Source organism: Ictalurus furcatus, chromosome 6, assembly GCF_023375685.1.
Source record: "Ictalurus furcatus strain D&B chromosome 6, Billie_1.0, whole genome shotgun sequence".
Taxonomy (NCBI): Eukaryota; Metazoa; Chordata; class Actinopteri; order Siluriformes; family Ictaluridae; genus Ictalurus; species Ictalurus furcatus.
Window position 1 is genome coordinate 27,451,763 of NC_071260.1, and position 144,179 is coordinate 27,595,941.

Genomic DNA, 144,179 nt, shown 5'->3' on the forward strand with positions numbered 1-144,179 from the left:
ATGATTCACTTTGGAGATTAAATCTAAAATAGCCGCACCGTGTGTGATTTTGGCAGCTTATGTAATGACTCAACATAATGCGCAGTCTGTCAGTAACAGCTGACAATCCGGTGCATTCAGACCGAGCAACACTTACAGACTCCTTCTCCGTCTCCAATCACGTCAAAGTGTCGCTTCCAAACGACACTTCTGAGTAAACTGATGTATTGTTAATGTTACAACATGATGTTGGACAACGCCTTTGCATTCAAAGAACTCATCACAACCTAGTCATGAATCTGTGTTATAAATCTGCATAAAGTAGCCCATAATATTTAAGGGGGGCGGGGGATAACAAGTTTATTCCCAAATAAAGAAACTATAATTGTTATTGCTTAAGTATTCAATTTTCTCATGCAATCTTCATCCAGATGAAGATTGGAAAAAGACGTGGTTTTTCCAATCCTCAAATGTCCAGTTTCGGGGAGCCCGTGCACACACACACACACACACACACACACACACACACACACACACACACACACACACACAAAATACTGTATGGCAGGTTCCACTGAACAGTCCAAAAAGTGTATTAAGACAATAAGACAAGGCACCATGTGGCAAATATATTTAATATGCCAAGCACTCTTGGCATATGAGCTCTGTAAAAACACTTCTGTGTTCAAGGGGCTCAGACATGTGGTTAATGAGAAAATGGCAAACAAGTTCGCAAACAAATAAGTGTTGATGCAGTGAGTGTATGGAGAACTTGGAGACTGTTTTAATAAAACTTCAGTTCTTTTCACTCACATATAAATAAATATGCATATTGTATCATACTTATTTAGAACTGACCCAGTAGCGTTCAGTGGTATTTTGAAATGTGGCCTATGTAGGTGAGTATGAAGCCGTATTTGCTTTATTTGTGCTGCACGACACATTTAATGTTTCATGGCAGTTCAATGCTGGATTGTATATACACAAACACTGTGTGTGTATATATGTGACAGCAGCACAATGCATAAGATCATGCAGACATAGGCCAAGGGCTTCAGTTAATGTTCACGTCAAACATCAGAATGTAGAAAAAGCGTTATCTCTGTGATTTTAATCGTGGCTTGGTTGTTGGTGCCAGATGGGCTAGTTTGAGTATTTTAGAAATTGCTGATCTCCTGGGATTTTCACACAAAGCAGTCTCTAGGGTTTACTCAGAATGGTACAACAAACAAATGAAAAAAACATCGAGTGAGCCACAGTTCTGTGGATGGAAACGCCTTGTTCATAAGAGAGGTCAGAGGAAAATGACCAGATTGGGTCTAGCTGCCAGGAGGGATATAAAACTCACATAATCATTCTTTACATTCGAGAAGAGCAGAAAAGCATCTCAGAACACAAAACATATCAAACCTTGAGGTTGATAGGCAACAACAGCAGAACAGCGGTCAGCCAAGAACAGTAATCTCAGGGTATCATTGGCACAGACGCACTGGACAGTTGAATTTGAGTTTAGTTTTATAAGTAAGTGTGTATAAATTAAAACGAGCGTCAATGGCGCAAAAAGCATTATTGAAAACCCATCACAGCTTACACATGACCTATTTCCATTGCTCCTTACAGGTAAGATGATTCGGGTAGACGGTTTTAAAAATAGTTTCTTCCCCATTACTGACACTTTATGCCACTTTTTTTCTGTGCACATTCTGTACATAGTCACCTCTCAAATGTCAGTGTACACAATTTATATCCTGTACAGTGTATGTCTTGTATTTATTGTGGATTTTGTATGGTCTGTACTGCTGATGTCATTTGTTTGTAGTAAAAATGTATCATCGAAAATTTACACCAGTTGCATGGCAAGAATGCTTGGATGGCAAGATTCCATTCATTTCTTTCCGCTTGGCATACTTCACTTGATGGGTTGAAATCTGTGCTGGCAAGTCTTTCTGTGTGAAAGTCCTCCAGGCTTGGCACTTATTCATCAAAGCAATTTTGCTGCTCATCTAACCACATCAGTTTAATCAAACAGGGTATTTAACATCATATTGGTAAAAGCAAACATCTTTTTAAAATACTGAGCAGTTCATCTGTCAGTATGTTGTGAAAAGCCTGTAGGTAAGGACAGAGAATGGCTTGTTCAGCAGGTGAACGATACAGCGTGCTGTGTTATACACTATGGATCAATTTATGGATCTCTTTGTCATCTTAGAGCCATCAATATGCAGCTCAGCAGCATGCAGTAATATAGACCATTTCCGCCATGTAAAGTGGAAAGCATGTAAAATGGCTGCTATTGGTTTTAAGTGAAAGCATTCTGTTGTTGTGGAAATGTTTGAGTGTTAACATGGATGAATTCACCATGGATGAATTCACAAATCAGAAAGTGCAGATTAATTTTCTGAAAGAGCACAATTTTAACATAAATGATAGTCACCTAATATTGTGATTGTTATAACATCTTTAACAACTTGTACATAGGGACTTCTTTGACAGAAGCTGTAATTTTTTTTTTTATATCTTATAAATAAAAAATGTATAACTGTTGATTTGGTGATGTTTTCTGCAAGGAGATGCTTATTTAAGATTTTAAGGAGGAGTCCTGGCTGTCAGTGGTTTGTAACAGTCAATACGTTTTCTGACACAGACACAGGAGAGAGGTTATGCTTTTCAGTTTCTAAGTAACAAGGTGTGTTTAAATTTTTGTCTTCAAGAGGGAGGAAAAAAAAGATGCTGGCAAGGGAAATATTGGTTCTAGATAATGTAAAGTAAGAGATAACTGGAACTAATTTGTCTTGTGGGTATTCCATTACATTAAAATGTTAAAAAAAAAAAAAAAAAGAAAGAAAAATTATGTTTTTTTGTTTATGTTTTTTTGTTTTTTGTATTTTAAATGTGATAATTGGAAAATTGCTGTGGTGTAAGTGGAATGACGGTTCAGGGCCATGCTGTTATGGGAAAATGATCCATACCGGGTTGTATCACAACGCTCTAGTGTGAATTAGTTTCCTATAACACCATCCATTATGGACAATTTGCTATATTTTATCTTGGCCAACGCATAGGAAATATATTCAGTAAAAATATACCATGTAATGTGTTAGTACGTGAGGAGAAATCAAAGCATAACCAACTGCATATGACTAAGCTGACAATGATACAAGTGCTGTAGTGTGCTTTACAGAGTGCTGAGATGACATGGTTGTTGTTTCTTATAAACAATGCCAAAAATGAATATACTGAATTTAATATTTGGTGGCCACAAACTAAGTTAGTTAGTTGTGGCTACTAATTGTATAACTAGAACACACAAGATATTATGCTGTAGAATGTCATATTTAATATGTGGACTCCAGGTAATTACTTGGCTAGAACAAGTTTAAAAAAAAAAAAAGAGAGAGAATTCACAATGATACCGTAAAGGTTTTTCTGGGTCTCAATGCCAATGACTTCAGTATGTCTTCATGTTTCATTTCAGGATTAAAGCAATGTGTAATATTATCAGTCGTCTCCATCCAATTCAATCACTTTCTCTGTCTCTCATTCATTTTAAAATCCAGTAGCCAATATGTTCAAGTACTTCCTGACCACAGACCTTGACCTAACCTTAATATATTAATGTGTAGGCAAATTTTATTAAGATGAAAAAATTTTTGTACAGGTTTGCAGGCTGTGCAGACACAAAAATATTTTGGGTTTCTTAGAAATTATTTGGATGTATGGGTCTATTGGATGTATGTAAAGCAGTGTATACATTGTATACAGAATAGTTTAGGAGAAAAGCAATGTGGGTTCATTTCATTTGAGTACAGACTTGCATTGACAAACAACACTGAATTTGATGCGAAGAAGTAAATTACTGGTCATTCAAAATATAATACACATGTTATTCTGTGATTAGACAGGAGAGCTATAGTCTGCTCTTTAATAGAAACGATTCATTCAACTTCAGTAAGCGCATTATCCTGTTCCGGGTTGCAGTGGGTCTGGAGCATTTGCAGGGCACTATACACTCACACATTCACACCCAGGAGCAATTTAGTGTAGCCAATTAATCATCCAAATACAGAAGACACCCAAGCTCAGGATCGAACCAGGGACTCTGTAGCTGTGAGGTGGCGATTCTATCTGCTGCACTTCTGTGCCCCATGAGTGCTATGAATCTGAATGAGTGAAAACACCTTCAGAAATCATTGTAAGAATATTGAACCATAGAGAAATTCACAGGGGAACTCATTTATTTTCATTTCGTTATAATGCATGGGGAGCAGAGCAAATGGATAGGATTGTTCCCCTACATTTCTTTTGTGTAACGTGTAGTGCCCTTATAGGAAAGACTTATGACTGGCAGCTTTATTAAAAGGCACTGTCTAATAACATTTGATGCTTGTATTTTTGACCCAGGTGGAAATTAAAGGTAGAAGTGGACTTCTAATTTAAATACTTACACACTCTGTTTTAGGAATGGGTTTAAGTTATTGAGAGTGCACTGTTGATTCTGATATTAATTGTCAGTTTATTTGTAATGAACAAAATGTATTGATAAATGCTGTCACGAATGGCCAGTTCACCAGGGAATGCAGTCTAAATAATTGTGAATAATTGTGCCTTTGAATTCCCTTGACTATAAAGTTCTCTGTGACCATGCATCAGAGTAACTGGCAAGAGAGTCTGCTTTTCAAAAAAAAATCCCAAAATTTTACTTTCCCTCAGCCCTCACAAGACCTCTGTATTTACTGTATGTTATACATAATGAAGTAGATAAGATGCTGCTTGCTATAGCCTTAGCTTTACAGACTTGATGGGTGCGGATGTGACTGCTCTAATGTACCGCAATTTTCCTTTGGGAAATAGGGCGTAATGCAACCTAATGCTATTTACTTCTAGGGCTACAACTAAAGATTATTTTCATAATTGATCAATTGGCCGATTATTTTTGTCTCGAATCGCGAGGGGGGTGTGTGTGTGTGGGGGGGGGGGGGATGCTGTCAAACTTTCAGTACTAACAAACTGAGTGTTACAAATATAAACTTCAGACTATATATGTTTATATATATATATATATATATATATATATATATATATATATATATATATATATATATATAAATCTCCTTTTCACTGCACCTTATGCTTTCTGTTACTCACTGCCTTTAAGCATATTGTTTTACTTATAGTTTACTTTGATCGTACCATTTTAATTGGACATTACAAATCTTACTTGAGCTCCAACTGTTTATCACCGCATCTACACTGCGAGTGAGAAGCAACGCAGCCTCGTTACTAACAGACTGCTCCTGTTATAATAAACAACAGAAGTTACACTTTATCGTGCAAATACAGCATATAATGACAATAATCTTGAATTAAACTAAACCTTTTAAGCAACCAGTTCACCCAACCCCTTGCAGACTGTGTAGCATTTTGGATATAAACACAAGTTTGTGTGTGTCGTGTGTCCATGCTACACAAGCTCTGCTTTGTGTAGTTTGATAGTCTTCGCTGTGTTTAATATAAAATGCCCCCCTGCCTTAGAGGAATTGGAGGTCACACACCTTTTCCTGCTGTCGACGATTACAGCGCCGTTTGATCGTGATTGAGGTCATGTTGACCATAAAAGCATGTTGAGACATAAACAGTAACGTGAAGAAAATCATTTTTGTTGACTCTGGGTATCTGCTAAAGCTAGCGGCGTTGTGTTACGTATGTTTGACGTCATGTGCCATCACCTAGGAAGCGGCTTATGCTTCTGGTTAGTAAAAAACTGCTAATGTTCCATTTGAGGCGATACTACCCTATTAAAATTCACACATGAGATGGTAGCATGCATACTGCATAATGTAAGTGTATAGTACGTCATTTGGGACACAACTTTAGTATTTACTCTCTGAAGAAGCGTATTTTCAGAACAGAGGTAAGGTAGTGCGTAAATGTGCCCTGTGTCGCAACTAATCAATAAAGATTTTTATTGAGAACGATTTTCATAATCAATTATTATTATCCATTTTATCGATTAGTTGGTGCAGCTCTACTTACTTGTGAAACTAAGCAGCCTAAAAAATGTTTGACAGCTTGTGTTAAAATGTGGCTCAGTGTGGCTTAATCATAGTATTAAAGTACTTTAAAGTGCAAACATGCTACAAAATACTTTTAAAAAGCTGTTTCAAAAACAACAATGTCTTCAAGGACAGTCAATGATACACACAGTAATTTAACTGTGACATTTTTCAAATGTTAAAGATTTAAAAACTCAAACAGCCTATGACTGCATTTTAAATATTGTAAAATTACAAAGATGGCTGCCCAATAATAGATCCCTACCATTGTCTGAAATCGGAGCTTCATACAATTCACAATTTGCTATATACTGAGCACCAGTCTGAATTTAGACAACACAGGCATACATGAAAGGGTGAAAAGAATCAATGTGGCGTGCCTGAAAATCAACTAAATGAAGTAGGTAGTGGTACTATAATAAGGAGTACTAAAGTGACAGTTTAACTGTACTTCTACATTTACAGCATTTAGCATACGCCATTATCCAGAGTGACTTGTAATTTGAAGTGATTTGTAGTCTTGAAAAAACATCCTTTTGCTAGTATAAATAAGCCAGGATGTAATTCTATCAATTTAATTGTTATTTAGTGCTCATTTAAGTGCTTGGTGAAGAGGTAGGTCTTCAGTCTTTATTTGAAGACAGCCAATGACTCAGGTGTTCAGACAGCCAGGAGAAATATACCAAAGTAGGACAGATTTAAGAGAAAATACATGATTTCATTGCTTACTCTAAATTAATTTTAAAAACAAATATGTAATCTCCTAGTATGAATTGTGAAGAGTGAATGTGATCAATTGACCTAATATTCACATGATCCAATTACATTATAAACACTCATGAGTCTGTTGGTGCTGACAGGAAGAAATGACTAGTATAACATTAATTTGATTAACTTATGTGTGGCATAGTAATGCAGGGGGTAATGTTACCACCTTACAGCTTCAGGGTCTGAATTGTATGCAAGGGAAGACCTGCCAGGAGTCCAATTTGGTACTGAATAAGCACCTGAGTTGCCTCCATGGACAGGGTTTGCTAGATGCTTCTGATGTTGTAAAAGAAAAACCTGTAGAAGATGGTAATGGGTTGTCCAGAAATACTCCATTGCATGCATTGTCAGCTGGTTCTGCAGAGAGATCACAAGGCACTGACATGGGGTTGTATCTCAAGACATACTAGGATTATGTTTGAGGTGATGACGTTTCAGGATGTCATCTGTAGAAAGAGCAGAAATAGTGCAGTGTAGGAATAGGGGTTAGAGGAAATGATTGGCAGATTTTGTTAATCTTCTCATCACAGGAGGTGGCAAAGTCATCAGCAGTAAAGGAGGAGGCTGAAACTCGAAGACTTGAGAAGTGAATAAAAATCTAATGAAGCTTGTGTGGATCAAATGGAGATTCTGCCAGCTTTCCATTGTGTAAAGATGAATTAGCAGCAGTCCCATTAGAAGAGACCCTTGACAGAAAAAAGAGGTATGAGAGGAGATCAACACCTATTTGTGATCTTTTTTTTTTACTTTCAACTTTGATGTTGATATATGGTGTTGAATATCAAGTTCAGAATATTTCCTCCCTTGTAGGTTGAAGGGCAGTCCGTGTTTCTTGCATGATATTGACTCTAGTGAGGAGCGATATTAAGTCCAGGGCCACTGTCTGACAGTTTGTAAGCACAATATGTGAAAGAAATGGTTGGGGTCAGGTCATTCTTCCTGAATTCACCATTAGAAACACAGGCAAAAATGGTATACATGGGAGAGTTACAAGGTAAAAACTACTGCTAACAAAGAAGAACATACAGGCTCATCAAACATTCCCCAAAACCACCCTGATAACCCCCAAGTCTTTGTATTCTTCGAGTCAAAAGTGGAGCTTATTGGAAGACTTGGATCACATTACATTTAACATAAAGCTAACACAGCATTCGACAATAATCACAGTCAAACATGGTGGTGGTAGTGTGATGGTGTGGGGATTGTTGGAATCATGAATTCTGCCCTTTATCAGAAAATCCTGAAGGAGAATATCCAGTCATCAGTCCATGATCCTAAGCTCAAGTGGAGTGGCTAGTCAAAGACCTGAACTCAACACTACTGAGATGCTGTGGCAAGACCTTAGACAGGCAGTTCATACTTGAAAGCCATCCAGTATGGCTGGCTTAAAGCAACTGTGCAAAAAAGAGTTCATTCCTCCAGCTCACCCTGACCTATGTTAACCTCAAGTCATAAAACAGAGACTGTGAACTCTAATTATATAATATAATTATACTTTGCTTTATTATGTTAAAGGGATAGACCACCCAAAAATGAAAATTCTGTCATTTACTCACGTTCAAGCTGTTCTAAACCTGTATGAATTTTATTATTTTGCTGAACACAAAAGATGAAGCATGTTGATAACCAAACAATTGCTGGTTGCCACCGAACTCCATAGTATTTTCCATAATATGGAAGTCAGTGAGTTCCAGCAACAGTTTGGTTCAGAATTTTCATTTTTGGGTGGACTACCTGAAACGATAATTCACTGATCGCATATGAAATTCTATAATTCATTCTTTCTTCTTTAAATGTTTTCTGCAAAATAACTTCATCGTACAAACTTGACATTGCATAAGGGTGACTAAATGATGAGAGAGCTCATTGTAGGTGAACAATCCCTTTACTACATTGAAAACAGGAAGAAGCCTCACGGAAGAGAGCAGGCCAATGTTCAAGCACATCACTGATTGCAGGTCTCTTCACGCCTAAGTGTGAAAGTCAGGCCCATCTGCATCTTCATTTCAGTGTGAATTTCTTTATGAACCACTTCAAGGTTGTCATCATTATGTCCTTCTGGAAAGTTTTGCAGAAAGTTGATTTCACATTTCTTCGGCTTCTTTATATGTTTTTTGATGGATGTCCGTCAGGGTTGCTTATGCCTCGCTTTCGTCCATTAACCGTTACATCAGGTATATCCTAAATTACTCATCTTGGATCTAAAGTTTCCCATTTGAATTTTAAGACTGCTCTTTCACCCTTCCCACCACTTTCCAGAAGACATGGATTCTTATTTACCATAGCAACAGCAACCTGTGCATGGTCATCATTTTTTGGATAGGCTTTGAAGCTGAACATGGTTTCTGCTAATTTATCCAGGATTTCATGCTTTAGTTCTTTTGTCAGTTTGAGGTATGTGTTGTCCTTTACATCAACTGTAAAGGAGTGGATCTCAAATTCTTTTGGCCATTGTTTTTTCCTTTCCTGTGATGAGATAGAAAGTATCTTTATCCGCTGAGCTTACTGAGTCATCCAGTGCTTCCTCTGGATCAAGTGATACATGTTCAATTATAGGAATGATTTTCAGTGTAGCTCTATCTTGAAGCTCTGATATATCTGTTAGGTTGCAAAGTGCACTTGCAAAGTCTGGATCTTCATACTGAAACCAAAGGTTGTAATGAAGCCCCAAACTATCTTTTAGAGCAACAGCCAAGTTGTCAATTGAATCAGGCTTCTTGGCAAGGGAGACCTTCCTTATGTCCCCTTCTGTCAGTATAAATCATAGGAGAGTTTTCTCATTAGAAGACATCAGGCCAGCAAAAGACAACATGGTAATTATTAATGATGATTGTGTCAAATGTGTATTAAAGTGTTAGTTCACCCAAAAATGAAAATTCTGCCATTAATTACTTACCCTCATGTCGTTCCAAACCCAAAAGACTTTTATTCATCTTCGAAACACAAATGAAGATCTTTTTGATGAAATCTGAGCTTTCTGTCCCTCCACTGACAGCCTACGCAACTACCACTTTCAAGCACCAGAAAGGTAGTAAAGACATCATAAAAGTAATCCATATGACTCCAGTGGTTTAACTTCAATTTTGTGAAGCGACGTAAGTGCTTTGTTTTATGACAAAAAATATAATTAGCCATGTTCTTTCTCAAAACATGAGCTTAACCTATGATTCTTTATGAAATATTTGCGTCTCACAAGTCAAAATATGAAATAAGTTTCCTTCGCAATCATAACTTCACAAAATCATGAAAATATCATTAATTAATGGCGACATTAGCAAAGTTTGACCGGGAAAACTTGACTGGGAAATAGTAGCAGATGTATGTCACTGGCCACAATGGCAATAAGCTATCTTTATTGATCTCAGTAGTAGCTGCCATGTTCTTTCTCACACAGAAACACACGATTAAGACTTTAACAAATATATTTAGACCTCACAAGTCAAATAAGAAATAATTTGACATCTCCATAATCATACCTTCACAAAATCATGATGAGAATCTCGTTAATTAATAGCGATGTTGGCAAAGTTTGACCAGAAACACATCACTAACTGGTCTCAGACGTAACTGCCATGTCCTTTCTCACAGAAATACATGATTAAACTATGATTAAGTTTATTAAATTCTATGCTTAAATATTTCAAATCAAATAAAGAATCATTTGATATCTCAGATATCATACCATCACAAAATCATCATTAAAAATATCGTTAATTAATGGCTACATTAGCAAAGTTTGACCGGGAAACATGTATAATTATGGCTGTGTTGTCCTTTATTATAAAATGCACCATTAGGAATTTAACAAACATATTTCACTATTAAAAATCATGCAAAAATAAGTTTATATCAACAAAATAATTTTATTTACAGAATTTAACATGGTACATGACAAAAAACTTCACACTGATCATCACAACATCATTGTTCTCTTTCCCTCTAAGTACACCTAGAACTTGAATTCCCCATGTTCAAGTCTGTTTTACAGCCAAATTGCAAGTGCCAAATGGCAGGAGTGAAATCTGCTTCTGTAGCCATTTTGCTAATTCAAGCGCAGCGATGCTATGACAAAGCAAATCCATCTCCATCTCTTGTGTAATGGATTCTGATTAGAAAGACCTTTTGTCCCAGCAGATGCATCACAATTACTGGCCCTCACGGGTAAATGGTCTGACCACACCAAGCTCGGCAGCTACTCAGTCTGCCAAGTCCAACTCTTATGCACTTCAGAGCATTTTAAAGGTCAACAAAAGTCAACTTCTGATCTTCTCAGATGTGATTCTGAACACATGCTTTCATGTTAAATCAATAATAGCTATAGAGCCTCAAACAAATGTTCATTAGACTAAAAGAAGGAACTGCAATAAGGGGAAAAAAAGTAGTGAAGTGAGAAGAGAGAATTAGGAGTGAACTGTATATGGAAATAAAGCAAGCCAACTGGGTTTAATGGTGGCAGAGAGTTAAGACATTTCTGCCACTTCATAAGAAAATTAATTTAAAATTAATTTAAATGAATTCTCTCCAAATTTAATGAATGTAATATGAGCCTACTATATGTATATTCATAGAGCTGTTGTTTATTGTATAAATAATGTAAACCTGATGATGATTTTACAGTTAAATATGTGTTCATCTGGTAGATTCTTCATGCAAATGGTAAAAAAAAAAAAAAAGACTTTGGCACCCTGAAATAGCGGCTGTCAGCAAATCCTGAGTCTTATCTTGTAAACACACATGGAAAGCTCCTGGGCTGCTTAGGACCTGTACCTGCATTATATAGCTAATTAGTTTGACATTATAGAAAATTACACTATTCCATGATGAGCCAGTTTTAACCTACATGCCAGTCTGGAATTGCATGTGGGCATTTAGGCATACTGACTTTAATTACAACTTTGTTCAAGGCAGTCCTCAGGGGACTACTTTTAATTGAATAATCTTCTATTGTCTAAAGTGTCAAGAGGCAGCTGGGAAACAACAACCTAAATCACAGACAGAGAAGCAGGTCCTTAGCAGACAGAGCACAAATTCGAGTTCCCTGAGGCATTAGTTTGCATCCTTGGAACTTTCTGAATATTAATATCTATATATTACACTAAACTGACTAGTGGTATGTTGAAATCCGAGTTTTCATACACTATATGACCAAAGTTTTGTGGACACATGACCATCAAACCTACGTGTGGATCTTCTCCAAACTTTTACCACAAAGTTGGAGGCACACAATTGTATAGGATGTCTTTGTATGTTGTAGCATTGCAATTTCCCTTCACTGGTACTAAGAGGCCCAAACCTCAACCCCACTGAACACCTTCGGGATGAAGTGTAACACCCCTGTCCTCTCGCCTGACATCAGTGCCTGACCGCACTAATGCTCTTGTGGTTGAATGGACACAATCAAATAGGAGGCACACTTGATAGTTGATTGGAGACCAAGATGAAGTGGAATCAGGTGTAGCTCCTTCCTGAGCGGGATGAAAGCCTGCAGTCACACTGGCCCTTTGTGGATAAGACTGAAGATTGCTGTTCTAGTGGCTGTAAATCAACTTCTTGTTTCATAATAACAAAGACCAATCATTCTGTAGCACTTTTATTTTACTTTATGATTTTAGATTCTGTAGTACTTATGGTTGTGCACATTCTCTAGTCTAACACGTCAAAGCAATTACTAACATGTAGCCTAGTTTATGGTCTTCATATTTTCATCAGAATGACATGCACAGTCACTTAATTTTTTTTAAAGGTTGGAAAGTTTTTGTACACTTTTCTGGCCACAAACTTCAGGATCTTTGACATGTTTAATGAGGAAATATTCATGACCTTCTACTGGAGCTAGGGGTCTACAGACCTGGCTTAAATGTCTAAGACCCTTGTGATCATGTCACAGCCCAGTAGACAACAAAGTAATTATTCCTGTAAATACTGCACTGGATGATGTTTAGTATATTTAGGAATTCATCAGTTAAGACATTTGTTGAGCAATTTACCATGCCCAACCTCTTTGTCAAGCATGGTTATTACTTTTCAAAATATTATTTGAACATATGTAAAGTTGGATTTGAGGTTTAACATATTTTTTCCTCAAAACATTGTTTATGGCCACAGTGGCAGTGGCCATCATTGTGGCTAGATGAACCTATGCCCCCTATCCATCTTATCCAACTTCAGGGATACCACAGGTATTTACCAATTACAAGTATTGTCAGGTTCTAAAAAGGTTAGTGGATTACTTGGTTTACAAAATTTTTGATCACTGCTCAAAAAATGTTTCCAGTTAGACAAAATTGAATCATTTAAATATTAATGTTCTTGCAAATAACATTGTTCTAGAACTATTGGAACATTTTTAAAGGTTATATGAAAAAGCTGTCAGGATACCCAGAAAACTTGACAGATTCTTAGAACCAAAAATTCCTGGAACCTTTACGTTCACAGAACTTTCTTCTATCCTAAAATTGGTAGCTGGGAAATAGGAGTAGATGTACTGTATGTCACTGTCCACAATGGCAATAAACTGTCTTCTCTAAGAAGATATTTATTTTCACTTCCCAAAAACAATGCCCCAAAACTCATCTTTGCTTCAGTGGATAAACTTGCCTAGACACTGTCAACTTGTTCCAAGGAATTTCTGCTGTAATCATAAAGACTGCTCATCCCTGGACTATTATACACTATATGCTCATATATTCTTTCAACACATGTAGCACTATTTAACTTTAGAATATAAAATTGTTGAATGATTTTAAACTTTCACTATTCTGTTATCCAGAAATGGGTTTCCTTTTGAATCTTGTTTCTATCCAGGGTTCTTGAACTCCACAATGTCTATTGTTGTAAACAGTGTACAAATAAAACTGTATTTGATTGATTAGAATATTTATGATTGATTGAATTAAGAAGATTTTTAAATGACAAGATTTATTTACAGACACTGGAGAGAGAATGTATAATTATACACGTTTAATAAAAAATATGTTAAATAGTGCGCACAGTGGCTTAGTGGTTAGCACGTTCTCCTCACACCTCCAAGGTAGGGGGTTCAATTCCCACCGTGGCCCGGTGTGTGCGGAGTTTGCATGTTCTCCCCGTGCTGCGGGGGTTTCCTCCGGGTACTCCGGGTTCTTCCCCCAGTCCAAAGACATGCATGGTAGGCTGGTTGGCATGTCCAAAGTGTCCGTAGTGTATCAATGGGTGTGTGAATGTGTATGTGATTGTGCCCTGCGATGGCTTGACACCATGTCCAGGTTGTACCCTGCCTTGTGCCTGATGCTCCCTGGGATAGGCTCCAGGTTTCCCCATGACCCTGAAGGAAGGATAAGCGGTATAGAAGATGGATAGATGTTTGATAGTTTTTAATTATACCACAAACTTAGAAAAATATACTGAAAAACTCCTTATTAAGTCTATTGGGTGGGCATGTTTATATATCTATATCTATATCTATATATATATATAGATATGGATTAATGTTGGATTAATGTCCAAGCCAACTGGCAGAGATAATTGACTGAACCCTGCTACACTAGCATGTTTATTTGCTTTTCACTTTTTTCACGTTATTTATTTATTTTTCTGGTGGAAGGGATTCAGACAAGCAAATGCTTTTGGGGACTCAGGGAAAGTAATCAGGGGCTGCTTTATCTTATTTCCAGCCAAGAGAAAACTCGATTGGAGAAGGAACAGAGGCAGTCTGGATGTGACCTCAGCTCTCCCTGGAGTAATGGTGCTAATTTTGAAATACAATGGTTCACTGGAACTCTTACTACAAGCACAGTGCTTTTCCCTGGTGATGTAAGCTTAGGCCGAGCAAGGAAACAACAATTTGATTTCATTGAGAATGCTGACATCCTAAACATAGCTCTTTTAAAGCAGAAATATCACATAATGTCAGTAACATGTGCCACTGTCCTAAGATGACAATGTTCATACTTTTCCCAAAATGATTCCCATTCATTTCAATTTTATTTGTATAGTGCTTTTGACAATAAACCTTGTCACAAACCAGCTTTACAGAAATCTGTGTGTAGCTTTAATATTTAAATCAGTGGCAAGGAAAAACTCCCTGAGATGACATGAGGAAAAACCTTGAGACTCTAAAGGGTGTCCATCCTCTTCTAACACTGGATAGTGGAATTATAAAGCTGGGTATGTGCTACCACAATTGTATACTATAAAGTTAAACATTACTAAGTGTGTTGAAATGTCCATTCCATAGCCTTGTGATTTTATCACAGGCAGAGTAGACCATAAATATTTTCAGTCTAAATGGCCAGATCTCAGTATGAGCACATTTGAGGTCGCTCCAGTAGTATAGAAGCCAAATGCTGCTTCACCATAATTATTTAATTATTAAAAAAATAATCATTCTGGCACCACTAGCTAACCAGGTTGAACAGTACTGTATGTGTATGTGTGTGTATATATATATATATATATATATATATATATATATATATATATATATATATATATATATATATATATATATAAAATATATATATATATATATATATAAAATATATATATATATTTAGAGATCTGCTTCCATGTGAGAAATGATCCTAATGAACTATAATCTGTAGGTAAAACAATCTTCGCTAATTAGTTATCATGCTAATTTCACTACTAAAATATGCACACAAACAATATCAAGGGAAAAAACAAAACTTTATTTCTTTTTACAAAACATTTCAAAGGTAACCTAACCTCAATCTTTTAAAACTAATATAGACCTGCAAGCAGCGAATAATGTATGCAATGTTATTAAGTAATTACTCCAAACAACATAATTTACAGAAGCACAAAGAGGAAAAGGGCCCTTGTTTTTTTTGCAGCTCTAGTACAACAAAAACTGTGTATGAAAGAAGATAAATGATTGAAAACAGATTTGTCTGTTTTACATGTGACTATCAGTAAAGTTAACAGTAAAGTTAGTAGGTGTCATAAAAGTAACATGAAAATACAGTGACTGTAATGAAGACATGAAAATGCAAAGTAATAAAGAAAAAATAAATCATGATGGCACTGTATATACCTAATTGATTTAATATATAATGAAACACCTATTTTATTGCATTTGGGTTGTATATGTTGTAATAATAATAATAATAATAATAATAATAATGCAAGTATTAAGATGTGAGAATATTATGCTTCTGTATAATGAGCTACAACACGGCACATTATATACCCAAAACATAACAAAAAGAACATTCCATATGAATATTACAAGACACAGTCTTGCTGAAACATACAATCTAAATTAATGTTTGAATACAGCCCAAGACACTCACAAAAATCCTAGATTTCAACTCAGTGCAAAATATAATGTACGTGACATTTATTAAAAGAATCTCTAGCATACCCCTGACACAAACATTAATACAACTATAATGAAATTTCAATGTAACTAATTACATCATCTCAGTCACGTGTAGCATGCCACTGGCTCGAGATGACTGTGTGCATACTTTTTTGTGTTCACAGCTGAAAAGAATTTGTGAATAAACTTCAGATTTTTTTGTCTGATTACATCTGAGCATGATGCCTAGTGGAATAACATTCAGTTGCATATAATTGGATTATTTAATTGTTCCTCTCACACCAAATTTATAATGTCTTAACACGAATACATTTTCCTTTATGGATATACATGGTTTTATAAGTGTTCGTTCCAGACTCAGATTAAGTCTAATCCCAGATTGAAAGCCTTTTCAGTGCTAAATGTCTTCAAATTCTAATCTACTTTATTGCACTTAATCTGAGTCTTGAAAACCAGGTCAGAATGTGATCCTTCTATTTGAACATCATTTTGGGGAAAAAAAAGGAGACCATGTAGAAATACAAAGTCTCAATTTAAAGAATAGTCGATGAAAGAATTACATTCAACTCAGCCTCAATATCAAATCTTTTAATTTGACACTGAGGCACAGACGGTTAATTTGAGATTTTTCTGAGCAGGAAAAACCGTAAGTGATGATGGTATAATAAGCATAATCGAGGCTATTTATGTTTATTGACAAACGTGATGTGCGTTTGACAGGGCTTTATGGTTTAGAGTGTCATTTTTAGAAGAACAGCTGATAACCAGAGTCAAACCCGGCCAAACAGATCCGAACATTTAGCAAAATGCTACACATTTGGCTTTGAAAGGGTCTCGAAATAACTCCAGATTTTACACACACACACACACACACACACACACACACACACACACACACACACACAGTAGCACAGGAAAATTACTGGAGACTGCATGGAGCTGCAGGTTATAGGGTTTCAACACTGATGATGATTACACTAAGAAATGGCCAAAGCAAACGGTAAACAAGGTTCCTGAGGAAGAAAGAAAATAGAGGTTTGGACTACACATTGGGAACCATTGGAAGCCAGTTAAAAAGCGAACCACAGTGCTTTGAATCAAAACTGAATGCCAAAAACCCACCAAAGCCATCATTAATTTTCTTCACACAGTGGTCCTCAATTTTGCTGATTTCAGACACGGTGGTCGATGGACATCTGAGAAACATATTGCTGAGTATAAACTGCAGATTAGGTGGCTACATGTTCAAAAAGCTCTCAGAAGACTCCACACTTTGTATCTGCATTAGTTGCAAATGTGCAGGCAAAAAGATGTTTGCAGTCCATTAAACTCGTACTTTTTACTGAAAAGACTAAAAATTAAATGGCAAAACAAAATGAATCATACATTCAATGAATCAGGTTTCCATGAATCAGTGAATGAATATCTACTATGTTTATATATATATATATATATATATATTATATATATATATATATATATATATATATATATATATATATATATATATATATATATATACACACACACACGTACACAATTATATATATATATATATATATATATATATACACACATACACACACACGTACACAATTATATATATATATATATATATATATATATATATATATATATATATATATATATATATATATATATATATATATATATATATATACACACACACACACACACACACACACACACACACACACGATTATAGAGTAGAGTAGTAGAGGCGTATGAAAATGTTATATAGAGTAATAGTCATATTTAATTTAATAAATTGTAGCGAAGACACACACTACACCGACTCATTTCTATTTAACTCCTTTGTGTGCTGTAACTGGTTATTTATTTATTTATTTATGTCTTCAGCAGCTCTGAATGTAAAAGCAGAAATCAGGCTGAAAATAGACAGTGTGTGTTGCATTATGTTGTAACGGAAGATGTATAAAAATGCAGCAGCCCCCTCGATCTCTAAGTCTGTTCCTGGTGGTAGCTGGTGTGTGAGGTGAAAGTCTGAGCACTTGTGAGCTTCTGACTTTTATTTATTTTGAAATACATTAATTTTGAAACCAGCAGTGCAGATCCAGCAGCACAGCAGAATATGGATAAAAATAAAAATAAAAATAAAGACGACATGAATGAATCACGGTGAAAATATGTGGTGACATGGAAGGTACTAGAGTGTCAAAAAAGTAAAGTGTCCTTTCAAATCAAAAGGTAGGAAAAAAACCAGGGGAGCATTGAGATAACAACACAGGAGCGGTAGGAACAACACTGAACTGGAGATTTTGAATAGACAAAGATTATAGAATCTAAACTTGTTATAATAATTTAAAATTCAGGGTAAACTAGTACAGAGGAAGAGGAAATTAAAATAATAACCAAGGTGTAATGCCATTGGCTCAAGGGTCATGTGATGCAGTGAAGGATGGTGGGTAGAAATTAGAGCGTGCCCATTCCAGTGACTTCAGACGTCAGCCTAAAACAATCAGGAGAGCAGGGACGGGGAGAGGACAGGGGTAGGATTGGTAGGGAGAGACAGAAAAGTAGAGAAAATAAAATAATTTTGAATTATTTTTGAAACTTGAAACTAGTAGTAAACTGACAATTCTCTTTCACTATTACTAGTGCTCAATGTTTATTTTTTTGTTTTGTTTTTTTTTTAACCTGCACAATGGTCATGCATTTGTATTTTTTTAATTAATGCAATCAAGAAGAAACCGGTGAAGCACATGGTTAAATTAAACTAAGATCAACTTCTCTTGCATAGAAGAAAAAAAAAAAATGTTTTTTGAATTGAAATAAAATTGAAAGAACATCCACCATCGTAGTCACAGTATTTGACAAGAGCAAGCGATCAAATATGAAAACGATCTGAGGGGAATAAACTGTATAAACTGGGGGTATAAACTGTACTCAAAATACCAACCACATATCATTCCCCCGAACCTCCATGCGGAAGTCCTGAACCGCAGCATGTGAAAATGAATGAAATGCTATGCCATTATTGGAACTTATTATTTCAACACAGTAGGTCATTATTTTTTTTTTTTAAACTAATTTTCTTATTTCAACTTATTTTATGATTTACTATTGAAAATAAATGTTATTATTTTGAGTTCTCATTATTTAGAGATATTATATAGTTATTTTGACTTAACCTCATTATTTTGACTTAACTTGTTACAAGATATTATGTCACCGAGTTATTATTTCAAGATTTAATGTTGCTTCAAATGAAGGTCATTATTATAACATAATCTTCAAATCACAAGATGTAACATTGAAATAAAGATCTTGAAATAATAACTTGAAATAATGAGAGATCTTGAGACAATGACAATAATTAAATATAATAAGGACAATATTTTTTTTAAATAATGAGATACTAACAAAGTAATTTAGAAAATTTAAGAAAAAAAAGTCAATATCTTGAAATAAGAAGATACTAACTTGACACAAAAAAAGACAACGAGAAAACAAGATACAAAGGACATAACATCTTGAAATGATGAGTCATTAAGTCTTAAGGGTCATAGTGTAAGGGATGGTGCAGTTCATGGCTTCCATAATATTTAACTAATCCATCAACCAAAAAACAATAAATGACAATCCAGAAGAATCATTCAGCATGCTGAAACACTAGTGAAACACTACATAGCACAGGACGTTCCTATTCTGTTACAGTATTCTGTATACACGGATTAATCTAAAGGTAGAGGCTCAGGGAAGGCTGGACAGTTAGGGAGGTCTGGTATATAAAGTTAATGGGGAAAATGGCTGCTGTTTGCTTCAGATAATGAGAGCAGATTTGGGGCTTCAGGATGTAGTCATTGATGATGGGTCAATCCACATGGCTGCCACATCTCTGAACCTGTCAGCGGAATTATGGGAAAGCAATATCCATTAGTACATCCCCTGAAGCGGACCTGCACGGCCTACCATCAGTCATACATACACACTCACATGACACGATATATATACATGACTCTGAAGCTGCTTGTCCTATTTCATTCACTGCCTTGCAGAAAATGTTTCAAAATAACATCTGTCCTGCATTCCAGTACTGTATTCAGATGCTATCATACACTTGCCTTATTTATTTTCAGATGCAACCCTCGATTACTGATACGAAATAGAATTATAAACCGATTTAAAATGCATCTTCATTTAAGATATTTAATAGAGGTGAATACCCTTGTCCTTAAGCAAGCACATGAAGCACATACCCTACAACATATCTCTTTAGCTTAGGTTCATATAACCTTTTGAAAACAGCAAGAGCCCTGTGGCTCACACTGGCTTCCTGCAGATTTTTTGATTTATAAGATTGAAGGAGAGCTTTGATGCTTGACTCAGCATAGATGTGGATGTGACCAGGCACTTACCTTGCATTAATGAGGTACTGGGCAAGGCTGATGTTGGCGGGGGTTCCTGTGATGGTGATCTGGCGCTCTGATGACCCTTCCATGGCATTAGCAATTTTGATCTGTGCTCCAGACATCTGACGGATCTCGTTGATTTTGGTTCCCTGGCGCCCGATTATGCAGCCTATTAGCTGGGGAAAATGGCAAAGGATATTAAAATGCAAAATCATGTTCTGGGAAAGAGACCTGTAGAGCTCTCTGGTGGACCAAAAATAATTCTGTTAAAGTGCTATGCAAATTTGTCTTGAAAAAAAATCATGTTATACATATATTTCAAACATTTCCACAATATATTACATATTTCATTTACAGGGTACACCGTCATTCTGGTACATCCCCAATTCCGAAAAAGTTGGGACAGTATGGAAAATGCTAATAAAAACAAAGAAGAGTGATTTGTAAATGTACTTTGACTTGTATTTAAACAACAACAACAAAAAAACATATAATGACAAGGTATTTTATGTTTTACCTAACCAACTGCATAGTTTTTGAAAATAAACATTTATTTTGAAATTGATGTATGCAACACATTCCAAAAAAGTTGGGACAGGGGCAATTTAGGACTAATAGCGATGTGACAAGCTGAAATAAGAAGCTGATGTGAAACAGGTGAGGCAATAGTCTAATCATAGAATATAAGGAGCCGCCAAAAAAGGCCTAGTCCTTCAAGAGCAAGGATGGGTCGAGGCGGTCAATCTGCCAAGAGATGCATCAGTAAATAATCCAACACTTTCAGACCAACATTCCCCAAAGACAAATCGGTAGGATTTTGGGCATTTCACCTTCTACAGTGCACAATGTAATTAAAAGATTCAAGGAATCCGCTCAAATTTCGGTGCATAAAGGGCAAGGCCGAAAACCACTTCTGAATGCACATGAGCTCCAATCCCTCAGACATCACTGTCTTAAAAACCGTCATGAGTCTGTAATGGATATCCTGACATGGGCGCAGGAATACTTTGGTAAACCTTTGTCAGTCAACACCATTCACTGCTGCATCCACAGATGCAAGTTTAGGCTTTACTATGCAAAGCAGAAGCCATACATCAACACTGTCCAGAAGCGCTGCCCACTTCTCTGGGCTCGGTCTCATCTGAGATGGACAGAAGCACAGTGGAATCATGTTTTGTGGTCTGATGAGTCAACATTTCAAATAGTTTTTGGACAAAACAGCCGTCGTATTCTCCGGGCCAAAAATGAAAAGGGCCATCCAAGCAGTTATCAGCATCAGGTCCAAAAGACAGCGCCAGTCATGGTATGGGGGTGAGTCAGTGCCAGTGGCATGGGTAACTTGTGCATCTGTGAGGGCATCATTAACGCAGAAAGATATGTACAGATTTTGGAGCAACATATGCTGCCATCCAGAGCAGGACAACGCTAAACCACATTCTGCCCAGATTACAAGCGCATGGTCGTGTAAGCAGAGAGTGGGGGTTCCTGCATGGTCTGCCTGCAGTCCTGACCTGTCTCCGATTGAAAATGTCTGGCACATTTTGAAGCGCAAATGAAGGCAACGAAGGCCCCGTACTGTTGCGTAGTTGAAGAAATGGATTATGGATGAGTGGAGGAAATTTTAAACTTAGCATTTGATTGCTGATGTCTACTTTTCTTCTTCTTCTTCTACTTCTTCTACTTCTTATTAGTATTATTATTTTAATAATTTTTTTCTGTTTACTGCTTATTTTGTGTACAGCGCTTTGAGAAGCTGCTTTTAAAGGCACTCTATAAAATAAAGTTTATTTATTATTATTATTAAATTCCGCTTACTTAATAAATGTTATTAAAAGAAAAGATGATGTTACACAGTGGTAAATAGTCGACTGTCCCAACTTTTTTGGAGTGTGTTGCAGTCATCAGATTTGAAAATGAGTGTATATTTTCAAAAAGAAATTAAATTCACATTAAAACATAAAAAAAATGTGTTAATAATGTGTTTTCAATATAATACAGGGTGAACTGAATTTTCAAATGACTCTTTTTGTTTGTATTTATGCATTTTCCATACTGTCCCTACTTTTTTCAGAATTGGGGTTGTACAATTTACTCTCACAGCCAGTTATAGTAGTGGCTTCTATCCATCTAATCTATCCAGTCTTATCGATCTTTCCAATCTTATCTATCTGTCTAATCTTTCTAACTAATCTTATCCATTCATCCATCCATCCAAGCTCTGTCAGTCTAATGCAGTGTAATATGTGATGCTCATAGCATTCAGGTTACCATCATGAAAATTACACATACGCATCGCAATACACACTGTTCGCACACACTATAATGTACAACAAGTAAGGAATAAAACAATTATAGGGCATGTGGTTAAAGGAAAATAACCAACCCGGTGCAGCTTTATTCCTCTTATACAGCAATTTGCCAACACTACCTTTTATTTATTTATTTATTTATCATTTTTATTTTTATATATATTTTAAATTATTTATCCATTTATAGTTACAATTAATGTTGTTGAACATCTGTGAAACAAGTTCCTATTATCATTTACATTATAACAGCCATAGACTGTTGTTCCCTCATCAGCCTCTCTTCTCTTTCTCTAGTAATAAAAAAAAAAATAGATCTTTTCATTTTACTGAGAAACTTCAAAGTCTGTGCACAAGACATTCCTGTGACAGAACTATTATCAACTAAACTATCTATTTATGTGGAGCATCAATCATACAGTACAAGTAGTTACTACAGAAATAGCAATGTATTAGAATGAGCAAATTAATATAAACCTGTGATTTGTCATGCAGTCACAATTACTGTCAGAGCTGCTGATACAGAAAATGAATCAACACCTTCAGACCAATCAAATTCAAGAATTCAACAGCGCTGTGGTATGAAAGTGCCATAAGGAAGTAGAATACGTTAGTTAAAAAATTAAAACCTCAAATTGGAACTGAATTATCACTGGATATTTTATTTTTTTTAATTTTGAAACATTGTGCCAAACCTCCTAACTGAGTGTGATTCTTGTGCACTGAGTCTAAACTATGTGCTCAGGAAGCAAGTTTTGACTTCAATATGGCTGATAATATTGCTAGCACGTATAGTTTACCCGTTTATAGATAACAGTGAATTATACAGTGTTAGAATCTGAGAGAAATACTGAACAACCTGATATGATTTGAGTGCATCAGGATTTAGACATGTACAGTATAAACATCCCCAATTTTCACATTAGCCTTGTAGTCCCAGTACAAAAGTGAAAAAGACAGCATCAGACACTAAATATGTCTTGGCTGAGTGACTGCATTTGGGATAATGGAAAGATTGCCAAAGTTTTATTGTTAGCCAAACACATTTTATAACCATGAAGTAATTAATAGTAGCAATTCATCTCAGAGTTACTACTATGTCGAATAAAGCAGTGCAACACCTGCTCTGTGTGGTTTTATGTCTTCCTTCTCTGAGCATCACAACAGCTAAGACACTACACAGTGGCAGTGCTCAACGGTTTTGTAGCCAGGGCTCTCTTTAACTTTAAAACAAATTCCATAGACCAACCTAGTACAGAGTTATTTCATGTACCTTACTCAAATGTGTACAATAATACTTTCCACAGAAATTAGGACAGAATACGTAGGGCAATTTTTAGTTAATGTGTGTGTATGTGTGATTTTTAATTTAATGTAAATAAATAAATAAATAAATAAATAAATAAATAAATAAATAAAAATAATAAAAATAATAATAATAATAATTATTTAAATATATATAAATTAAACCCATTCAATTAAAGTGAGTAGTCAAACAGGCTAATAACTAATAATAATAAAATAAAAATAATAATAATAAAAACCTCCATAGCTTTGCTGCCCTGGACCCCACTTTGAGATCTATTGCTTTACAGGACTAGTGTACTGTGTGTTTGTTTATACTCACATCATTGGGAATTGTGAGTTCATGAGTACTGGCCGGGGGACTGGCATCCAGACCTGAGACAGAGAGCAGGTGAGGGTTGGGGGAGAGGCCACAATAAACCACACACACACACACACACACACACACCCTGCAATCTGCTGGCACAATGGAAGGATATACTGCCAACAAGCTCAAAGAGCAAATCTCTATCCAAGTATATAATTCTCTTAACTGTTGCGTTTTTCCAAATTGAAAAGCTGATTTTATTTAATTAGCTCTGACATGCATACGTGATGCACTCATCATGACCATGAATGCAGTAACACTAATCTCCAGTTTGAGCATATATCATGCCCCCACACCACCCCAAATAAACACACACACACACACACACACACACGGCTGACATAACAAAAATACTTAGTGTTTGAAGTGCAAAATTTAATAATCTTTAAGACTTATTTTGAGGTAACAGGGGAGTTTGGAACAGCAGTTTGCTGGTATTTTGCGTAAAACAGACTATTATAGATGTCCGTTGTTAAAATGTCACCTTTGGAGGATTCAGGAAAGTTGTGATAATGTTGTTCTTCCTCCAACTGCCTTTAAACCTTTTCAGCATTTGGAAGACTGACTAACTGAGGCTTCTCTTACTTTGCCCAGACTGAGGCTATGCAGTGGTGTCGAATGAATGTGCATAATACATCATGTAATGGGCAACAGAACTAAATATATTTTGTTCTCTAATAGGTACACCCAGGGCCTGATTTATAAAATGTTGCATGGATTTCAATAAAACAAGGAACTGAATGTGATGCCCACACAAAAATAACCTGCTGTCTCCTACTAACATTGCTCTTCAGAAATTTCCACCAGTATACAGTGTGTAAGCATACACAAGCTTTCAGTTGCACCTTAAATCTACCAACTACTAAATACTGTAACCGTAATTGTTTATTAACAATCCCCCCACATGCATGGCAGTCTGCGAAATGGACAGAAGCCTAATCAAATCAGTTTGTACTCATATCGGTACCAAATGTTTGTGATGCTCCTGCACCACCACATCATCAACAGAGAAGAGTGACTACACACTCTGATAAGGCTTGTGCAATATTGATTTTTCCCTGCTCACATATGTTCTGTAACAAAAGATATTATGTTGTTTTGTCCCATGGGTAGATTAGGTTATAAGTGTAGGTGGGACGTCTTTCAGTGGAATTAGACTGAAATCTTAAAATGCGGTTTTAATGGGTCGGGGGATGGGAGGAACCAGATTTTAAAATGCTAGAATTTTACTTGTGATTGAGATATCGGCAAAGGGAAAAAAACAATTCAAATCAGGACAATGTCTTTAAAAGCAAATGTAAACATTTGACCATGTGAATGGTTTTCCCAAGCTATCAGACATTTATTATTAAGTCGTAATCTCATGTGCATATAAATAAGACCATTATTTTCAGTATAGCCTGTTTCAATGGCATTTGTTTGTAGAAGTATTAAAAAAAAAATATATATAACTTTTAAGAATATAAATAGTCTAATACATAATAATTAAATAAAATATATGAATGTTGACCAAGGCCATCTTTAAACCATGTCTTCCTTTAAATCTGAAATGACATAAGTAAAACCAGAGATTAAATTTCATTGGGTTCCCAAATACAATGGGGGACATAAGTATTGGATGCGTCGACATTTTTTTCAGTAAATATATTTCCAATGAGGCAATTCACATGAAATTTACAACAGACATCAGTATTAACTCAAGAAATTCACAACATTAAAGTCCATAAATAAAGTTATGTGCAATAAACTGGAATGACACAGGAAACAGTACTGAACATACTAACGGAAGTTTATTTAATACTTGGTGGAGAAGCCTTTGTTTGTAATGACAGCTTCAAGATACTTCTTGTATGAAGAAATTAATAGGCCACAGTATTCAGGTGTGATTTTGGCCCATTCTTCTAAACATATTTAAATCTTGTTCAATTAGTTTAAAGTCAGGTGATTGACTGGGCCATTCTAACACCTTGATTTTTTTTCTCTGTAACCAGTTGAGAGTTTCCTTTGCTGTATGCTTTGGATCGTCGTCCTGCTGGAAGGTCCCTCCACATCTCATATTCATCATCCTGGTGGATGGCAGCAGATTCTTCTCAGGAATCTCCCAGTAAGGGACTCCATGCATCATTCCTTTAATTATATGAAGTCTGCCAATACTATGCGATGAAAAACAAGCCCACACCATGATGCTTCCACCTCCAAACTTCACTGTTGTTAAAGTGTTTTAAGGGTGATGTGCAGTGCCATTTCTTCTCCAAACATGGCACACCATGTAAGTATGACAGCCAAAAAGTTCAATTTTGCTCTCGTCTGACCAGACTACACTCAGTATTTCATAGGCTTGTCCAAACTTTAAATGAGCTTCGACATTTTCTTTAATAATGGAGTCTTGCGGGGTGAGCGTGAAGCAGTGGAGTGCATTGACTATTGTTTTCTCTGTGACGATATCACCTGCTGCCCCTAAGTGTTTCTGGAGCTCTTTCTAAGTGGTCCTTGGCTCTTGGGCTACTCTTGTGACTATTCTTCTGACTCCCTGGTCAGAAATCTTGCGAGGAGCTCCTGTGCGTGGCCGGTTGTTGATGGAGTGATGTTGCTTCCACTTGCCCCAATGGTGCTTACTGGAAAATTTAGAAGTTTTGAAATACAACTGTATCCAATTCCATTAATATGTTTTGCAACAATAAGGTTCCAAAGGTCTTGGGAGAGCTTTTTGCTTTTACCCATCCTGAGATGTTTCTTGTGTGACATGTTGATAACGAAAAGCCTTTTTATAGACCATCAATCTGCTAACCCAGCAGATATTAATTTGCACAGACAGGTGGTATAATTACATTCTATCTACTTATGGATTTCACCTGGTTCCTTGCCTTACCTTGCCATGGAGAACTGTTTTTTTTTACCGTGTTCAATAATTTTTCCTGTGCCATTCTACTTTCTTACACATAACTTTATTTATGGACTTTAATGTTGTGAATTCTTTATATTTCCAGATTTCTTAAGTTAATACCAATGTCTGGTGAAAACTTCAAGTGAATAGTCTCATAGAAAATATATTTACTGAAAAAAATGTAGATGCGTTCAATACTTATTTCCTCCACTGTAATTTTAACTGAAGTAACGTACAGTTGAGACAAGATACAACCCAGCCTGCATTGCTCACATTTTCACATTAAATTTACTTCTTTTTTTAACTACCAATGTGTGCATGGAAGGCATTTTTTTATTTTTTATAAATGAGGCCTCTGGTTATACGAATGAGACTTCAAACCCTACTGATTTCACTGCCATCATAGAGCATAAACGTCCTGTTATTTATATCCCAAGAACTGTGTCATATATGGTTAAACCCACAAACACACATGCACGCGCACACACTTTTCTTTTTGACAAAAAAAAAGGGTGACGCTGAATCAAACTTCTCATCTGCAATTGATTATTTTCTCTTAAAATTGGCTGTTCAAGCAAATCAAATAAATAAATATAAAAAAAAAAGGTCACAGAAAAGTGAAGAGCAACCACCAGGGGCATGTCAAGAAGCGTGACATTAAGAGAAGAGGAAACATAAAAGAGAGTGAAAGAAAATGACAAAAAGAGTGTTTCTACAGGTACAAATAGAAGGAGACTCCAAAAGGGCTTGTGGGTACGTACCGGGGAAAGCAGGGGTGGTCTGTCCAAGGGGGGTAAAGGGGGTTTGCTGCATAGCCAACTGGTGGAGCTTGGTCAACTGCTGAGGGGGTAGGAGGGACAGTAGAACTAAGAGGTTATTGTTATAACACAGGTCACACTGAGAAAATCAAGAAAACGAAACTAGTATAAAGAGAAGACGAGGAGAAGAAGCCGTGACACAGTGGTGATACAAAAGCGCAAGAGAGTGAGAAAGAGAGCAAAAAGTGAAATCAACTTGAGGAGGACTTGGCCTGACACTGTGAATGAAAGTATCAAGGTGGTTTATACTTCCCACATGGCTTTGTTTGTGTGTATGTGTGTGTAGAGAAGCAGCGGCACCAGAAGCAGCATTGTTCATATACTTGCCTGCATACTTTATGTACATCTGTAAGATTAAAAGCAACATCCACTTGATGGTGCTCCAGAACCAAATCATCTGTGTTACACTGTAGAATGTTTAGCGATTTCATGCACGTTGATTTTAAACTGCACTGTTTCTATTAAAACTTTCCACTGGTGTCATGGTAGTTGTTATTATTCACATCTTACATTAAAAGTTTTTTCAAATTCAGACACTAACAATAATGGGTCAACTGGTTTGTAGTGTTAGTGTTCATTAAATGTCTAGAACAGTACATTGGATATATAAGAATACACTTTTGGAGATAATGCTAGTTTCTTAAGTAAGTTACTGTATCACATGGTGTTATATTGCCCTCACTATGTATGTTGGTATTGCAGCATGCAGAAATGCAGCATTAATGTCTGATGACATGAAAAAGTTATACTTTAAACAACCACAGGATATGTGCTGCAGTCATCTTGTGTATGCACGGTTAAAAGCAAGTATAGTTTGGGTTTTATTGTGCATCTCTGAACATGAAATTGTGCTCACTATCCTTTCAGATGTATGCTTAAACCCTGTATGAACTTTCTTCCACATACAACCATTCATGACTCCTTTCACTCATTCTAATAAATGGGGTTACGAAACTCCTCCACTGTTCCTCGCAACCTGAGACTGATGCATAATGCTGCGTTTGTCCTCTAAATATGTCTTGAAAAGCAGGTAAAATTTAAACCCAAGCTTCGCTTGAGTGATTGTAATGTCCTCCACTTTCTCCCTAAGCATCAATCACTGCGAAGGACTGACACACACTAATGTTACTGCATGCATGGGCGTAGGAGCCATTATACATGTCTCCCCACACACACACACGTTTCAAAATCTAGGTTTTATCCCCCCAACTTTTTCCTAATCTCAAATTTTATTTCGCATTGCCTACCTTTTTAGAATAAAAAAAGCCTTAACTTTTAGAAACATAATTCAATAAAAAAAAAGAACTTTCACTATAATAAGCACAGGGGTCAGACTCGAGTAGCTAGGGCTCGCTGAACCGTTTGCCTGTTGCCAAGTTTGACGAGAGCAAAGTGTCACTGCAAAGTAACAAGAAAAACCTGGGATGGTTTTTCAGACAGGTAGCTACTCTTACGCAATGAAAGTCGAATGGATTCATTTGGAGATAACTCGAATATTCTGTGGAAAAAAAACCTTGCGTCCTGAGGTGAGGGTGGTTACGACACAGCATTCAGACGCTCTTGAGCACACTAACGTATAGATGAAAGACTTACCACTTTGTATTTGAGGTAAGATATCGTAGCTATTTCAGCCCATGAAATTGCTGATTGTTTGCTGGTTTTGATGACAATTTTGTCGTTGAAACAATTATTTAGCCTATGAAGCTGGCAAATATGCATAAGTTTGCAAGTTAGCTAGCACACCAAAATTGGGTGTATGTGCCATTGCTGCGTGTCCATGAACAATTTAATGGTAAGGTTAGTCAAAATGTTCACACAGAGATGAGCATCCTACAATATTTTAAGAGAAGACGACAGAGGAGGATGAACAGAAGGTCATAGGAGTAGAAAAGACAGAGGAATACGAGCTTGTAAGTTGTATGGATAGCTACCAGATAGCCAGTTAGTTCATGTCACACTGTGTTGGATGTTTGGGATGGGGGCACCATCGTGTGAGGATTGCTCGCACTGTTGGTGAGTTGGAGACGGTGCATTTTAATTTTCTGTCATGATTCTGGAAAACAACATGGTAGGGCAGTTCTGCTACATTAAGAACTTCCATAGTAGGTCACGCTGTCATCTAGTGAAAAAACTGGAAAACGGACTGTTTGCTTTTCTGTAGCAAACTCTCATACTCATAGCTTCAACTCACCAACAGAAACAGCAAGCCTCACAGGATGGCACCCATGTCTCAACATGTACTATGGCTAGCTACATTAACTAGCTGTTCTTAATGATTATAGTAGCTAATGTTTAAATGAACAATTCTCTGATTGGAGTAATATTAATGAATAAATTGCGCTTCATTCAGCGATATACATCAGACCTCGTATCTCCAAATTTCATCACTTTTATTTTAAATAAAGTATATTATGCAGTTTATGGTATGTAGTAGTTTTTATTCTAGTTATATTATAGTCCATCTCTCTGACTGTGCACCCGAGTATTTATAACCTCTCTTCCCCAGTACGAGTATTCTCAGTATTCTGTCACTGCAAATACCCTCTTACAACCACACTAACTAGTACATTCTGTTCCCAAAAGTCATTAGAAATGAGCATGTAAGTGCTGAATTAAAAAAAAATCTAACATTTCAGTGTCCCCCTCAGGTTCAAAAACGCTCTCACGCCCCTGAATATCAATGCATGTGATTACTATTGCAACAGATTCATTCTGATTATTAATGGAGATGATGATGAGGCTCAAGGGGACTGAGGAGGCGTCTGCTGTTTGCTTATGTAACCCAGTCTGTTTAATCAGGAGCTTTATATTGTTTATCCTGATTGTCATTGACAGCTCATTGGCATTAATAAAGTGTTAGTTCAGTGAGAGATAATAATATGGGCAACAATGAATTGATTAGAGTGGAGTATAAACAAAAGCAATTAGCTAGCTTGCTTCCATTTCAGGGCTAAATGAAATGGAATGAAAATTAAAGAGCATCTTAAATATTTTTTTTTTTAAATAGTAAAAAAAAAAATTATATCAGAGAGCATCATTTGAATATTTCCACCACAAATATATGGTGTATATCTATTGCATAACGCCTTTCCACTTCATAGCTCTGGCATCCCAGGGTTCAATCCCGATCTCAGCTTACTGTCTGTGCAGAGTTTTGCATGTTCTCCTTGTGGATTTCCTCCGGGTTCTCTGGTTTCCTCCTACATTCCAAAAACATGCACTGGCTGTGTTAAATTGCCCCTTGGTGTGAATGAATGTATGAATCTGTGTGTGCATGGTGTCCTGCAAGGGACATTAGGGTGCGTTCCCACCTCATGTCCAGTGTTCCCGGGATATACCCTGGATCCACCGCTACCCTGACCAGGATGAAGCGCTAACTGAAGATGTATGAATGAACGAGTAAATTATGATGGATTACATTATCATCCCTGTAATGTGTAATACACCATTACACCACTACAATTTAACTATCCTCTATTGTAGGCCTGCACAATATGGACACAACTACTGTGATTATATTGTTGTATTGCAATGCCACAGCTTATCAAAACAAGTAATGCATCACGATTTACATTGAACAACTGTGTTATAGCTGTTATAATGTAAGTGATAACAGGAACTAACTTGTTTTCACAAGCATTCCACAACAAATTGTTAAGGTTAGCAATTATTTTAGTACAAGAGGAACAAAACACTTCAGCATGTGCTGTTATTTGACTTAGAAAATAGACAACTTCAGGGTGGTAACTGTAAATCCATTTCACACCAGACTGCATCAAACCACCCTGTGATTGATTATTTTCCTATAACAGCATGCCCCCTGTGTTTTAGTCCTTACATTAACAACGTAACACTCAGTATTGACATTTGTTTTAATTTGAACTATTTGCTCCATTCATGACTAAAAATAATTTTTACAAATATTAGCTTGTATTAAATTACGGCATGAGTATATGTTGATCAACATCCTTGGGTGTAAAAAATAAATGGGACTCAGCATTTAATCTCACAAATGTTGCCAACTAAACACTCCAAACATATTAATTAAAGCATTATTTCATTTAACATTTTTTAATTGAATGGAATAATTTTTTTTTTAATCTGGTGTTGTTTGGCTTATTTGGTTAAAAAAAAAAACATCAACTAATACAATTATTAATTACTTTGACTTATGGTGTATTACTGCTGAAGTTCATGGTTTGTTGTTAACTGATTTCAGAAATATTGTTTCTTACTGAAAACATCTGCAACAGATGGTTGGAATGCTTAGAGGACATTATAAAAAATTTGATTTGTTGGGCTTATGTAAAATCGGTATTGCAACGGCTAATATAGATTAATAACAATTAACTAACAATATATTGTGCAGCCCTACTCCATTGTCTGCCCATTTCCTGGCATCACATATTTAATATTGTGCTTACAGACTGAAAAAGCTCCATTATAAAAAAAGACTGTTGCTCCAGAAAATGACCAAGGACGGTGTCATTTTCGAATGTGACAGGCCAAGTCCTAGTAAGTCTGTCCCACACCTCGGAGGGCTCACGTCGTGAACAATTTCAGATTGCAATGCAACAAAAATTACACATCAGAAATGCCATATTAATATTATTGCTTAATATTAATAGAGATGCACATTGAAAAGCTACAGAACCATGCAGATAGGATGATAGGAAGTGGGGATGGGGAAAGGGAGAGCTGTTAGGAACTCACATCTGGATGTGGAATAGCATACTGTCCCTGAATAGTGTAAGCCTGTGAGAGAAGAGGAGAAAGGGGAAAGAGGGGAAAATAAATTAACACCTTTTTTAAGCAACCTATTAAACAACAAACAGGTGATGTATAATCACTAGAGCTCCTGTTAACACCCCATACTTTCATGTCTAGGCTTGAAATATCATCTTAGCATCCAAGTCTGAATAATTTAAATGTAATTCAGATTGGAGTTCCCTCATCTATAGTCTCTGGCAGTCAGTATTATTTATTTATTTATTTGCTGACTTTAATTTGTTGTCGCGTTTATTGTGAATTGCATTCAGGAAAAAATGGCATTAATGGTTTCTGATTTGCGTTCAGATTCCATCAAAACGAACAACAACAGCTAATTAATTAATTAATGGCTGTATGGAATGGAAGTGGATAAGGTTAAGTAAGTGGAATGTTAAGAGTGCAAAACCATCATAACTCATCATTTAGCGTTCATTATAACACTGTTGAGAATATATTAGAAGCACACACTGCACTGTGAGTCATGTTAACAAATGAGTTGGAATGACTGTTAAACTTGCCTGATAAAATATCCCTTTAATATTTCTGCCTTCATTGCTGCTCACTTTGTTTTGGATTCCTTGTCAATTTGTACAGAACCCAGTGCATTTTGACCCACTCCATTTACTGTCGAAACTATTTGTTTTTAAGCATGGTTTTGATTTTTAGGCATATTAAAAGGATATGATATCTTATTTAAAGGGAGAGAAGAGATTTGCTTGACAAGAGCTTGCACGTCAGATGTTAATAGAAATCTTGAGTTGTTCTTCGGGTCAAATACAACACATTTGTGAGACCAAGACAGACGATTCATTTCTAGAGTGGAAATTGACATTTTGTGTATACACTAGGGGTTGCATAGAATATTCAGCTAATACAACATTCACTAGTCTCTGCTGTGGGGAGCTGTCAGCTAGTCAGGGTGGTGGGAGGGCCCGTTAAGAAAGATAGCTAAATATGCAAATTGTTAGTGTGAAAATATTTTAGACTATATGAATTGATTTTATAATCAACTGCACATTGTGTAAGACTGGTCTGGGAAAGGGTTTTTGTTGTTGTTTTGTAGTCAAGCTTTATTGTCGTTTTGTAGAATAGTGGTGTGTGTGTGTGTGTGTGTGTGTGTGTTTATCCCCACTCCCCAGAGGAATTCACTGTGGCATAGTGAATTCCATTGTGACCAGTACTGTGTGAAAGAGAAAATTCAATGCTTCAAGTTGTACATTCGTTAAATATGGCGAATCAGCTTCCGGGTCATTATCAGCCTGAAAAAACCTTTTTATTAGTCAAGGCCAGTCATTGAGCTATAAGGAGAGATCTGTTGATTGGTATGAGCTTTCATGCTATGCGCTATCGGTGCCAATGCCACATGTGCTGCAGTTTGTCCACACAAGTGCATTTTCAGATTTTGTATATCTTTAAATAGTTTAATATAATGTAAGACATAGATTTATTATTTTGCACATGTATTACATTACTGATTTATTTTTGTGTTGTTAGTGAAGCCCAAAGAAGCACACAAGCTAGAAATGTAATCTGTAGTCTGTGTATGGCTGTGAATCCAAATGTGGTTTGGCACGTTCTTTGCTGTTATAAGCATTTCACTGCACTAATAAAATAGCCTAAAATAGATATGTCTTGAACCAGTTGCCTTAACTATGGCAAAGATGGCTGGCTTACTAGTTTATCGAATTACTGGTTGCCTAGTAAAAATGAATAGTCATGCAACCCCTAACATAAACCAACAAAATGCACTCTTCAAATATTATAGCACTATAATAAACAGTGCCATCATGCTCAGTATATATCTACTAGCAAGCCCGCTTGCGCTCGCTCGCTCGCTCTCTCTCTCTCTCTCTCTCTCTCTCTCTCCCCTCATATAGTATTTGTCCCTGGGCAGTAGGGACTATAGCCATAGGTAGCATGCATGTGAAAAGGTGAGAAACCTGAGTGCACTAACAGGCAGTGGCTGGTGCTGCAGTAAAAGGCTGAGATTGGCTGCGGACGCCGCCAGCGGGTCGGCTCTTACCTGGCCACCTGAAAAAATGACCGGGGTGGAGGCAGGCTTTGGGCGATAGGGGATGGTGGCACCTTTCGGTGGGGACTAGCAGAGGGAAAAAGGGAAGAGGTGGAGACAGTGTTAGACCTGGGAAGACACAACGTGTACACAGGTTTGTGTGTGTCTTGATCAGTTTGTACATCATTGTGTGAGATTGAGTTTGTGGTGTGTGTGTGTCTGTGTGTGCTTGTTTTGCGACAATGCATATTAAAGTAAAGAAGTGAGCTGAGATGTGGAAACAAATATGCCAATCTCTAGCATCACCCATGAGAGTGCATCTTCTAACCAAACACAAACAGTACTCCTTTCTCTCGCGCTTTCTCTCTCTGCCTTTTTCATCTCTGCCTCCTATTTTTCTGTCACTCTGTCTGTTCAACTCTCTCTGGGCCATTTGTGATGTTGGCTGTGTGACTGCAACAATGACGATTATAAATTTAGATTCAAATTGTCACGTCATGATTTTGTTTTGGCCAATTTTAGTATAATTTGAACCACATGTAGCATTAATTCCTCAAGAAAAATGTCAGAGACCTACTTATAATTGCAGCACAGATTGATTTCATGAATATAAATGGATTATTCATATTAGGTACATTAAGCAAATGTGCCCCATAATGTCTGGTGATCGGAGAAAACCTGTTTGATGTCACTCTGGCTAAATTCTCCCACATAACAGGAAAAGAAGCACTTTTGTTTTGGCCAACATTCTTATAATATACTTTGACACCTCATAAATATACTGTATTTCACTTAAACCAAGTTGTGGAATAGCTATGTGACATAGTGAAATGGACACAAGCCTAATCAGTTCAGAACACATGCGCAGTCTGAATGCTATTTATGTGTGTGTGTGTGTGTGTGTGTGTGTGTGTGTGTATACACATAAACACACACACACACACATTATATATATATATATATATATATATATATATATATATATATATATATATATATATATATATATATATATATATATATATTACAGCGCAGTATAGTACTGTGCAAAAGTCTTAGGCACACTATTTTTTTTAGTACAAAAACATTTTAGATTCCGAAACATTAGTTTTCCAGCACAAAATGAAATGTTACAGAAAAATGTCAGTATGTCAGTAAAGAAAGCTGCATATTATGTAAGAGACACTTTTCAGACAAAAAAACACAATGAAGGCTGCTGGGTTTTGCTGCAAAAATAAGAAGCGACTGCGACAGTAAAAGTCTCCAGAAGAACCGTGTCTGGTTCTGCAAGACGCTCAATAAAACTTACAACTCATTTCCTTATAAAACTGCACACATTGTACCGGAGACTTCACACTACTTTGTTTCATTTATTACTGTTTACTGCTCTTTAAAGTATTTTTTAAATGTAGAAACATTGAATTTCATTAATTTTTAAAGGCATCTTTGCTCTACAGCATTTCTTTGCATGTGCCTAAGACTTTTGCACAGTACTGACTAGATATAGTGACCTCTGCTAATATTGGCACCCCTGGTAAATATGAGCAAAGAAGACAAAAAATTGTCTTTGTTAAAAAAAAATTCACAAAAATACTCTGCTCTCATTATATCAAACAATTGCAAACAAAACACAGGTTTATCAAAGAAATATATTTCTTAAATATCGGTGTGCAACAATTATTGGCACCTTTTTAGTCAATATTTTGTGCTACCTCCCTTTGCCAAGATAACAGCTCGGAGTCTTCTCCTATAATGCCTGATGATGTTGGAGAATACATGGCAAGGGATCTGAGACCATTCCTCCATACAGGATCTCCAGATCCTTCAAATTTCGAGGTCCACGCTGGTGGACTCTCCTCTTCAGTTCACCCCACAGGTTTTCTATGGGTTTCAAGTCAGGGGACTGGGATGGCCATGGCAGGATCTTGATTTTGTGGTGAGTAAACCATTTTTGTGTTGATTTTGATGTATGTTTTGGATCATCCATTTGGAAGATCCAACCAGCTTTCTGGCAGAGGCAGTCAGGTTTTGATTTAATATCTGTTGATATTTGATAGAGTCCATGATGCCATGTATCCTGACAAAATGTCCAGGTCCTCTGGCAGAAAAACAGTCCCAAAACATTAAAGAACCACCACCATATTTAACCGTGGGCATGAGGTACTTTTCCATATGGCTACCTCTCTGTGTGTGCCAAAACCACCTCTGGTGTTTATTGCCAAAAAGCTCTATTTTACTTTTATCTATTATACTTTCATCTGACCATAGAACCTAATCCATTTGAAGTTACAGTAGTGTCTGGCAAACTGAAGACGCTTGAGTTAGTTTTTGGAGGAGAGTATAGCTTTTTCTTGAATCCCTTCCAAACATCTTGTGGTGATGTAGGTGACTTCAGATTGTAGTTTTGGAGACTTTCTGACCCCAAGTCATAACTAACTTCTGCAATTCTCCAGAAGTGATACTTGGAGATTTTTTGGCCACTCGAACCATCCTCTTCACATTGCGTTGAGACAATATAGACACACATCCAATTCCAGGTTGATTCATAACATTTCCAATTGACTGGAACTTCTTCATTATTGCCCTGATGGTGGAAATGGACATTTTCAATGCTTGTGCTATTTTCTTATAGACACTTCCCATTTTGTGAAGCTCAACAACCTTTTACCGCACATGTATTATTAACAGCAATTTATGGAGTTTTAGTAGTTGACATTATTTATATCTCTTTGTCAGCTTTAGATGAAACTTATTTGGTTCAAGTGACCAGGCCATAACGTTTATAGCTAAAATAACTAAATACTAACTAAATGATGAGTATAATAATTTGATTGTAGTTGATCAAAATCTCCAACACTTCCCCATTTTCTCCTCAATTTGGCCAGCTACCATTTCCCACCCAACTGCTGTTCATACACGATCTCCCAACGATAGGGTGAATGTTTTTCTGTTGCACCACATGTTGAGCCCAAAGCAATGAAACAAACAAATAGCAAATCACTCTTAGCTATGCCGTGAAATCAGCTTCTTGCATTATCACAGTTTGTATCCATTTGTGCTTTAATTAAGCGAATAGCTCATAATGTCACTCAAAATCCAGATCGTAAAAAAACAGTGCTGTTTTTGAAAACCTTCAAGAGCCATTTGTACCATTTTAATTCTCAGCCTGTAGAAACACAGCACAAACAAATATAAATACTGTTTCCTGAGGTCATGAGACTGAGGGGAGTAATAGTATCCATACAAATTTATGTTGCTATTTTTGCCATATTTTGTCGCTAATCACTTGAAATAGTGTCATGGTACAAATATTTAGCTCCATAGTTATTTTCATTTATGTATTTAGTTATTTCCATTTATTTTCATATATATTGCATTTTAATGTCTATTTCCACTTTTTAGATGCAGTAGTGTGCACTTTACTAGCCTTATCATCAGGATTTGTCACAGAAATATCAGCTAAAAAAAGAGGACTGGAAAGAGGACTCTCAATAGAGAGAGAGTAATAGGGCATGTGCATCAAGGGGGAAAAGCTGTGCTTCTGCCAGGGAACTGACTGATGTGGCAGAGAAGGAGCAGAGAATGAGAGTATTTCAATTCTGTCCTGAAAAAGCAGAGAGAAAGAGAATGTGTGTCTCATCAAAGGGAAGGTAAATGCCAGACATGCTCTCAAGGGGGTGTGTGTGTGTGTGTGTGTGTGTGTGTGTGTGCACATGTATTTCTGCTCTATGAAAGCCATTGTATCCAGGCTTCCTAATTAACAGGTGAAAAGTTCTAAGCTAATGTGTGCTATTGTAGAGTGGGTGTGTTCAGCTGAGCTTGTACTGCATATGTGGTCATGTTTGAGCTTTCTCAAAGCCTTGGTCCAAGCACACTGGCCACTGTACTGTACCTCCAGCATGACAACACATATCTGTTTGACACACTGGATGATGGCGTCCGGGGTGCCCGAGATTGTCACAGCGCGCTCTGTGGAGTTGGGTAGCATGTCCCCGGCCACTTGCACCTGAGCTCCTGTGGACTGGAGAGAGACTCAGAATATAACGCATGCACACCCAAACATCACACACAATTAAAGACATGCTCAAAACATAAGCATACACTATGGGGTCTAAATTTACAACAGATACTGTCGATTTTCACTGATAAAAAAAAATTGTACATAGTAATGTGTACCACTGTATCAGACTAATGACGGCAATAGGCTGTGCTAGCCTTTAAGAACAAAGACAACAGTGACCACAGTGTGTGATGTGAGCGTATGTGTTAATACATAAATCAATTAAAATAACATAAAAAATAAATAAATAAAGGCATTAACAAGAAATTCAGATATATTATCAGCTAAAAATGTGACTAGTCATGGTTTAAATTCTTGTACTGTTCAATAATACATTTCAAATTCACAAGAACATCTCCACTTATAGCAAAGTGCTGATGAATTCATGATTCTGATTGGTCAGCAGCAGCTCTGACAATAGCTCTGGCCATTAGTTCAAACGTTTTCAAAAAATTTGCTCGTTCACACTGAAACGTCTATAAACACTTATATTCCCATACTGCTCATGCGTAAAAACGTAAGAAACTTTGGCCTGCGTCATTTCCGTCAGCTGTTTATTTAAAAATGCAATCTTAAGTATAAAGTGACATTAATCTTTAACAACGCTATCCAACTGGATAGCAGGCACAACATCTGCAGTACAACACCGTATATCTTGTTTGATTTGCATCGGCTGGGTTACATGACTGCGTCACATGATTAAAAATACATAATCGTTTTTGGATATCTCCATTTTCTCAGTCCACACCACAATATGAAAACGCCATTTTCATATTTATCCCCTTTAGTGAAAAGCTCCCCGTTTTCGAAAAGCTCTATTGTCACTGGATAAAAACGCAGTCACAGTGTGAAAGGAAGGCCAAAACATGAGAAAAAGATGCGCTTTCAAATTTATCCAAATTAATGTGGATGTAGCCCAAGTGGACTTTGTGCTTTCCCAGTTTTTGTCAAAAAGTATGATATTCATTAAAACACACCTATTATGGTTTTGAAACGTGCCTAATTTTGTTTTAAAGGTCTTATACAATAGATTTACATGCATCCAAGATCAAAAAACACTCTAACGTGCTCATAATTTAAATTGCAGCATTACCTTTTGTCCCCCCAGCGTCACAAACGACTTGTTTAATGATCCGTTCTAAAGGATTCATTCTAAAACTCCTCCATTCAGAGAGCATACTCTGCTCTGATTGGTCAGATGTCCCAGACTATTGTGATTGGTTTACTGCTGTCAGCGTGTGTCGAAAAGGAAATGCCCACTACCGTAACGAGTTTCAGCTCAGTCTGTTTGCAAGCAGCCGATGAAGATCAGGAGGTGGGGCTTTTTGTTACAAACCTACAGGAAGTAAAGTGTGGAATCACTAACGACTCATTTCAGCCATTCAGAATCGGTTCCTTCTTATGGGAGTCAATAACTCCGTTTGTCGTGCGCTTTGATTTTTGAAACTTTGCAGACTTTTACATTCACAAACAGCCGTATAACACACTACATGAAAGGTAATATTTGAAAAAGCATAATAGGTGCACTTTAATAAATTCAAAATTGTAATTGTTGGCAAACTGCTGTGAGGATTTAGAGGATTAAGACACTTCAGGACGTGCTGTACAACTTCAACCACAGGGTGGTAACAGGCTGCATCACACCGCCCTGTTGTGCTTTATTCCTTAATCATTTCTGGCTGTTTCTATCCACATGACAGTAAAACTGTCAGTTGGTGGGCAGAACTGACTGTCATGCTCTACTTATTTTAAAATAAATTTTCTATCTCTCAGCAGTATTGTAGGTGGGAATAAACACTGTACCTCTCTCATCTCCTTGATCTTGGAGCCTCCCTTGCCAATGAGAGAGCCACACTGGCTGGCTGGGACCACCAGCCGCAAAGTGACCGGGGGCTTGCTGGTGGCCGGGCTGTTGCTCATGGAGTTGATTATATCCTGCGAAAGCATGTGAAAGAGAACAAGAGTCAAAATGCCGAACAGCTGCAAAGCTCTAATTCATACAGTTTAACTTCTCAGTGTCCCGGCTAATTATTCAGTTATCTTAGAAGATTTTATTCAGTAACTATGATGAATTATTCAGTAGCTACAGTGAAACAGGGAAAATGAATGTAGAGTGAGGAATTCAAGATGTTAAATCTCAATAGAACCGAAAGCAGTTTTTAGATTCAGTTTTCCGTTCAATTTGATTTGTGTAGTGCTTTTAACAATAGACTACAGCTTTACAGAAAAGATGTAGCCTTATATCAAGCTCTCTAATGAGCAATGCACAAGCGACAGGGTCGAGGAAAAACTCCTCAAGATGGCATGAGGAAGAAACCTGGACAGGAATCAGACTCCAAAGGGAACTCATCCGCTTCTATGCTACAGCGGATAGTGAGATAAATCATTACTCTTCTATAACTGTATAGTATAAAGGCAAACAGTACCAAGTGTGTTGAAATGCTCAGTTTATGATTACAGCAGCAGTTCTTGGCTACAAATCTATAGTATCCAGGTTAGTTTATCCACTGAAGCAAGAGTAAGGCATTTCTAGACATTTCAATGATGATGATGGCTGAATGCAAACCATTTTAAAGAATGCAGCAGTCTTGTGGTATTTTGAAATCTGAATGCCTCTCTACGCTGTTAGTGAAGTGCCAGCTGCAGTGATTTGTGATTATTTAACCTTCACAGTTTGAGGAGCTGCTAGTACTGCTGACTGAGTGGATTCAGTTCTGCTCAGGACAAACAAACTTTAATTCATGAACTGTATGCAATACTTTGTTGTTTCTAATTTATCCAGGTATGTAAGACAGAAAGATGTAAGACAGAGATGATTATTATTAAAAGCCCTCGATGATCAGTGGCTAATAATGTGTACCTCTTCAAATTTGTAGGCAATCATGGCGAAAGCCTTAAAGATGGCATCCGTGGGTCCTGTGATGGTGACGATTCGCTCTGGACAGTTCCCCTCTGAGATGTTGATGCGAGCAGCACTCTGTAGATCACACAAGCTTCAGCTTCAGGAGAAATCCATGCTTTAGAGTCTATATTTATTTCCTACTTCCATCTTTTGAAGTACAAATACAAAGGTTTTAACGGTCTATAAAAGATGCATATTCAAAATAATTATTTACTCCATTTATTATTGAAACCAGAGTGCGAGGAGATGCCACTCCGAAATCCATGACTGTGGGTTTAAACAGAAAAGTGACAGAGCCAGAGAGAGGTTTTTCCTTACCTCCTCACGCATTTTCTTCACAGTTTCTCCTTTCTGAGAAGCAAAACATAATGTGAGAAATTTTTTTTAAAAAAAAGAAAAAGAAAAAGTTAAATCATCTCAAAATGCTTTCAAAGCGTTTTTTTAAGTTAAGATATTATAATATTGTGGATATTCTTAACATACCTTTCCAATGATGCTTCCAACTTCCTGAAAAGATAAAAGAAAAAAAAAAAAAAAAAAACCCACCATATTATTCTTATCTGTACATTCCCATACAAAGCAGTAACAGCTCAGAGTGACAGAAAAAAGGAGGAGTAGCTAGTTTGTTTGATGTATGTTTTTTTCATGACTAATACAAATTTAATGCATAAAAAACCTCATCAAATTAAAAAAATAAGCAGATTTATTTGAACTTTCTGTCTGTCTGCCTGCCTGTCTATCTCTTTCTCTCTCTCTCTGCCTGTCTATTTATCTGTGTCTGTCTGTCTCTCTATTGATTTATCTGTCTGTCTTTCTGTCTCAATATTGATAGAGGTGATACAAAACATAAAAAAAATATATATTGATCTAGAAATCAATCATCGCTCATATACTGTAACTCAATATTTTACTACCCTATCTTCCATTCTCGCTCTCTCTCTCTCTCTCAACCCTCTGATCTATCTGTACATACTTTGCCATGCATGAGGAGGCGGATGGTGAGGGTAACATTGAGGCCCCCTTCAGACTGCACTTTGCTGGATTCCATGGTGGGATTGGAGGAGAAGTTGATTTATGGTCACGTGACAGGAAATCCCCAGGAGTAGGAAGAGAGAGATGGTAATGACAGCCAACCAGTCACCTGGAAGGTATACATATGGATTTGCATAAGATGTGCACAAGAACATTACAGTACATTACAGTATACTGCTTTTGCGTGTGCGATACATTTACGCCATGTTAAAAGGAGGGCTGACTTTAGATGGCAGCATATCTGAAATCTGTAGTAATGCTATATATGCGCACTTTGAACACGAGAGGGAGCACTTCTCATTCCTGTAAATTCAAGTCTGGAATTATGTGACATATAGTACATCTTTAAACCCCAAGGATTATTCAGTACCTTATCTGGCATTTTACTTCATATGACATACTGTAAAACCCTCAAACACAAACAACACAGATCAGACCCTTTTCATGAAACATAAAAAAAGCAGTGAGACAGAGTCCTGTACTTGTATATGGCTTTAAACTTTAACATTAGAGCTTACACATAGAATGAAAATTTGATGAGATGTTCTTACCAAGAAATCATTTTATGTCATTATATGTGTTACTGCATACGTAATTCTTTCCTTGTACATCCTAGTTTGAAAAACTTGGGGTCAGAGGAGTCATTCTTTTTTTTTTTTTTTTATCAGACATTTAACAATAGACCTTGCTCAAAGCAACTTTCCAGAAAGATCTCAAGGTCTCTGGCAAAAAAGCTCTGGTCTAGCGCTGTTCCAGAAGAAGAAGAAGAACGGTGTCAGTTTGCTGGTGCTGTCATTTTATTTATATTTATATATATATATATATATATATATATATATATATATATATATATATATATATATATATATAAATCTGCTTTCTCTACAAGAAAATTAAATGAGAATAATTCCCTTGCACTAGTTCACCATCAAACTGCAAATTGGCACACATGCAGCGAGTGAATGAGTGAGAGGAGAGTGGGTGAGAGCAAGAGGAAGACAGAAGGAGAATGGACAAAATGAGTTTCTGTGGCAGGGCCATCTCCTCCCCTACCACCGACCCCCACACCCACCCCCTCTCTCTCTCTCTCTCTCTCTCTCTCTCTCTCTCATATCACACCAGTCACTCAGCAGACATTGAGAGATGGAAACATTATGCCAGTCTCAGGACAGAAAGTTGAGGATGGTGAAAAGACAGCGGGAAGAATAGTCCAAGAAATAACTCAGGGAGTGAGTGATGAAGTGATGATGGCAGAGTAGGAGAATTACATGGTGTTTGAAGAATATTGTTTTTTTTGTTGTTGTTGTTTTTTCTAAATGTGTACAGGGACCTGAGACATGTTTGTGAAATAAAGCAGAAAGAGAAAGGGAATAAGAGAAGTGATTGAGAGGTTTGTGTGTGTGTGTGTGTGTGTGTGTGTGTGTGTGTGTGTGTGTGTCTCTATGTGTTTGTGAGAAAGAGGGTGGATTGAGAGAAAGCAGTAGAATTAGATGGACAGATGAAATCTGGAGCCAGATGTTCACCAATTTCCCACAGAACTGCGGATTGCATAAAGTCCCTAATCCACACTAAAACCATGATGGGAAATAAAGCCATGTCACAAAAGATGAGAATTTGGCCTTGCCCCTTCTTTTATCATTAGGAGCTCTTTGCTGTGAGGAATCAGTCACCTGCTGAAACATGAACAGTATCAGCTAGTTAGGCTTCCTATCAGCGTAATAAAGATTCTCAAATATTTTCTTTATTTATTTATCTGTATAATTGTTTAACCCATTAAATTCTTGGGCTTGAGAATATAGAGTACATACTACAAGTGCATAGTAGGACATAATCACAGATAGACAGACCAATTAAAGAGTATAAGGCACTGGTTCTCGAACTGGGGGCCGTGGCCATCTTGGGGGCTGCCAGAGGGCGCCAGGGGGGCCGCATAGAAATTCCCGAACATTATTTTTTTTTAAAAATACATTTTACCTGTATGTAAATCAGGATTATGAACCTTTGAATTATGATGGTCATAAAAATTAGAAATATGAATAAATTTAATCAATTATACTCAGCACACTAAGACACACACCGAACAGAGACATTTGTTGATATACTACAGTACAGTACTGTTAGCCACACGTGGATAAAACCTGATATTATTTAAAATGGATAAGTTTTTAGATAGATGACATAGTCTCTTAGCTGAGAAAGTTAATACAGAAGAGCCTAATGTGAAACAACCGAAATTGAAAAAAAAAAAAATGACGACACTAGGGGGCCACAAAGGGATACACCCTACACAAGGGGGGCTCACGCTGAAAAAGTTTGAAAACCACTGGATTAAGGAGTACAAAAGTATTATCATAAACTCAAAATGACTTCCACAGTAAATACACACAAAAATAGCAAATAACAGCTTAAAACAGTAAACTTTTATTATGGCTTGTCAGAGACAAGCCATAAGGAGAAATATTTGCATATAAAGTTCATGACACTAAATGAGGAAAGTCAAAAAAATTTCAAAGCGTAAAAGAGAGATTAAGCAGTATTTCAGACATCTCAAATATGGAAATGGGTCAACTTGATTCATAATATAATAGGAGTGTTAAATGACTTTTTTAAAGCTTCTTTTAATGTGATGCTACACAGCTTTACTTGCGTAATTTACATTGTTTTAAATCTCATGAACACTATACAATATTTGACCTAAAGGGGCCAGAACAAGATCATCCTTTTCACTACAGTCCCTCTTTGGTTTGAAAAGAAGCTGCTTGTATTTCCATTAAGCTCAGAGTCATGATGAGATATTTGTGTTGTGTGATATCCCTTTTAAAGTGTCGCTTCCTTCCTTTCAATCAATCAATCAACAGACACACACACACACACACACACACACACACACACACACACTCTCGAGGGAGGCTAGTTTTGTTTAAAAAGCTAATTAACATCATCAGTACACAGCACTAAAAAACAAACCACACAACACGGCATAATTAACGTATGCTATAATGGAGAACAGGGGTTACATAACAGCTGAAGAAATGCACGTGTTATATCTCTGCTATTTTTAACTATGAGCTGTTTGTATTTCATGATTACAGTTGTGTCATTATGGCTTCATTAAATCAGCGTTTGTGCTTGGAGGTGAAAAGCTGAATGGTGCAGGGGCTATTTTGAGAATCCTAAACATGTAATACAAATGTACAAAAAAAAAAGAGAGAGAAGCAGGCACTTAAACATGCTCAGAATTTTAAATCGGAGTCCCTCATTTGTGTCGGGGGTTAGCCGACTCAGTCGCACAATCATAATGAGTATCTGAATCAAAAGGCCACATGCGCTTTGAACCCACAGCCAGAATTAAACATAAGTTCTATAAATACTCTCTTGTATCGAATTTAATCATTGTTAACATGACAGATATGTAAATTTGATATATTCCTGATTGTTATTAAAAGCCATTTGCTGTATATAATGCGATGCTGTAAGTGGGTCATGCTTTTCCATAAAGAGCTTCTGGCCCCTTCTTCTGAGCTTGCTATCGAATTAATCACGCTTTATGCTTGGTCAAGCAGAGCACCCCAAAAAAAACTGCTCTGCCCTTTTTCTTTTTTGTTTCAAGCACACAGCAATTTCATTTTCCAAAGTAAATTATAAAATACTGTATATCTGTTAACACTTTACTATTAGGTCCACAAATAAACATGTATTGTACATATTGATCATTATGTAATGCTTTCATACTGATGAATTATGAATAATGCACAATAAAGAGTAAATCCACTAATCCTTAGCACATCAGGAAATAATTCTGAGTATACATTAACTACATTAAAATATAAGAGTCATATATAGAAAAACCATTAATAGTGCTAATGGTTAACATCTTATGAACGTCCTGTTTTCTGCTAATTGATAAATATTATTTACATTATGAAGGGTGTGTAAGTCAGTTAACTTAAATTCCTCATTATTAAAGCATTAGATTCATAATACTGAATTTAATATATGCTTATTAGGGGTGCAATGGTACAATGTATCGTATCGTTCAAAGCGAGGCTCTCGATTCAACTTTTTATGTCGAATCAAAAGAGGTGACTGGGTTTTAAAGACACGCTTCTCTTAAACACACTGTTTTTCCATGGGTGAATTTGCTACCATACTAGTTTGGGAAATGTAGCAATGGCTAAGGTCAGAAGCAAAGCAGGAGCTTGAAGTTTCCCTCTAATCTTTTAACGTCTGGTGTAAAGAAGCACTTGGCTTTCCGGTAATTTAAAATGTTGATGGCCAGTGAGTGGTGGAGTGAAAAAATGTGCCAAATCCGCCAAATATAGAGTACCATACACTGATGATAATGCCACAATCATATCCAACATCACCCTTCTGTGTCTGTCTCTGAAACTAAACAAAACATGAAACATGAAGCAACACCCTCGTGCATGCAAGCACAGCAAACTCTCTTCAATCCGAGTGAAAGAAATCACTGCAGTGATTGGGGAGTGTGTATTCAGTAGCCTGTTGTAAAACACAGGATTCAAAAACACATCCAGGGCTACAGAGAGCTATGGTAACTGACAGCAGAACGGGAAAAACCCTGCGCTTCAGTCACGCCCCCTTGTGAATCACGTCAGTGAAACCCTGCGAAAGTTCCAGTGAAAAGCCATGCAAATGCAGTCATTATATTTTAGTTATAATTTTGGAAACACATAGTTATAGTTATGGAAACACATATTTAAGCGATGCTTATTTTGCTATATCGAAAATGTATCGTATCGAGACACCACTGTATCGTATTGCATCGCATTATTTGTGGACTTAGTAAAGTGTTTAGCCATATATCTAAATGGATTTGTTCATTCCATGTTATGGAAATAATTCATTCTAAAACATGATATTGAGGGATTTGAAGTAATATATACCCTAATGAAATACAAAGATGGCGAAGATTCAAAGTTTATCTTCAGCTTGTCAAACCTTATCTAGCTCAAAATGCTTGCATCATCCCCGACTGTAAGCACTATGCCGCTAAGCAGCAGCACCATTTTTTAATAACATTATGTATAGGCTTATGAGATGTATAGGCTTATGCTGACTACTGGTGCTTTGACCCCTACTGCATTAACTGTATTAACTGTAACATCCTTCTTTAAACTTGCTCAAATAAAAAAAGTATTTAGCACAAGCATCATGTCTCATAGTCATATGCAAGAGTTGAGGTGATTCAGCACTCTTTTCGTATAAAGGGTCCATCAGTAGATTATACTTGCACTAGATGTGCATCAGTGTATTAAAAGCTAATGGAGAAGAATATGAAGAAACTGCTGAGTGACTTCCTGGCAATCTTAGCTCCTCTTCAGGCTCCCTCATAGAAGATTAGAGAACAGAAGTGATTCCTCAGACCAGAAGTGAATATGAAACTGAACAACTCTCACATGCACAAATACGTCTCACCACCGTATGGGGTATAAACTACTGTCCCTACATTCAGATCATCAGGAAAATCTATTGTATGCAGATAAACCTGGTACTATTTGACTTTATAGAATGCAATTTTAGAAGAGTAACTAACGAGTTAAAAGCACTATATAAATTTTAAAAATAATAATTTAAGTTTTTAATTTGAATAAGTTATTAATAATAACTTAAAAAATAAAGAAATCAGCTGAACCTCTTTATTCCAAATGATCTGACTAACATTTTAAGTAACATTAAAATAAGCCTTTTAATGATGTTATACATGCCAAACCATCTTAGCATGTTTCTTCTCATTGTGTTAAAGATTAATGCTACATACATGCTTAATGCTATATTAATATTTAACATTGTTAATACTATCTTTCTTAATGCAATGTTATTGTATTGTATGAAATGGCCTAACTGGGGCTATTGTCACATTTGTACGGAAGCCCCAAGCGGCCACGCATCATTAATAATTTTTTTCTTTGTTGTTTTCTCGTGATCTTGGCATAACCAGTAACATAATTTTATCCAGAGAAAATCTCGCACATTACTGGAAGTTTCATCACATGCTGCATGAGTACATTTATTTGATTAGCATTTAACAAAACATGCATGCAAATACAAATAAAATCAGCATTACTGAAATGTTTGTTGAATCTAGTGGGAATTCCTATGTAGTGGGATTTAGCTATGTATTTAATTAACTATAACCTACAGGACATAAAGGAGTGGTGTGCTGACAAAGCTTATCACATGACATTCAGCAACTGTTCTAATCAATCGATTAATTCAATTAATTCGAAAGGCAGAGTAAAGTCTTAATTTTAACGTGTAATCCATGGAGAAGTGTTCAAGCCTAAACCACAAGTCCAGTTATCTATGATGCAATGCCATTTGTACAGAAATACAGAATATAGAGCTAGACAGAGCAATAAAAAAGAGAGAGTGAGTGGAGAAGCAGTGGGTGCAACCCTTGCTCTGGGCTGTGGAGACTTGGCAGAGGAGGAAAGGAGAGAGCGGAGGACTGGAGCTGAAGGGGAGCCGGCAGAGCGGCCTGTGCAAATCGGCAGCCATGATTTATTGTATTAAACACATCACTAGGCCTGTCAGTGTGTCAAGGGCCTGAGCATAACATGACATGGCAGTGTTTATTGGAGACACCACGGCTTATACTACATTTCAGGGCAAATTACTGCCCAGGGCAAAACATCTTTTTTTATTTATTTTTTTGTTCATTCGTGTTCCACTCTGCAGCTTCAGCCTAGAACGAGCAGAACAAAAAAAAATACCAACAGTTTAATCTCCACTTAATCTCCTGCCATTGTCCATATATGTGTATATATGTGTATATATATATACACATATATATATATATATATATATATATATATATATAGGCCTACAGCTGTTTATTAAAAAATAATAAAACATAGATTTTCCCAATAGACAACAATATTTATTTATAGATGGTTGGGCTGAAACGACTCCAGACAAAGCAATATAATACAATAATCAATCAGACAGTCTCTTACACACACCTGAGCATCAGTTACTTGACTAATGCTTGGCAGATTTTGCTTCATCACTGGCATTGAACATGAACACTGTACTAATCATACACACAAAAAAGAACTAATGACGAATAAAGCCAGTTAGAAAGCTACAAAGCAGCCTCCCATCAGCCCTCATGTCTGGCTGGGTGTGTGTATGATTGTCTGACCTTGCCCAGCTGAGAACTCTCCTGTCATCTCCATGAAAGTGAACTATGTTCTGAAAATCGTGCCCACTTATTCCGCATATTATGGTTCAAATACAATAAAAAGAGGAAAAGAAAACAGTTTGTGTCCATGCTAATTCCTATTCTTTTACTGTATATACATGTCACAAAGCTGATTGTAAAATTGCTGTTTAAATGTTGTTAGAATGTCTCAAACGCATGCCTTACAATGCATGCCTTCTATCTTATGAAAAAAGATTTTCCACAAATGTTGAACTCTACTGTCTACTATACTTCACTACAATTTGGCTTCTTCTAAGCATCCCAGATTCCCAGGCGTGGGCACTCAAAAAGTCTCTTTGGGTTAATCCTCTGATGGAACCCATAGTTCTAATTCTATCCCTAGATCAGAGGATTTGCTATTTATCCATCCATCCATCCATCCATCCATCCATCCATCTTCTATACCGCTTATCCTTCCTTCAGGGTCACAGGGAAACATGGATCGGGCGCAAGGCGGGGTACACCCTGGACAGGGTGCCAATTCACACACCCATTCATACACTACGGTCACTTTGGACATGCCAATCAGCCAATCATGTCTTTGGACTGGGGGAGGAAACCGGAGTACCCGGAGGAAACCCCGCAAACTCCACACACACAGGGCCACGGTGGGGATTTGCTATTTAATTCAATTCAATTCAATTTTATTTGTGTAGGACTTTTGACAATGGACAATGTCTCAATGTCTCAATTTAGAAAAAAGGTTTACAGAGAGAATGAAGAGTGTCGTCTCTTAATAAAGAACTAAAGAGAAATAAAATTGGCAATGAACTAATAAAGTAGACACACAGTATCAATCTCTACACAGATCTGTATTTAATTTAGGGATGATTCTAGTTTGGAAATGCAGCATACCCATGAGGTATCACCAGGTAATCAAAGTTATTTTCTGAACAGCCAGACAAAGTTAACTGTTTCATCAAAATTTTTGTAAATGAATCTTGTTTAGTGTTTAGATGGTGCCCGATTCCTTGAAATTCTGTGATATAAAAATAACTGTAGAATACTGCTGGTGACGGTTCTCATTACCATGAGGACACGATAGAGATTGTACAGATATTATAGAGAATACATAAATGACTAGCAAAAGCTGCTGGACATTTGTCTACATTCAGACTTTGTTGGAATCAAACTTTAATTGTGGAACAGTAGAAAAGTCAATCATTGTAACCACCACCAATAACAATACTACTACTACTACTACTACTACTACTACTACTACTAATAATAATAATAATAATGAAAATTACATGTACTGTGCAGTGGTCCATCTTCATTCTTGGGTACATGCATGTGTGTGTGTGTGAGATGCCAGGCTGGCTGTTATGGAGGAGGCGGTGTATGATTATAGAGTCTCAGATCTAACAGCTTTAGATAAGGTTTTTTTTTGTTGCTGCACTCGTGTCAGCATGGGCACTGTTCTTCGCTCTCATTCCCACTCCTCCAATCCAACCCCTCCCTTACCCTTGCCTTTCCTCCGACGACCGCCTCTAAAGCTGTCAGCAAAGATCAGTCGCCCTCGCCCAGATCTCACCCCGAATTATAATCACAAATCCAGCCACACATATCCACTAAATAAGCACATCATATAACAAGTTATTAGCATCGCTACTAGAGAAATGGTGGCGAGAGCCCAATTGCAGAGGAGACACCTCTAGCTGTTGGCTGGTATCACATTGAAAACAAGGTTCGAAGACACAGCCATTGACATGGTGACGATTGTGAACATTATCATCTCTCATGTAATGTTGCCTTTATGAATTCATATTGACTACATTGTCAAAACAATATCAGGGAAACGGTTTTAGCAAGCTCTTAACTGACAAAGGAAGTGCAGCCATAGTGTCAGAATTAACTGTTAGCGACCATTTTGGGATTGCAACAAATGCACTAAACACATCAGCAGCTGTCTACAACACAAAATCCAGACCTTGAATCTTATCGTAAGCCGATGGAGGTTCATCACCAAAGCCTCAGTCCCATCAGAAACGACAACCAGACAAACAACATCCGAACATCAACTACTTTCTTATTTTGATGATGTGCATTGGTAAAGGTATAAAAGAACTCTCCAGGGCAATGACGCTATATTATAATTTTAATATGATGTGAAATCTATGTGTCTAGGTCAATATACCACTGAATTCTAGCACACCGTAGACCAATCATATTGCGCAAGAACATTTGTGTGATTCACTGTGGCAGATAATGAAGCCATGACGGTAATCGAAGTAACAATGTTCCGGAATACCACGTAGATACTCTCATAAGGATGAGCTTCTTTACTGAGGCTGACAAACATGGCATGTTGTATAAAACAACACTATCTACCCTTAGGAGTCACACCAGCTGTTAAAATTATATGTACAGAAATTGCTGCATTCTGCATTACCACAACTCAAATGCTAGTGATACAACCAAGCAGTCATGTTATAACGGCATTATTCTCCATCCACTGCTTCCTTTGGCAAGTTCATGACAGGCAATAAGTTAACCAATTGACAAATAATTCTGGTCTAAATAGGGGTTCGTAAGCCAATCCAAATCAAACAGGAGCACAATGCTAACACAGAAGCAAGCAATGAGAAGATCGATCCTACTCATGTCTGTCTTCATAGGATGAGCATTCATTTGGTTTATTAGAGCTTCTCAATCTGACATAAAAGACAGTAATTGGTATAACTATTCCATAAAAAAATGTTCAGCCATTAGACAATTAAAAAATATTTAAGAAAACAATTAAAAGGAAGCTTTAACAGGAAATCTTTTACCTTCGTGCGGCTCCTAAGAGATGGATACAAATTAGGACAGTTGGAAAAGACTGAAAAAATACAAATAATTGCACGAAGAAAGGATTTCTCCACCGTCCTTTCTTGCTCTTCGCCCTGACAGAAGCTGAAGTTTGATTGGCCCACAGATGAGGTCACGTGGGTGAGGATCTGGACACGTGACCTTTGTGGCGAAAGTGAAGCACGAAAAAAACCCTGCATCGAAATGTCGCTGTTTGTTCTACTGTTTCGGATTGAGGTTAATTCTTGGTGTAGAGGACGAGAGGTGGTTTCTGTGTGCCAATCAAGCGGTCCCAAGGGTATTTGGGGTGAATAGGAGGGGTGGATGGCACCCATGACACCCACGATATTCATCTGGATTCTTGCAGGTCAACACATCAACGCTTAGGATTGCATAGTTTTATTTACCTCTAGTTTGCATAGTATATTCACTTCTATTGCTTCACTTGTTCGTTCAAACAGAGGTTTGTTGTGACAATTGGACATCAACCAGACTATCACTTCCCTAACCACCCCTCCCTAACATGTCCTCATTTTTCCAGGCAAAGGACCTTAGGCATGGATAATGAAATATAACACACGGAAAAGTCTTATTGTTGTAACCTGGCTCTCCTGCTGGCGACCATGATGTCTGATCTGCATCACATACTCTCTTATCCCCATTTAATCTCACGGCATTTGGGATTGCAAGCAGTGTCACAGACTCAGGAGGGATTATAAACCCCACAGACTAATCCACTTCAGCTGGACAGTAAAATAGGAATTAATCAACAACAGATAAGCTGCATTGCTTTTACCAAAATGGGACTGGATGGATTTACATGATGGCATGATAAGACCCCGAAGTGAAGGTGTAAAAAAAAATTCCCACACATAATTTACTATGTTTGTTTAAACCATTATTGTAATACAATTCCAGCAACATCCCACATATCCAGTAAAACACAAAGGGCCTGTGGACGGTCTAAACATTTTGCCCTTGGGATGTCAACTCAAATGGAATATCACAGAGGTGAATTAAATGAGGGCGCAGCAGCAGCTTTCTGTGCATTCAAACGAAATTAGGGTCATGAACAATTTGTTTCACATACAAACACATGTGCACTTATTAGCCTGTAAAAAGGACCCAACTAGATTCAAATTTAACCAAACAACAAAACAGGACCTCCTTACACTCTAACAGTTTGACTCTAATTACAGGAAAAAAATAAACAAACTACAGAGCACAGTGTTGACAATTTGAAGGACACAATGTATTTTTTTTATCCGTTTATAGTTATATTTAATGTGTGGGACATCCATAAGACAAGTTATTACCTGTTACCACTTAACATTATAGCGGCTGAAAACAGTCACTAGTCTCTTTTTTCTCTCTGTTGAAGTATAAAGAAATATGTAAGACCAAAAAAAATGCAGCTTGTCATGATACCCAGAAATTGGAAAACAGAATGTCTTCTTTCTTGAAGACTTTCTAGCAGTGTCAGAAAATTTACTAACCGTTACAAAGCACTGACACTGGAGATTCCTTCCGTAAATGTTCAATAAATGTCTGATTATAGCATGCTTCAACATATCATCTGTTATACTGTTCTCTTTGTTATAAGATTTTTTTGTTGTTACTATAAAAACTATAACATATTCGAACTAGCACATGAATGTGAGGCTCTGATTTGAATTTCAGCCAGCATTACTGTCAAAGCTGCTATTATAGAAAATAAGTCAACACCTTCTAACCAATCAGATTCAATAATTAAACAGTGTTGTGGTATAAGGCGCTATAAGTGATCACTGGTTTAAAGCTATATTTAAAGTGTATTGAATGTGCAGAAATGTACGAAAAGTGCAATGTAAATTATGTTAATAAACTATAATCGAGTCTGTCTGTCATTGGTCTTACCAGAAGTAGGGAAAGTTCCTGAGGTTGATTTAGGACCAAAGGTGGTAGAGAATGGGCACAATGAGGTATGAGAGTAACATCCTGGTCCTATAAGTAAACTGTCCTATCGCCCCCAGCAAGGACACAACTCAGACAACTAACATGGAGTTGGATTTGATTGGTCAGTGGGTTGTTCAGGCAGAGCAATAGCTTCATCAGCAACACATCATCTGTGCAAGCTAATAGGCCCAGACGAGCGTGAAGGACAGAGCGATCGGTGTGATCAAAGAGACAAGAGGTGCGAGTTGGCCATCAGAGACAAGATATCATTTCACCAATTTCACAAGTGCTAATTGTATGTAGAGTACACTTTTATAATGTTAGTGAGAGATGGGACACTTACTTATACTGTACACATGTTTTTCTCCAGGTTGGGACTCATGATTGGTCATTTAGCTATGCAGTGCTAAAGCACTTCCTCCATCGATTGGTTGAACGAGCCTCAGTGTCAAATTGAGCTGTGAACCTGCAGGCTGTAATCAAGCAGCTCATTATTTTGTTCAGAACATGACCCTGGCTAGTCTGGCTCAGTTCTCTGGACTCAGAGCAGTGATGGCCTGATAAAATCTATACTTCACTTAGTGCTGATAGAGTTTGTGAGAGCCTGCCACAGAGACTGACACAGTTCATGACATTTGAGCATCCTTTAACGTTCACTTTAGTGACAGTGTATTTCCATTGTAAACTCGCATCCAATCCCTTCCTCAGTCTTTCATTCTCTAAAAGATAAAAGAAGAGGAGGATGCTTGGGGCAAATCACTCTGGAAGCTTGCTTGGAGGGAGTTTGTGTGTAAGTGTATATAAGCTGGGTTAGAGTGGAACATTCTTCAGCTCTTGGACTGCACTGTGCCAGCTCAAACGGATATTTGTTTCTATATTTGATTCTATAAGCTTTTATGTCCCCATCCACATTCAGCCCGGATGTAACCAGCTAATGGAAAATTTCGCCCGACCCTCCACTCTGTGCTTTTAATATGGAGAATGCTTGCAGCTAAAACCAATAACCAATGAGCATGAAATAGAACAATAGGAGAGCTGTACACTCTCAGAAAAAAATAGCACTCAATTGTACCTTTCCTTGTTGCTGGTGTGGTACTATCTAGATTGCAAATTTTGTACCTTTAATATGTATGTCTCACTTAAAAATAGCTTAATACATGGCATAGTGAACCATCATGTCTTACAACATACTGCTTTATAATTTAGTAATTATTTGGCATACAGTAGAGACTTAAGTTAAAGTACATCCTATCTCTGAGATCCATGACTTAATGGAAAAGGAAGATCATGATTGCAATTCACTAGTAGCTTCACACTTTAGCAGGAAATAAATAAATAAATAAATAAATAAATGCTTTGTTTGAATTATAAACCAACACTGCAAATGTTCTTTTTGTACATCGATTTATTTGCTGTACAATGGTCAAAGCATAAATCTGTATGAAAATAATGATATAAAACATGATTTTTTTTATGGGCTTCTATTTTCCCCATCTCATTACTTTGATGTGTGTGGATATTACAACCAGAAGCTGAGTTACAGTACAGATCTCCTGGTCACTCTTTTTTTTTTGTTAAATAAATATTTGCTGATGCACTGTTTCCATTAGTCATGCACATGCAGGACTGACAAGCAATAAAAGGCTATTAAGACATTTTGCGGAACTTCATGTTTTTATCTATCTTCCCACTTTCTTCTCTGTCTTCCAAAAATTTTATGTCAGAATTTTGCAGCAGTCAACCTCCCCCCACCCTCCTCCCCCCTATCAAACACAGCAGACTAGGCAGCACACAGAATGCACATCTTTATCTGGCTCCTGTAAATCCCCCAAACACTGGATTCATTTCTGGTTCTAAAAACTTTAAGTGTTTATAAATATCAAGCTTGGCCAGGAAATTGTGAGCAGCCATGAGACTGGTATAAAGGGTTGCAATTACTTTGCAAATGTAGCTCTGTACTGCAGTTCAAAAGAACCTGGTCAACACACACACACACACACACACACACACACACACACACACACACACACACACACATATACAAAGACCCCCTATTGAAGTGTAACCAAAAATATGCTGTGCACGAATGAACCTGGGTTTTCTTTGATGCTGCGTTCCAGGACATTTCTTCCCAAGATCATAATCTTCATGAACAGCCAACGGGGTACATCTATCACAGATCCTTAGCCTAGATTATTTACTGAACAAATAATGCTATAATGTAATGAAGACCCTGCCACCACTTCCACCCTAATACACTGTTGTTGTTTTTTTGGATTACATCCTGATATCTTGGCTCAGCATGACCTTAGTTTAATCATTATTTATTACAGAGAACAGGATAAGAATCTGTAACATGCAAAACACACTTTGGTGTTTGGAGATGATCTGTTGAAGATAAGCCTCTAGACATAGTTGGAGGCAGCAGTGTTTTGATCGTAGTTTCTTTTTTAAAATGATGAGGGGTGTGAACTGAAGTTAAGTGAATTCACTTATCATCGATCAAAATCTTAACAGCACATCATCCTTTGGGCTAGGGATTCTGGATTTAAAGAAGAATTATAGTGCAACCATGAGGATAATGTTTACAAAGAGATTGCTATATATAATTGTACCTCATTTAGCCTAGGAGACTGAAACACTTAAAATACCAATGAGAATAGTTCAGTGATTACCAATGTGAAATGTGAGCAGGAACTAAAGGGAGAGTGTAGTATGGGAGAAATTCCTATGAGAGAGATTAATGCTGAACATAAGAGTCAAAGGCTTAACATACTCCTATTCTGAGTAAAAATGGGGATGGAATTACATTGACCACTAATGTCCAAGTTATTCTACTTTTACTGGACATTTTATAATGAAAGTGAAACAGTTAATAATCAATAAATAAGTCTGTTAAATATTTTGGTTTACAGATTGTCAATACCCTTGCAGCTGTACAGTGAGAAGCTATTCTGGCTATAGATAGTTGGGTAATGATAACAGAAAAGCAGCTAGACAAGCCAATATTGTCTCATGTTAGCGAATTTCTAAGAATCCACATTACTTAATTCTTATGAAACTTTCCTTGGGTTAAGGCTAGTGGTTATACCTTATATACAACTTATTTCACATGAAATCCAACAATATCCAATGATGACACACTTGCTTTTTGAAGTCAAGAAAATGTTTCATGGGGTCAGACTGAGGTGATTATGGTGACACATGATAAGAAGGTTAGAAAATTATCATTGTAATTCAAAAGCAGCAGAATCAAATATGTTTATGCAGGGTGTTTTTCAAACCTTTTACTTTCTATGCATAAGTGCAAACGTATGAGCATTCACGGGATTCAACCTGTGCTAGTTTATGCTAGTTACCCTGGTCTGTCATTGTATTGTATTGTATTAAAACCAAATAAATGCACTGAAGAAGAAAAAAAAACACATTTGAATTTTTTTGGCAATGTGGATATATTCAGAGCAAATTAACACAAACTATTTCCATATTATTATACCCGAGTTTATTTAGCGAATACAAATTCAATAATTGTAAACTTGATAAAATGTACAAACATTTTTTACTCAGATGTCTCTTGTTTTCAGCTTTGAATTAATCGCTACATTGAAAATATGAAAGGTAATGGAAGACAATACTACCATAAAACATTACAACACTAAAATAGGTGGTCATCTATCCATCCATCCATCCATCCATCCATCCAAACCCAGTAACCCAGCTTAGCCTGCAATGAGAGGTCCAGTGAGGGCAGGAGGTTGTGCTTTTCCTCAAAGGGAAGCCACATCATGCCTTAAACAGACTCAATGATTCAGAGAGTTTCCTCTTCATGGACTATTATTTACACTTCCCTGCTTCTATACAAGCCATCTCTAATCCTCCGAGAGACAACCATTCAAAAAGACAGCATAGCCAGCAGCAAGACAGCAACCCAGAGACAGACAAAGAAAAGGCAGTGGAGAAAATTGTGTGTGTGTGTGTGTTTAATGCCTTTTGATTTGAATATGACTATATAGCCCAGGATGGAGGAAAGATTGATGGAAGCAGAGGATGCCACAGAGGCTCCTGGAGTAATCCTCCTCAACCTCTCTTCTCCCAGAAAAGTGTCTGACTCAGCTGTCATGAATGTGGCACAAGCACACACTTGCCCAGCATAAAGAATCTAAATTACTCATATTTCACATTAATACTGACAAACTATTCTTACAAAATACACATAGTAGTAAGCAAATGTACCACAATATATTTATCGAACATTCATGCAACTATGATAACACAGTGATAAGATATGATAACACACTCCGTTATAAATCATTAGTAGCACTGGAAAGCATTATATCCCTTTTCCCTGATCTCTAAGGTGGACCCAGTCACTCAAATGTCATACAGTAGGAAAGTTTTATAACCACAACATTTCACAATGAAAATGACTCTGTAAATACACACAAGGTCTATGGAATATTATTTAAAAGGAGTAATAACTCGGATTATGAAACACTGAAAACACTGAATAAACAAGCCACATAGGAAAACAGCAAGGACTGTAAATTGAAACGTTGTTCCCTTTTAAAGGGAACTCAACATTGCTTGAGCGTCACGTTGTGGGAAGCACCCTCTCATGTGGCCGGTACCTGAAGTCTGTGTGAAATCATGCCTGTTTACAGATCTGGCCATTAACAAAGAGAAAGAGAAAGAGAGCACGATCCTGCAGTATGCCACAGTAAGCTGCAGTATGTTACTCAGTCAGTCAGTGCTGGAGAGACAAGACTATTAGGTGGCAGTCATGTCACACTCTTTGAGCAAGCAAACTGATTTCTAAAGGTGTAGTGAAGACATTACATTACACTGAACAGTTAAATGAATTACCTCATCTTGATTGACAATATGTTATATAAAAGCTAAGGCTCTGATATTTGACCACTGTTTTATTATAGTGTTAATGTTATATTGACAGTAATTTCATAATTTCATTGAACAGTAATAGAGGCTAGCTGGTACGTGAGGATTTAGTTGAATCTGACTTCAGGATTGTACAGAAGCCCTACCACTAGGGTGGTTGCCTCCTCAAAGGCTTTATCTAAGGGGTACCCTTACAGGATGTGTGTGCTGCAGCAGGGTGGTCTACACCACACACATTCATTTGGTATTACAGTTTGGCCTTATTGGCCAGCTCGTATATGGCTCTCTGAGATAATATCTCTGCTGGATGGCACTCCCTGGCACACCAGTTCATAGATTCTGGTCTCTCAACCGAGGTTGTAGAGACCATGTTAAATGCTAGTAAAGTCAGTGAGACCCAGTAAACTGTGCAATTCGTACAGTCCTGGAGTTCTTACAGGAGCATTTCTCAGCAAGGTTGGCTCCTTCTACAATTAGGGTCTAAGTGGCTGACATTTTGGGCAGCCACGCCCCTATTGATTGAGTCTCTGTGGTAGGCCATACCCTCAGTATGACGGAGTGGGTATACTTGTTCTCGTGAAGCTCACACAACGTTGAGTTCCCTTTGAAAGGGTTCTTCTGGGTTACACATGTAACCCTGTTCCATGAGAAGGGAACGAGATATTGCATAGCTTTTTCATACTGGAGTTTGCCTGTAAATTGCATCTGCACTTCAGACAAAGAGAAGCTGATGTGGTTTACAGGTGCAGTTTTATAGTCGTTTATGGACTGAAGACTGGACATTGTTCTTTAGGATTTTCTCGTAGAGAGCATAATTCATGTTTCCCTCAATTACTGCAAGTTGCCCAGGCCCTGAAGCAGCAAAGCATCCCCACACCATCACACTTCCACCACCATGCTTGACCGTAGGTATGATGTTCGTTTTGTGGAATTCTGTGTTTGGTTTACGGCAGATGTAACGTGACTCCTGTCTTACAAACAGTTCCACTTTCAACTCTTCAGTCCACAGAACATTCTTCCAAAATGTTTGTGGATTATTAAGGAGTGTTTTGGAAAAATTCAGATGAGCCTTAATGTTCTTCTGGGGTAGCAGTGGTTTTCACCTCGCCACTCTTCCATGGATGCCATTTTTGCCCAGTGTCTTTCTGATAGTGGAGTCATTAATAGTGACCTTTATTGATGCAAGAGAGGCCTGTAGTTCCTTTTATGTTGTCCTTGGATCTTTTGTGACTTGCTAGATGAGTAGTTGCTGTGCTCTTGGAGGAATTTGGGAACGTCTGCCATTTTTGAGAAGGTTTACTACTGTACCGAGTTTTTCCATTTGGAGATAATGGCTCTCACTGTGGTTCTTTTGAGTCCCAGAGCCTCTGAAATAGCTTTGTAACCCCTCCAAGACTGATGTATTTCAATCATATTCTTCTTCATCATTTTGGGAATTTCTTTCAACTTTGGCATAGTGTGTTATTGGGTAAGATCTTTTAACCAACGCCATGCTGTTCAACATCAAAGTTCTATTTAAGTGTTGATTTAATTGAACAGGGTTTGCAGTAATCAGGCCTGGTTGCATCTAGTCCAGCTGAACCAAATCATGAATGCAGTTTCATAGATTTGGGAAATTACTAACTATGGGGGAAATACATTTTCACACAGGCCCAGTTGGTATTTTATAACTCTTTTGCTTCAATAAATAACATTATCATTTAAAAAACTGTTTGAATTTTTTTGTTGTTGCTCTTGTTGGTTTAATCAGGTTGTCTTTGTTTTATCTTAGATTTTATTTTAATTTAAAATACTTTTTCACAGCACCATATGCAGAAGATTGTGTTCAGTGCTTCAGCAGGTTGGCTGGCTTCATGTGTCTCAGAGGAAGTGTGTGTTAGCCGTCACCCTTCCTGGCTGGTAGCAGGCATATGATAGGGAGCTGGCTGGTTGGTGGGAATTGGCAGGCCACCAGGTTGCAGAGAAAATGTGTGTGGGGGGGACTTTCATCTGTAATTGCGTTATCAATTTGAACTACCTCATTCATTTCATAGGCTAATCCAGTATTTAAGCCTCACTTGAGTAACTGTGTTAATAAAACAACTTATATAATAACACATAATATTACATAATAAGACATTATATAATAACACATAAAATAATACATGCTATACATACTACGATGTAGAAATTTCTACATTGTTCTAGAAAATGTACCCAGTGAGTACAAATATGTTTACATGGAAAATGTGTCTTTTCCAGTTTTAATGGGATGTCTAGATATTGACCAAGTTTTTTAATAAAATGGGAAAGATGATTTATGGTCTATTATGGTCATATGCAAGATAGAGCAGGACAAACAATAATTAGACCAATGACAGTGTCTTTTTATGGGAGAATTTAAATCAGGCCAGACTGGCCCAATAGTGGCTGTTTATAGACATCAGCAGGCAGTCAACAATGGGTGACCTTGTGTATATATGTGGATTTTCCGATTTATACTACTAGAAGATTAGCTAATTGGATGTCACAGAGGCTCCTGGAGTAATTAAATGTAGTAAAATGAAAAATAGAATGTTCTTGTGTGTAACTTACATGTATGTACTAATATATTAAAAACGAACAAACAAACACACAAACAAAAACTTATTTTAAGACATATCCAGGCTGGCTTGACTTTTTGCCTTACATCACTCATGAATCTCCCACCACTTCCATTTTGATGCACTAACTTTGACACATAGAGCATTAAGAAGAATAATGTTGTGTTCAGTATTCCATCATCTCTCTGACACAGGCAGCTTTGCCTTCATCATGAGCACATCTGACAAGTGCATTATTCAAGTCAAAGCACTTGAGCAGCAGAAATCAGTCGGCATAATCACAGAACACTGAGACAGAGAGAAACGCTGTGTGCTAACTACTAGCTATTCCAACAGCTCTTCTCATGATCCAAGTCTCTCACCCATACGTCTTTCCATGCAGCTTTGATTTTTCACATGCTGAGATTTGCAGTAAAAATGAACCAGACAATGAGAATTGAGCATTTACATCTGTACTAAAGTCTTTTTAAATAATGTTTTATTTATTTTAGAAAGGAGAAAACAACTAAAACTCCACTGGCAATCGAAATCGACTGATGAGTCACTCATCACTCTCAGCAAAGAGTTTCCTGATATCCTTAAAAACATATATACATATATATATATATATATATATATATATATATATATATATGTGTGTGTGTGTGCGAAATCTTTAAGGAAAGCATTAATGATTTTAGGTAGCAAGTGAAGTTATCATCTGAACAATTAAACAGCCACCTCCAGTTAAAGAGACAGAAGGTTACTTTTTGCCATGAAATATGTATAACACAACCTGGGTATAAATATACTTATCTAGGACATTATAAAATAAATAAATGTATGAATCTTTCACACTTCTCCAACTCCCTACAGCGTTCTTCACTGCTCTCTAAGCTTCAAGATTACTGCTGATAACAAACCGAACAGTGTGAGCAATTTTAGTGTATCATGCTGTTTTATAAGTAATGTGGCTGGATACAAATTAGCTTGGATTATCCCTAACAATGAACCTCAATATACTATAATACAGTATATTAGGGCAGTATTAGATTATTTGCCTCCTCTCTTGCATATCATAGTATTAGTCTATACTTTATTTTTTCATTATCTGCTGCTTTAATGCTACATGGTACTGCAGCAGACAGCATATTTCATACATAAAATGTCTCATCAGTCAGCATTTTCTGTCTGATTTCTTTGGACTTGTAGTGAGTGCTTGTTTGAATGAAGGTGGCCTAATAATGAAACTGAAAAACCTATGTCCCAAAAACTCTGCTCAAGAAAAATCTGGCAACAATGAAGGTATAAACGACACATAGGTCATTTTAAATAATTTGAATGGTCCACCTAGAAAGTCAACGAACTAGCAGAATTTTCAACGCAGAAAGCTTTCTCAGTGTATTGACACGTCCTTTGATCTTATAATGCCATAAACTGCAGTTAACAGCTCAAAAGCAATTTGGAAAATGTGACTTCTCAGAGCTTCTCGGACTCCATTCTCATCTCTCAAGCGCTTTGAATTTTTACCAACCTCTGTATTACATGAATTCACTTTCTGTTTGAGTGTGAAAGTAGACCAGAGGTGATCTGTATGGCCTCCTCAACTTTTCATGAACCAACATGTGGAGAAAATGCCAATGGCTCTGTGCAAGCTATTTTTAACGCCTATTCTGCAGTTCATGTGTGGATTACCCTTCAGTGAGAGCTGCCATTGTGGCGAAGGCACTCATGATGACAAAGGACAACAGCTCCCTTGAGAGTTCCCTCAGAGGTGTCTGACAGATGCCGCATGCTGATGGGGAAGTAATGTGCTTCACCATCAGCATGAAGAACAAGGAGTGAAAGAAAATTTTGGGCGAGTGGGAGGCTGGGGGAATTTTAGGTTTTAACCCTCCCTGAAATATTTTATGCTAGTTTCAAATGCTTATTTGTGGGTGGTTAACACAAACACACCACAGCTGATTTTTATATACATGCCTGCCAAGTAACATTTTGCAAAGTAATTTCTCTATAATGATGATCATAAAAGGTCAAAAACATCATAATTATGATTCCTCCATATTTATCCATTCCAGATCTCAAACCAATGTTCACCTAAATGTATTTTATAACATTTTATTGGCTACCAGCTCATATGGTGAGAAACAGCATTAACCAATCATATATTTTCCCAGTTCAGCTAACAACACAGCATAGGTATATCAAGGTAACAGCCAATGAAGATGTCATTTCCCTAGTACTAGCATATATATTTTAATCTTTTTCATTAGAAATGTAATAGATTGTTTTATTTATTTATTTATTATTTATTTATTTATTTATTTTTCCGAGGCACATTATTGCTATTAATACAGCAGGTTTGGTTGGTGGTAGATCATGCCTTAAATAATTAAACAACAAATCTTGAATACCACCACTGTTCCTGTCTGGCATCCACTCAAAATGCATGAGCACATCATACTTATCAGTGTAACTGTACAAATCATGTGGTGATTCATACAATTTCTCACCTCTCCTGAAATTCATTCATGGCTACACCAGTGCCATGCACCCTAATGATATAGATACTACATTTCCTGTAATTTGAGTCACGTTTATTCACACCTCTAGTAAGACAACGTTATTCACTAGATGTTAGACAAATGTTTAGAATGACTATTATCACAACATGTTACCTTTTCAGTAGGGTAAGGGGACAACCTGCCAGTATGCAGCTAAGATGACAACAAATCTTTCATTGGTAGCACAGCAGACTTTCTCAGTTTCTTTGACCCATATTACAGTATTTTTATAAGACCACTACTCCAAGCATAAAAACCATTTATGCGCTAGCTCATTTGAGTAATGCTAACTGCTTTCATTGCTTATGAACAAAAACTTCATGTCATACACTAGATTTTAAGTTAAAAGTCTTGACTGGAGAACGTGGATGATTAGGCAATTAAGAAAACTTTACAAAGACACTTGGCCACACACAATATTGTACAGTGTAGCTTATTGTTAAAAAACAAAAAACTGCCCTTATTCAATTCTTCCTTTAAGGAGCAAATGAAAGCTAATATTACATTATACATGTCAGGAGTGGGGGAGTGTGAAGCCATGTACAGTTCCTGATCAATAACTGATCTTTCTACAAAATAAACATAATTTGTATAGTGCTATGGCCCACAGAATGAGGAGTGAGGAACTCCAGCATGAAAACATTACAGATCCCAGCAGATGGTGGATCTCAGGCATGATGACAGATTAGCAGAGCATCACGCAGGGCTCTGGAACAAAAAAAGAGCAGCAGGAAGAACTGAAACAGGAAGAGGAAGGCAAAAAAAAAAAAAAACTCACCAGAGTAAGTGCAGGGTCGGGGCTGTCAAGTCATAAATGGTCCGATCGGGCCTACAGAGAGCACAGCTGTGTCGCAGTGTGGATCAGCACATCAGCCTTTAGATTTCTTTCCAGGTTGATAACCAGCCCATTCTGCAAAAAGAAATCACACCAACTCACTAGCAGAGATTCATAGGTTAGTCCTAGATTTCCAGTCATACTTGGCCATCATACGAAGCACACTAGCCATGCCATAGCCTCACCACAGCCAAAGGGGCTTCATGACCCAACTGTGCAAAAGTTTTAGGCACATACAAATAAATGCTGTAGAGCAAAGATGCTTTCAAAATAATGAAATGAAATGTTTCTACATTAAAAAAAAATAAAATAAAAAATACTGTAAAGAGCAGTAGACAGTAGTAAATGAAACAAAGTCAGTATTTGGTGTGACAAAAAAAAAAATAGTACTCTCTAGTACAATTAGTGCAGTTTTATAAGGAAATGAGCTGTAAGTTTCATTGAGCATCTTGCAGAACCAGACACAGTTCTTCTGGAGACTTTGACCGTCGCTTCTTATTTTTGCAGCAAAACCCAGCAGCCTTAATGGTGTATTTTGTCTGTAAAGTGTCTCTTACGTAATATGCTGCTTTCTTTAATGCCATACAAACATTTTTTCTGTAACACTTAATTTTGTGCTAGAAAACTAAGAATCTATTTTTTTTTCTTGTATTGACTTGATAATGTAGAAGCCTTAGAAAAATCTATAACAAAGTTTGTACTAAAAAACATAGGGTGCCAAGGGTTAGGGTTAAAACTTTTGCACAGTACCACATCATCACTGAAAAAAAACATTTATTTAATAAGCAATGCACCATAGGGCTAATAAAACATCATTAAGGCTGTTGGGGATTTTACCTGCAGAGATACACAAACTAACCCGTTCATCAAGAAGCCTGAAAGCCTACCGGCCAATTTATTTACAAAGTTGCATGACCATGTACCCTAGAGAATTCATGCAGTTTTAAGTCCTATTATGAATTGGCTTATTTTTACTGGTTGTTTGGTATGATACTTTTCATTCAGTTACTTTTCATTTCATTATTTTTGAAGCCATATTTCCTTTATAGAATTTCTTTATATGTGACTAAGCAGGGGTGGATGGTCTACAGTCAACTCTGAAAGTATTGGAGCGGCAAGGCCAATTATTTTGTTTTTGCTATACACTGAAGACATTTGGGTTTAAGATCAAAAGATGAATGAAATGGGATAAGAACTTTAGCTTTTATTTCCTGATTTTTACACCTAGATATTTTAAACAGCTTAGAACATGGCATCTTTTGTTGTTTAAATAATTAATAGCTTTGAATGTCTACTCTCAGTTTGAGCCATAGTTTTCACCCGTGAAGACCCGTGCATTTGCAGCTGTCTATGGGAGAAATGCAAGCCATTATGAAGCTGAGAAAAAAGGGAAAATCTATCATAGTCATTGCAAAAGCATTGGGGACAGGCAATACAACAACAATGTCCTAAAAAAGAAAGAAACCACTGATGAACTAACAGCCAGACATCGAACAGGTCGTCCAAGGAAAACAACAGCAGTTGGTGACAGAAAGCTTGTGAGAACTGTGAAGAAAAAGCCATACATAATATAATATCAGGGAATGAAAGCTGAAATTCTGATCTATTGTCACATATTTATCTTTTGATCTCAAACCTAAATGTCTTCAGTGAATGGGATGGTAAATGTCCTGCCAGGGCTAACCCTTCATTCTTTCAAAAATTAAAGGACACCAATAAAAGGTTTTTCATTTTGTAATCCACTTCAGATTATTTGCTGTTAACAAATGTCATAAGGTGGATTTGTGTGTGTGTGTGTGTGTGTTTGTGTGTGTAAAACCAAGCACAACAACGGTCATAGGAAAAATACCGGAGCTGATTTTTCATGCAGCCCATCAGTGACAGTGTCAAGTGATTATACAGAGTGAAACAAACCATATAGGGCTTCATTTGGAGCTTCATTAGGGCTGATCTTTGTCAGCCTACTTCAACCCCCCCCACATGGACACATTGTCCATATTACAAATTACACAAAAGCACAGAAAATTATAAATTCTTATAGTAATAGCGTTTTTGGTGTGAATGGAAATGTAACTTTTAACAGTTTGTCCCACATCATTCTTATTATTGATTGGACCTCATTATATTATGCATTGCTTAACCCTAATAGTTTCATTGTCAAGTTATTGAGAGATATTGGATTTTAGCCCTTCATCACTGTGTTCAAGTCTATTGAACAGTACTAACTCTATATTTTCTATTAACATTATATTACTGTATATTTGGCATAAAGCACTATAACACACCTAAACACACTCTTAAACACACTCTTAAACACACACACACACACACACACATTCATGAACACAGTCCCATGAGTCAAACAGATAAATAAATATAATTACAATCTAACCAGAAAGGGATCCAAAAGGTCTCCTAACTTTTCCCTTCCAGGTCATGTGACCAGGTGCTGTCACACTTCCAGAAGACTGAGGAGAGATCAGTCTGTTCAGTACAGTTCTACCTGCAGGGAATGAGAGAGATAGTGTAAGTGTGAAAAGAAGAGAGGATTAATTACCAATCCAAATCAGTTTGCAGTATTCATAATTGTTAGAATTTAGATATTACCTAAGCCTTGTTCTCTTTTAAAGGCATTTGTAGATATAAACAATGGTTTCCTTCTTTTTCTTCTCTGCAATAGGCAGTTCTGTAAATAAATTAAAAAAAAATCAAAAAGTCAAAAAGTATATTAATTCATCTGCAAGTATAAAACTCATCTGCATTGTAAACTAATGATAATCATTAAGAAAGTTCAACACAAAAGCAAGTGGTTTGTTAACTGCTTTCTAATTTGTTTTATTATATAAACTCAGCAAAAAAAGAAACATCCGTTTTTCAGGAGATTGTATTTAAAAGATAATTCTGTAAAATCCAAATAAGCTTTACAGATCTTTATTGGAAAGGGTTTAAGTGATGATTGTCCATGCTTGTTCAATGAACCATAAACAAATTATTACACATGCACCTGTGGAACAGTCCTTAAGACACGAACAGTTTTTTTTTTTTTTTTTTTTTACAGTTGATTCTGAAAAAGACCAGAAAAAAGATAAGATACGATAAGATAAGATAAACTTTATTGATCCCACACTGGGGAAATTCCCTCGTTGCCTATAGTTCCTGCTCACCTGCATGAACATTCCATAGACCTGCTGCAGGGAGGCATGATTACTGCAGATGTAGACAGAGCAATAAACTGCAATGTCTGTAATGTAAGATGACTAAGACAGTGCTACAGGGAGACAGGAAGGACAGCTGATCGTCCTTGCAGTCTAAAATTACATGTAACCGTGTGTCCCCCGAGACATGATCAAGAACTTGTAAATACCTTGGTGGAAGAGTGGGGGAACATCTCACAGCAAGAGCTGACCAATCTGGTGCAGTCCATGAGGATGAGATGCACTGTAGTACTTAAAGCAACTGCTGGCCACCAGATACTGACTGTTACTTTTAAGATTGACCCCCCTTTTTTTTTCAGGGACTCATTATTCTATTTCTGTTCGTCAAATGTCTGTGAAACTCAGTGTTCATTTTATGTCTCAGTTGTTGAATGTCTTTATGTTAATACAAATATTTACACATGTTAAGATTGTTGGAAATAAAAGCACGAATGAGAGAGGACATTTCTTTTTTTGTTGAGTTTACTATGTTACTATTTGATGTTAAGATTGTAATGCAAGCTGTTATTCTGACTGACAGTTTTCTCCCTTCCAGCATCTGTATCATATAGACAATTATTTTTGACACATTTCCCTGTGCAAAGGAAGGGAAAAAACTGTTTATTCAAAATTCCTTTATAATAAACGTCTTAGGGCAGTTATTAAATTTTGTCAATAAACCTTATGCTTTATCAGTGAAGGTATTAAGATGAGACATAATACAAAGTCTTACTAAAACTATTCTTATGTACTTTTATCCAAATTTCCAACACTACATTAATAGACTAAAAGGTAAAGTAAACATTCTGATGTCTTAATGTAGGCTATATCTTTGTGTTGGTGATACAAAACAAATTAATCACAAACTGTGTCCTCTAAATGTATAGTCTTACCTCTGAAAAAATTTATTATTTAAATAATGTTTAATGATCGATTTCAATAACTGCCATTAGACTTCTATTATAAGTGAGCTTTTAAAATAATGGTAATTGCACTTATACTACAGATGTGATGGATAGAAATTAGATACATGCTCCAGCCTGGGCATCGCCGGAATGGTTCTGGGCTGAGTGGAATCCTATCTCTCAGACTGATCCTTCAAGGTATCGTGGAGGGGAGATATTTCTGAAACTCAGCAACTCACAACTGGTGTTCCACAGGGGTCAGTTCAGGGTCAGTTCTGGGTCCACTGCTCTTTTCTATCTACACTACATCTCTAGGGCAGGTGACTGAGTCTCATGGCTTCTCATATCATTGCTATGCTGATGACACCCAGCTCTATTTGTCCTTCCAGCCTGATGATCCATCCGTCTCTGCACGTATCTCTGCTTGCCTGTCTGACATCTCGTCTGGATGAGGGAACACCACCTTAAGCTCAACCTGGCAAAATCTGAGCTTCTCGTCATCCCAGCCTGTCCCTCAATCAACCACAACCTCACTGTACGGCTCGGCTCAACCACACTCAAGCCAACCAGAACGGCCAGGAACCTTGGGGTGATTCTCGATGACAGCTTGACCTTTACAGACCACATCTCAACAACTGCATGGTCCTGTAGGTTCATCCTGTACAACATCAAGAAAATCAGATCCTACCTCACCGAACAGGCTACACAGATACTAGTCCAGGCTCTTGTTATCTCAAAACTGGACTACTGCAACTCACTACTTTCAGGCCTCCCAGCCAGCTCCATCAAACCCCTTCAGATGATTCAGAATGCAGCAGCACAACTCGTCTTCAACCAGCCCAAGAGAACCCATGTCACACCCCTCTTCATCTCCCTCCACTGGCTTCCTGTAGCCGCCCGCATCAAAGCCTTGATGCCTCAAATTCAAATCCTTGATGCTCACCTACAAGACCTTGTCTGGAACAGCACCCTCCTACCTCAACTCTCTCCTGAAGGCTTACGTTCCCTCACGCAATCTGCAATCAATCAACGACTGACGCTTAGTAGTACCTACTCAGCGCGGCTCAAGGTCCCTTTCAAGAACATTCAAACTAACTGTTCCTCAGTGGTGGAATGAACTTCCAACCTCGATCCGGACCGCAGAATCTCTCACCATCTTCAAAAAACAGCTAAAGACCCACCTCTTCCGTGAACACCTAACCAACCCATAAAAAAATAAATAAATAAATCTACTCTGGCACTTACACCTCTACTCTGTGCACTTTGCTTCTTCTGGAACTCAATTAACGGATCTTGTATAGTAGCGCTACTTGTATTGTTCTCTGCTTGATATATCTCTTTGCTTGTATTTTCTCATTTGTAAGTCGCTTTGGATAAAAGCGTCGGCTAAATGAATAAATGTAAATGTAAATGTAAATTAGGTTGGGAGAAAAAAAAAATCAAGTCAACAGACTCTTTACCGACAGGGATACCGCTGCAACTAATAACTCAAGTCCTTCTTGTTATTAATTTGCATTCCAGAAATACCCTTAAAATTATACTTCAAACATGAAGGCAACTATATAAGAAAAACCATTTCAGATGACATTTGACCTTGCTGTTACTCTGATCCTGTTTAAACCAAATCTAATCAATACACCTCATGTTTGCAATCTTAATACCATATAAACCCTATATTCAAAACATTCACCAACTTATTATTGAGATTATTGCTCTAACAGATGGACAGATGGAAGAACAACCTGGAAAGACGATTCAGCCCCATTCTAGTCGTCCCCATTCCCCCTCCCCCCTTCCCCCAGGCTCTGGTCCAGATCCACCTAACCAGGATCCCTCACCATGATAACACAGTTACTGAAGAATGAATGAATGAATGATGAATGTAGTTACTGGTGACAAATATATACAACATATCCTGGAAAGATTTCACATACTCTCTCTCTCTCTCTCTCATATATATATATATATATATATATATATATATATTATATATATATATATATATATATATATATATATATATATATATATATATATGCGTTCACTTGTTCTTATTTCTATTGAAACTATTTGAACAACACTCACTTCAGTGTCTATTACAGGTACTTGATATACTTCATGGAGCATCACAGTAGCTGAACACATTAGCTCTAACTAAACAATCTAATTTCAATAATTATTTTCCCTTCTTTGATACAGGGCTGAAGTCGGGTGTTGTGCTGTGCTGTCAAACTGCTGTTTTAACTGAAAGGATGGTCATATAATTTATAGAAAAGGGTTAGATTCAGACAGACATCAATAATGAGTGAACACTGTCAGCTGTGTGAGTGTGAGAAATGACACTCCAGTCCTGCCTCTGACAGCACACTGCCATCTAATGCTGCTATTTTTATATGCTGAATTTCAACTGTTAAGCTAAAATTAGATATATTCTAGCTCTAGATCATATTAGGCACAGATCTGGTTCTCAACTGTTGTGAAGTAATAGTGCAATTAAATATGCATGCTTAGAATCAAAATGGTGGATGCAATAAATATTGGAGTAAGATTTTCAGATGACAGAGCAAACAGTGTTTAATCAATCCATTTATATTCCTGTTCACACTTAGGCAGCTTGTTTCTGGGAAGTCTTCCCCTGTGGAAGACTTGCCTGTCCATCAAAGCTCTGAAACTGATCCAGACTGCAAAACTTGTTTTTCATCTATCCAAGTTCTTATTGCAGCATTCCTTCCACTGGTATCCTATAGCTGCCTAGATCAGCTCGACCCACCAATCATCAAGATACAAGGGAGACATGCACCAAGGCTTTTCTCTGTATGTGCTTGCAGGTAATGGACTGAACCCTTTGAAGAGCAGATTGACTTGCTGTCTTCAAACAAAGACCATTTACCTCTTTACTGAACACTTAAATCAATAAGTCTACAAATAAGTATATATATATATATATATATATATATATATATATATATATATATATATATATATATATCACAGGGTTTTAGATTTATGGTATTCTTAAACCCTTGCCTACTTGTACTAGTGTAAGGATATTAGATAAGGGTTTCTGTTAAATCCTGTAATTGTACATGGAAATATGTTTTATATATTTTGTATAATCCTATGTGTACATATATCAAGCCAGGTTTATGCTTATTTGGAGAACAGTGGAGGACAGTTATTTAAAAACAACTAGCTACAAAAGTATGTTAATCCAATTCAGTGTTATTAGTATAGCACTTTTAACTATAGCTTTACAGCATCTTTACAGAAATCCAGATGTAAAATGAGCTCCCTAATGAGCAAGCCAGAAGCGACAGTGGAAAGAAAACTCTTGCTGAGACAACATGAGGAGCCAGTACAGATCCCATCTTCTTCTAGGTCACACTCTATAGCGTGTGTTATAAATCATTACAGTATACAGAATAAAGACAAACAGTATTCAGTATGTTAAAAGAATGCTCAGTATGAGCATTTTTTGAATAAGAGACCGGTGAAAGGCACCAGAATGTAGTTAATTTGTAAAGCTGCACCAGAATACCTAAAATGAGGATGGACTGCCCTCTATTGGTAAAAAAGAGTAGCTCCACAAATCAGAGCAAACAGTTTATACAGGATCCTGAGCTCCAGCTCCAGAGATTTATAATTATTATTTTTTTAATTAATACACTAGCATGTGTGGTTGGGGGGTGTAACCCATGTAACCGGTGGGTTAGTGGTTAGCACCTCGCACCTCCAGGTTTGGGAGCTCAATTCGTGCCTCTACTCCGTGTGCACGGCCCTTGCATGATCTCCCTGTGCCTTGGGGGACTCTGGTTTCCTCCTCCAGTCTAAAGACATGTGTTATAGGCTGACTGGCATCCAAAAAAAATTGTCCGTAGTGTGTGAATGGGTGTGTGAATGGGCCCTGCAATGTGTTGGCAGCCCGTCCAATATGTCCCCTGCCTTGTGCCCCAAGTCCCCTGAGATAGGCTCCAGGCTCCCTGCGACATATCTTTGAACATAAGACATATCTACCAAGGTCAGGCCAAGGTTGCAGATCTGGAGCCTACCCCAGGAACTCTGGGAGCAAGATGTAAATAAACGCTGGATGGTATACAAATCCATGCAAACACACACATTCACAACTACTAGCCAGTCCACCTACCAGTATGTTTTCTTGGGGGGGGGGGGGGGGGGTGGAAGGAAGCCCACACACACACACAAAAAATCAGACCCAAGTTCAGGATCGAACCTGAACCCTAGAGCTGCAAAGCAGCAATACTACTCGCTGCATGACCACCATATCTAGCATATGTTGATTTAGATAACTGTCGAAGCACTGTAACTTTTTTAACCAAATTCAACCAAAATCAACATGTACTATAGAGCAACTTAAAAGCCAGTACACTAATGTAATTATGTGGCCATTTTTTTGGAACAGATCAGATGGACTGGAAACGCAACTCTGTCTTATACATAGTGTCACTCTGAAAAACTGGCTGCAAATGAAAACAAAACAAAAAAAGCTCCTTTCAAAAAACATCTTTCGAGGGTTGAGTTCATGCATAAACACCAAAGCTCTGTTCTGAAACCATCCTCAGCCTGCAAATATCATAGAGTTGCTTGCATCAGTGCACCGGGGTAGGTTGTTTGATTTCAATTTCCATTGCTTGATATTTGTGGATGTAAAAGCAGTAGCATGAAGATATCTGAAGGAGGTGACTGTGCTAATCCTGTACTCATAGCCTCTTTAAAACCATTCTATGCCTCTAGGGTCCTAAAAAGACTAAAGTTTTTATTAATTATATTTATGAACTTTGCGATGTTTTTCTTCCAGTTAATTATCATTTTACTTGAAATACACAGCCAGATTTAGATATTTATATAGTAGAAGTATAAATATACAAATTTTCTTTTTACTAGAAATACATAGCACAGATTTAGTGTGTTCTTTGCACTGTCCTTATTTGCACTCCCTTTATAAAAATCTGGGCATGCTACACTGTAATAGCCAGAAAACCACAACTTGTCCCGAGCACAAAGTCTCCGGAGCCAGTACCATTGAGTATGTGCTTGTAAATCTGCACTGTCAGATCACAGAGAGACACTTGATGTTTGTAATCACTGATGTGCAAAAACATGTAGATAGGCCACTTTATCAAGTGTAGTCATTAGGGAGTCTGTGAGACTGTCACAGCGCACACCCGTCATAGCTTTTGTTCCTTTGAGAACATGCTCATTATAAACAATAAAATTCAAGTCAAAACTGAGTACAGCATTCCATTTGTTCCATAACATACAGATGAAATTAAACACTTGGTGTGTGTTCCTCAGTGCTCAAATTGTCAGATAGAGTGTACAGAAAGCAGGCGAGTTAATTGTTTCCTCTGAAACAGCCACAGGTCTGATCTCTCATTTGACAAAGAGCTACAACGGAGAGACCCGTAGATTAACATCTATTAGGACACAATGTGAATTCAGCAAAAGGAGACTCAGCACATATCTATCATCTCATAAATGGTTAATGATATCTAAAAGCTAATACGTCTCACTAGGATTTCTCTGGTCTTAAGAGTCTAACCTTCATGCACTCTGGCCTGACCCCTGCTCAGATAGCCAGGTCATGAAGAGACACTGAATTGGAGGTGTGGGGGTGTGGATCTGTACAGTAAATCACTTACCATAAAACAATTTGTTTAAGAGATAGAGAGAATAAAGTACTTTTATTTATAGCCAAATGGAGTATGGAGGCAATAATCCTATGCGCATCAATGGGTAAGAGAGAGAGAGAGAGAGAGAGAGATTAAGAGCTAAGCAGTTATATGTTCGTAAAACCATTTTGCGATAAAAAATATATCTACATCTACAATATATCTACACAATATATCTACATATATCTAAAACATATTCATATATTGTGTATGTACTGTATTTATATATGTCAGGGTATTCAAATTACACAGCCTTTTTTAATCTGCTTGCCAGGGCAGTGTAAAAGCTGTCTACCCTCTTCTGCATACATTAGCTCACAGACACCCATGATTGGCTAGTGTCACTGTAATTGACAGGGGAGAGAGTACGCAATCCCACCCACACACAGAACATGGTCATTTTTGCTGCCATGGTTCATGAATGGCCGTGGCATCAAACGTGCAATTTCCCATTGATTGGGGAGCACTTTTCTGTTGCGCCACTCGGGAGTCTAATATTTACAAAAATTATTCAAGGAAAATTATCACACTCACTATCTATTGAGATGGTGACAATGCGTAACTATATAACAATGAAGTCAGTGTTCTAAAAGTATTTCAGATGCATCATAAAAGTATATTGACATAATTTATCAAAATATTATAATTATAATTATAATTTTAGGGAACATTAGAACAGTACAGGAAAACAGGGAAACAACTAAGCTTTTAGACAAAACTTCATACGAACATTACATCCTGTCTATCAACGATGCTAAACAGAGAGATTTATTCAACATAGACCAAGTAACCACAACCGGACCAAGCGTTTTTGCTCCCATAGATTAAAGGAATACTCTGGCATTTTCTCTATCCCCTGTGACCATCACAGACAATAATTTTGACATGTCCCTGTACTGAGAAAAGAAGAACAAAAAAAAAAAAAAACCTGTTTGTTAGCAAGTCATTTAGAATGTAAGTCTAAGGGCAGTGTAAGCTATGTAACTATAATGACATGACTTCAACAGCCATTACACTCTAATAATAAAATGTTTAGGATGAGAGAAACGTCTTACTAAAGCCTTGCTGTAGTTTTATCCAACTTTTGAACACTTACAGGTAATTCTGGTTACGTACACTTTTCTGAAAGGAGTCCGACCTCATAAAGAATGAACTATAGTGATTTTAAGATTACTTTACAAATATCTTTGACTTAAGCAGTCATTAATACATTCTACAAACAAGTGCCCTTAGACATTAATTATATGTATCATTTGAATAAACTGGTTTTCTGTTCGTTTCTCAGTACAGGGAAATGTGTCATAATTCGTGTCTGTGGTACTCAGTGGTCCAGATGTAGTAGACTGAGATTAGGTTGAAAAGAGTATTGAATATTCCTTTAAAGACCTGCACCTATAACCAAAAGAATATGGTTCAATTCAGAGAAGCATCTGCGGTTGTAGGAATTCATCCTGCAGCCAGAAGGGGAACTAATGTTACAGTCCTGTCTTAACACGACTGGGCTCTTGGACCATCTCCTCAGCCCCGGGATATTAAATATGCTGATGCTGTTCTCTGGCCCTGTGCATCTTTCCTTGTGAAAAAGGAAAAGCATTGGAGTATGCAAAGTCAAGTCTTTTGCAGCAATACACTTGCCTACGGATTTTGCAGGTCAGTAAATTGATGCCACTAGAATATAATTAAATATCGATTCTTTATATAAGAAACAAAACAATATGGGGTGTACTTTTTCCATTTATAGTTATGTTTAATGTTGTGGAACATCTCCTGTTATCACTTATTATATAGCAGGTACTGTATAAACAGTCATTCCCTTACAAACCTCTCTTTCCTCTAATAAAAGAAAACAAAACGAAACAAAAATCACAAATTGTCGTCATGCTACAGAGAAACTGCAAAGCCCTCTATCCTAAAGACGTTCTCAATGAGGAAAACCTAAAGGAACAGCTTTACCTAGGACAGAAAGCGCTGCCATTAGAGACTACTTCCACATATGCCAAATAAACATCACACAATGGTCATAGCACTCTGTGTAAGCTGTTACTATTAAAATATATATAACATTTACCCAGAGCAATGTACATTTATCTCATTTATACAGTGTATTTGAGAAGTTGAGGGTTAAGGGCCTTGCTCAGGAACCCACTGGTGGCAGCTTGGTGGTGCTGGGATTTGAAATCATGACCTTTTGATTAATAGGCCACTGGCTTAACCACTGACCTATCACTGCCCCCATGGTAACATGCTGCCACTACTGTCAGAGCTGCTGTCATTGATCGACACATTCTGACTAAGCAGATTTGAGAATTTAAACAGCACTCTGGTATAAACGATAACAGTGATGTACAATGCACAAATTTTAATACATAATGTCAGTGAGGGTTATTGTGAATGTAATTTCTGTAAACATCATCATATACAAATGCATCCTACAGCTGAAATACACTGTACATACAGCTGACAAACACAACACATATTTATTTATAATTATTACCTGCAGTGTGTTAGCCTCAAGACACTGTCATCAAGTTTACCAGCAATCACCCAAATATTTTCCCTTGCCGTCATGAAATATTAATAGGACCTAAACTATTTATATTGTGAGCATTAATAATAAATGACAGAGCTTTAAAATTTGTGCTTCAAATCAGAATGCATTTATTTGATTCATTTCTGTTGAGTCAAAGATATACTACATAACTACTATTAATGACTATATCTACTACTAATTACATGCAGATAAATGGCACCTGTCAAGGGGTGGGATATATTAGGCAGCAAGTAAATAGTCAGTTCTCAAAGTTGTTGTGTTGGAAGTAGGAAAAATAGGCAAGTGTAAGGATGTGTGCGATTTTGACAAGGGCCAAATTGTGATGGCTAGATGACTGGGTCAGAGCATCTCAGAACCGGGGTGTTCCCAGTATACAGTGGTTAGTACCTACTAAAATCGGTCCAAGGAAGGACACCCGGTGAACCGGCGACAAGGTCATGGGTGCCCAAAGCTCATTGATGTATGTGGGAAGTGAAGGCTAGCCCATCTGGTCTGATCCCACTGTATCACAAATTGTTGAAAAAGTTAATGTTGGTTATGATAGAAAGGTGTCAGAACACAGAGTGCAATTCTGCTTGCTGCTTATCGGGCTACGTAGCCACAGACCAATCAGACTGCAGACCCCTCTCCACCACCGAAAGCACCTAATGGAATGGTATGAGGAACATGACAAAGAGTTCAAGGTGTTGACTTGGCCTCCAAATTCCCCAGTCCTCAGTATGATCGAACCCCTGTGGGATGTGCTGGACAAACAAGTTCGATCCATGGAGGCCTCACCTCACAACTTACAGGACTTAAAGGATCTGCTGCTAACATCTTGCTGACAAATACCACAGCAAACCTTCAGAAGTGTTGTGGAGTCCATGCCTTCACAGATCAGAGCTGTTTCGGTGACACTCGGTGTACACAATATTAGGCAGGTGGTTTTAATGTCATGGCTGATTAATGTTTGTGTGTGTGTTTTACATGTAGGACAAATGAAAAAACATTCTCCTTTCTACCCTGCAGAGGTCCAGGCAATGGCAAAGTGACAGGAGTGATTGGTTTATGTCTGGGATATCAGGTGTGATTACCAGCAGGATGAAACTGAATCAGCAGTGATGCTCTTGGGATCTTCAGGCAAAGATGTGCAATCAAAATGTTTACCAGTACTGACATTTTGTTTTATCGACATTATCTCTGGAAATTTGCAGCTGTCTAGCTAAATTTGAACTGTTTCCCTGCAGTAATCTCTACAGTATCTCTTCTTGTCCATCTATTCCTGGAGACAGCAACAAATGCAACGAGCAAACTGATGTTTGTATGGGAAATAGTTCCTTTATAACCTTATACTGTATGTCTACTGAAGGAATTAAAAGACCAAAATAAAGTCAGTTATTTATGCAAAACCGTTTTGCAATTATCAAAAGAGTTTTTTTTTTTTTTTTAAACCCTCTAGCTAGCATTAAGCATAAATTATGTATATTACGTTACAAATGGAAACATTAGCAGTGGGATGGTGAAGAAGTGGTAAGCATGCTGCCTTACAGCTCCAGGGTCCACAGTTTGAGCCTGAGCTCAGTTTTCTGTCCATGTGGAGTTCCCTAACCCTTCCCACACTAAATTCACTAGATAAACTAAATTTCCCCTAGGTGTGAAACAGTGTGTATGGTGTATGGCTCTGTAACGGCCCAGCATCCCATCCAGGGTGTATTCCCACCTCACACCCAGTGTTTATGGTATAGGCTCCAGATTGTGACCCTAACCAGGATGAAGTGCTTACTGAAAATGAATGAATGAATTTAAACATCATGCTGCATCATTAAACATCATGTTGCTTGTTTACATGTTGTATCAAATCATATGTGAAATAAAAACTGAGAAAAAAGGATTATAATTTAGAGGTCAATGTGAACCATTTTGACTGTGACTCCAGGTCATTTTGGTAAATGCTTTTTAAATGTAGAATTTGACATGGTGATTTCCTAGTCAAAGGTCATGTTGTCTCCATATTCCATTGAGTAAACTGTTATACAGCATTAGACATTGATTGAATATGGTTATCTACTGCTGCCTGCTACCTGCTGTTTAACCCATCTTTTGTATTTTATGTAAGTTTACAACCCCAATTCCAAAAAAGTTGGGACATGCAGGAATTTTTTTTAAATTTTTTTTAAAAATTTGAAAGTCTTTTGAGAATTCAATTCACCCTGTACTATATTAAAAACACATGAACACATTATTTGATGTTTTACTTTGTGAATTTAATTTATTTTTGAAAATATACACTCATTTCAAATCTGATGATGTCTGCAACACACTCCAGAAAAGTTGGGACAGTCGACTCTTTACCACTGTGTATCATCACCTTTTCTTTTAATAGCATTTATTAAGAGTTTGGGTGCTGAGTGAAGACACCAGTGGGTTAAGTTTATCAAGTGGAATTTTCCCCCATTCATCCATTATGCATTTCTCCAGCTGCGCACCTATACGGGGCCTTCGTTGCCTTATTTTCCACTTCATAATGTGCCAGATATTCTCAGTTGACAGGTCAGGGCTGCAGGCAGGCCATGCTAGCACTCAGCTTACACAACCATGCGCTTGTAATCTGGGCAGAATGTGGTTTAGCGTTGTCCTGCTCTGGATGGCAGCATATGTTACTCCAAAATGTGTACATATCTTTCTGCATTAATGATGTCCTCACAGATGTGCAAGTTACCCATGCCATGGGCACTGACACGCCCCCCATACCATGACAGACGCTGGCTTTTGGACCTGACGCTGATAACAGCTTGGATGGTCCTTTTCCTCTTTGGCCCGGAGTATTATGATGGCTGTTTTGTCCAAAAACCTTTTGAAATGTTGACTCGTTGGACCACAAAACACGATTCCACTGTGCTACTGTCCATCTCAGATGTGCCCTTTACGCACCAGGATTTGACCGGATTCCTTGAATCTTTTAATTTTATTGTGCACTGTAGAAGGTGAAATGCCCAAAATCCTACTGATTTGTCTTTGGGGAATGTTGGTCTCAAAGTGTTGGATTATTTGCTGACGCATCTGTTGGCAGATTAGTGAACCTCGACCCATCCTAGGAGGACTAGGCCTTTTTTGCCGGCTCCTTATATACTATGATTAGACACCAGTTTCACATCAGCTTCTTGATTGACAAATTATCAAATTGCTATTAGTCCTAAATTGCCCCTGTCCCTACTTTTTTGGAAATTGTAATTTAATGTGTTATCTCTCATCACAACAAATTGTTCTAATGTGACAACAAACCTGATTCTTTGCTAAAGATTCTTTGCTAAAATATTTATCACATTTTAAAATTGCCCAGCTCTGATGTAGACTGAGATACAACTTGCTTCTATTAATCTACAAATTAGCTTTTATAGGTGATTTTAAGAACCATACACATGCACAATATAGTATAGTGTCTATGCAGCACATCCTTTATGCACAGTCCGTGCATTATTAAATGCCCGAGAATGTTCCATTAACATAAATGGGGAAAAAAGTCACTTTTTGTGGGAACTGCAGTAATAAAGCTGCAGAACAGTCAACTGGAGAGCTGAATGCTGAAATCATCATTGGTGATCGTCAATGAATCTCTCAGCAGTGTCGGTCCTAATCAATTAAACATTATCCCACATTCTATTGAGTTCGATTAACATGAAGCAAACGTTAAGTGCCTGACGAGCATGTTCATGGGGAAAAAATGGGCTACAATATTTTGCTGATTCAAACTGATCCACAAAAAAGAAGCGACTAAGGCTGTCACTGATGCTGAAATGACAAAATAGTAAAGCAAATAAATAATCCCTGAAATATTACTGCTAACACTGTGCAACCTAGACAGAGAAACCAGGGATGAAAGCAAAATTTCTAAGCAGCAGTTGCCACAATCGGTGCGACGCAGGTGTGTGTGTGTGTGTGTGTGTGTGTGTGTTTGTTGGGCTGCTCGTGACTAAAACCTTTGAAAATCCATTTTAAGACGTTGGGGAGTGTTCAGCAGTGGAACTGAGCTTTCAGCAGGCCGGAACGCAAACACAAGGAGCGGTGGGATCACAATCACATACACACAATGCGCACGCATACATACACACACACACACACACACACACGCGCGCGCACGAAACTGCTTAGAAAGAGTAAGCAGAAAGTCAGCAAAGTGCTTATGTACAGAAACAGCGAGCAGGACACCGGGGGTCTATCTCTTCCACACAAAAACACAAAGACCAACAGTGGAGCTTTTAGCAAATATGAAAAAGAAAAACCACTAGGCTGCATGGTGTGATAGGACAGTAAATCAAGGACAGGTGTGATGTAACCCAATGCAAAGCAGAGTTACAGTTACCAACCCAAAGCTGTTTTTTTTTTCCCTACAACAGAACATCCTGAAGTGTTGTATTCTTCTTATACCACAGCAATTTGCCAATCATTACAATTTTTAACTTATTACTTGAATAATTTGTATCTATTTATAGTTATGTTAATGTGGTAGAATGCTACATTGTAGCAGCTATAAACAATCATTCCCTCATCAACCTCTAAGTTGATGTTATTCAAACAAAAAATGCAGTTAGTTATGTTACAGAGAAAGTGCATGTCCTTGGTCCTAAAAATATCCCGATGTCCGAAAACCTACTGACCGTGACGAAATCCTGACACTGGACGAAATCCTGACACTGAAAATAAATGTATTTATTTTTAGCCTTATATTATGTGGAGCGTCCACGATACAAGTCTCTGTGTAAGTTGTTAGTATGGAAACAATAATGTATTAACGAATTAAGCTCATTAATATAATCCTGTGATTTGTCTTGGGATCTGCATTACTATCAGAACTGCTTTTATAGAAAATTATACCAACAGTTCGTTCTGGTCCACTAATTTGGTTGGTCTGGTGGCGTTCCAAGAAGGCTTATATTTCCTATAACCGCAGTGGAACATGTCACTGTGTGCATCACTTCACTTGTCTGTGTTCACCACTTCCTAGTTCTAAATAGCTACCAAAATAGGTTAGCAACATCATCAGCGGACATAGTAAACATGACTATTTTTCATGAATGTAACTTTTGTTATAAAATATGAAAGCTCGTCAGATGAAGATGAAAAGGAAGAAGGGATGCCAACTTTACCGGAAACACCTTTAATGGGTCAATCTGTGAGCAAAGAGAAGCCATTAAGTGAGTGTGGCCTCTTCAGGATCCATTTACTCTAGCAGAGCAAAAATAAACAACATTTGCCCATACTGTGTGCAAAATGTCACTTATCTGATATTAATTTCTTGCTTATAGACCTGTTTAAAAAAATCTAGTTATGCTGAATATATTGAATATACAGTTGGATTCAAGATGGCGGCACGGTAGCATGTAGCGGCCATTTCAGATCCACTGATATGGTGCATGTTATGTGTAGCCTATACCAATTTGGAAACATTTTAAACAGATGTACATCGGAAGCACTGGTGTACATGTCTACCATCGCCAAATTCTGATGAACATTGCTTAACAAAGCTCAAGAAGAATAAACGAAGGACTGCAGGATGAACTACGAGACCTCGGGCTATTACGCGAACTGGGACCAGGGTATTTCTTGATGCAGCTGGCCAGAAGAGAGGGCATTGGAAATGGTTTGCAAGGAAAGCGGGCCGGCATCCGCGCTAGGCTAAAGGCTAACCCAAGCCGTCCAGCTCTATCATCCATTCTCCTCTCCAATGTTCGCTCTCTTGACAATAAACTGGACCTACTCAAACTACAGTTAACTACCCAGCGTGAAATCGGGGTGAAAGTAGCATGAAACCCAGCGTGAAATCACTGCTGTGTTTTCATTTTTACAGAAACATGGCTCAACGACAGCATTCCGGACACAGCCATTCAGCTAGCCGGGCTAACCGCACATCACACCGACAGGATAGCAGCACTGCCCGGTAATACTTGTGGCGGTGGTCTGTGTGTTTGCATAACAACGAATGGTGCAGGAATGCCATTGTGGTTTCAAGCTATTGTTCATCAGTGGTGGAGTTTATGACAGTGAAATGCAGACCAAATTACCTGCCCAGAGAGTTTACCACCATGCTCACTGTCGCGGTGTACATTCCACTGTGAAGTCTACAGGTCTATCAGTAACTTACAGACAGCGCATCCCGACGGATTTTTAATTTTAACCACACAAATTTGAAATCACTGCTTTCAAAGTTCTACCAGCATGTTGATTTCGCAACACTTTGGACCTTGTTTACACCAACATGCACAGTGCTTACAAGGCTGCACCCCATCCACACTTCAGCAGCTCGGACCACATCTCAGTTATCCAAATCCCAGCATACAGACTACATCTGAAATGTGCCAAACCAGTTCTAAAACAGGTTAGAACCTGGTCTGAGGGAGCCATCTCAGCATTTTGCTTTCAAGACTGCTTTGAGAACACAGACTTGAATATGTTCAGAAAGGCTGCTACATACCACATCATCACAGATTTGGAGAAATACACAGCATCAGTGACTGGCTAAAACAGCAAATGCATAGATTATATAACTTCCTTCAAGACCATCACCACACGTGCAAACCAGAAACCGTGGATGACTGCTGAAGTGCGACTGCTCCTGAAAACCCGAGCCTCTGCCTTCAGGAGTGATGAGAAGGTAGATATCTGCACAGCAAGGGCCAATCTGTCCCAGGCTATCAGAGAGGCAAAGCACTTTGTTTGGCTGCAGTAGACGTCGGGAAAACTCTGTCCCGTGTCAACCCATGGAAATCTGCAGGTCCTGACAACACACCCGGCCAGCTCATAAATCTGAGCCTGCTGGGTTTAAACACCTCCTTCTGCAACTGGATCCTGGACTTTCTGACCTGGAGACCCCAGTCCTTCAGGCTTGGCAACTCCACCTCCAGCACCACCACACTGAGCACCAGTGCTCCCCAGGGTTGTGCGCTCAGTCCACTGCTGTTTACCCTGCTGATTCATGACTGTGCTGCAAAGTTCAGTTCTAATCACATCATCAAGTTTGATGATGACACTACAGTTGTGGGTCTCATGAGCAACAATTATGAGTCAGCATACAGGTGAACCAGCTTGCAGAATGGTGTAGAGACAACAATCTATCTCTTAATGTTGATAAGACTAAATAGATGACTGTCAACTTCAGGAGAACCCAAGTGGACCACTCACCACTGCACATCAACTGAACATCTGTGGAGAGAGTCAAAAGCTCCAGGTTTCTTGGTGTGCACATGACAGGGGACCTCTCCTGGACTCTCAACACCACCTGCATAGTCAAGAAGGCCCAGCAGCGAGTCCACTTCCTGTGGACGCTAAAGAGAGCCAAACTCCTATCCTCACCCCCTTCTACAGAGGGACAATAGAGAGTGTCCTGACCAGCTGTCTCGTTGTTTGGAATGGGAACTGCACAGCCTCTGACCACAAGACCGTACAGCGGATAGTGAGGACATCGGAAAAGATCATCGACGCCTCATTCACCACCCGCTGCATCCGCAAAGCCATCAGTATTGTGGACAACCCCTCTCACCCTTTTCATGGACTGTTCACCCTCCTGCCATCTGGCAGAAGGTACAGGAGCATTTCTGCCACCTGCAACAGACTCCGCAACAGTTTCCTCCCTGAGGCACTCAGATTACTCCACACCCGGCTGCCTCACAACACTCACCTGGGCTAGTCAAACACCTAATCCAGTAAGACTCATACCACTGCACATTGCACTTTACATACAGTAGCTGCATCAGTCACTTTATCCTATGGAACTTGTTTTTGCTGCCAGTTTTGCTGCTATGCTTGTGCTGCTACATTACAAAATAGCTACAGTCCATGTTCTGTGTATTTACTATCCTGTGTATTTATTGTTTTGCACTCATCTCACACTGTTGTGTATTTGCAAATTATGTAGTCTTGCATACTGTTTCATGTTGCGCCATGGTCTTGAAGAAACACCATTTCGTTACAATGTATTCAAGTTATATAGAGGAATGACAAAAATCCACTTGACTTGATATATAGCATATTGCGGTTATACTGTATATTTGCATGGCTGTGATTAGCAATGAATGCACCTCAGGTGTGTTTTGCTTTTTTTTTGTTTTTAATCAATTTATGAAGGCGCTGTAAACTTTCTTGTTACATATTATATCGCAATTTTACAATACTGTCGTATTTTGTGCAGGCAATTAGCTTTATTTTATTGTAAATAAAAAAGCCTTATAAAGACATATTAAACAATTTGATTGTATTTCAATAACTTGCTGTATATACCAAACACACAATAACTGAAATCAGCTTCTGAGGCGAGTAAACATTCAATTTCAACTAATTTACGGTCAATTATAGATGCTGCAGCCATTGATTCCACCATGTTTTCTTACTGACATGCCCCCAACTCGGAAACTCTGGGCTCAAAGAAAATCCAGAGTTTCACTCGTACATACGACTTTGTGGTGGCGTACATGTGCATTCAGCTCGTAAATACGATCGTTACAACATTATTTGAATACACCATTAATCACAAAGAGCCAATTCCAATTAAGCAGAAGCAACACATGATTCCACCTGTTTAATCAGTTGAGCTTGGCTTTCCATGGACTCGGGTGTGGCTTCTGCTTGGTCGGAATAAAAACCTGCACCCACAACGGCCCTTTCTGGATAAGATTGGACACCCCTGCTCTAGGATAATAGCATGCCTTGTTGTGTGTTATTCCTTACTGGTAGTTCTTATATCACTACCATTTCAGTAACAGTAAAATTGGATTGTTTGTAACAACTTTGTTGCAAGGGAAAAAAAAAAAAGAAGCATTTCTCTCAGAAATGCTTTTTATGCAAAATTCAAGCACGGCCCACGGCCAATAGTCAGATGACTATTGACTGCTTATATCACTTGGCATAATGTGCCTTAAGCAATTAAGACCAGTGCCATATTGTTAGCAGGCAGGCTGAGTTCTGATCAATATTGTCCCCTTTGGAATCAATTGAGTGCTTTTTTGTTGCAAGTTGTTAGAGAGAAGTCCTGACATATCTTTGGCCATCTACCATGACTGTCTGTGAAAACAAATTAATTTAAAGACAACTTCTTAAAAATTGTGCTCCAGAAGGACAAATTAAACGCTTTCACTAAGAATTGTGAGATATAAAAACATAATTGTAGATAAACTGGATCATGGTTCACTTGAACACCACGATCATGGTTCACTTGAACACCACGTGTCAAACACAGAAAGGTTTTGATTATGCTCCGATTTTCACAATGGCATCAGTGTGCTTGATTGCGTGTTTGATTCATGGAAGGTGATTCACCTTTGTGGCCTCAGTGGCCTCATGTAATACTCTGCATTCTGTAGCTATACAGAATTGCTTATTAAATGACTACCACAGAAATGGCATATAAATATATAAATAGGAATTGTAAAAATGTTCTTCTTTTCAAATAAAAGAATAAGGTTAGTTTGTTGAAGCAGCGATGCTGTCTTCTGAGAAACGAGAGTGAATACAAAAAAATTAATTAAACACCAGTGACTAATAGCAGCTCATACAAGCATCCTACCACAGAAAGACTGATTGCTTATTGAAAAACATGGTTTAATAAATAAGTACATTTACAAAGGAATTGTTCTTTTATTCACCAGCATGATAAATTACCAAACCCCAAGACATGCAACTGAGCCTAAAATTACCCATGATTGAGTTTCTCTAATCTAGAAACTTGCCTGAGGTAAACCTGTGAAATATTAGGATCTAATGGCTTGTGCAGTCTCACAACACAGTTGAGGAATGTCTTTAAAATGAACATCATTTACATCCAACAAATCAGATTTTTTTAAATGATCTAAAGTGTTTTTTTCCCCCTCACGCAACTCAAAAGGTATTCCATTATCATATAGCAATATAATATGGGCTTATCAGTGCTTTTTCAATGCGCTGCACTTTAATAACATTTCAACTGCAGCCATTAACTTCATAAAATGTCTAATCTGCTAAATTTTCCAGTAATGGTCTGCACTTATATAGCGCCTGTTAACCTTTGCGGTTCTACAAAGTGCTTTACACTGTTTCTCATTCACCCATTCACACACACACACACACACACACACACACACACACACACCAATGGCAGCAGATTAAGCCTGTTATCGGGAGCAACTTGGGGTTCAGTGACTTAATGACACTGATGATTGCATTGTTTACTACAAATACTATAATGGAAGGGGAGATTGAGAACAATGAAGCAGCAGTACATTTTCACTAGTGGTACATTTACAACTACAAATTTAACACATTGCTTCTCTAATGTACGTCACAATTTTACTTTGACTCAGCCACAGAAATTGAAAAACACCCTAGAAAACATGCAACTTAGCCTTAAATTTACCCATAATTGAAATTTCATAATCTATAGCTTTTCCTGAGGTTAACTTGTGAAATATGACATTAGGTATGGAAAAGCAAGCTTTTTTTATTTGCTGTTGTATTCTCCATTTTTTTTTTTTTTGTTTTGTTTCAACAGTCTTTTAGTTCTGCACTTTATGGGCTCCATAAATAACACTCAGCTTTAACAATACCATCTGAGTCACATAAGACAAGGTGATGTACACAAACATGATAGCGGCTCATTTTCAGTATCCAATTCATTCCCTGCACAATGCATGTGGGTTATTCTGATACTTCAGTGTATTTTACATGCCCTTGGTTTTAATTAATTGGATTCCATAGATACCCTTCATATGTCCCATCTCCCTGTTTTTCTGAGTATTGTACTGGTATGCATTGTCCACATTCTGTCTCTATATCCCTGGAGATGCCACACAGTTTCCCTCCATCCTCCAGAGAGAGGCAGGGCTTTGTGCCACATTACCCATGGGCCTCCTTGTGCTGCCTGAATCGTTAAATTCGAAGTCGAAGTCCTTCTTTGTCAAGACGGAGCGAGACATCTGGTTTTGAAAATCATGAGCAATAAAAAAAGAGACAAACAAAATATTTCATAGTGTGCAGTGCTGTATATTAATGACGCTCTCAGATAACTGAAGCTAAAGGAAAGGTGCTTTACACTTACAGAAACCTTACACGGATTTCATGTGTAATGTGATCACGTGAAAAATATGTGAAGGTGCATTCTAACATGTTATGCCTTTAAATTGTACATTTGAACTCAATCAGACGTGAGAAGATATGAATAATATGTGACTGTGTGGGAAAGTTTACATGAGGAAATATGAATCGTGTAGGAAAATCACCAGAAAAATGAATCATGTGAGAGAAACACTTATGAAAATAAATGAATCATGTGGAAAAATGACATGTGAAAATAAATGAATCATGTGGTGGGGGAATCACAGGTGAAACAAATGTGAAATGTGTGAAATAACAATCCTGAAAAAAAAAAAAAAAAAAAAAACAATTCACATGGAAAAAAAATGAATCATGTGGCGGAAATCATGTAAGAAAAGAATAATGTTGACACGATCACATAGAAAACGAATCATGTGGAAAAAAATCATACATGAAAATTAAATGACTTGTGGAAAAGATTCACCAAAAAACATGTAAGTGAATGAATCATGTGGAAAAAGTATATAAGAAATATAAATGAAGCACATGACATACAAGCCCAATTCCAAAAAAGTTGGGATGCAGTGTAAAATGTAAATAAAAACAGAATGCAATGATTTGGAAATCTCATCAACCCATATGTTATTCACAATAGACCACAGAAAACATTTCAAATGTTTAAACTGAAGAAATGTACTATTTTGAATGTATAAAAGTTTGAGGTCATTTTGAATTTTGATGGCTGCAACAAGTCTCAAAAAAGTTGGGACGCGGGCAACAAAAGCCTGGAAAAGTAAGTGAATTGTTTAAAACCACGTGTGTACATGTTTCACATGACTCACTGAATCATTCACATGTGAAGTTGGTGCGATTCTCTGTGAGGGTATCCGTGTATAAAATCTACACCTTTAAACGATATTCATGCAAAATCAACACTGTTGTAACATCTGAAAGCTGATCATTTCGGAACAGTTACATAGATTATGTGATTAGTTATGAACTAATTATGAACTAGTTATAAAGAGTGAAAAGGAAGGCAGAATCGATTAGAGTGCACGGCTCAATGACGAGGCATATATGAAAAGATAGCAACAAAAAAAAAAAGGTCTTTAAATTAGCACGGGAAAGGAGGTGTGCTGCGATGTTTACCAAACCACTCCACACACTCACCCCCTTACAGAGCAGTGACATTAAAACACTTTGATGATCGGGAGCCTTTAAAGTCTTAATCCTACAAACGGCTCCTTTACAAAATTCAAAGCCTCATCCGAGATTTGAATAATGTTCCTACCAACCTCTCCCCAACTGATATTAGCCTCACACACACACCTTTTTTTTCCTCCATCCAGGAATAGAAAGAATAGACGGCCCTCGGCCCTATCTTCAGATTTACCTTCCTACTGTAAGAGATAGGAGGGATTGTGTTATGATCTAACTGAAAGCTCTTCTCTCTCTTCCCTAGGTAATCATCAAGGGGAATTAGCCGCTGGATAAAATTCTAAACCATGTGGGAGATGTCTTGCTTCACTAAGTAATCTGGCACGCAAATTTGCCTGCAGGAAGCAGATTGCTCTTTAAAAGTGTCAGAAATTAAAGCTCTTATTAATGACAGGCACTAAAGACTGAGGCACGTTCTACTGCCCACTGCCTAGTTTAATATTTTGTCATGGGGAAAACAAAGATTAATCATGATTATGTATCAGAATTAGTCACATTTAAATACTATTCCTCAAAATTGAAATGATTAATAAACAACATCAAATCAACAACAAATCAGGAGCAGTAGTGAAACGTGTACAATTTTACATAAGTATCCACTTATAGGACACAGTGATGATATGTTGCTCATAATGATACTGATGATAGTTTAAATAAAGTTACTGATAGCTTGTTGATAGTGTAATAATTATCCACACCAGATTACCAAAGTGTTACTGTTTTGCTATAGTTGTATTTACGGCTATATTCATTCAAATGTATACATCTTTACATTTACATTACATTTATTCACTTAGCAGATGCTTTTATCCAAAGCGACTTACAAATGAGAAATTTACAAATTTCTCATTATTATCTCAAAATTACAAAAACTTACAAATGTTACATCTTAAAGTAAAAATATTACTGCCCTTCAGTCATATTAAATGTAATTTTTTTTAAAGACAATTTAAATAAAATATATTTTACCTTCACTGATATTATCACAGATTATGTTTAATTACTTGAGGAAAACCAAAGACATACATACAGTACTGTGCAAAAGTTTTAGGCACCCTATTTTTTAGTACAAACTTTTGTTATAGATTTTTTTATTTGATGACTTCTACATTATCGAGTCAGTACAAAAAACATTTTAGATTCCCAAACATTAGTTTTCTAGCACAAAATTAAATGTTACAGAAAAAAAAATGTTTGTGTGTCAGTAAAGAAAGCAACATATTAAGCAGCATATTCAGTCATAAAGAAGCATAATCAGACAAAAAACACAATGAAGGCTGCTGGGTTTTGCTGCAAAAATAAGATGCGGTTCTGCAATACGCTCAATAAAACTTACAGCTCATTTCCTTATAAAACTGCACACATTGTACTGGAGACTAATATTTTTATTTCTATGTCACACCAAATACTGACTTTGTTTCATTTACTCCTGTTTACTGCTCGTTATGGTATTTTTTTAAAATGTAGAAACATTTAATATTCATTATTTCATTATGATGTATTTTCTGTTTAGATGATTCACAGTTCTGTATATGTAATGTGAGAAACTAGCTGTCTTGCTGGATGTGTGCTTTTACGTTAAAATAATCATATAATCATAAAAGACTCCTAAATATTCATAAATTAATAATAACCTACAAGGTTGTGTAATGCAGTTCAACAGTTTTATTCTTCTTACGCCACAGCCATTACGCCACTAACAATTTTAAATGTATTAATAAGCATCACATCATGTTTTAAAAAAACAAACAAACAAAAAAAAAACAACCAATTTCTACTTACAGTTAACATTTGAGAAATGTCCATGCTTATCATGTATGCTATAACAACTATAAACATTCCCTCTTGGCCTCTCTTTTTTCTCTCTTGAAGTTAATAAGACCAAAAAATGCTAAATTGTTATGTCACAGAGTAACCGCATTTAAAAAAAAAAATGCTATAGACTCTCCTGTGGTGGAAAACACATTAACATGCTAGCAGAATGATTCCATAGCATAACAAAGCTACCAACTCCCTCGATCACCAATGAACTCTCAAACGTGCATTCCTATTTGTAATGAGCGGTTTGTGCACTGCAATGCTACTACTGCCATTTTGATTGCAGATCTGGGTAAAGTGGGCCTGCTCAGCATTTCTATCCATGTCACACATCGTGATAGGAAGTTAACTGCATGGTTGTATCATGCAGCACACACCTGTCTGGAAGCATCTGCACTCATTAAGGTTCTTCACTCATCCAGCTTTTAATCGGTCAGCCACATGTATACTGTATGTATATTCTTCAGATCATGGTGTGGATTTATACCAATTTGTTTTTTTCTTTCATTGGTGCATAAAAAAGCTATTCGAGTAAGAGTTCCTTCTTGTGTAAAACTTAAAAATGACTGACTTAAGAAATAGATGTGTGTCAGTGACCAAATGAGTGTGTGTGAGTGAGTTAATTGAGTGTTTGAATGAGTAAATTAATAAGTTATTGATAGTGAGTCAGTGAGTGAGTGTATGAACGAGTGAGTGAGAACAAATTAATGAAAGAGTGAATTAGTTAGCGAGAAAATGGATACGTGAGTGATTGAGTGAGGGAGTAAATAAGTGAGAGAGTGAGTGAGTGAGTGAGTGAGTGAGTCAGTATCTTCATAGTGCTTCACGTCTTAAACAAAAAATGACACACCAACTGGCCTTCACTGAGAGATTTAAGGCTACCAGGCTACAGAGACAGTGCCATGAACACAACAGCTTTGTGTGCTAGTCTAGCTGGTAGAGGGACAGCAGTTCCGCAGCCATGTGATTTTGAGCTCAGTGGTTTGCCACCACACATGCTGTTCATCTCTGTTCAGAAAACTAATCTGGAGAGCAATGGCTCTGGCTCATAGAACAGCAAACTGTGCTGCACAGGGATGAAGTGTTCTCTCCTCTTCCATCTGCTACCTTACACAGTGCACTTACTGCTGACTTAGCTGGGCAGATGCTTCGGGAGTGCAAACACAAACCACTCGAAAGTGTGTCAAGCAAGCATAATTGTTACAGAGAGGGCATGGAAAAGAACTAGGCAGAAGATAAGAGAGAGAAAAGCAAGAAAACAAGGAAGGGCGCAATATATTTGAAGGTTCTGAAAAATGCCCAGAAAAAACTAACATTTTAAATGGGAGGATCTCATGTGAGTCCATCACAGGGTTAGAAGAACCTCTTGAGCAGGACATAACATGTTTCATCCTCGCTTCCTCCCAGCCCTTCTCCTGCTGAGGCCAATCTGCCCATCATTGCAGTCCCACACTGCCTGGATGGTGATCTTGCCAAGGAGCAGGTGGAAGCGTAGCAGCAGATCCTCAGTGTAAAAAGCCCTGGCCAAAATCTCTGGAGAGGAATCCATTTGTGCCACCCTGTCACTTTTTATCCATGCCACCCACGATGGCTAAAGCTCAGAAGACCGAGGCAGCTGGGAATCTGGTCTATCACCTCATGTGCAGTGTTTCCTCATGCTTCATCATGTGACCCACTGACACATTCACACCACTGAGAAGGGTGTGACTGCATGTGTGCAGTAGAAGGGGCAGTTGAGCGAAGTCTCACACTTCTAGGGACACTCAGCGGATTATGTCTAAATAAAGCCTCTGCACTGTGTGATTCACAAGGCCAGTGATCCCAAACATGAAGACACGACGCTGCTTCAGCTTCAGAGAGAGAGAGAAAGAAATGGAGAACGCGTTCATCACTGAAGTGCCACAGCTTAGCAAGAGCCTTGAATAATCAGTGGTTAAGCTCTCAGCCCTGCACATGCACCTAACACAAACTCTTTCACTCACTAATCAAGCAAAACCTCACACATCCCCAGAGAGTCAAAAGCAGGCAAGAAGACAGGCCTCCGTATCAACATTGCCTCATTTATTATTTGCCTTGCTTTTAGTGACATGATACTTTTATAGTACTTTTATTTTTATTATTATTAATTGACTTTTACTCTACAGCTTTTACACACAATTTATTATATATGGTAGTTTAATGTATTATATACGGTAGTTTAGTGGTTAGCATGTTTGCTTCGCTCCTCCGGGGTTGGGGGTTCGAATCCCACCTCCGCCCTGTGTGCATGGAGTTTGCATGTTCTCCCCGTGCTTCAGGGGTTTCCTCTGGGTACTCCGGTTTCCTTCCCAGACCAAAGACATGCGTTGTAGGTTGATTGGCATTTCCAAATTGTTTGTAATGAGTGAATGGGTGTGCGATTGTGCCGTGTGATGGGTTGGCATTCTGTCCAGGGCATCCCCTGCTGTGTGCCCTGAGTTCTCTGGGATAGGGATGGATGGATTTATGGATGGATGGAGCCAGTACATAATATATAGATTTTTTCTTCTTGTTTTTTTCATGCCATCATTTATTGCATTATTATTATTACCTATTTTATTATTATATTTTTGACGAGGTTCTGTCCATTTATGTCGCACACATAAATTTAATATAAATATTACACATAAATATTCTTTTTAGTTCACACCATGCTTTACTGTGTAAAGTAAAAAAAGAAAATAGAGAGATAAACAAACTAAATTTTTATCTGCCCCTTGTATGCTATATAAATAACAACATGTTGTTGTTGTTATAATTATAATAATAATTATTATTATCTAATGAGGCACTGACTCCACGCTCACTCACACAAATCCTTCACAAGGTCATTGGTTGTGTCCTGTCCCAGGCTTGAACTCTGATACAAACTGAAGTAATTAAACTGGATCACGGACAAATTAACACCTTGGGAGATTCTACTTAATTACACATCCGGCGCCAACTGACTTTTGCGACCTGTGATAGAGTGAGTTGAGAAAAATGTGTGCTGTTTTCTCTGATCATCCCTGGGAATCATAAAAAGCCAGAGCTTTAAGGCCGACTCCACCCCCTCTCTTGCTCTCAGGCCCCGATTGATCTCACGGCCCATCGGCGGGTTAAATTACACTGCAGAGTGGCTCTGCACAAAGGGCTCCTGGATTTCACAGGCCATAATTCTGTACCGCCAACTTCGTAAAGGTGCAGCATTTCAATCTCTGCCCCCCTATGACACACACACCTCAGGGTAGCTCTTTGGATTGTCTTATGAGTTATGTCATGAGCCTGATGCTGATACCTTCATGAGAGAGGGTGGATAATCACCTTTGCCAGTTCACCCTTAGTATCGAGCAAGTGTGCACTACATAAACCATGACTCTCCCTACAACAAGTGTTAAATGAAAACAGGAAACAACAACTACAAAACTCTAATTCCCACACCCTGAAGACAACGCACATCCATTTGAAAAGTTTAGCACAAACAGGTCTCCATATAATTTTGACAGTGAAATGGATCTGACCCTGAGGGCCAGGCTACCACTGCGTTCTGGCACAGAGAATGAGAAAGAGAAGAGAAATGGCACGACCCATTCATACTGAAGCTCTGCCTATCCAACAGCACGGAAGCAAAAACAACATGGGATCCGGAGGAATAAAAGAAACAGCCAAAAGCCCAAAAAGACCAGCTGCTTCAAGAGCATGGCTGTCAGTAGGGGGAAAAAAATGTCTGTTTAGAAAGAACATTATAATAAGAAGTCATCTTGCAAGTAATAACTTTTGCCTAAAACTTTGTCATGCATCACACATCTGTCTGAAGCTGATGGAAGTATACACAGAGAGATAAATATGTAACTGAAACTAATCTGGAGTGGTTTAGCAGGTTTTTAGCCGCTCATCGATGACATTTTAATTTAGCACAGCTTAAAAATTGGGTCCGTATATATGAGATAAGCTGGGTTCAATTTTAACACCCAGCTTTGCAGTATAAGTCCACCAAGGGGTTGAAACAGGAGCACCGCTGGAATCAGCAGACGAAATGCAAATCCGTGCAAGCAAACGTTTTAAAAACAACTTTCCTTCAAACATAAATGATTTTGTTTTGCAAAGCATACTTGTGGTGAATGCTTCCATGGCTGAGTTTCAGAAAACAGACAAAAGTGATGAAAATTCAGGTTTTCACCAGCATACTGTATTTCAGCATCTCTATTTTAAGAAAATACATTTCAATCGAACGAGTGGAAATTTTTATTCATGACACTTTCTAACTTCCCCTTGATGTCTGCCTTTAAAATACCATGCTGTATAACAAGCCAGTTTAACAAATGTGGTGGTAAAAACAGTCAGTTTGAGCGAACATGTCTAAAACCCTGCTAGCTAAGTGCAGTTTTCTCAAGCACTGAATGCCAAAATACGACCACATTGTTGCCATAGCAGAACAAGCATAAGCCTGATCAATTCAGTCTGTAATCAGATACTGACTCGCAAAATGCCTGCAATGCTTCTGCACAATCACATCTTCAAAAGAGACGTTTTTTACTCTGTACATATGACAGCCAACAGAACAGAACAAAACTATATGAAAAATATGAACTCATTATTTAAGTGAGTCTTTAAAATTCGGTAGCAATGTTATTCTGCCATAAGTAGATATATTAGGCTTTAACTATAGAGGTAGGCAGGTAGTCTCTCAGTGGAGTTGGAATTAATATCTCTACTTATCCAGATTTTAAAATGCTAGCACTTTACTTCTTAGATACATCCAAAAGGCAAATACTTTTAAGTTCAGGAATTCACAATTACTCTATATACAGTAGAAAATGAACAAATTTCACAAAGTGAAAGGTTTCCCCAATTTCTGCCATACATACGCTATCCATTCCCCACTACATGATGGTCTTAACTGAGAACCAAGCATTAATATTAAGTTCCTTAAAAGAAAAGCAGCTAGAAATGAGAGGTTCTGAAAAGTGTTGACGCACTGCTGTTTCTAGGATTTGACAGAGCTGGAGAGGAAAGAGAGGGGGGCAGGGTGAAAGAAGCTCATCAATTACGCATTCAACATGGGATGTGATATATGCTTCTTAAATAAAGCTTTTAGTCTAATACATTCCACACAACATTGTGGGCTCACAATATAGGACTAGGCACACCATAAATACATTTACTTGACAAGACAGTGACACTGTGCTAATTAAAAAAAATAAATAAATGAGAATAAAAGTTAAAAAGAAAAAGGTCTCGTTATATAATACACTCACAGGGTGCACAACAAAAATTTTCCTGAATATGAAGCTGATATCACCACAGTTACACAAACAAACACTGAATCGAATCAAATGCACCATAGGAATACCCATTTAACTCGCTAGGATTTAATCCTGCGCTGGAGATTTTTAATGTGTATGTGCTAAAACGTGTCACCCCGCTGTCTCAGCTCCACTTCCTGCTTGGATCTGTCGACTGCCTGCGATGAAATAAAGCAGCTTTTTAATTTGAATAATCACTTGTTCTTTATCTCACTGCTGGAAACAGGCCAGGGTGGCTGCAAAGGGATACTAGTGTTAATTAAGACACCTGTTCTTCTCTCAGTTTACTTGCCTAATCAATGCCTCCGCACTTCCAACATCCCCAGATAATTTGTGGTCTACACTGCAAAACAAGCCTGCAGTCTCAGCATGATGATGATGAATAAAGCCTCCCATAGCTACACCCGACGAAGCACTTAGTGAAATTCATCTTTTCTTCAAAAAAAAAGGCAGGATAACGCGAATGTGTGTGAGAAACTGGAAGTGTTCACATAATGTAAAATCAAAACTAACTACACTTCACGGTCATGGCTTCAAACAATCCTGTAATGGAGACCACTGCAGGCCCAAACTGGAGAAGAGACTAGATTGTGATGAAGAGTGCTTCAGCGCAAGAGCCAAAGAACTTGAGGATCTCAGTGAAATATGTTCAGTCAGTACTGATAGCTCAATCACTTCTTCAGGAAAAATCTAATTCGAGGCAAAGTGCTGCAGAGTGAAGGCCAGGAACTAAGCAGGTTTTTTTTTTTGTTGCTGTGGCTGCATTGGTGTGTAGATCATGTTAATGCTTGAACCGTCCGTCTTGATTGGATCAGTCCTAGTCCTAAAGTAATTACAGTTTCTGCTACGTCATGCCGTTTGTCTTCTCTTTCTCTGGAAATCTCCAAAGCACATGCACTGTCAGGTTTACCATACAGTATCTGCTTATACACAGCCATGTAGCTGATGATTTTGCCTGGAGGAACTTTTAATAAACAGCCACAATAAGTTTTTTCCTGAAGCAAATTAAGGTTGCAGTAAGTGTCTCGTTCAGAGGCACTACAGCAGCAGATTGGAATCAATAAACATAAGCAGAAAAGTAATGATACCAATAAAACTACCAGGGCAGAACAAAACAGAGCTGAAGTACACACTTAATACAATTTCTTTTTTTTGCAGTGAGGATATGGAGGGCTTCTAACGTGGCGCAGGTGAAGTCACAGCTTGACAAGAGAAAGTTGTATGAAGCACTCAGCATGAGTTGAATTTGGGCTCAAAAGCCATGACAACAAACATCCTAATCCCTCATGTCTCTACCCACTTCCTCTGAGAGGAAGTGCCAGAGGGAAAACTTAAAAAGCCAGAAAAGAAAGAAATGATGGGAGTGTTAGTGTTTGTTAGAGGATGTACTATGTGGGGAAAAGTGGGCCAAAACACATGCAAAATGAAATCAGAGTTAAAAATAAAAGATGAAGAAAACAAAAAGCCCAAAGGAGAGAAAAGCTATTATACCTTGTGAACAGCTGGAGCAGCTCTGCAGCCGGTCATGTTAGTGCGGCTCCTTACCTGCGGAGGCTGAGACGGGATGGTGAAGAGAGGAGAGTTAAAGGGGCTGATGGGTACAGGGTCCAGGCCAGTGCAGTCCGGGAGGGAGGAAGGACGGAGTGACAGGGAGCAGGGAGACGGGGAGGCCAGAGGGGGGAGAGGAAACGCTGCTCCTCTTCCTCTTGCTCTCTCTGCTACAGACACACACACAGTGAGACACACACGCACACACACAGAAGCACGCGTGGGCGCGCACAGAAGAGGCAGACACCAATACCTGCAGCCAGTCAAATAAGAGGAGAGTAAAGAGTCCCCTGCATGCACGCACGCTTCGGCACTAGGAGGAAAGACACAGCTCACTTCCCACTCTCTCCCAGGAGCCAATCACGTGCCAGCAAGCTGCTTCTCTTGCGACCAATGGGAGCCCAAGCAGCATTTCTCTCATACCAGCCAATACGTGCAATAGCTCATACCCAATCGGAATAATGAATCTGAGAGCAGTGCGAGGCTTCCCTTTCTGAAGGACAGACCGAGCAGTGCACTCAGCCAGCGAGTGTGATTTAAGACTGCAGCTGACATTAGAGTAATTAGATTGTGAGGCACTTAACCCACCACAATAACACCGCATGTTCCACTGCGGAACTGGCAGAAAAGCTTCTTCATTTCCACACAAGGGCTTCGGCAAAGCGTGCAGGACTTAATCAGGCGCAAAATAAAAGCAGCAGGGGCAGAGAGAAGAAACAAACTGACCTAACACACTTATATACCAGAGTGTATTCATTCTGTATTTATTATGCAATTGTTAACCCTTTTTTCCCCCCAAAGCCAACAGAGACATGGCCTCCCATATGTGTGGCTAAAACCCAAGACATAAAATGAGCCGATTTCACAAAGACTTATTTTATTTTCTCAGATCGATAGCATGGCCGAGCTCCCAGAGTGATACACAGTCAATGCCAGACTGTCAGAATGATAAATGAAAAGCACGTCAAGCTTCAGTTCCTCTGCACTGCAGGAAGCACAGCTCCAGAGACAGAAGAGCAATAAATGTCCCATTATTAACAAGGTGCAAAGATCAGGACTGTCTCTCTCATTCTCTCTTTCAGGTAAGCTCTTGGGAGATACTGGGACTGAAGAAGTGGAGAAAAGTGCAAGAACTGTTCCTGCTGAAGCCACAGCTTTATTCCAGAGCATTAGGCTCCAGGAAGTGGTGAAGTTTACAAAAGAAGAAAAATCAATGAGGCTATCAATATAGGAGAGCATCATATTATGGGCCAGTACCACACAGCATCATTGTGAAAAACACCCAATCATGACTCAGCAAGGTTGTGGGTTGAGTGCACTATCAGAGCTGTCAAGTGTTCTTCTGTCTCACTAACTTTTTTCCTCCAAACACCTACACGCACCACAGACAGGACAGATTGTATGTGGCTACCTGTCAAGGTGTCGCAAGGACCTGATATCATGCAAGAAGAAAGAGGTGGCATTCTGGATGGAATTCGTTCACTTTGTACGGCTGTTTCTGGGAGGGAGAAAGTCCAATAAAAAATGCATGAGAGATGGGAGCAGATGTCACATTGAATATGCTTCCAGCTGCAGAGATATTGGTGCACAGAAACCTCAGAGAGGGCTAGGTACGTACCAGTGAACTTAACACTAAGATCCTGTGAGTGGGAGTATGTGTGTGTGTGTGTGCGTTGTGAGAAGTGGGGGGTTTCGGGAGTAGGAGAAGCACTTAAGTGTCTCTGAACTGCTGCTTCAACAGGACGCTCCATGACGAAGACTACAAAACGATGTGCAAATGTAAATATTTAGGAAATAAGGCAAATCACAATTGACATTTAAAGTGTTCATCATCATCTACATTTCACTGTAACAAGCATGTAAAACAGGATTTTTTAAAAGACAGACTTTGCTAACACAGGCACTATACAAAGTCTGAGTGCACATGGGTGACTGCTGTCATATTGGATGATGACAGGAGGAGATCTCATTAAAAATGCATGAATTCAGGGGTAGTCATGCTTTAAATGTCATTCCTACTAGAGAGAAAAGCTACTGTACATAGTCACTGTATGTTATAGTAAGTAAAATGTTTTCATGATGGTTTTTTTAATGTGTGTCCCCAGTATCCGCAGGTTAATAAAGCAGAGCCATCTGTGAAAATACAGGTCCTTTTTAGATCACATTCTCTTCACTGTGACATTTTAATATATATATATATATATATATATATATATATATATATATATATATATATGGAGCAACCTGGGAAAACCCTTCACAAGTTACAAAATTGACATTTGCTATATTTTCTATTGGGTCAATCAAACATTTGAAAATTTTGTCTGCTGTCATCTGTACAGACGTGTACTTCTGATCATTTCTGTCTCTTCTGATGATACGATGGAGCAGGAGCATGGCAGACTTTTTGACAGTTCGTATCTGATTGCAAACTGAATCTATTAGGCTTATGCACATTTCACTAGTTGATCAAAGCTTGGCATTTGATGTGTGGGGGTAAAACGCACACTTAGCTAGCAAGACTTTAGACACCTTTAGGAAGATTGACTGCATTTACCACAGAGTTTGTTAAACTGGCTCCTTATCCAAAATGATCATTACAGGCAGAAAGCCAAGGCAAGCTTAGAAATAAAAAATATATTTCCATGTCATTTTGTTGAAATATATTTGTGCCTGCTTAAAGTTGAAGTGTCAAACTATATTACTGGAATTTGTTTTGTCATTTCGTTTGCAGGAATTTCACTGGATTTTGCAGGATGTCGATGTTTTAAAGAGGCATAGTAAATATCTGATTCCTCCTTAGTAAATAACAGATTAAAGTGTAAGTGTTATCTGCTTCTACAGTCATAGAAAACTTACACCTGTTTACGCTGACATTTTCTGCATAGAACCCTACAACAAAGGGTTTTCCTAATAGAAAGGGTTAAATATAACACTTAAATAATCCTTGATGAACGTTTTTAGAGTGTACCAAACAGCTGAAAATACAAAAGCAGCAAGTGTTTCTGAATGTCCTTTGGTGCTTTGGTTTTCAAGTTAAGTTTATCGGCCTCACATAAAGAAAATCAGCAATGTCTCCTACACTGAAAATATGCTCTTTTTAAGGGTATTTAAAAGTTATTTTCTTTGCTTGCAAGGTATTGTCTCAAAACAGCTTTTCAGATATCCATATGTAGATTTCGGTCCCTTTTGATCAAGCTAGAGGCGACAGTGGCAAGGATATGAGGACGAACATGATTTCTCTTCTGGGTGACACTAGATAGTGTGAAAATTTTTATACCATTTCAAATAAACCTTAGAAAACTTCTTATTTGTAAAATAACCTTGTAAACAATCTGGATAGTGTCTTTGGCTTAGGCTTTAGTTAACATTTTTCAAATGCAAATTAGGTCCACCTCAAAAAACAAAAAACAAAAAAAGAGCTGCTTGTCGCTGACCTTTTTTCTTTTTTCTTTTGTTTCACTAAAAGGCGATTCATGACTCATAGATTCAGCAGATGGGGAAGGTATGCTTGGTGTAAGGGAAAGGCTTTTCAGTGTATTTATTACAAGTGCAAATCTCCTTGCAAACAGCAGATGGCTCTAAAAATGACAAACTGTTCCTTTAACATACTGACCCCATTCATAATTACTGTAGAAATTATATCAAACATGATATCACAAACTATTTCTTGTATGCCCTTTTATCTTTTTCTTTTTCAGTTACATTTTTTGAGAACTTTAAAAAGATATAAAGTTTACTTTAACTCTTTACTGTATGGTGTTGCCATATGGCAACGATTAATTTATCTCTAACAAAACTACTATTTTCCTATATTGGAAAAGGAGGGCTTTAACTTTGACATTAAAAAAAAAAATAAACAAACAAAAAAAAAAACAAACAGCAAATGCCATGTCACATGACCAGGAAGTGCTGCTTGCACTTCCTTTTCTGCAATCACATGGCATGGTGGGTTCTCCGAGGGTTCTCAACATTTGATTAATTTTCCAATATTTAGGCAGTACTGTCCGAGATAAGTTAACATTTATTTTTGTCATTTAAACTAGTTTATATATTTTGAGAATTTTGTTAAATGGTAAAATGTAATTGTTGCCATATGGCAACAACATGTGAACATATACTGGAACTGTGGAACGTAACATGATGGAACTGTGGTACGTGCAGTCATAAACAGGCTTACACAGCAAAAAACAACACTAGGCTTCTCTAATAGTATATTTTTTTTAAAAAAATTCACATTCAGAGTCAGAAAAACTATTGTAATTTAAGACATTTTGCAATTGTTCAAAACATGTTTGGATCTAATTATTGTATTTTGAGTGAGTAAATCCATCCACATACAGTTTGCAACTGTAATTCCTTTATTTACATGCTTACTAGGTGGCAAAAAAAAAACCCTCTGCAACTCATAGAGGCAGTGGTGGCTTAGCAGTTAAGGCTTTGGGTTACTGATCAGAAGGTTGGGGGTTCAACCCCCAGCACTGCCAAGATGCCACTGTTGGGCCCTTGAGCAAGGCCCTTAACCCCCTCTGCTCCAGGGGCGCCGTATCATGGTTGACCCTGCGCTCTGACCCCAGCTTCCTGACAGGCTGGGGTATGCGAAGAAAACAATTTCACTGTGTTCTACTGTATATGTGACCAATTAAGACTCATTATTATTATAGTCTGGAAAATGCATTAATTGGAAATCCATATCTTTATGTAAATGTAATAATTAATGCAGTCAAGGGTTAAAGGTAGAAATAATTTTACAAGCTTTAATCTTGTTTTCATATCTTTGAATCTATCTATCTATCTATCTATCTATCTATCTATCTATATATATATATATATATATATATATATATATATATATATATATATATATATATATATGTGTGTGTGTGTGTGTGTGTGTATGTATGTATATACTCAGCAAAAAAAAGAAATGTCCTCTCATATTTCTTAACATGTGTAAATATTTGTATTAACATAAAAAATATTCAACAACTGAGACATAAACTGAACAGGTTTCATAGACATTTGATGAACAGAAATAGAATAATGAGTCCCTGAAAAAAAAAGGGGGGGGTCAATATTAAAAGTAACAGTCAGTATCTGGTGTCCTCCAGCTGCTTTAAGTACTACAGTGCATCTCATCCTCATGGACTACACCAGATTTGTCAGCTCTTGCTGTGAGATGTTCCCCCAGTCTTCCGCCAAGGCATTTACAAGTTCTCGATCACGTCTGGGGGGGACACACGCTTACATGTAATTTTCCACTGCAAGGACGATCAGCTGTCCTTCCTGTCTACCTGTAGCACTGTGTTAGGCATCTTACATTACAGACATTGCAGTTTATTGCTCTGGCCACATCTGCAGTACTCATGCCTCCCTGCAGCAGGTCTATGGCATGTTCACACAGGTGAGCAGGAAGCCTAGACATCTTTCTTCTGGTGTTTTTCAGAGTCAGTAGAAAGGTCTCTTTAGTGTCCTAACTTATTGTAACTGTCACCTTAATTGCCTACTGCCTGTAAACTGTTAATGTCTTAAGGACTGTTCCACAGGTGCATGTGCAATAATTGTTTATGGTTCATTGAACAAGCATGAAAAAAAATCGTTTAAACCCTTTCCAAAAAATATCTGTAATTTCTTATTTGGATTTTACAAAATTATCTTAAAAATACAGTCTCTTGAAAAAGGGACGTTTCTTTTTTTTTTCTGATTTTATATATACTCGCAGTACTTTATTAAATGTATGATAAGTAGCTGGTATTTATTAAGTAAATATGTGGGTAAATACCAAATCTGAAATCAATCACTGACATCACTATGCTACAATATTTAGCTACTGATATATTTCAACAACCAAAATAGAAACCATTTAGCTATCTTAAGACCAAATAAACAACATATCAAACAAAAGCAGGTTCTTCCCCCCCAGACATCCATGTTTCAGCATAAATGTGCTAATATTTATCACATTTTGTAGTTGAATGCAGTCTAATAAATAGTTATAGAAATCACTTATTACTATTATGGGAGCAAGATTTTGCAGGCAAAAGAAGGAAAAAAAAAATCAGATTCATGACCTGTCACAGCCTTGGATTGCACCACTTTAAAAATGACACAAGCGCAAGCCTAATAAATAAACAAGCAGTCATCGAGCCAAGCATATGCCATGAACTCACTTAACAGCTGCTTGAAATTGACTTGGTTAAAAAGGCAGCATATTCAATTGCAGATATTTTAACAGATGAGCTGTTAAAGCAAACAAACAAAATAAATAAATAAATACATTGCCTTTACAGTAACCCCACAGAAACATGTCCGTTTCAGTGACTCCTGAGGACAGCATAAACACAGCACGTCTAGCACACATGGCTTCCACACGAGCACCAATGTAATTAAAGTCCTCATTCTGTCCCGCTATTGTATCATTACTGTCTGTAAGCCACTTAAATGTGATTACTCATTACTCACCAGATACTAAGTATAGCCTTGGTGGAGCAGTGTGGAGATAACAGGCAGCTGAAGATGTACCGCCTCGTTCTGAAAAGCAGTCTTAGGAGCGTAATCTAGCACTCAGCAAATTATATACAAGTGCTGATTTACAGGCCAGGCAACAGAAATGCCAATGACAAAATAACTAGATTTTGTCAGGGGAAAATTAATATCTGTCATTTTAAATTCAGTTTAGTGGATAAGTTTTGAAAATAAGCTTTTAATTCTTCATTTGGGAATAAAAAAAAAGCCATTTTCTAAAACACAACAAAAGCAGTTGGAAAAAAAGAAAAAGAAAAGAAAAGCAGAGGTGAGCTGAATCAAATCGTTTGGCATCATGCAATTTGTTCTGACTGAACAAGTTGCTCTTAACACACTACTGGCTGAAGAAGGTCCTTTCCACAGTGCAAGCAGCTCTTTTCACTCACTAATTTGTGCCTCAGAGGTCCTCTCAAGGCCACATAGCTAAATCCTATTGAAGGGGTTATAAAGCCCTTGAGGCCGACACTGAGCCAGTGAAAAAGACACTATAGAGGAGAGTGCTGTCTCATCAGAGAGGCCTGGAGGATGATTTAGGGATATACATGAATCATAGCTTCTGTCATTCTTTGCCTTAGGGGCGAAGAGCACAAGCCCGTGGCTCTACAGTGCATGAATTGTATTTAGGCCACTGTTCACTCTGGAGTTATATCTGAATGGACATGTTCGCTTGGCTGCACTTTTAAAAGAAATCATAAGAATTTGGGGAAAAAAATATCACCCAGGGCTTTCTTGGCATTTTGACATACACAATTTTCCAATTTCCATACATTTCTACATTGAATATTGAGAAACATATCTACAGTTTGCCACCTAATGAGTTTTCATGATGGAAGCAAATTGTCATATGACAGCAAACCAGTGTCTGGCACCAACAACCATGACATGGTCAAAGTAAGTGAGATCACATCTTCACCATTCTGATACTTGATCTGATACCTGTATCTGCATGATCTTATGCATTGTACTGCTGCAACATGTACAGGTGTTCTAGTAAAGTGGATAGTGAGTGTGTGCTGTAGCAGGTGAAAACACCAAATGTTATATTTCCATTTGTACCCATCTTATCAAATGATTTACTTACTTCTTTTTATTGAATGCCACTGCAGCCATCTTCTTTCTCACGTGTAATTGGAAGGAAATGCCTCTGGTTATGTGGCATGGTCCTAAAATACTGGAAACCATGTTCAAAAGCATAGACCATGCTTAAAGATTCATATAAAACTCTAAAGATAACATCTATTACACAAGAAGTACTACCAATACCATGTTTTTTTTTTTCATGTGAATGGTGAAAAATCATTTATTCAGTGCCATGTAAAAATTGTGAAGCACATAACAGTTACAAAAAGGATATGAGTTCCACAGGGCCATACTTATAATATCACCACCTCTACAGTAGAGTTAGCGTTTGAGATTTCAGACAGACGTATTCTAAAAGCACGTCATTTCATAAATTACTCTCTGTACTGAACGTACATGTCAAATTTTCAGCAAGCAGCAACTGAATGAGTGGTGAATGACGGTAGTTTGAGATAGTACTGATTTTCAATTAAAAGCACCTTGTTCTCTGAAATATACTGGAGACTTTTTTTTTTTTTTTTTTTTTTTTTTTTTTAAAACATTTCCTGTATAAATGGTCTGGAATGAACAAAAACATTAACACAGAGAATAAAGTCCACATTAATTTTCCACTGATCATATTTCATATAATTTTGATCCCATAGTCTACATACAATAGACATTTGTTTGGAAAAAAAAAAATACAGTAAAAAACATATTTCAGGGGCTAAATACTGAAATATTCAAGGCATCACAAAACTAGTCTTTTGTGGGCATGTTTTGGGAAAAGCCTATTTTAGGTTCACACTTTTATCTATGTATATACAAGCCATATCCTGCAAAAAAGTGCTGGCTAAAATAGAATAAAACAGTATTCTATGTTTCAAATTCATGATTTAGGTTTTTTTGTTTGCTTGTTTTTAGCACAAAATAAATATTTACTCTCTTTGTAAAATCTAAAATGGTTTTAGACATGTCTGCCCCTTAATTTTCAAAAATCCTCAAATGAAAATGAAGCAATAAATGAAAAACAGTGTTACACAAAAATATGTAGCTAAAACTTGGTTAAATATACCACTTAAGACATTTTTTTAATAAAGAAACATAAAAACGAACAGGAACAACAAACATGTCATATACAATTTTATATGGAAAATACAATTGAAAACCCTGCCTCTCTGCATTTCCTGTCCTCTCTGGTTCAAACCCCTCCTAGAAAATATGTGCCAATGCCGGGAGACAGCACCAACAGCCTGTCTTGTTGGCATTATAAAAGGAACCAGAGGACAGCGGGCAGCCTCTCTGCGATGCAGACCCAGGCCCTGTCTTTTAAATTTCTTTTTGTTTTTCATGTTATAAACAGGGTAGAAAATTGGAAAAAATTTAAAATCTGCCCAGACAGTTAACCTAATGTGGTCTGCACTATATAGGACTGATGGATCATTTACTTCTTAGACTGTGTGATGTAGCTGTTCTCGATACACAGCACTATGAAGTTGTTGGAGCAACTGCTGGGTTTCTGCTGTAGGATCTGGCCAGCCTGCAGAGATGAGGCCAGACCCATCACGGCGAGATCCGACGTCCTCCACGTCTCACAGTAGTTATCCATTTGACGGTGACCCTTACCACTGGAGCCATGCCAGATCATCTTCTCTGGCCTAGAGCGCACACAGAAGGAGAAATATTATACTAGAGAATGAAATAAAACATGACGCCACATGCAGAGTCAAGCAACAAGGAGGGTGGGGAATTCGTTTTGTCCTGTGTGAAGGTGACTTAGTTGTTGTTACAGCGCAGAAATGCTTATGCATCAGTTTGGGTACGCTGTATGTGGCCTAGGGGAAACAATTTTATTTTAAAATCTAAGTTCTGTGTAATGACAAATCAGAGGCAGTAGCCTCATATTAATCTAAAGCACTAATTTAATACACCATAATTTAGTGCTGTATACAGTAGTAAAATTAATAATGAATAAGATCCATATCTAGGCAAACAAAACCACATTATAACTAATTACACAAAACAAGTACAAACATGGTGAAAGAAATCTGGCTGAAATTAACAGTGAGGATTGTTGTTTGTAAAGTCAAAGTCAGCTGCCTCACCAAGCACTGTCCCTGAGGATATCTCTGCCATCAAATGAATATATGGGTATGCTGGTCTTCAACCTGCCCTCTGAATCACCGAACAGCGATTCCCAGCTGCTGAACAGCACTTGGTCCTGTGGAGAATAACATCAGCACAGCATTGACCCATGACCAAGCGCAGGGAAGCCAAATGGCTCAGTTCACTGCTTTCCCTGCTAACACCCGATTCAGCAACTGAAATTAGCTGAGGAGGGCAGAGAGAAAAAACACTAAAGAGCACCAAGACTGCAGGTGGGAATCTCTAACTAAAAAAAATGGATTCGATTAGCAAAAAACAAGTCAAGAAAAATAAAACATACACAAGAGTGTATTATAAAATTGATCAATTTAAATATTTTGGCATGGGGTTCCTATCATTTGTCTAGTGGGGAGACAGGAATAATACTGAACATATACACATTCCTTGTAAATATGAAGCAAAACTGACTTTATTCTGTTGTATTTAATTAAAATCGATGGATTAATTAGATGACACCTATTTATAAAAGGACATGAGGATGAAGAGGACACATACCTTGAGGTTGACAATGGGCAGTGTGTTTCTGTCAGATTTGCGAACGATGCTATAGAGATCCTGCAGTTTGGAGGACAGGAAAGCCCTAAATGTTCCCTTCAGGCCGGCAGCGCGTGCCTGCTGGAAGCACAGGAAGTCTGCGCCACGGATGCCCCTCATGTTCCCCACCTGAGGGCTGTTCAGGGCGATCAGATGCAGCTGTTCACACAGAGAAACCACATGGTATTATGCACAAGCAGCTCCAGAAAAAACAGAATTAAAGACACATTTACAGCATTTATTAAGGACACAGGACCATCGGAGTCAGTTAAGGTATAGCTTTGTTCAGTATATATATATATATAAATTAAGAGGTTTAAGAGGAATAAAGCATCTTGTAGCGTATTGTTATAGGAAAATAATCAACTTCAGGGTGGTACAAGTAAATCCGCTTCACTTTGGGGCACATCACACCAATTCATTATTATCATTATCATTGATCATTTTCCTATAACAGCATGCAACATCATGTTTTATTCCTTACATAATGATATAATTAATATTCAGTTAACATCTAAGTGTGAAGTAGAAAAAAACGACTTCAATGTTTATTTTTTGTCAGGTAGTAACTACAAATTTTAAATAGAATCTTTTTAATGGCTAAGAATAAGGTTATTTTAATGCATTAAACAAAATGACAAGGCAACAAAAACAAATACTCAGTTTCTGACACTGATATTTTGCCTTAGAAGGGCCATATTAGTTATTAAAACTAACAAACAAACAAAAAAAATGTATTTGGTTGAAAGCTTACCCCTGGTCCCGATGTGTGTACATGACCCTCAGGCTGATGGATGGGTGTGCTGGGTCTGAGGACCGGGGGGATGGGATACCTCTCTGGCTGTACAGGGATGTACGGTTGATCAGTGCGTGCCGGAAATCTGTGGTCCGGGTGAGGTGGGTACCTGGTGTCTGGGTGTGAGGAGTAGTGTGTGTTGTACTGTGGATCAATGGCTGGCTGAGAATGCTCGCTCCCGTGGCTATCTGGCTGCCGGATTGGAGAGTCAACAACATGGGAGTAATGCTCTGCTCCATTATTTGCTGAGTGGCTCTGTGAGTATTGTACTACTGGGGGAGGCTGTACCGCTGCCACCTCATTGTGCTGTAAATAGAGTGTACAACAGTAATATGTGTCACTGAAAGCCAAATTGTTCCTCTGATGCCCTACTATTTCAGCTGTCCACTTACATGCAGTTTTTATGCAGTTGCTTGAGCAATAGCCAAAGGTTATTTGTTTTAAAATCTACTTACTGAATCTCTATAGAAGGGGTTATAAGTCCCAAGCTGGAAGAAAGCAAAATTTCATATTCAAAAGAGTGAAAGAAATGCAGCTCTGTTTGCATACGGTTGAATTGACATTATTTTATTTCTTACAGGTAAAAGCACCATACCATGACTTGTCTGACGCCATCACGCACTCTGACATAGAGATCGCTTTTGTCCATTATGTAGATGAGAGCACCCTCTGGTTGTCTCTGTGCTGTTGCGAGCATTAAGTCAAATGTTCTCAGTATTGTCACCTATAAAAGGCAGAATATTATTGTTAATGGAGTCTTTTACCAACACTGAAAGCAGCTCAGCTGTAGAAATTACATAAAGTTAGGAGCTGGGTGCTGACTTAAAGCTTTTGCAGAGCTTGTGACATTGCTGTTTTTCAGGCTTAAACTCAGTATGAGATCTTGTAAAATCTTACATTGCAATGTCCTGTGGAACTGAGAGTTACTGAGCACTCCAAGCATTTTACTTACTCCAGCATTCTGGCCAGGCAACCCAGGTGGACCAGGAGGACCAGGAGGGCCAGGAATGCTGACTGCTAAAAGTAAAAAAAAAAAAATCATGGAAAACATCAATCCTCCCAATCAAGAAATACAACAGACTCTAGCTTAAACTGAGAATTAAATTCTTGTATTAAAGATTTTAGTATTTTTTATTTTTATTTATTTATTTTTACTTACTAGGTCTGTGGGCACCAGGTAATGAGGGTGAACCAGGTGGCCCGGGAGGTCCTGGTGGTCCTGGGTTTCCTGGACGGCCATCATAACCAACACCCTGAGGTCCTGGTGGACCCTGTGGACCAGGAGGCCCTCTGATTGAATCTCCACGAGGACCCTGCAATGAAAGGTACAGGTAAAGATATCATTAGGTTTAGACCATATACAGATGGACCTGATTTGTCCAACAAATATGCATGTTAATGTCTTCTTTCTCTAATAATATCTCATTAGGTCGTGATAATTTGCTTATGAGCTGAATCATGGGTACTAATAGAGGTTTAGCTTAAACAAAATCTCAGCACCATATGTATGTACATCGATAGGTGTAGCTCAAAATGCACCTTGCTTCAGGCACAAAATAACGCTCACTGTGCAACTGGAATTAATGTTCAATTTACTAAAGCTGTGCTTGGAGCCTACTAAATGCACTCTGCGTGAGACCTAAATTGCAGTTTAAAAGCTGGTGTAACATCAACCACCAAAAAGTTCAGAACAAATAGTAGGTTCAGTAACAAAGAAAATGTGTTAATAAATTAAGTTCTTATTAAATAAGCTGTCCCAAATAACTCTCTTGTCAGAATAAGTAAAGATTTTGCATTAATATGGCTGATATTCTGATTTTATATCTGATTTTAATGAAGGCTGCTTTGTAGAGAATAAGCTTTATAGAAAAGTGTGCAATTACACTCTATTGATTTTGCCTTACAGTTGACTGAGGCGTCTACAAAATGTCACAAATGTCCTGCTTATTGTATTGACTTTTTTTGTTGGACATGAGGAAATTGACCCATGTGTTCCTGACATATGTGCTATGACCAGGTTCGCCATATCTGTGTGATAAATAAGCCTAATAAACATACATTATTAAAACATGTAGTTTTCCTAGTTCGCATAGATCCTATAATGGTTTTGTATCATTACACATGTTCTCATAAAAAATAATGATGAGAATGAATAAAAAAATACCAGATTCATGGCACAGAAGTTCACAGAATCCCATCTTTTAAAGTTATCTTTGAAGAGGGTTTTTTTTTTTTTAAGCACTTGTTGGCGAATCAATTCATACAAATTGTATGTTTCCTAATTGGCTATAGAATATCATCTGTGATTGGCCATCTACTTCCTTCTGTGAAAGCAGGGAGCTGTTGCATTACATTATAACAACGCATAATGATTTTTTCCTACACATACAGTACTGTAAAGATGTCTTATACACATGAAATGAAATGCTGTATAGCAAAGATGCCTTTAAAAATAATGAAATTGAAGTTTCTACATACAAAATATTATAACGAGCAGTAAACAGACTAAACAAAGTCAATATTTGGTGTGATGTCTCTTTGCTTAAAAAAAGTATTCTCAGGTATTTGTGCAGTTTTATAAGGAAATTAGCAGGTAAGTTTTATTGAGCATCTTGTAGAACCAGCCACGGTTCTTCTAGAGACTCTGACTGTCTCATTTGCTTCTGTTTTTTGTACGCCAAACCCAGCAGCCTTCATTATGTTATTTGTCTGAAAAGTGGTCTGTTACATAATATGTTGCTTTCTTTACTGACATACAAACATTTTTCTGTAACATTAAAAAATAGGTGCATAGGTTACACAAATTGCACAAGCCATATGTCACAGACTGAAATGTGTGCTATAAATCAGTTAATGCACAGTTTATAGCATCAGTCAGTGTTAAATTGAGTGTTGAAATGTTCAGAACAAGTGACCTGAGTGCCTTTGAACATGGCATGAAAGAAGGTGCTAGCATCATTGCAAAAATCAACATGTCAACAAGTGAAAACAACTTGAATAGAGTCAGATTTTATCTAGTAATTCCTATTATAAGATTAGAATTAAGCAAATATATTATTACTAAACACAGATCTAATAATATATGAAATATTAAACATAATAAATCATATTTGTAAACATTTTTACTCATTTCAAGCTTGAAGTAGTCTTGTTCAATTGGCAGATGAATTAAGTAAGATATCCTTTTTGCAGAATATACTGGCTCTAGCTGGAATGCTCCATGAGCAACTGTTCGAAGGCTTTAACCAAGCAATGACAAATCCTGTGGCTGAATAAAGGCTGGAGATCTGTGTATGCACACAGTGCCATAACCAGGCAAATTACATTACAAGCTGTCCTCTTTGGTGTAATGTAGTAAAGATCAATACTGGCAATATGATGGAGTGAGGAATGTGGTGCAGACATAAGCACCCCTGATATATACAGAAAAAAACATCTAAACAGTTAATTTCATCATTTAATTTCTGTATAGTTACAGTCTGACACTTGGATGTACTCTCAGACTCAGACAGTTAATGCATCCACCATTTTGTCGAATTCACACTCCAGAAGGCCAGAGGAGGCACAACAAACAGCAACTCAGTGTATATGTTTCCCAAACCCTCCCCACTAGGTCTTACAGGAGGTCCTGGTGGTCCCTGCACGCCTCCGTAGTGAGAACCGTACTGTCCACCTGGCTCACCCTTCTCTCCTTTCAGTCCTGTGTCTCCACGCTCACCCTTCAGCTCGTTCTGTGAACATGCACAGCACAAAGACTCGGCTCTCAGAATACACCTTCAACAATTGTGATATGCATATATTCTCCATTAAAAAGGAACTGACCTTCAGAGTGTAAATGTCAAAGTTGCCTACAGAAGGATAAACAAAAAGAAAATAATATGTAAATAAGTGTAAATGTAAACAGGTGGATATTTCAAATCCTTTGAATTATTATTATTTGAATTATCTCATGGGTTATACTTGTTATTTGCATGACACTAAATATATATCTTAGAAGTTATATACAAAACATTGCTTATATGATAGAAAGGGAGTGATACCTGGTGTCCCAGGAAGACCAGGGACCCCACGGTCTCCCTTCTCTCCTTTCGCACCTATTAAAAAACAACAGTTACATAAATAAAGCCATTACATCAGTCAGTAGAAAACCTGAAAATGAGACAGATGGTTATGGATTGAAGGCTAGTTGATGGCTATAGCCTCTGTAAGCAATATATTTACCAACACAGTGTGTATTATTCCTGAATCATGAGCTAAACAACTATATATATATATATATATATATATATATATATACATGCTTTGAAAATGGAAACTGTTAACAATAAAGGAAATAAGTAGGTGTTCAAATGAAATGGTCAATCATTACTGGGATTGAGTTCTTTGACATTTAGCATAACTTCTGCCAGTTGGACTCTGTGTAAACAATGTAAAATTAGTGCAAATATGCAAAACAGCTCACCTGGGTACACTGTTCTAGAGTCTTCATATCTCTAAAATGAAGCATAACGAGATAGGAACCTTATTGCACTTCTTATGCTTTCAAAATTCAGATATAATCAATAATCAATTTGTTCAGCAGTGCAGTGTTCTAAGCAACATTTATGCATGAATTATAAACAGCTTATCTGACACTAAAAAAACAAAAAACAAATAACCATACACCAAATCTGTCCACAGCTGAAGGGTATGCTAGGGGTCCTGGGGGACCTGGAGGACCTGGAGGCCCAGGTGGACCCTTAAAAGATATGAAGAAAACAAAATATGAAGAAATTAGTTCAGTTGTCAAGCCAGAAAAGATTTCATACATTGATACATGCAAAAATATACAAATTAACATTTTATGCATTTTGTCCTTACAGGATAACTGTATCCTGAGCCCGACTCTCCTTTTTCTCCTTTACTTCCAAGCATACCTGGCCGACCCTGTAGTGATATGATCACAACGCCATTTTAGTTCACACTTCTACAACTGATGTACTGTCTGTAAGATTCCAGAAAGCTAATAATAACGTTTCAATGTTCAGCTTCATAAATGGAGGACTTACAGGCCTGCCTGGCATTCCGATCTCACCCTTCATGCCGGGAGGACCATATGGTCCCTGTGTGAGCACACAGCCAGAGGGAAATGTTACTTATTATATCAACATTGTAATTTCTTCAAAGCAGAGATATAAAAAAAAACTATAATATACTCACAGGAGGTCCAACTGATCCAGCAGGTCCCCTCTCCCCCTAGAGAAAGCAACAACAATAAAAGCATGAAATAAGAAATCTGTGAAGTTAATATGCTGCTCTACATAGCTATACATAGCTTAACAAAGCTCATTTTAAGCATTTACCTTTTGCCCAGCTGTCGCACCAAGAAATAGAGGACTTCCATCAGGTCCAATAACCACACCAGGTTCCCCTTTCTCACCCTAAAAACAGAATGTGTTCAAGTGGCGGCAAGAACAGGGCAACCTCACAACATTACCCATGGCTCTAGTCTCTTTTGGTTATTCTAAATACACCACAAAAAAGAAAGATTTCATTGGAAAAGATAAAAAAATTTTTTTGGGGACAAATCATCCTCAAACTGTGTGACTGACCTTAATGCCATTTCCTGGAGCACCTGGGTCTCCTCTCTCACCCTTCGGTCCCATTGGTCCCTTTTTCAGAATAAAGACAAACATTATGTAAAAAAAAAAAAAAACCCTTCATTTAATCATTTAAATATCTACACAATTCTACTTATATCCAATATAACTGCTCAGCCATCAAATACACAGACAGGTAATAGATTAAATGGAAAACTCTTTTTGGTTCTGTTATACTGTGTTAGGCATTTAAGGCTAGCTTAGTTTAAATGCACTTGGCATTACTGCAAATCAATGCAAAGTATAGGTCTTCTAACTGATCATCTTTATCATATGATGAAACATTTCACAGCACAAGGGCTCACTGAAAAGTTTGATGAGAAAAGTATCAGATATCAACCCAACTGAACACATATGGGAGACTCTGGGGCAATGTTTTTGACAGTGCTTTCCACCACGATCATCAAAACGCCAACTGATTATTAGAATTATAGAATTATTTTGGTAGAATGGTGTTCATCCATCTAGTATATCTTCAGAGACTTGCAGAATCTATGACAAGCAACACTGAAACTGGTCTGGTGCCTCATGGTGGCCCAACATTTTATAAACACACTTTATGTTGGTTTTCACCAGTCTCTATCTGCAGTTTTATCTGCAGTGACATGAGTTTCTTACCACTCATGCCATTTCAGTCATGAGTTACCAATCCTGAGGCCCAGAAGCACCTGCTCCCACTCAGCGTATACACACATCTACCTCTGCTGACTTTGATCAACCTTCTCTGTCACCTAGGAGTTACGATTTTACTGACTCAACCCACTGACTAGTGCATTGTGTGCCCTTACTAGCCATTAATTTATATTTCCTTGTGACATACTATCTGATATAAAACTCACTCATGTGTCACAGTGCAGGCAAGAAGAGGATGACTTTCCCAGGCTAAGTCGTGGTTCCTCTCGAGGTTTCTTGTGTTGCTCACAGAAGTATGTATTGTAAAAATACTATAAATATAAATTTTATGCATTTTCAACTGAATTAAATATACTGGAGACTATCAAGTGTACATAATGAACCACAATAGCTGCCCAAACACTGTACCCAATATCTATCTGTAACAAAATAATCGTTCTGTACTAGTGTTGTTATGTATGGAATTGTGGGCAGTATGCAGTAGCCAAAAAAACTTTGTTGTTTTTTCCCCCCTTTAATTTGTCACATGTCTTTATTTGAAATACAAATGATACTTCTTTAGTTTTACAATGACGCAGCACATTTCAATAGCCACTATTATAATACACTAGTTAGCTATGGAAATGAACCAGAGTAAATTTTATTTATTTAAAGTTAGCCAACAACATTTTATGAAGAAAATCTAAGATTTTAGTGTAAGGTTTACATGATGCTCAGTGGTGGTTATTACTCATAAGCTGTATAACCCTATTCCTACAAAGTAAAAAAAAAAGTCAAACTTGGACAGCAACTTGTCTTGGCTCATAGCCACTACATTCATAATTAGAAAATGTGTGTAAATTTATTTTTTGACCTTTTGTCCTTTCACATCCTTTAACAATTTGCCCCTTAACATCAGTGACTTAGTAATTAAACTGTCAAACTGTACTTACTGGGAATCCTGCTTGACCAGGGATGCCAGACTGTAAAGAGAGTAATTCATTAACATACACATTATACATCAATTACATAAAGGACGTTAAAAATTGTGGCCTGTGTGGTGCAAAAAGATAATCTAAGTGCTGTGCCGCAACAACAAAAGCCTAAAATCCTTTCATATCTCAATTGGGGAAATAAATGTCAGGTTTGACGACTTCTGTGCATTACAGTTTTGTCAGTAAGGGTTAACACACAAAGTTTCAGAAGTTATTCCTTCATGTTATGCTGCTCTCACTTTTTGTGCTCACTAATGTCTGGCATATCTTTTTAATTCTCTCCCTCAAACAAACACAGGAGAAAAAATCTGCTTGAGCACTTATTTTCTATGAAAGGATCAGCAATAATAACACAGTTACAAATCAAAACAGTGTGTTAAATTGGTAGGTGCGCAGTGGAAAAAAAGAAGTTGGTATTTTAAAATTGCTGGTTATAAACTGTTTCTGTTTCACTGAACAAATATGAATGTGAACAGATATGAACTATGATGCAATTAATTGCTAGAAATGACTAATTAATATTGGCACCCTTGGTAAATATGAGCAAAGAAGGCTGTGAAAAATTGTCTTTATTGTTTAACCTTTTGAGCTTTCGTTAAAAAAAAAAAAAATCACAGAAATACCCTGCTCTCATGGATATCAAACAATTGCAAAATATATGTGTGCCACAATTATTGGCACCCTTATGAATTCCTATGAGAAAAATATATTTGAAGTATATTCCCATTGATATTTTACATTTTTGTAGTACAACTGTTAAACAAAATATCAAAAGGTTAAACAATAAAGACCAATTTTCACAGCCTTCTTTGCTCATATTTACCAAGGGTGCCAATACTAGTGAAGGGCACTGTAGGTGCACTAGAGTCACTGGAAACTTTATTTATATATTTTACTTACACCATCTGCAGACCGATAGATAATTTGTCCTGGAGGTCCAGGTGGTCCTGGAAGGCCTGGATGGCCAACACCATCACGACCTGGATCACCCTATTACATAAACACAATCAAACCAATTACATCTGAGTCACCATCAGGATCTTACATGTTTGTTAACATCTGAGGATACTCACTCTTTCTCCTTTAAATCCACGCTCTCCCTGGGGTCCCTGTGGAAAAAAACAAAACAAATCTGCAGTCAGTTTCCAGGCTTGATTGCTCATTACAAGATTCAAAGTGCTTGTCCTAATGATGTGTGGCTCTAAGAAATGTGTCTATACCAGATTGATCTGGGTTATGATAATGAATGTTTTGGCCCAAAATGACACAAGAAGGGATTCAGTAAAACATATGCCATGCATCATTAGTGCATTTTCTACATAGGGATAAGATCTGACGTACTGATAACCCTACATATTTGCTTTGTATCTACAACTTAGTTTCAAGAAAGAGACAATAAATGCAATTTATACCACAGCACTATTCAATTCTCTATTCCAATTCATTAATTTTCTATAACAGCAGCTCTAACAGTAGTTCTGGCTGTAAGGTATAGCACAGAAGTATATGAATGTGCTGGTTATTTTTTTATTTTTTTAAATTTTTTTTATAGTAACAGCTTACACAGGGACTTGTATGAAAAAGTTTTTTAAATAATGTGTAATTGTTGAAATGAAGGGAAGTTTTCTGTGAGGTTTGCGAGCTTTGTGGTTTCTCAGTAACATAAGCAGCTACAATTTCTTCTTCTCACAGATGTTCCACAATATTAAATCTAACTATATAGTCAGCCCTCCACATTCACAGTGGTCCTGCACACTTAATCCCCGCAAATGTGGAAAAAACTAGGCCCCATATTTAATACACAAAAAAAGTTTTAAAAAAACAAAAAAACAAAAAAAAAAACAGAATGCTGTAATGGTGGACAACTGCAGCAGCTGACAGCTGTTGCAGCATATCTAATAATTTGACCTTTTCTTGTAAGGTTTTCATGTTCTTTTGCCTCTTGGGAGCACTTTCAGAAGCACTAGAAGCACTACGCTTTGGACCCATGACTACAGTCAATATTTTATTGTACTTTATAGATGCAAAAAGAGGAGAGAAACATGAGATAGACCGCACAAGAGACAAAACAGGTGAGTGAGGCTGGCTAGTACAGAGACAAAGGGTGTGGCATCCTCAAAAAGAGCACGTAGTCCACACCTCTTTAGTGCACTGAAACTTTTTACAAAATGTAACTTAGAATGTAATAATAAATATGTGTATATATTTATGCTAGTAAATGATAACTAGATAAATAATATATTTTATGTATTTATGACTTACTAAATTTAATTATTTAATTATTGATGGCAAACTCGCAAATAATCAAATCCACGAACGTTAAACCTGCAAATGTGGAGGGCCGACTGTAAATGGATAAAAAGTATATCATTCTTTAATAAATAATAAAATTGTTATTGCAGACTGTGGTATAAGAGAAATCAAATACGTGCTTTTATTTGAAAATAATAAGCTTGTGTGATGGGAACGGCAACACACAACCCTGTCACTGGTTATGTTCCTATGTGCTTTATTCTGTAAACAACACAATGGTCAATTATTTGCTAAGAAGAGTCTTTTTTTATATTCACATGCTATGTATGCAAAAATTGTGTTTACATGGGAATATTTTTTTTCTGTATATCATCATCTTTACTGAGATAGAAGAACATTAATGGTATAATGTTTACCGTTTATCATCGTTTTTTTTTGTTGTTGTTTTTTTTGCTTCTCACCCCTACCTGTGGTCCAGGAAATCCATCAAGTCCAGGATGGCCAGATGTTCCCGGAAGCCCCTCGCTGCCTTTCTCTCCTTTCTGCCCAGGTATACCAGGCTGACCCTACAGAACACCACACACACAACAAAACTCAAAATGTCATCTACACCACACATACATAATCAAACAACAATATCATTTGACAAAGAATTACTCCAGAATTAAAATATGAACAAAGGAACTTACTGGTAGACCAGGTGGACCCTGAAAAATAATTACAGTGATACAAAATCCATTAATTTAAAAAGCACTGCAAATAGAGTAAACAATAATGACATATCAACAATAGACTAAGAGGGCACTAACCTGTTTGCCTTCAGGTCCTCTGACTCCAGGCACGCCACCGAAAAAGTTTACACCTGAACCCTCCATGTCGTCCTGAACAAAGAGGGAAATGCAATTCTCATAACAGTCCTGGTCCACCCAAAACCAACACAGCACAAAGATACTCAAAACATAACATTGTCACAAAAGCAGCAAAATTAGATACATACATGATCACTTCCAGTATTATTATTATTAAAAAAAAAAAAAATGCTGATTTTTCACAACAGCAAACAGGTTTTCATCTGAAAATACAGATTTAAGTTGTATATTACTACAGATTTTTTTTCTTAAATACCATTAACAAGTCTGTATTTATCTAAATCCGTTTCATTTTCTATGTGTATTTTTCCTAATTGCCTTTATTATTGTTTTTTAAATTTTATTTCCCCCCTATTTTATAATTATTTTCCTTCTGTTGCTTAATTGCTCATTCTATTGCTCGATTTACATAAAAGTGCTTTTTTGTGTAAAGTACCCTCTGACTTTAGAAATCTCAATAAAATATCAAAAGGATTAAACAAAAAAAAAGTATTAGGTACTTTATACAAATTTATATCAGTATTATTATTATACTCACAAATCCAGCATGGTAGCTCGGCCCTGGAGGCCCAGGTGGTCCCACAGGTCCCATTGGTCCTGGAAGGCCAGCGAGGCCAGACTGTCCGGGTGGTCCTGGATAACCTGGAATCCCCTGTGCACCCTGTGAAAATGCAGGAAATGAATATATAATATGTGGAAATAAAGGAAAATCTTTAGGTGAAAGTCTGAGACATTTCATACCAACAAGACTTCAGCTATTGTATTGTATTGTACCTCTGTTTTCCCTTACACCATTTTCATTCGCAGACTTGCCTATTCTATTCTGAGAGTTTAAATAATGGTGGTAAAGAAACTTTTGGTTAACTAGATGTGTGTTTGGCAGGCTTTTCTATCACTTTAATTTAATTTAATTTCATACCACTTGTTGCAGGGGACACCCTGGACCAGGTGCAAACCTACCGTAAATGTACACATCACACACATTCACACACTACAGACAATCTGGAAGTGCTAATCAGCCTACAACGCTACTACTCTTTGGACTGGGGGAGGAAACTGGATTACCTGAAGGAAACCCACAAAGCATGTGGGGAACATGTAACCTCCGTGCACACAGGGTGGAGGCAGGATTCGAACCCCCAACCCTGGATATGAATCACTAAGTCACTGTGCCCCCAGAAGGAACATTAATAATTAAATCTAAATAAAATAGAATATTTTACTGATTACAAGAAAGCTTTGGCAGACTACCACAGGGAATCACAAGTTATTTAAGCAAAAATGTCTAGTTTAATGTTTCACAAATGTAAAAGGGAGCAAAACAAAATGGTCAGAAACTTCCACATTATGATGAAGGACAAGATGAAATGAACTACAGAATTAACAACCCAATCTGATATAATACATAATTACACATCGAGTCCATTAGCGCCCAAGCTAAAATCTCTAAGATTTTAGAGACTGACTTCCTTCTCTCCTCTCTCAGAGACTGATGTCTCTAAACTCCTCCTCTCTAGCCATTCCCACAACCTGTCCTCTTGACCCGAATCCCTTCTCACCTGATTCAGTCCATCTCTCCCACACTATTACCTTAACACATCCCTCTCTACTGGCACATACCTACCTCATTTAAGCAGGCCCAGGTTACCCCACTGCTTAAAAAACCATCACTTAACCCTGCTGTGGTTAACTACAGACCTGTTTCCCTCCTCCCTTTTCTTTCCAAAACTCTTGAAAGAGCCGTTTTTAATCAACTCTCCAATTTTCTCACACAGAACAACCTCCTGGACACCAAGCAGTCTGGCTTCAAGAGCAATCACTCCACGGAGACTGCTCTGCTTTCTGTCACTGAAGCCTTACAACTAGCAAGAGCAACCTCTAGATCATCTGTCCTCATCCTATTCGACCTCTCTGCTGCTTTCCACACTGTGAACCATCAAATCCTCCTGTCAGCTCTCTCCAGACTGGGCATCAACGGAACGGTTCTGCGCTGGATGCAATCCTATCTCTCAGACAGATCCTTCGAGATATCATGGCGGGGAGGTATTTCTGAAACTCAGCAACTCACAACTGGCGTTCCACAGGGGTCAGTTCAGGGTCCACTGCTCTTTTCTATCTACACTACATCTCTAGGGCAGGTGATTGAGTCTCATGGCTTCTCATATCATCGCTATGCTGATGAAACCAAGCTCTATTTGTCCTTCCAGCCTGATGATCCATCCGTCTCTGCACGCATCTCTGCTTGCCTGTCTGACATCTCGTCTGGATGAGGGAACACCACCTTAAGCTCAACCTGGCAAAATCTGAGCTTCTCGTCATCCCAGCCTGTCCCTCAATCAACCACAACCTCACTGTACATCTCGGCTCAACCACACTCAAGCCAACCAGGATGGCCAGGAACCTTGGGGTGATTCTCGATGACAGCTTGACCTTTACAGACCACATCTCAACAACTGCATGGTCCTGTAGGTTCATCCTGTACAACATCAAGAAAATCAGACCTTACCTCACCGAACAGGCTACACAGATACTAGTCCAGGCTCTTGTTATCTCAAAACTGGACTACTGCAACTCACTACTCTCGGGCCTCCCGGCCAGCTCCATCAAACCCCTTCAGATGATTCAGAATGCAACAGCACAACTCGTCTTCAACCAGCCCAAGAGAACCCATGTCACACCCCTGTTCATCTCCCTCCACTGGCTTCCTGTAGCTGCCCGCATCAAGTTCAAGGCCTTGATGCTCACCTACAAGATCTTGTCTGGAACAGCACTCTCCTACCTCAACTCTCTCCTGAAGGCTTATGTTCCCTCACGGAATCTGCAATCAATCAATGACCGATGCTTAGTAGTGCCTACTCAGCGTGGCTCAAGGTCCCTTTCAAGAACATTCAAACTAACTGTTCCTCAGTGGTGGAATGAACTTCCAACCTCAATCCAGACCGCAGAAGCTCTCATCATCTTCAAAAAACAGCTAAAGACCCACCTCTTCCGTGAACACCTGACCAACCCATAAAAAAAAAAAATAAATAAAATAAAATAAAATAAAAAAAATTACTCTGGCACTTACACCTCTACTCTGCACACTTTGCTTCTTCTGGAACTCAATTAACGGATCTTGTATGGTAGCGCTACTTGTATTGTTCTCTGCTTGATATATCGCTTTGCTTGTATTTTCTCATTTGTAAGTCGCTTTGGATAAAAGCGTCGGCTAAATGAATAAATGTAAATGTAAATGTAAGATACTTTAAAATGGTGTGAAAAATTATGATTTTTGAAGCTGCAAGCATCTGTTGTATAAAGTTGTATATAGTTTTTGGTCAAGTATAATGAGCTGGTTTAAATGATAAGCTCTGATTCAGCTATTAGATTTTTGCCTAATCACAGAGAACATGTACAGGTGACATGACTAAAGAAGATACAATGATCAACTGGGAAATACATGTACAGAGAAAATGAAAATGAATAATTGTAATAATAAGCTTACATCAGCAGTATTCAGTCAGACCACTAACATTACACACGTTAGATCAAAAGTAGAGTTAAGATGCAAGTAAAGATGAAAAAATTAGTACAGAAATTTGCAAACACAACCATTCCAGTTTGATCACAAATAACATCCAAACATGAAAATATCCAAAAAGAACAACTCCGCACATCCATGATTCCATATAAAAAAAGCTCCAACAGAGAGTCAGCAACCACTACTCTACCTGTCAGACTGAGGGTGTTTTATCACAGACAATGAGCACGAGAGAGAGAAAGAAAAACTGGAGGAAATAGAATTATGGAAGCTAAAGAAAACAGACGCATAGGAAAATCCTGAACTGGAGATACTGAATATGTTTTTGAAGACTATACTTACATTTAAGTATATAAAAATGCTAGCCTGACTGACGAAATAAAATTTTCTTTAATCATAAATGGTGAAAAACACACTGTATGCTCTGAATAACACAGTAATACATCACTAAGATCTTGGGAATGCGCTGCTGCTCTCAAAATGCACAGGTTTCCCCAAGTATTTCACTGGTTTGCATCAGCATGCGCATGTATGTGTGTGTGCTTGTTGTGTGTGTGCGCGTGTTCTAACCTTTTCTCCCACAACTCCAGGTAAGCCGAGCTCGCCAGTATCACCCTGCAGAGCATGACGTGAGTGTGTTTAATATCACATGCCTAAGTGACATTTCAGCGGCCTTACAGAAGCAGAATTAGGTCTGGCATGCATTTATAATTCCCTCAGGGGATTAGCATCATGATGTTTAATTTTAACATGCAAATTCTTCTTATCCGTGGAAACTAATGATGCAAACCCACAACTTGTCAAAAAAAAAAATAGTAGAAGGCTGAGGATTAAGGTGCTAATGCTCTCCTACCTTCTCTCCTTTAGGGCCAGGCAGGCCGGGTTTTCCCTCAGTACCAGGGAGACCTGGAAGTCCCTGTAGGTTACAATATTTAGGTATTTTAAAGAACAAATGCTGCATTTCTAAAAATGTATGGTTAAAGGCAGAGGTTTCTCAAAGACGTAGCCAGGTTCAGGCAAATTTGGAGATGAAACAATGATATACTATCATGTATTACAGATTACAGAACATCAATACCGGTTGTCCTGGAGCGCCGTCCTTTCCAGGTGGACCAGAAGGTCCAGACACACCAGAAACAGTAGCATGTGAAACATTAGTGAGACCTACAGGTCCTGGGGGTCCGGGTGGGCCAGGTGGACCAGGAGGACCAGGAATACCAGGCAATCCCTAAAAGACAGAGATGCAGTAAAACACCAGAAATACACTATCAAGGCTGGATGGAAATCAGCAGTGAAAAAATCAGCAGCTTTCACAAAACAAAGATTTTCATTTGATACGTGGCTATTTTTAGAATATTGGTAATTCATTTTATGGCAATGTTAGATATATAGCTAAATGGTATGTAGTAACCATCATGTAACTCTCTTGCATTATAACAGACACTTTGCATTTAAACATATCCAGATGTTAGCCTGTCATGTAAATCAGAGAAGGAACTCTGAACTACAGTTCCCAGCAGCCACTGCACCTCACTGCATCAGTCACATGACCACCTTCACCTGAATCACGTTCCTGTTAACGAGCACTCGTGTATATAGCCACTTGTACCTTGCCACAAGTTCCATAGTTCTTGTTTTGTTATAAAATTTATTAAAAGTAAATTTGCACATGCATCCGTCTCTGCCTTGAAATCGTGACCTAGCCAGACTTGAATAATACATTTTATGTGTGATATGAGGACAAAACATTACAGCTCATAGGTGAAATCTTCACTATTGATGTTAAAACATTAAAAATTTTGTTCAAATAGGAGAACAATTGTATACTTGTTCGTGAAATGTGACAAAACATAACATTCTTCATACTGTATATATAAAAATGTTATTTAGTTATTACTGGCCCAGTGAGTGGCTTAAATTGCTAAATAGATTTAAAGATCATGGAAATACTCGAGAATGCATGCTAAACTGTTTAACTAATGACATTCTACATCACACTATACAAAATTAAACAACAAAATTTTATTATATGGCATGCTGTTAAGCCACAATTAAATAGAAATTCACATGGACACTACCTGCAAAATGAGAGACCCTGCGTTTCTAACACTTACCCGTACACCCTCTAGATCACCAAAGCCAGAGCCCTCCATGTCCAAAAATGTCTGCATATAAAATAAAGAGTGTTGATTACTAACATATTTTTGAACAGAAAGTTTGGCACAAGCCACCACAAGTTTGACACGGTTCACTGAATACTCACAGGGCTGTCTGAGCGAGAGGGAGGTCCTGGAGGTCCTGGAAGTCCTGGTGGTCCCCTGGGTCCGGGAAGACCTTCACCACGGTCACCCTGAAATGAGATATTAGCAGTTCATCTACATGAAATCTTTTATATCTTTTACATAATTTCCAATCCCAGGCTCAAATCACTGTAACTTGCAGTGTTGTCCATGTTGTTACTTCAACCACAGAAGCATTTCAATATGGATAAGAACACCATTATAAAATAAACATGCACTTTCCACCAGCCACCCATTAATAAATGCCAAGGTACCACTGGATACTGCTGTGTTTCACCAGGCCTGGACTTAGGCTTTATAATGCATGATTGATAATGTAATCATTGCACTCACTTTTTCTCCTTTAGCTCCAGGATCTCCAGGGGTTCCTGGGAAACCAGGTGGTCCGGCTGGTCCCTAAAAATGTACGAGAGAAACTGAAGTTGAATGTAACTTATTTGCATATATATTTGTGCAGTATATAATGAAAGCCGGATATAAAAAAACCCCAAACCATTCTGTTTCATCAATTCATTGGTTATTAATCATTAAACGCTACAGCAGTGCACTGTGGGACATTGTAGTTATTATGAGACATGCTATTTAAAGCCATTTTAGTGATATTTTAAAGCCATTTGGTCTAGTCGGCATGGCCAGTTTATCAACTATGGATGTCCTTGCTAATTAACACAGGAATGCCTTCCCTAAGTATGAAAAGTGCAATGTAAATGGGTGGATGTGGGAATTATGCAATTATAGTTGCAAATTTTAAAATGCACACAAACTGAGCCTTTAAGGCGCGCGTGTGTTTTTTTTAATAGGGGAGATTATCCGAATACTGGGTACATTTGAACACTCCATAATGCTGAAATATCCAAGTAGAGCAGTGGTGTAGTCAGGGCCATATGTATGTATACGCTGTATACTTACTTTTTCCCCAGGGCTGATTGCTTATAACGACTTCTAAGGATCAATATTATCATACACTTGTATACCCACTTGTTTTGCTGCTTTAGAAGTCCCTAATCTACTCTTGTTTTAGATTCCCTTTTAACTGTATCTCGTGTTTTATTAGTTTTTTAAACTCACGTTTCTTTGACACTGAACTTGTGGATTCACTCTTTCTCTTGTGCCGATTTAATCATTTTTGATCCATTTATGATATTGTGGTGCATCACGATTTATTTATATATATATCACAACCTTTAGTACTTGCTTTACAAAATATATTACATGACAGGCGATGAAATGAAAGGATTCAAAAAAGCACTTCCATTTTATAGTCCTCCTCTTGTAATAGTAAACCACTTTTTTATGACTACACCACTGAAGTAGAGATATGTGTAGGACTGTTTTTTAATCAAACTTCTGCCGCTCGTGAAGGAATTCTGACCAATCTTATCCCTTACCTGTAGAATGTTTGACCAATCATACCCAATCTGCTCATAGCTGCTCTTGCTTGTGTAGTCAAAAGGGAAATACTACATGGAAGTCATTCAAAAGCAGAAATGCACTTGACCCCTGGTCCATATTGTATAAGTGTTCTATTACTCAGAAGAACTTACAGCACTTCCATCTTCACCAGGGTCACCCTATGAGAGAACAGAAAGAAGGATATTTATAGAGTGCATTTGTACAGACATGAGCTGAAGCATCTGGGGGACCCCATGAATTATGCTGCACATTTCAAGGGCAGAATACAATAGCCGTTTGCGCCATTAATAGCGCTCACTGGGCAAGATACAATAGGGTTTTGACATAACAGCATGACATTAACAAATGAACAGCACATATTATACACAAACATTTTCAAACAGGATGCTGGGTGACACCACTGAAGTCACAGCTGAAGTCAATGGTGTCATAAATAAAGGGCTTCAAATTTGTAAGAGAGCCTGGTGTTGTTCCCTTGCAGTCCATATGGTCCACAGCACTTGAGAGCATTTCTCCAGCCTACAGCTGGAGGCTGGTACATTAGGATTACACTGGGATAGGCTTTATAAGTAGCTGATGAGCTAAATCTGATTTATTAAAGCAGGATAAATGCTAAACTCTACAGTGCTGGGGACATCCACTGGCCTCATACCACAATCTGGAGATTCAATTCATTTTAATTTACTCACTTCATTGAGCCTAATTAAGTGGGAGATGCACTGGTCATTAGCACCAATTATTATTCATTAGAGATTAAAGACCGCAAGGGTGCTTTATAAACGCATGTACAGTGGATCCTAAATCAGAAGCAAATAATGATCCAAACTGAGTGTATGAATGCTTGATTTGGAGTGGTAGTATGAAGCCACATATAGAGGGCATACAGAAGTTATATTCCTTTTTTTTTTTTTTCATAGATTTCCACTGTAAAATCACTGTATATGTGTGCTGGCTTGGGAAAACTCTTCACAAGATCAAGTTTTTCTACTATACATAGTTCTTAAAACTACAAGCTTTCCTGGACTAAAATATGTAACTCAACCTGACATAATGATATAGTATTTTAAAATCGGGTTAACCTCAAAGGTGAAAAGAGAAAATTTCATTCAAAGATTATGCAGGAGTGGAGGAGCATCACAGACATTTCAACAGCCGGTATTTGATTACAAACTAAACTGAATAGGATTATGCTCATTTCGCTATGGTATGTTGCTATCCAAAAACTTACAAATGTGTGACATTCACTGTGAGAGGAAATCGCACTATCAAGGTTTTAGACATCTTTCAGGAAACCAAATGTTTTTACTACTGCTTTTGAAAAATTGGCTTCTTTCTCAGTAACAAATTATGTAATAGGCAGAAAAAAAAATAAATTTTGGCCAAAACTGGATTTTTGGTCTTTTTTGACTGTTCCCCAGAATTAAGCCACAGTATTACCTGGCATCTTTCCCCAGAGCACCACACACAACTCTTCTGAGAATAACTGATAAATCCATATAGCTTGTCTTCAGTTATAGACAAAACTGTTGTGTCTGTGCTTCTGTTTATAGACAAATAGTCCATACATACCTGTAAGTTCTACTGTGCTGTATATATAACTGTATCATTGTTCTCTACTAAACCATGTAAATAACATACTTAGATAGTTCTATATTTATCTATGCACAATAATAATTGTGTTTACATTGTTTTACTATATTGTATCATATATTCTGTTCTTCAGACGTCCCTTCTGCTTATTCTCCACTGTATGAATACCACTAGCAAAGAGTGATGAACTGTTTAGAAAAGAAGTGTCTATGTGTGTTGTAGAGTTACTCACAGGTTCTCCTTCAGGCCCGGCAGGCCCCGCTGGCCCTGGAGGTCCTCTTGGTCCTTGTACTACTACCGAGCCGTCTCCCCTCTCCACAACGTCAGCACTGGGCCCAGGAGGACCAGGAGGACCTTGTGGACCAGGAGGTCCTTGATCACCCTTTACCCCAGGATAGCCAAATCCTGCAGCACCCTGAGAAAATGAGATAAACATTTTATGTGACAAAAAGTGCATTCTTAAAAGTGCTGATAACTTTCGTATGTGAGGAAGTCATAGTCATGTTTAAGTTATTTCAAAATTAAAGGAGCAGTTTGTAATATTTTGAGCCCTCTGATGGCTGCATGAGCAAAACTGCAATTCTAATGAAAACAAACATGTGTCATCTTCCCTAGCCTTTCTGTTAAAACTGCATGTGCCATGTGAGATCATTTCTAGAAATAGAGCACAGGGCTGATCCATTCTATGCTGATTGGGGTGAAGTCTACTGTACATGAAGAAAATTTGCAAGATCCAATGCTATGCAATATGGAAGCAATAAAACAATACAGTTACAGCTTTGCCTCTGACTGTTACAAAGCGCTGACACTGGAGACTCTTTCTGAAAATACTAAATAAACGTCTCCATATAGAAAACATGTGTGGAGCATCTGCCATACAAGTACCTGTGAAAGTTGGTCTATAGAAAAGATAAACTATTAGAATGCATTCATTAATATAAACCTGTGATTTGCCATGTAGCCAGAACAACTGTCAGAGCTGCTATTATAGAAAATTAATCAACACTTTCTGACCAATCAGAATCGAGAATTCATCTTATGCTGAAACTCAATGATTACTTTGGACTAAAACATTGCACACTGCACTGCACATTTAATGGTTAACTTTTTAATCGGAAAACGTTGAGGAAAATTAACAATAGAATAAAAGACATCAGCTTTATTAAAATAAAAAGATCGAGCCAGTTTGTTTTATCAGTGCAGTAATATTCACAGTGGATTTTGATAACCGTCATAACATACCTTCATTCCCTTTTCTCCTAGGCTGCCCTGAAAAAGTACACATACAAGACAAATTTTGATCACAATCATGGTTGATATTATAACACAAACTTTCTGACATCTATATGGCTGAAATGACTAGTACAGAAGCTTCTTTATCTCCTGGTGTTTTCTAACACACATTTCACTTGCCTCAAATATTTATATAGTCTGTATACAATGTTTAACTGATTACAAATATATATTTTAAAGATAATATTTAGCATACTTTCTCTCCTTTGGCACCTCCTCCAGATCCGGTCATGGACCCTGCCTCCCCCTTGGGCCCCGCAGGACCACGGTCTCCTTTGGGTCCTCTCTCTCCTTTCTCACCTTTTGCTCCTGCAACTGCTAGCACTGGACACAATGGGGATGTGAGGGGTGTAAGTGCAACTTGTCCACTTAACAACAAAAATTCATTTTCTTAACTAAAGAAACAGCATCCCCATTCAGCCCTGACATCACCATATTTCTTAAGGAATACTTTCCATAATACTTTCCATTTATGGCTGCTAATTAAATAGCATCAGGAAATAAAAAAGCATCAGGAAATTTAAAAAAAGCATTATTTTAAAGTATTGCTGAAGTATTCCTTTAAGAAATATTCCCACATCTCAGAAAGCACTTCTGTACAGCGCCATGAAATAGTGCAGCAATACCACATTTCATGCAATATGCAAAAGTCACTGGTGGTACCCACGATGGCACTGGCACAACTGGCACTTCTGAAGCTTCAAGCTTTATCTCAGCACTTCATGCATAGCATCATTGGGAAAGTCTGCGGAAGAGCACAGAGCAGCAGCAGGCCTACATTCATGCTCTGCGACCCACCTTGGGAGCTGGAAGTCCCAGGCCTGAGCTCCACAGACTTGCCTCTCTCAGCACTGGAGCCAGAAACTCCTCGGCCACCGGTACTCACAGTATATGTATGTCGGGAGCTTTCAGACAAACCTGTTACCCTCCCAGAGCTTGAAATTCGCCCTGAATCGGCAGTTCGGTCTGAGGTTCGCTTGTTATCTTGGTTCAAAACTGAAGTTCGTGTGCCAGCGGCTGAGTCAGATGTACGCCAGGAATCATCATTTGTGTCAGATGTTGGTTGAGAATTGTCATATGAGCCAAATGTTCGGTGTGAATTGTCATAAGTGCCAGAAGAATCGTCATTTGTGCCAGATGATCGTCCAGAATTACCGTGTGAGCCAGACATTCGATGAGAATCAGGATATGAGCCAGAAATTCGTCCATAGCCATCAACTGAGCCTGATGTTCATTAAAAATGATTAACTAAACCCATTGTGGAAAAAAGAACTTCAAATGAACACTTTTTAGTTATTCTGAATCATTCGCCATCTTTCTCAAACTACTACTACTTGATTAATACTCTCTCTCTCTCTCTCTCTCTCTCTCTCTCTCTCTCTCTCTATATATATATATATATATATATATATATATATATATATATATATATATATATATATATATATAACTAGCACCTTTGTGATGATTGTAACACTATTTTTTTGTTATAATTTGTCACATCAACAATTTTGTGTGATACCTGTTGTAGCTTAGTCACACTCAGGGCTATAAGATATCATGGCCACTAGAGGGCGCAAAACACAGCAAGATGCGCTCCAAAAAGAGTCGCATGCACACTTGAAATTTAGGTTCATCACAATAGAAAAGACACTGGATATTTCTTTTCCCTTTCAAATTTTGACAAGTAAAATCTGAGCGTTAAATAAACATCTGAGACTATTGCCCTATTCCACTGTGCTAAAACCACAATTCTAATTTTAAATATTTCCCATTATAATCCAGTTTAATTCTTTGAAGCAACAGAAACCGTAAATCAATCTAAACCAAATGCATAAAAAAGCTTTACATTGCTGTGTTAAAATATATTTATTACATTTGTCTTTTTAAACCAGAAGTCTAGACTGAGGTTTCGGTCATAAACACACTTACCTTTGGGCACATCCTTGCTCACTGTTACCACAGTAGGTTTTACTGGTGGCTGCTGTAGGGGATTGGAAGGTTGACTTGTGGTCTAAAGGGGAATATACAGAGGGAAGGTGAGATTTATACACTATCCACCATAAACTACATAATATAACATTGCACAAAGCCAAAGATTGCTGGTATTTATTTGAAGACATTGTAGTTTTTGTTAGGTAATGATATACCTTACAGCTAACCAGTATATTAAATACTCTTCTGGAGTACAAGTGATCATTATTCATTGCAGATGTCATGTTATGGTTTGTGGGTTTCGACTTTGTGGCTGCTTAGGACCAAATCTAACCATAAGAGACAACTAACTCAGCATCCCATGGGTTCTGGGGTGTTTTGTTTGGGTTTTTCTCCCCCCATGTTCCATGTTTTGTGAGTTTTGGAAATTTATTAAAACAGTGTTGTCATCTCATGTATGTAAGGAATAAAATATAAACTATGAACAAGCAAAACCTTGTTTAAGTCAAGCGGGAGACTGCTGAGGGTATAGCTGTTTATAATGTAATGTAAGTGAATGGAATAAAGGACCTGACTTGTTTTCATGGACATTTCACAACAATAAACGTAACTATTAATGAACAAAAAGTTATTATTAACATGTTCATGTGGTAAAAGAAGATTAATAAAGAGGAATACACTACAGTACATGGTGTTTTTTTGCAGTTTGTCATGTTACTAAGATACCAGAAAGCCCAAAATCCTCTGTCCTGAACTCTTCCCTGTGGTGGAAAACGTATCGAGCATTACAGAGCACTGGCACTAGAGACTCCTTCCACTAGAGACTCCTTTACTAGAGTATCCTACTATGCGAGTCATGCTTCCCTGAAGATTCTTTGTCTCACACATACTGCGAGAGGATAACCTTATACTAAGTCTGACATTCTCACAGCAGAGTCCAAGCAGCTGAAATGAGAGTCAGCTCCCACTGGGGCACAGAAATCGGACAAGAATGGTGTTATGGGGATACTGACAGTGTGTATTTTAGTCTGAAGAGAGTGATCAGCCTGGGGCCTTATACTTCTATCTGTCAGAAGATAGTAGTATGTGGAGGAAAGGAAGCTGCTGAACATCTACTATCACAGCTACTGCTCTATGTGTAGGAGAGTCCTTCTTACTGCTACAAGGCAGAGATGACATATGACATGACTCCACTCCTAAATTGCTAACTCCCACTGAGCACATGACAGTAAGGGAGATTACGAATTGCAAAGTAAAGCCTGCTTCAGGGTGAAAAGTTGCTCTCCTTTGTTGGTACACATTCCTTGTATTGTTACACAAGACTGGAATTTTGCTCATCCTTAGAAGTTCAGTGACACTATAATAAGGCAGGACTTCCATTCATCACTGAGGGAGCTGTGGAATCACTGACCTTTCATGGATTGCTTATTAACTGTATGCAAACTGAAAAGAAGCACACCATGCAAACGGCATGACCTGCACGCCAATAAACCATAATGTACTTGCAATTCTGCAAATCATATTTCAAGCTCATGATGCTAACGTAATGAGAACAAACTCGTGCTCGCAAAAGAGTCACAAGACGAAGCCTTTTATTAGCAGAATTTTTTTTTTTTAATCCTACAAGATATGATTAGATGAAGCAGCTCACAAGATTGTAGACTCATGCTTAAGTAGCTACGAGAGTTCATGCGCTTTGGGAGTCCTTAACCCAGAAATGCTTCCCGTCATGAGTCCATCATACATCTTAATCCTTTGTGAAGCAAGCAAGGAAAATGCCCCTGAGGGAACTGACCATCAATCAGGAACAAAATTCCACTGCAAAACAATGGAAAATTTGCTTTGCAGAACTTTCTCTCTTTTCTTCAGGAGCCTGCAAATCATATTTCAAGCTCATCGTGCTATCGCAATGAGAACAAACTCGTGTTCGCACAAGAGTCACAAGACGAAGCCTTTTATTAGCAGAACTTTAAAAATATATATAAAAGCTATGATTAGATGAAGCAGCTCACAAGATGTTAGACTCGTGATCAAGTAGCTACAAGAGTTCATGCGCATTGGGAGTCTTTAACCCAGAAATGCTTCCCACCATGAGCCCATCTTACATCTTAATCCACTGTGAAACAAGCAAGGAAAATGCCCGTAAGGGAACAGACCATCAATCAGGAACAAAATTCCACTGCAACACAATGGAAAATTTGCATCGCAGCACCTTCTTGCTTTTCTTCAGGAGCTTGTTGAAACCTGTTGCATGATGTAGGTGGATTGGAAAAGAATGAAGCTGCTGACTCTGTGTTTCCTAACAGCTGTTGAGAAGATTTAAGGCTGATTTTTATTGCATAGTCCTAATAAATACATGTCAATGAAAGGAAAAGCTGCTGTGATGCAGCACAAGCTTCAAAACATGAGTTTGATACCCCAAGACCTGTTTAATTCAGGAGGAGCACAGAAGCCAAAACATCCCCCTCTCAGAGCATAATGTTCTTTTAGACTGATGGGGAAAACAGTATAGTAAGTAAAAACGCACACAGAGGCTGAGGGAAGAGACCTGTGGCTTCAGTCCAGTAGAGCCACCTGGTTTTCCCTTCCTTTGTAATTGGGGCTGGCATGCTCAGGCAGAAGCATTAACTATCAGACTGAAGGTTAATTTTTAACCTTAATATGGCCCAGTGTATGCGGAACAGGAAGGCACTGGATGTTTTTTTGTCTCAGATTTGGCCCCAGATGTCAGTGTTTGACTGGGATTCCCTCCAGAAGATAAAAGTTTATATATATATATATATATATATATATATATATATATATATATATATATATATATATATATATATATATATATATATATATATATATATATATAAACATTTAGAAATAGACTGAAACCTTACCACACTGATATTTGACCAGGTTTTGAGAGTGGAAGATTACATACAGGCTGATTGTGAAAGTTTGATGTCACATGGTTCATGGTTACAAATATAAAGACAGCATAAACAATGCTCTTAGGAAAATTAAACAATAAAATAAGACAATACCGAGACTGTGTGCTTGTTTTTGTAATCACCGCTTCCATAATCACCCGAGGCCTGAGAGAGAGAGAGAGAGAGAGAGAGAGAGAGAGAGAATTATTCCATCTCCTCAACTTCATTTTATCTTGATGTTATCTCAAAAGCCAGAGGTTCTGCACATTTCTGCAGGCAAATAGATCTTTTTTTCAGTGGCGTTTAAGACTTCACCCTGAGGAAATGGAACTGCAGGCAAAGCATTCTCTCTGAAATATGTGAGAGGATTTCATGCTCTATCAGCCATAGGGCTGATAAATATCGGTGCACAAGTACATTACAATGTAGACCCTGTTTAATGTAAACCCCAAAACATGTATAAAATTCTTAACATATACCACATACCATGTGTATTTTTTAACCACTGCTGAATGCATCCAGACAGAGTGGGAATGAGAGTAAAACTTGCACAGCAATAAAAACTCACTTTTTTGTGTGTTCTTGAATGGGGCCCCTTTTGGGTCCTCTGATACGTTTTAAATCCACACTGACCACAGTAAAATATTAAAAGTCCTGTATCACCTGTTTTTATTAAACGCTTTATTGAATCTCTAAAACTGAGTATGGCAATAAAGACTGCCTCCTCATTTGCCTGTAGCTGTGCCATCTGGTCACATTTTTACCTTGTATAAATATACAGTTTTATAGAACTATTTCTATAGTTACATAATATACTTATATTATATTACTATACATATGAAGAAGTGCTGATTAGCAGTTGAATTTGAACTAGTGTTTGAAAAGTTATGAGTTTAAACACAAGAACATAAAACTTGGACTGTATCCTCTTTTATTAGTAATTTAAAATAAAATAAAAAATGTACTGATTAAAATAAAGCTGTGGTTGAAATTTGTGCTACAGTTGTCTTCACAATTATATATATTTTCTAAGTTATTCCTGAGACAAAATTTGAGTTAGAACAGCTTGATCAAGACCTGATGCATTGGGCTGCTTTCCCAAATACACATCAAGTCTGGTTGTAGTCCACAAAATCCCCAATGAATTCCACTAAGTACATAATTTAGTCCAAGGCAAGGTGTAATCTAAATCAGATCATCCCATAAAATCAGGATGTGATTATGGGCCTTCTGGCTCACGGAAGCAGCTCTTTGGGACTTACTCCATCGGAATCATCCTCTTCTTCCTCACAATACCGTTCAGCCTCATGGGGGTCTCCAACCACCTTCAAATCTCCAATAATACCCTGAAAGACAGACATTCACAAAAACGAACAAGTGTGTGTATTAGTGCAACTTGCAATCTACATCAGATTCCTCCTTGTTTTCTCACATAATCAATACAATCAATACAAAACAATTGGTCTGATGTCACTCATTTCGAAAGAATAATGCCTGTTTATCTGAGTCCTTTATCACCATTACTGAAACTGGTCCTATGAATTGAATGTCATTCCGACTACCATCTACTGAGTAATTTAAGCGCAAACCACACATTAAGAGCTTCTCCAAATGACATTAACTAAAATTTATCTCGGAAATGTATCTAAATTTATCACAAGTAACCACATTTTTCTCTAACTCGATGACCAGGGTTTAAGGTCAAAGGTTTACATCAAGGATGCCGTAAAAGGGGCTTCATGACATCTTAAGTGAGCTTTTGTGGTGCACCGTGACCCTTACTGAAAATCCCACACATCCGCAGGCTTAGTCAAACCCACAGATCTGCTGATTAGTGCACAGCCCTAATGAGAGCAAAAAGATGGCAATCATATCTAGTCTAATGAAGCTTGTAATTATAATGGCTGACTCATTACAAAGACATCGATGATGTCACTCTATAAGGCCTTCCTAGACCACATGAAACACAGTGAGATCAGAGGGATCGTGTTGAGGCGCATCCCACCCATCTGCTGCTGAATGCCTATTGTGATCCCTTAGTCCAGCACTGAAAGTCGAAAATTCCTGCTGCCCAGGCGCCTCACTATGGTTATGGGCAGACAGCAGGTCAGTGCTGCCATGGATAATAGGTAAGAGGGAGATAACCATTCATCCTCAGTGTGGTCCAGCTCCCTTGCAGAAGATCAAGATGGCCTTTTCAGAGTCACTTAAAAATTTGGAGTCTATGTTTAAGCATACCTAAATAGCACACAGATATAAGGCAACACAATAATTCCATTTACAATGACTATTACAGTGACAGATGTTAGCTGATGTTTTCAATGTGGAGATGTAAATGGGACAGTTCAAACCTAAATATGTGGGTAAATTATAATTTTATTATAATTATAATTACAACACCATTTAATTTGTAAATCTTAAAAATAATTTGGATTATTTTATTTACATGAGATATTATTCACCAAAAAATATCTCATATCTCATAATCACCAATATCTCATGTTTCTTTGCTGAAAATGGCTGCATTTTGCTCTTAAATAAGTGACCAGGTGAAAAGTTTTTTTTTTGTTTGTTTGTTTGTTTTTTTTTTTGCAAAGAATTAGCAAATATGCTAAATGTGGTTAACTCTTTATAGCAAAGGCCAAAAATTGAATTTCCACCTGTTTTGGGAGTTGGCCAATGGAATGCCAGTGTATTGCTAGAAAAGATTAACTAGTATCTATCAGGGTAATGACATGAGGAGATGGCTAATGATTTACTCAAAAAAAAACAAACTATATATATATATATATATATATATATATATATATATATATATATATATATATTTATTTATTTTTTCAGTAACAGAGCTGGATATTCAAAGTGACGTTGTGAGTCAGTATCACATTATCACTGGAAATAAGTGGTAAGTACTTAGCTAGGGTAACCCACAGCGGGGAAAAAAATGCTACTTGCACACACTGTTACAGATTAAATAATTAATTTGGCTAGAAGTCTGCAGTTCTCATCAACTGATCAGGAAGGGTTAGTCAGACCATGATCAAAACAAAGTGCCATTTGGAGGCTGACTCTACTAGATCTGTATTTCCTTGTTCTGGAGTGGCGTGTTCGACTTGAAACAAAGCCCACAGTTTACTGGCTTACTGGGATTTTGTCTGAGACTGGAAGTATGTCTGAGGAGAAATACCAAGAGAAGCTGTTGCACTTATACACTGATCAAAACACTGAGTTAGCCTTTAAATTAGGTTCTTATGAGCATTCTAAGCACTACTAGACAGCATCTTTAAAATGTTTAAAAATTTTAGGAAATATCATTTTCAGTCATAGAATAAGATAAGGAAGGAGGAGGTTGCAGATCAAATTTTTTTTCTCCCATTTCCTCCCCACCTATTTGGTCATTTTCCATTTCCCATCCATTAACAAACACTCCTCTGTTACATGACAGTTACCAACCAGGGAGGCTGAAGGCTAGCATTAACTTCCTCCAAGACATGTGAAGATGGCCACTGCATCTTTTCTAACTGCTGCTCACACTACATCACAGTGCAGCTGAACACACACAAAAAAGTGCTAACTGCATTCTTCCACGCTTATGAGCTTCCAAACAGCCTTGACTGGCTAGTGTCGCTGTGATTGACACGGGAGCGGGTAATGACATTCCTCCCACCCAGAGACCACAGCCAATTTTGCTCTCTTGGACTCCCAACCACGGATGGCTTTGGTATTATTATGATTTTAACTTGTAATCTTCCAATTTCGACCAAATACTTTTCTGTTACACCACTTGGGATCCCCTGGATCCCCTTTCAATAGACCACAGGTTTTAGGGGTAAATTCAGGATTTGAAAAATTACATTAACTACTCAATCAAATCAAACTAGTGTGGGCATAATGGCTTCTGCTAATTTTGGATGCCTCCTGCTTGAGCAAGTGATCTGATTTTGTAAAACCCAATACTGTTTAATAGGTTATTCCCAGACTCATGCTTAAATTGGCAGATTGGCAAACATACCACAAACTTATCATCATCAGCTCCTCCAGCTTGACCCACAAAGATCCCGGCTCCTGGTTCCAACTCCATTTCATCTGGAGAACGCTCAAAGGGGAGCACCTTGGGCTCGGAGTCACAACTGGGGTACAGGGTGACTTTATCATCCAACACACTGATAGAGAAACGAGCCCAGTAGTTGACAAGGGAGGGAACAGTGAAGCTTGCAGCCTCATAGGATGCCTGGGAGTCTGGCTCAGTGTAGAACAGGACAATTTTTTGCTTTCCGTCCTTCACGGCTGAAAGCTTCACCCCCACATACATGATTTTCTGGTTGGTGTCAGTGATTGAGAAGATGACTCCAGCTTTGGTGGAAGTGGGCTTCACGTTGAACAGGAGGGAGAAGTCACGGAAAAAAGATGTGGGCAGGTGCGCACGGGCCAGCTGACCGGTCTTGGAGTTCTGATCGAACACAAAGCCTGAAGAGTCTGGGTCATAACTTTTGGTGACGCCTTCAGGAAGAGGGTAACCAATCAGCTGTGAGAGCGAAACTGCTGTAAAAAGAAAGGATACGGATTGAGATTAATTAAACATGATAGACAATTGGGAAATAAGTGAGGTTTACCTTTGGGTTTCAAGGAATGACCTGGTTAGAAAAGTGTGTTGTTAGACTGTTGGATCACACCTTAAAGGAACGCACTCAAACGTGTTAACATGGCTAATGGCTAACAGTGAATGAAAGTATGTAAGAACCAATTAGCATGGTTACATATAGCATAATCCGACCACAGCTTTCATTCAACATTAGCAATTAGCAATTTTGTTCCTTTAAGAGGGAGTTTGAGATTTGGGATTAAGCAGACTCCACATGGAACAGTACTCAGAACGACCCCCAACCCCACCCCTTCCCCTCCCCCAGCCAAACACTGCCTATATAGTGATATATTGCTTTATTTATTTATTTATTTTATTACAATGCAATTACATATGCACAATAACACTTGCATTCGTTCTATAATTTATTCTAAAAATCATATACCATATGTATATAAGTCCTGTAAGTATACATAAGAGAAATGTGTTGGAACCTTTAGGTGGGGGAATGCTATGCTTTAATAAGAAATAATATTTATCCCAGATGTCAGAAAATTCTTGTCTTTCATTGGGGCAATGACATTCTACATTTATTTCTCCATAGAGGATCAGTGGGTCACCTCAAGGGCGATTAAAAAAAAAATCTTCTCTAAAATACCAAAACCAACCCTATGGGGGGAAAAAAGCTAAGCATAAGTACCATTTGTGATTGGAAATGCTCTACAAATTCAAAGTTTGTGCAAAAAAGAAAAGGAGTAGGAAGGATTATGTTACAAAGCTGTTGTTTGTTATTTTATCACAAATTTTCAGACATCAATGCCATAGCTAATTAGGTTTTATTCATATTATCAGAAATTATCCTTAATTAGTTTATTTTACCACCAATTTCAATAGTCAAAGGACTGTTTGTAGGCTTAGCTCAAACCAAATTGCAAAACAACACATACACTACATTTTAGCTTAATTAATTTAGATCAGCAGAGTGCCTATTGTGTGTTATATTCCATAGTGTTGTGCTATTTGCAAGCAATTTATTGAAAATGCCCTATTCATCTGGAACTCAGTGTGGAGAGAGAGTTTGTAGGAAAGACAGTTCTGTAATGATCCAACTTTATTAGTTTAGCTGGCTTCTAAGAAAATAAGAGCATATGAGGTACATAGACACTTGACAGCATGCAGCATGAGATGCTAAAATGTATTGATAAAGTGCTACAAAGTCTGCACAGATGAAACCATTCACATTCTCTTCCACACTCACCAGCCTTGTCACAATTCAAAATGAGAGGTTTTTAGCTACCATCTGGAAATAAGAAGTCAGTTAGCTCAGTATCTGTAACACATTACGTGCATACAGTATGTGGACCTGGAAGCCGCATGTTCACTGATAATGTAGAGTATATCTTTATTTCAGAACACAGAGCTATGTTGTTCCATTGTTTTCTATGGAAGTTAGGAGCCAGATTAACAAATGAGGTAGTAAAAACAGTCAGTCTGCCGAAAGATATCTAAAACCTACCTAGGTGAGCATGATTTTCTTGCAAAATAAATATCACGCTTTGATCAAGCTGTTGGATAGCTCAGTGCCATAGCAAAATGGACATGGACAAGCCTAATAGATTCAGTTTGAGCACTTACACAATCTGTACAGAAGACAACATTTTAAAATGCTTACATGACCTGATAAAATATATTAATAATAAGAATTATAGTCAAGAGAAAAGAACTGATTGAATGAATCAGTAATTATTTCCATACCAATATTATCATACGAGTCAAGAGACATTAATGAGGCTCATGTTTAAATGCTTCAAGTGACATTACCTCAGGTGATGAGACAGAGACTGATATGGATGATGTTGATAAAGTAAGAACCTCTTACTTTGAATGATAATTCCTTCAAATTTGTTAATGTAATTTTTCCACAGGTAGATGTACAAATGCAGAGGTAGGTGGTGTGTCTTTCAGTGGAATTGGAATGAAATCTTTAAATGCAGTTTTCTGAACATTTTTTTCACTTTTTGGGGTAACTAGATTTTAAAATGCTAGAACTTTACTTATTTATAAAAAATATATATACTGCTTATATACTGTACGTTCCACTGGTTTTTAAGCACTTAGGCTTAGTGGTTAGCACATTTGCCTCGCACCTCAGCGGTTGGGGGTTCGATTCCCGCCTCTGCCTGCATGTTCTCCCCATGCTTTGGGGGTTTCCGGATACTCCAGTTTCCTCCCCAGTCACGCGTTGTAGGCTGATTGACATTTCCAAATTGTCCGTAGTGTGTGAATGGGTGTATGAGCGTGTGTGCGATTGTGCCCTGTGATGGGTTGGCACCCCATCCAGGCTGTCCTCTGCCATATGCCTCAAGTCCCCTGGGATAGGTTCCAGGCACCAGGCTCCCCCACGACCCTGTGTAGGATAATCGGTAGAGAAAAGGGATGGATGGATGGTTTGATATGACCAACATCCTGAGACGATGCAACAGTAACAAAAAAAAGACCTGCCAAAAGACTACTGTCACATCAACACAAGGGTCATGGCCTACAAGAAGTGCAAAACATACATCATTCACAGCAGATGTGCAGGATTTGAACCTCAGCTGAAGATTTTGTTGTAAACTACGCAAGGAGGAAAGGACTAAAATAACCAAACCATAAAAGAAAGGCCTTGACAGGATAATGCTCAAGTCAGAATAGGGCGAACATCCTGCACACATCCAGGTGCTACTGTGTGAAGAGCCAAACTAGAAACTGAGCACTCTGAGGATTGATCCATATATAGAGTCTGCACGAGACTGTAAGCACTGTCAATGACTGGCTAAGATTCCCTAGCACCTCAGGGATACAAGAGTCCTTGACTGTTACCTTTCTGTCAGCAGGCGATAAATTGTAACAAGAGAATCCAGATGGCTGCAGGAATTAAATCACACTCAGAGACGCCTTCAGGGTGGGAACAGGTCTGTTCTCTGAGATGAGCAAAAAGCCAGCCAATTCACTACTCACTTCTCTTTAACATTTGACAATCTTAACTATCTAACTTCAGTTATGTAATGGCCCCAGGGTCACCAAGCAATGTGACCATGAACAGTAATGTGGTGCTAATCTTAAAAACATGCTTTTTTGCTAATATCATGATTTTTATAAGAGCTATGTGGTTTCATTTCTTTAAAGCCATTTCCCTGTGACATGGTTATCTAATGCAGTGCTTCTCAAAATGCGTCCTGGGGATGCCTATGGGTCTGTAAAGCAAGGTCACGGGATCTGTGATTTTTTTATTTTTTTTTAATTGACTTACAGCAGTGGAACTCACATCCCACATTTATCCAAGTTATTATATTTATTATTGAGTTCTTCTAGTTATTAGCCGATCTGACTTGTCAAATGAATTGAATAGGTTTAATCCAAACATCAAAAATGCAACATCCTGCACTCCTAACATAATAAGTTAAACTTCTTTGTCTTATACTGTTTGTCAACTCAAATCTGTGTAAGAGATATATTAGGAAAGGAATGAAGCAGTAAGGTAATGTCCTTAACCCAACTGAGCTGTTCTGGTATATGAAGGATGAAAAGATTCGAAAGAGGTGTCCAGCCAACTTCAGAAACCTCTTTGGATGTTTCATTGCTAGCAAAATACCACAAAAAGCCTAGCATATGTCGATGGACAAGATAGCTCTCTTTGTTCCAGGTGTGCACCAAACAACAGTAAGAAAATTGCTTGGAAAATCCTACTTAATTTTTATCAGCTAATCCATTTTCAATTCTCTTCATCAACCGAACAGACCACAGACACAGCTGCTTATTTTCTATTGGTTCACGAGAATGAGGCTTATGTTGGCACAAAAACAAAGTAATCAGAGTAACTAGTATCAGAAGCAAATGCAAAAGCAAATCTTCTATATACCACGTCCTTTAATGTTTTGGCTTTTAGGCAGGGCAAATTGTAATCGATTTGGGCTCGACCGCTACTTTAGCTGAAAAAACAAACAAAAACAAACAGAAATGAATAGCTTTTAAATAGCATTCTTCTGTATCAATTATAGCAAATATTACAGCTAAACAGTAAATGTTGGCACCTCTGGGAGCATCTGGAAAAGAATGACTACATGAAAAGTGTGTGTGTAGCAGCAACAGCT

At 37.8% G+C, this 144,179-nt stretch overlaps 2 protein-coding genes across 16 annotated transcripts in view; both read right to left on the reverse strand.

The window, feature by feature from the left end:
* Nucleotides 1-18,325: 18,325 nt before the first annotated feature.
* On the reverse strand, nucleotides 18,326-99,185 carry pcbp3 (poly(rC) binding protein 3). 9 transcript variants are annotated; one of them, XM_053627420.1, is made up of 16 exons: nucleotides 99,039-99,185; nucleotides 68,388-68,466; nucleotides 68,173-68,283; nucleotides 65,724-65,855; nucleotides 42,913-43,080; nucleotides 42,423-42,446; nucleotides 42,258-42,290; nucleotides 41,898-42,014; nucleotides 40,841-40,972; nucleotides 38,870-38,998; nucleotides 34,921-35,064; nucleotides 32,910-32,951; nucleotides 28,140-28,218; nucleotides 24,450-24,502; nucleotides 20,523-20,692; nucleotides 19,366-20,008 (listed from the first exon to the last, which is right to left on the reverse strand). In XM_053627420.1, exons 5-16 carry the CDS (start codon nucleotides 42,985-42,987, stop codon nucleotides 19,954-19,956), a joined length of 1,053 nt encoding a protein of 350 aa, XP_053483395.1. In that variant the 5' UTR covers nucleotides 42,988-43,080; nucleotides 65,724-65,855; nucleotides 68,173-68,283; nucleotides 68,388-68,466; nucleotides 99,039-99,185; the 3' UTR covers nucleotides 19,366-19,953. The 9 variants fall into 9 exon arrangements, with proteins under 9 accessions (XP_053483404.1, XP_053483403.1, XP_053483399.1 ...); XM_053627421.1 differs by having other exon boundaries at nucleotides 68,165-68,283; XM_053627429.1 differs by lacking the exon at nucleotides 19,366-20,008 and adding an exon at nucleotides 18,326-18,613 and having other exon boundaries at nucleotides 28,140-28,215; nucleotides 34,990-35,064; nucleotides 65,724-68,283.
* A 7,645-nt stretch (nucleotides 99,186-106,830) lies between these two features.
* Nucleotides 106,831-144,179, reverse strand: part of col18a1a (collagen type XVIII alpha 1 chain a) — an 88,114-nt gene continuing 50,765 nt past the window's right edge. For 3 of the 7 annotated variants that reach the window (XM_053627436.1, XM_053627431.1, XM_053627434.1), the window contains 39 exons: nucleotides 139,477-140,003; nucleotides 136,724-136,807; nucleotides 135,576-135,626; nucleotides 132,538-132,619; nucleotides 130,802-130,929; nucleotides 130,555-130,581; nucleotides 129,545-129,727; nucleotides 127,854-127,880; nucleotides 126,643-126,705; nucleotides 126,273-126,359; nucleotides 126,124-126,174; nucleotides 125,088-125,237; nucleotides 124,863-124,925; nucleotides 124,580-124,624; nucleotides 121,028-121,150; nucleotides 120,430-120,501; nucleotides 120,310-120,327; nucleotides 120,088-120,186; nucleotides 118,441-118,476; nucleotides 118,268-118,357; nucleotides 117,326-117,355; nucleotides 115,713-115,772; nucleotides 115,464-115,541; nucleotides 115,321-115,356; nucleotides 115,170-115,223; nucleotides 114,982-115,047; nucleotides 114,785-114,859; nucleotides 114,584-114,614; nucleotides 114,162-114,215; nucleotides 113,944-113,969; nucleotides 113,742-113,852; nucleotides 111,281-111,434; nucleotides 111,074-111,138; nucleotides 110,717-110,845; nucleotides 110,577-110,609; nucleotides 110,080-110,427; nucleotides 109,287-109,484; nucleotides 108,731-108,846; nucleotides 106,831-108,283 (listed from right to left, as the gene is read on the reverse strand). In XM_053627436.1, the coding sequence (XP_053483411.1) occupies nucleotides 108,070-108,283; nucleotides 108,731-108,846; nucleotides 109,287-109,484; nucleotides 110,080-110,427; nucleotides 110,577-110,609; nucleotides 110,717-110,845; nucleotides 111,074-111,138; nucleotides 111,281-111,434; nucleotides 113,742-113,852; nucleotides 113,944-113,969; nucleotides 114,162-114,215; nucleotides 114,584-114,614; nucleotides 114,785-114,859; nucleotides 114,982-115,047; nucleotides 115,170-115,223; nucleotides 115,321-115,356; nucleotides 115,464-115,541; nucleotides 115,713-115,772; nucleotides 117,326-117,355; nucleotides 118,268-118,357; nucleotides 118,441-118,476; nucleotides 120,088-120,186; nucleotides 120,310-120,327; nucleotides 120,430-120,501; nucleotides 121,028-121,150; nucleotides 124,580-124,624; nucleotides 124,863-124,925; nucleotides 125,088-125,237; nucleotides 126,124-126,174; nucleotides 126,273-126,359; nucleotides 126,643-126,705; nucleotides 127,854-127,880; nucleotides 129,545-129,727; nucleotides 130,555-130,581; nucleotides 130,802-130,929; nucleotides 132,538-132,619; nucleotides 135,576-135,626; nucleotides 136,724-136,807; nucleotides 139,477-140,003 (3,884 nt within the window). In that variant the 3' untranslated portion in view covers nucleotides 106,831-108,069. Of the gene's footprint in view, nucleotides 108,284-108,730; nucleotides 108,847-109,286; nucleotides 109,485-110,079; nucleotides 110,428-110,576; nucleotides 110,610-110,716; nucleotides 110,846-111,073; nucleotides 111,139-111,280; nucleotides 111,435-113,741; nucleotides 113,853-113,943; nucleotides 113,970-114,161; nucleotides 114,216-114,583; nucleotides 114,615-114,784; nucleotides 114,860-114,981; nucleotides 115,048-115,169; nucleotides 115,224-115,320; nucleotides 115,357-115,463; nucleotides 115,542-115,712; nucleotides 115,773-117,325; nucleotides 117,356-118,267; nucleotides 118,358-118,440; nucleotides 118,477-120,087; nucleotides 120,187-120,309; nucleotides 120,328-120,429; nucleotides 120,502-121,027; nucleotides 121,151-124,579; nucleotides 124,625-124,862; nucleotides 124,926-125,087; nucleotides 125,238-126,123; nucleotides 126,175-126,272; nucleotides 126,360-126,642; nucleotides 126,706-127,853; nucleotides 127,881-129,544; nucleotides 129,728-130,554; nucleotides 130,582-130,801; nucleotides 130,930-132,537; nucleotides 132,620-135,575; nucleotides 135,627-136,723; nucleotides 136,808-139,476; nucleotides 140,007-144,179 lie in introns of all 7 variants that reach the window. The other 4 variants (XM_053627435.1, XM_053627430.1, XM_053627433.1 and 1 more) reach the window with 2 other exon arrangements.

Bases quoted from the DNA above. Each gene is read 5' to 3' on its own strand.
- pcbp3 (XM_053627420.1), bottom strand. From the start codon at position 42,987: ATGGAATCCAGCAAAGTGCAGTCTGAAGGGGGCCTCAATGTTACCCTC. The intron at 42,015-42,257 runs GTAAGGAAAAAC...TGTGATCTACAG, and splicing joins TGAAGAAAATGCGTGAGGAG to AGTGCTGCTCGCATCAACAT. The intron at 20,693-24,449 runs GTGAGTATAAAC...CATTTTCCCCAG, and splicing joins AACTCACAATTCCCAATGAT to CTAATAGGCTGCATAATCGG.